Source organism: Nyctibius grandis, chromosome 4 (assembly GCF_013368605.1).
Source record: "Nyctibius grandis isolate bNycGra1 chromosome 4, bNycGra1.pri, whole genome shotgun sequence".
NCBI classification, from domain to species: Eukaryota; Metazoa; Chordata; class Aves; order Nyctibiiformes; family Nyctibiidae; genus Nyctibius; species Nyctibius grandis.
This window is the reverse complement of record NC_090661.1, coordinates 25,631,651-25,740,344: the sequence shown is the minus strand read 5'-3', so window position 1 is coordinate 25,740,344 and position 108,694 is coordinate 25,631,651. Positions and strand designations below refer to the sequence as shown.

The window sequence follows — 108,694 nt, the reverse complement described above, 5'->3', positions numbered from 1 at the left end:
TTTCTCCCTGCTCCTTTTTCTGACATCAGGTCTGCCTTTCCAAAGAGCAAGAGCCCATTGGCATTTCAGCAGCTTCCCCCATCCCATCAACCCCCATAAACACACAATGTCCGCTCCTAATTTGTCGATGGTGTTGCTCAGATGTGTTCTGCCCTGGGCAGGGGACTGGATGGGGACTCTGGCACCAGCAAAGAGACACCTCTCAGGCTGCTCCCGTCTGCTTAGCAGGAGTCACAACTTCCCACAGCTGAACGGGGAACAGGGCTGGGAAGACATATGAGGATAGAGTGTAGAAAGAAGGCAACATTATCCTGTCTCCTTCTACCCTGTTTCCTCTCCATCTTGCAGTCTGAGGAGAAGCACAGCGCCATAGAGGCCTGTGAAGGGGATGCCTCTCCTCCCACCATGGCACAGTGCCACCACGCTGGGTGTCTTTGCCAGCTCTCTGGCCACCTGGCTGGAGGTGCACCCCGGCAGACAACAGCTTCCCAGCATGGCTGGCTGCCCCAGGGAGCGCCTGGCGTTTGCTTTGCCACGGTTATGGTCAATGTTGAGGCTCATGTTCATGGTGGGGCAGCAAAATGTTTCCTCTGGTTTTCACTGGGTCAGGAATTACTATCCTCAATTTAGAGACAGCAGCTATGGGAGGGGGAGTACAGTTGCTGTGTAAATTCACAGGTCCCCAGAGAGACTGGCCTGAGGAACAGCTCAAGTGGTAGCACACAGCCATGGTTGTGTGAGGCCATCAAATTCCTCATACACCTTGTTCCTAGGGTAAGATACGTGCAATAACAGCCCCTCTCTGCAGCCCTTGACCAGGGCCCCGCTGCAGACAGCCACTGTGGGCATTTCCGTGTGGGGGACAGTGCAGGGAACAGGCTGGGAAGGGACCCAAGGCTGGATGAGATGATGCTGCCTGATCTCCAGCCACCTCAGATGCTCTTCACCTTGCAGAGGAAGCAGAAGACATCAGAATTCGCCTGGTTTGTCTGAACCAATATGTCCCCAATGGTTTTCCCTCCCAGTGCTCTTACCTGTACAGCACTGTTAAGTAAGATCACCTTCACAAGGCTAAATCTTTTCCAAGCTTTTCAATGACCTTGTAGTGCTAGGAATAATTTTGGAATATCCTTTTACCCCACTGAATTATGACCCAGGAGAAGCTGAAGGTCAGCTGAGCACTATCACCCACACAGCGTGGCCATACAGGCTCAGCTTGAGCTGGGGCACCTGTCTCCAAGATTTGCTCCAGGATTTTACTCCCATAAAAATGTGTGTGTCACCCTGCCCTCCCTCCTCATGCTCTGTGTTAGGGGATCTTGTAGTTCAAGGTCCTGGAATATTTAGTGGTCTTGGAAAAGGCTCCAGATAGATAAGCTACAACCAAATGTCAGGTTTCAGGTTAACAAGGTACACAAGTATTTCTATAGTGCCTAGACTGCCATACACTACATAAATGATCCACCATTGCTAGATCAAATGTAATATGTATTTATTGGAATAAGAAAAGACCAGTAGTACTGTCTCTTTTCTCTCCTCAGAAATGCTCAGAGATGCCTTCCTTGGCACTCACAGGGAACCAGCACACATTTAACCACACCGTGTGTATGACCAGGGCCTCTCCCAGCACAGCAGCCTGGACTTATGTCCTAGCCTAAACATTCGGCTGAGCCATCAGGCGTGATGGCTTAGGTGCTAAAAGTGATGCTGATCACTGAACCAGACAGGATCACGCTGACCCGATGTAGGTGTACATCACCCCACCAGGTGTCCCCAAAGCCACTGAGGGTCCTGGGCCACCCAGGGACCCGTGGCAGGAGGTGGTTTCTCCAGCAGATTTTGTGCAGGCGGCTGAGCGCAGTGCTGAGAGCATTTTCCCAGGTACACCGAGGAGTGTGACAGTTCCCACGGTCAGCAGGCAATCCCGTGAAGGGCTGCTGCCCGAAGAGCCCAGTACTGTTACTGACAAGGCAAATTAGCACCCAGCAGAGCTGAGGAGTGGGTGGTGGCGTGGGCAGGCACAGGGAGATGGGTCCTGCGTGGCCTGCAAGTACCAAAGGCAGGAGGGCCATAGCCGGTCAAGAGCTTAGCTGCATTCCCTACTGAAGTTAAAGGTTAGCTTTTCCTCACGGACTTCCATGGCCCCAGGATCTCACCCAAGCTGTTTGACAGCCCAGAGGATTAAGTGCTCTATCCCTTGTCTTGTTAGAGAGAAGAGGCTCCTGGCAGCAGACTTGGCATTTACAGAAGCTTGGCCCTGCTTTCTCTCACATGTTGGACTCACTCAATCTATTTTAAACACCACCGCGCGCGCTCAGCCCTGAGCCTGCCTGAGAGCACCACGAGGCGAGGGGAATGTTGTTCCCTGGAGTTCCCTGCCACGGGTGGTCCTGCCACTCGCCAGGCTCTGCCTTGCTTCTCGGGGTGCTACTGCCACACCAGCACATCCCCTTGTGCCCACGCCTCTGGGTCACGCTGGAAGGCGCTCCCCTCAAAAGCCTCTGAATGCAGCTATTCAAGCAGTTTTTAAGTTACGTGCATCTGTATTTACACACATTTTTTTATTAATTTAAAAGTTTTTTTAAACTAGCTGTTAAATTAACAAGAAAAACTGTATAAATATATAAATACCTTTATATATATATATCTTAATTTAGCCAACCTGCTGAATTTAGCCAACCTGCTACTGTGTTTCTTAAGGGTCACAGGGTCAGTGCTGTGCTTGCAATCTCAAGATACCATGATGACGCCTTTTTTAATTATTATTATCTTAATACCTTTCAGCTCTATTCATGACTTTCTTCTCTATTTATTTCTTATTTAGTATTTTACTCCTGTCCATACATTGAGTTGCGATTCTCCTGCTTGGGCTTGCCTTAGAAGCTGCAAGCTTCATCCCCAGCCACCAACAAAATGTCTCACAAGCCCTGGCTGCTCCGACACCCACCATGCTCATGCCTGTGGTGGCATGGTCTGTGGGTGCAGCACCCACAATGCCTGCCTAGCTGGGCTCTCTCAGCTGCCCTCTCTGGCCTCACAGAAACGGGAAAATGCTCTTCCCGAGCAGTCCTGGCTCTGGCCTTGAAGCAGGTACTCTCCAAGGGGGATGCCTTATGTTGCCTGTGACTAGAAACACCAGAGAGATGTCCCAGAGCTTTGAGACTAGGAGGAGTCAAATGGTGAGAGCAGCACGGGTTCCTGGCACTGGCTTACACGTGGTCAGGTGCCACTTGCTGCCGAGTACTTGGAGGCACTTCTTGTCTACAAGCAGTAGTTAGTGCTTCGGTAGCAACTGCAAACCAGTGGTGAACCAGGCTTGGGGTTTGCTGGGCCCTGCAAAAGGTGTCCATGCTCTAAGGGCTGCTGTGCCTGCACAAGCTCATGAGGAGAGGAGCAAGGCGGGGGCCAGGTCAGCCCCTAGGCGCATCACCCACCACCAGCACTGCTGCCTGCCCACGCTCCTAGGAGGCTCTCCAGACAGCGGTCGGGCTCTGGCTGCCTCCTCTTGAACACACTACTCAGTTCAGGTCTCACTGCCCTAGCACCTACCTGGGTAGAGCGCACGGAAAAGAGGACCAAGACAGCGAGGTGAAGGAGAACCAGCTTCCCTCTCATCTAGAGCCCATGGCAGCATGTGAGTGAGTGCGCATCCCTGCTGGAGCACGCGTGGGCTGAGCTGTGAGCGTGGGCAGGGTGTTAGGGGAAGGCCACGCGCAGGGACAGCACATCACATGTGAGGTCGCAGAGCTGCAGCACACGTGGCTTTACCTGCCCCATCAGCCATGGGGACGCAGCGCCGAGCCAGGCCGGGTGTACCTGGTGTGCCGCCCGAGGAGGGCTGCAGGCTGGGTTTCTCTGGCAGTGGAGGTGTTTCGGGCCAGGGAGGTGCATTTCCCTGTTTCCCAGAGTACACCCAGACTGGGCAGCACATTGTAAAACACTCTCCAAACAAAGGCAGAAAGGTAGTTTCCTGGAAAACGTTTGAAAAATAATGAAGCAGAGGCAGAGCCCTGTGTTTATTTTGCTGCTCTGACTGACACAGCAAAAAGCAAACAGACTGAAGGAGAAATTAAACCCAAATGGGAAGGGGGGGGGAATCGGATGGAAAGTCATTCAGCCCTTTGCAGCTTCCCAAAGGGAGCTGGGAGGAGGTGATGGAGAGGACTTGCACCCCCTTAACTCTTTGCTGGTAACACGGTTCCCCACTCCCCACACATAGCTAGGTAGGTAGGTAGAGCTAGGACTTTTATACTACTGATTTTGAAGGACAGTTTTCAATGTATAATAATATATCGGTTTAGGTGTGCAGTGTTTGAAAGAGAGACTGGGAGAAAGAAAGAAAACAAACCTCAATCAATATTATTGTTTTTTTGTTGTAAAATATTGTAACCTTGTATAAACACAAACTTTTTTTTTTTCTTTAGCTTAACGGCCTGGGGTAGAACATATTAAAAAAAACAGGTTTTAAAAAGTTCAGGAAAAAAAAAGAATAAAAAAAATCATTTAAAATGTTGCCATGTGAGGTTTGTGCCTAGCAATGTTATTGCCTATGCAGCCATGTATTACCAGTTCATTACAGTGGAATATTAAAAAAGAACAAACAGTCTTGCAGCTTGGTTCTTTTTACCTTTTTTTTTTTTTTTTTTAAGTAAGTAATTGCACTTGCAGATTTTTGTTTTCTTTTTTTTTGGGGGGGGGGAGGTGGTAGGGACTGGCATTTCTGGGCATCAGTTTTTATTTTTCCAGTTTTTCAAAGGAGTGGCTTTGCTCCACGCCAGCCGAGGAGGCACAAACACTGTTGTTGTTTTGGTTTGCAATAAACTCCTTCTCTTCTCTCCTCTCAACTGCAATCTGGCTGGTTTGTTCCTGACTCATGACAGATGAAATGTGATCAGAGGGGCCTCCAAAATCTCACGTTAATTGAAGTTGGCAAAAAATACTAACAGTGCCCTTTTGAACTGCTGACACAGTGCAGAATGGATTAGCCAGGGGTAGATTAACAACAGGTGGCAGCTCATCGGCCCGCTGCCTCTCCCTGTACAAAGAGATGGGTAACAGCCAGCAGCCGGGCACGGGAACATCCTGCCAGCCAGCTCCCAGCCTCCCAGAGCATCACCGCTGGCTGGGCCAGAGGGCATTGTGGCCACAGGCAGGAGAGGAGATTGGTCTCCCTTGCCTACTGCTTAGGAGCTGCTGCTTCTGGCAGAGCTTAAGCCTTGCAGGGCTCCTGCGGGTCTCCCAGCCCTTCCCAAGCAGTCTGTAACAAGGCAGCAGGCAATCCATCACGGCCGACACAGGGAGAAGTGACTTGGCAACAAGATGCCAAGGAGCTGGGGAGCATCAGCCACCCGCTCCCCATGCTACAGCACCGCTGCTTTTACACAGCGTGGCGCGAGGTCTCCTGAAGTCTGAAGAGAAGACACCCGGGGCTGGCAGTGGGGGGACCTTCTTCCCCGAAAGCTCGCCTTTCTCCCACGTTCCCACTGGTCCAGTCACACCCTCCCCTCCCAGCTCCGCTTTGGCAGAGGCCTTCAAGCCTCACCCACCCTCTCCTCCACTGCGGCTCTGACGGTCTCCCCCAGAGGCTCCTGCCAGCAGTCAGATGCTGCTCACCGGGCTGCGGGGCAGACCGAGCCCTCTGGGCTTCACTTCTCCCCGCATTGAGGGGAGGGCTTGTCTTGGCCCCACGGGTTCCCAGGGCCTGTCTCGTGCCCCATCCCAATGTGGGGAAAACTGGGTTCTGGGAGGGCCCTTTCTGCTGCTTTTGCTCCATGAATAAACTCAGCTGAGACTGCCTTTCCTTCAGACCCCACAGAACCACTGGCACCAGTAAGAGCCCAAGCCCCTGCACCCAGACACTGGGTGAACCAGAAAGTACCCTTTGTCTTCAGGCAGAGCTGAGAAGGTGCCCAGCAGCTGTCGACCCGCAGAGCCCCTCTGGCCTTTCCATCAGTTGGCTGGGAGCATCAGCTCAGTTCAGATGGAGCATGGCTGTTTTCCATCTCACAAAGAAACAGATAATGCAGGTGCTGTTGCAAGCTTACCCATTCCTCTCACTTGTAGTAGAAAAATTCCTTCCCTCCCCAAGCACTCAAAGCCAGATTCTCCAGATGTTGGCAAAGCTCAGGCTGCTGCGAGCGTAAAGCCAGTTTCAGTAACATCCTAGCTGTATGGGTTTACATCAGAAATTGCTCCTGGCCTGAACATTGCCAAAGAGCTAAAAAGTCTCTCTATAAACTCTAGATAGTGGCAGGACACAGATTAGAAATGCACATTCTTTTCTTGAAGCTGCACTTTCCTACTGGCATTACAGGAGTTCTTTAAAACACATGAAAAAATTTCTCTCTAGGAGATGTGGCTACAGCACCTAGTTTAATGCATTCCTTCTCCGCTGGAGAACACGACTTTGAGGCAGGGCAAAGTTCGGGCAGTTTTAATGAAAAACAATTTTTTCTTCCTGTAAACTAAATGGGTTTGCTTTCTTTCTTCCTCTTTTTAAAAGCAGGTTATTAACCTTTAAGCAGATGGATGTACAATAATTTTCTCATTGGCAACGAAGGTAACAGCCATGCAAGGTGCATCTACTTATGGCCAGCTGGAGCCCACATGTAAAGGTGTTGCATTTAATCTGAGACAAACAAGTGTTTATTATTTGTGAAAGGATCTTCCACTTTCTCTTGCTTTTCAGTTTGTAACTTACTCATGGGGCAAAGACAGATGCTCTGAGTTAGCAATCTGCTCCTTCACTGCAGCCTTGCTGGATTCCTGGATCTCATTTTACGATACTTTCTGCTTCCAACCTTTCCCCCCACCTCTTTGGATAAAGTGTCGCAAAGGGGCTATTGTTCCTGTCACTCTCTGGCTGAAGGCACCCAGCACTAACCACGCCTAGCACACAGCTGAAACCTGGTCCTCCCTTCAGAAGAACAGTTTCAGAAAAGAAGGACCTGTAAGTTTTCAAATGGCGAGTTCTGCAGGTGAGAACCAGTGTATTTCTTAAGCGTATGGCTACATGGACATGCAGAAGAGAATATAAAGCCTTTGATCTGAAAACCTCAGGTATCTTTCCAAGGGACTATGGGCTTATCTACCGGATGAGCATGAGCTGTTCACACTGAGCAGGTGGATATCCATAAGCGGCGCTTTGCAGTCAGTCCCAAACTGTGGCTTTTAGTTCAACAGGTTCCCATTGCTGCACAGAAATGGGGGTGGGGGGCAGAGGAGCTAAGCTTCATCCTTAAGAGCACAGGGTGCAACAGCAACCACATCTCACAATCACACATAGAAAAGCTCATGCAGGTCTGTATATCCCAAGTTCTTCATACCTTTGTTGGTCAAATGGTCCAGCTTTCACCTTTTTCCAGTTCCCCACCAACTAAAATTTAGGTTAAAAATCCAACAGATGTGACTTAGTAATTAAACTGATATTTTCTTTTTCTTATGACTGCATAGAAATAGTCACAACATGGATTATTTCTCTTTATAGACACCTGGTTCTCCCCTTGCCCATCTTATCTGTTGTCTTACCCGCCTGCAGACAGTCTGGTACTGAGCACTGATTCAAGCTCATAGACCTAATGAAACCGTGACCAAGTTGCATTGACCTCAGTCCACAGTTACTGCAGAGTTGTCATGCTTGTTTGGAGCGGGAGCACTTCCTATTTATGCAAGTAAACAGGCATTTAGCATGAGTAACGGAAATCTGAAGAAGAATTACTGAATCCTTTTCCAGACAAATGAATACAGCAAACAGGCAACCTTGCAGGGAGAACCTTTGAGCTGCGCTGTTTTCAGTCGGAAAACTCCCTGCGTGCTGCTAGCCCCATGCCACTCCACTTAATTGCCTCAATTGTTGCTGTTATCCTTTAATGGGAAACATAACTCGCTTTCAAAGCAACCACAAGAGGCTGCAGACAGGGGAATCATGAAGATCAGCAGAGGTGGGACTGCCTTACAGCCATTTCCATCAGGCTGAAATTATACAGAGTGTACCGGGAATGTCTCTAAATGGCTTCAAGCCAGGGCAGGCTGAAGCATGCTGACACTGAAAGTCAAGGCTAACGGTCCTCTACCTTGGTATTGAGCTACCCAAAATTCCAAACAAACAACAGTTCAGACAAAGTGAGGCTGTTCTGCTAAAACACAGGCTTGCAATACTGGTGTTCAATCCTGGTTTTACCCACACAACTCCTAAGGCCTTGGGTATATCACAGCTTCTCTCCATTTGCTTATCCACAGTAAGAGGTAAGAGGCTGATCTTACTCAAGCAGGAGGGCTGTGAAGCTCAATTTATTGCACTCGGATACAGCAGTGGCAAACATCACAGAAAGAACTTAGAACCCTACATGCACTCCTAACAGCATGAGATACGACTGAAAGATCCACGACTAAACAGTAAAGCAAAATTGTTCTAGCTGATTTCTCTATTAAGCAAACGCCATCTCTCTCTACGTATCAATGTTAGCAAGAGGTTTGAAGTGATTACCTGCTTATGGGATAACTCTCGGATCCTACAGAAAGACGAAAAGAATACCGTGTTCAGAGTTTTCTGGCAATTGACAGAAATGATTTCTTTCAGCCTAAAAATGAAAAAGACAATACAGGCGGAACATTTGCCTAGTATTTGCTCTGCTCTTCTCAACTCTTCAGGATCAGACTGAAGTTAGCAACTGGACCAGCTCACTTTCTAGCATATATTTCATCTAACACAACTTTGCAGAATGTTTTTTTCTTGCTTTGAGTACATGAAGGAGACAATCCATGATTGCAAGAACTATGTGTAGTTTACATTTTAGTTTACAAGAGAACATGCTTTGCAGCAGTCCTAGTAAAACTTAAAAGTGCAAGTCTTTAAGTAGAATGATGAAAAAATTTATACTCACTCTGTCTGATCTCTGGCTAGGGCATTTAAAATCCATTTTCTCATCTGCACCATCAATTCTCATTTTTCTTTCCTATGTTGTGCTGCACTCCTGTTACAACAGCAGCTTCTCTGTGAAAGAGCTGGACAGAAGAGTTATGCAGTACTAATTAAGCATTTTGAGATCTTTCCTGATCAAAAGGTGCTCTACCTGTGAGAAGTACCCAGGGTACCAGACACCGATTATGGAGGGCATTTGTGCCAGATCTTGAAGGTATTTTTAACATTAAAACTGCTCACCATTTTCATGTCTCTTAGCATAGCATTTTTCCAGAGTGCTTAACACTCACCAATATAACCTAAAAGCAAAATGAGTCAGAAGTGCTGAGCACCTCTTAAATCCCACTTTGCAATTATTTTGATATCTGTATCTCCAAGACCCTTGAGTTTAAAAGGCCTGTGAATTGAAAATTGACAGGGATAAACTAGTTGCTGCAGTAAAGCACATTTGAACCACACCAGAGGAAGAATGATGGGGGGGCAGGAGGTTCAAGAGCAGGAGCTGGAGATGGCAGAAGAGAGTAATTCAGACATTAGGGCTTGAATTGGCATGTCCTGTAATGAGTCAGTGGAGCTGTGAGGAAGGAAAGAGTCAACACATTGTAGAGAAAGCTGGTGATGCTAAAAATGTGTCCTTAAGACTCACCATGACTGGCAGGGCAAGCACTGCAGCACATCACACCCCTTGCCATGCACAAGTAGCAAGGTATGCCATGCACACACGCTGCCCTTTTGCAGCATGCTCCGCAAGGACCGTGCTGCAGCGCTTCCGGAATCAAAGAACTGCCACCACACTGAATTCCACCATCTCAATGACTCAGCCAGAGCTTTTCTCAAAAGCACAATTCTTCAACATTTGCTGTCTCTCTTCACAAAACCAGAAAGGATCTGTTCCCTATTTCTCCAAGATAAATGCTACTGTCAAATCTTGGCAGAAAATTAGAGTAACAACTACCCTCTCCAAAAAGGTGACTGGGATGAATTCGTGCAGAGCAAACTTCTACTTCAAAGACAACCATCCAACTCCAGTTATGGGAAAGACAAAATACTGACAGATCTTTCTAAAGTACACTGTGGATATTCAAGTTTCACACAGATTTATGTAGCAAAACAGCCTGTCACTGCAATTCTCCCTTCTAAATGTATCCATGTTTCCTTGTGCCATTCCAGAAGTAAAATACAACAAACACTCCTTGGATCTGCTTTTTAATATACCAATATTAACTTTTTTTTTGATAACATATATACAACGAAAAGTTAACGATATTAATTTAAAGACTGACAAAAAAAACATTCCAAATCAGACACACAGGTACATCTTGCCTTTACAGATTTTGCATCACAAACATCACAATTATAAATGCAGAGGGGTAGTAGGCCATTTTACAAATTTTTTTTACAGTCAATTACCCAATTTTCTCCATGGCACAACAGAGACAAATTACCATCTCATTGAGATGGCTCTATAAAAGCAACTGTAAAACGCCAAAGGACCAAACATGACTGATATGGGTCACTGGGCATTTTGTGGAAGGGGAATCCGCGCAGATACTTTGGGATGCAGGCACGAGAACCTGTTGCCTTTTACTGACCTGAGACTATAGATCAGTTAAGGAGGGCTGGTTGGGCTGTCTTCACATAAAAATATTCCACCAACTATTTGAAATCCTCCATGTCTTTTAAGACTCTGTGCAAAAATCCTGGCTCACTAAGAACAAAGAAATCACAGCAGCTTCACAACTCTGTGCAAGGAAGATGTTATAAACTCAATTATACTGCCAAGCTGAGATCAGCCGCAAAAGAACAGCCAAAACTGAAGCAACTACTATACTGTCACAGCTACCCTTTTAAAGCAAACTTTTCAAGGGAAATATGCTGGTATTTCCTGATGCTCAAGCACCAGGACATAAATCAACAGGAAGATTCAGAACGAAAGTTCATGTGAATGAACCTGAGAGGCTGCAAAGGAGAAATAGTGAGCGACAAACTTTCCTCTATCTTGTGATACCCACTGTACAGACAGCAGTTGTTGTCACTGCAACAGCTATCCTTCTAGCTCCCCAATACCCCCCTCCCACAGCAACTTCGGAATGAAACAAAGGCTATAGCGAAAAACATTTACTAGTAATTAAACGTTCCCAGAGAATCAGATGATACAGTTTACAGGCACATCCCCGGGGAGTTATGAAGCAAAGCATCCCCCCAGAGCTATTGTTCCAATATGATTTTCATTCACAGCACATCCACTGCATTGGGCAATAAGATAAGTCTTAGTGGGGGTGAGACAAATAGGAGCAGATGTTTCCTGTTCCTAGCCTGACTTTCATTTGGTTTCTGTCATTGCTGCCTATCCAGCTTAGGAGAGGGGGTGAACCGTGATGCCTAACACTTGTCCTATTGTTTGGGGTTTGGCAAAATCCAAGGAATAAGGTTGCTCACAGTGTAACAGAAAAACAGCCCTTCAAGTAGGATGTCTCTGTAACTGGCAGCAATGGAGGTTTCAAAAGACAGTCAAATCGCCCGTGGTGATATCAGTCAATTACCAAATCTGGTAACAAACATTTTACCAGTGGAGCTGAAACAGAGATTCCTTTATCAGCCTAACTAGGGATCATCTTTAATATCAAAGGGCAAGAGGTAACAGTCCAGGCAATTTTATTTCTAATTTTGCTGCACTTAATTTGCTAATTCAGGTTAATTTCAGTATTGGGAAACAATTCCAATGCTTGTGAGAAATGTAAAGGTTCTCGAAAAGCCTTCCTAAGCTGTATGTTTCAGTGGCAGCCCATGGCAATGGGTTCCTTAGTTCAATTACAAGCAAAGTCCCAGCAGTTTTTCCAACAATGGTAATTTACAGGAGTTTGTACGTGTGCGTTAATAACGTCTTGCAGGTACACGTATCCCTGCGCATCGAAGCTGTAACTGGGAATTTCTGTAAATGAAAGTGTTTTACAAATCAGTACTACAACACGCTGCTTGCTGAAGAGGATTCAGATGTGAAAACCTTACTTCATAGCTGTTGTTCCAATATATGGCTAAAACGTAAAACTGTAACCTGACTGCTCTGTTTTGATAAGGAAAAGCAAAAATAAAGTAAGACTGAAAGTTACTTTTTTTTTTGTACAATACAACTAATTTTGACACAGCGTCACAGTCTCTTGCACGGACACAGCAGAAAACCTGAGATTTATGCTGGAAGAAGTGCAGCAATTGGAGTTCTGTCCTGCAGGTGTCTGCTTTGAAGGAGACCATCCTCCCAGCTGCTGTGTGTCTCAATTCACATCAAAATAATTTAAGTAAAACAAAATGCTTTGCCCTTTAAACCATGTGACAACACGCACATTGTTGTTGTTGATGATGTAAGAAAATAAACATTTGTCTCACTAGGCAGAAAAGAAAATGTTTGTCACACAGTTAGGCCAACAATTAAGCTCAAAAGACAGAGGCCCACCAATTGCACAGGCAATAAGCTCCTCCCAAAAGAGAGCAGCTATACATTGCAGGCAGTTGCTTTGAATGGATGGATGCTTACAAACCAGAGAACTGCAGCACATTTGATAGAAGAGGTCAGTCATGCCAGTCAGACCACAGAGAGCGAGATGCTGTTTTATTCTTCCAGGTGCATAGCCTCCTTTGGAGAAAAGTGTGTATTTGACATTTCTGGGAGGACCCATGAACAGATTCAATCCAACAGAGAAGAAGTTGTTCAGCTTTCCGTTACACCTTGGTGCAACGTAAAGAGAAGACAACATACCAGAACACAACATTAATTCCCATCTCCCTCAGATGTAACCCACTCTCTAGTGATTTTTTTCTTCAGGGCCTCATAGCACCTTTTCGGCTGTCATTTGTCTCACAGCTGCCTTTACAAGCTGCCGATATTGGGAAAGCTCTTCAGTTTCTCAGGAAAGTCGTCTTTGTACAGGACAGGGTCAGCACGGTGCTCCACCACTTTCAGAGGCATGGTCCCAAAGACAGAGGCAAACTTATTGATGCATTCGGATCTGGTGAAAGGGAAAGCAGTGTCATTAAGAACTCCAACAACTGGGTTGACTACCAGCTCCCACACCAATGTAACTGGTAGAAACCTTCCCTCTTGTGCTTGCAAGTACTTCAGTTATGCTGGCTACTAGTAAATAAGAAGAGAGCCGCACTGCAGAGAGAACTGAAAAGAAGCTGGTGTTCTTTGATTTATCCATTTAATCACAGAGACGAGCAAGGGGATGCCGGCAGCAGCACATGTGCACATGGAGGTCAAAGCTTCCCTTCTCCCTCCCCCTAGAATTCCAGTCATTCTTAAAGCAATGTACATGCTGTAAACCAGAACAGATTAACTGACAACATGTCTCTTAAAGGGCCACTGTTGGGTCAGTTTGGCTCATAACGAAGGTATTGCAAAAACCAAGCCTTTGTGGAAATGGAGTTCTTAAAAAAAAAAAAAGTCTGGGTTTTTTCAGGCTTCTTCAGAAGCTCTATCTTTTCCCACAAAAATAAACATGCTTCAGTGTATAGGCAGCACTGATTGTACTGTAGCTTAAGAGTGAAGCTGAAAAAACCTATAAAATGAAACCAACTAGTTTATTTTCCTTGTCTAAATAGAGATACTGAGCAGTAAGGCATCACATTAGCACAAAAAGATCAGAGCATTGATGACTCTTTCAGTTTTAATAATCTCAGGTGTCAGTAATGCTGTGGAAGGGAACAGCCATGTGCTTCAGAAAACAAGCAAACACATGTTTAACCTTACATCACTCCTTTAACTCTTTCACCAAAAGGCACAATACCTGTGGAAGCAAGGGAGGGAAAACTTGGCTCACCTCACCTCAGCCAGTGCTCAGCTAACATTACCTGTGCACTTCATAAAACAGTTTTTAAGAACTTCAGTCACCAAGAATCGTGACAACAATCCCCAACACATAACATAACAGAGACAGCTACAAGAAAACAGTTCATGTTTCTTTTGCTTTTCAAAAGGGAAAACAAAAAAAGAAATGAGTACTTTGACTCAGCTATAGAGGCTGATGTGCTGCAGGCAGTCCCAGTCTCTCACTCTCCAACCACTGCACCCTCTCCCGACCCTTTCGAAGTGTTAGGGGGTCACTATGGCTCCAGGACAATTTTCCTCAACAGACCTGGTCAATCACACCAACTGAGTGTGACAGTTTTGTGATGGGGACTGCTCAACACTGCCCCAAACACTCTTTTGAAGTAGATGGGACAGCAAGACTGGTTTTCAAAATTAACTCCTCAGCCTCTGAGCCATCCCATGGCTCCTTCCTTAACTGGAGTAAATGGCTGGAAAACATAAAGCTCAGGTTGTTAAAGTGCTACATCTCTACATAACTGTTTTAAGCTATAATGGTCATATTTCAGGCCATTTTCTGGCCTGAGAAAAGTGTCACAAAACTAGTCCATATGGGTCATACTTGAATAAAATATTTATACAGGTAAATGCAGATATTTCGCTTTCTGCTCCCTTCTCATCCCCTCAATACTTCTTCCTATCTCCAGATTCAAATCTTTGGACTAGGGAACAAATGAAAGGGAACTCAGAGTGTAAGAGGAAATTGTGTGCAGTGGGAAGCAACCTCTAGACCTGGCACAATCACAATTTGCTCCAGGGCAGCAGAGATCTGAAACAGCAAAGGAGCCATCAGTCAGGACTGAAGCAGAGAGACCCAAGTACCTGGTTCAACGTCTGCAATAACAAGGTTCACCATCGTGAGGGTGAGCTTTGGGCCCTGGGCACAGAAAGGTTACAGTAACACAGAGAACAGGAACTGAGTGTTTTCTTGAGGAACACTAAGCAGTTTCTGTTGCCTTCACGAGATGCCCAACATGAGATACTTTAAAGACATCTGATTTTCAGATAAGGTCGACTTCCAAATCATCTTTTACGTCTGAAAAACATGGCTAACTGTAATCCAAGTTGTGTGTATTGGAGAAGTCTCATGGCAGGAAAAGCACAAACTTCACAGCGAGGAGGTAGATGCACTGGGAGATGTGCATGTGAGAAGTTTGCACAGCTGCTGGCCCTCACTGGTTTCTGGAATACAAGAATATTTCTAGTCTACTGGTTCAGATCCTGCCTCTGCCAGTAATGACTGAAAGACATTGTAATATAACAGCTGCTCGGTGGCCAGTGTGAAATGAATTCGTTATCTCAGCCTGCTGCCTGGTAGGCAGGTGTCTGCATCAGACTGGCCACTGTCACAACCGGAACTAAGCGGCACCCTCAGAGCAAAAGACCAAACTAAATGGGTAGTGGAGACAAAATTGACCTCTTCCCTCCAGAGGTTATACTCCCAAATCAAAGATGAGGTCTTATGAGAAAATATCAAGATCGAATTGTTCTACAGCCAAACTTATTCTGGTGGCAAGACCATTCAAACATACCAGTACAATATCTTTAACCACCAAGAAACCATTTCATTGTTAAAGAAATGAAAAAATGAAAAATCAGTATGTTCTAATCACTCTGGTTGAATCAGAAAAGTTAGTCCCCAGGAAATATAAAATTCAAAGATCAGAAACAGGCTTTTTTAGATGAAAGAAATGTCATACACAAGTCACAAAATATGTTCGAAGGGAAGTCGCCTTTTCCAAAAATTTTGTCTCCTATGCTGAACTAAATCACTTGAATTCCAAAGCTGTTGCCACTTTTGGAAAATACAAACCAGAAAGGATATCTAGAACATTAAACATTCAAAGCTAGGTAGCCAAGAGAATGTAACATGTCATCTTAATATGGAGGGAAGGTGTTTTTCTTGGCTGTGTTGATAGTTCTGCAAATTCATACTAACAGAGGCATGTTTGCTTCCAAGAATTATTTTTTTTTTTTCCTTGCTCTGCTGACAACATGCAGTTGTGCTCAACAAGAAATTAAGATTGTACGAACTCAGAAATTGAGAGCCCTGTTGCCCCTGGCAGACTGGGTAAACTTCACATCTGTTAAGGTCTCTCTTAATCAGTTTCCTCTCCCAAATATTTTTTGGCAGGGTAACTCTGCACCTGCAGCCTTCGGCCAACTGTTACCTGGTCAGTTTGCCTGTTAAGGGAATGGCTTCCTATTTTGACTCAAACAAATACTTACATGTCCTAAATAAGACACTGCTGTTAAAGTTGCTGCAGAAGCAGCTCAGCCCTTTGTTGTATTTACTGTACAGGCAGTTGCCCCCTAGGCTGCATTTTGCAGAGTTCTTTTTTGAGAGCCAGAAGCACAGACGCTCAAGGCAGAAAACTAGTCGCTACGCAAACAGCACCTGTAAATACAGGGATTATGAGATCTTCCTACAGCTTCTTCTGTGACCTGATGTAAAGGCAATAAGGGCATTCTTGGTTCAAAGTTTTCTTTAGTTAATGTATTTTAATGATGGAGCCCAATAACCCCGGGGACAGAGAAATTACACAGCAGGAAGAATAGTGTTGGCTTTCCCATGATTCACTGTAAATATCCTTCAGTATTGGTCAAAAAATCTCTTAAGAGACAAGAGTTCAACTGTACCATCTTTCCTTTGTCTCTGCTGACAGTGTCAAAAGGCTCAACAGAACTGGTTAGTTACATGCCTCTCCTGGACAGATCTCCACAACTGACTTCTCAAACTTTTTACACTCAAAAACAATCATCAGGCAGTTGCTGGGCATCTCTCTGCTATTTATGAACCAGAAACCTAACACTAAATGTCATGCACGCCCATGACAACCCTGATAAATTGTTTGTTTCACAAACAGCAGGTTGATCCCCGGATATTCGGACAAGTAACTAGTTCGGACTACCTGCTCGCTATTTCTGAATGCTGAAAAACAAGGAGTCAGGCACTTTGGGAAGCTGCAAGTGAAGCTGATAATGGCTCTTTGCCTGATACCCCAGGTATTGCTCTCGGTACCCAACACTGTAAAGTTACCTGTACAAAGTTGTTCTTCTATAATACGGCAAGGATTCCCTGATGCATGAATTTTTTCCATTCAGCTTCTCTCCTGACCCTGAAAATAACTATTGTGTGTATACATATATATACATACATATACACACACACATACTTATATATATCTATATAAAAAAGCCATTAAGAGCCTTACTGCTAAGTTAAAAATTTGCTCTAGGAGTTGCTATCATTTATTATCCACTTAAAATGAATAATAGCTAGCTTAGAAGATTCAAAAAAATAAACCCTTTCAGATTTTCAAATAACTCCTTTATATTGAAGGTAGATAATAACGACAGAGGATGAGAAGGTATTAGGTGTAGCATGCAGTTTCAGTATGATATTAATGATCTTCAAAATGAAGCCTGAATACACCCGAACTGTATATCCCCCTAGATTTTCTTCTGCACCCAGACTCCGTCCCAGCATGTACTCCTTTGGCTGGGCAAATAAAAGTATGTGGATTTGCAGTCAATCTAACACTTCCCACAACCCAGCTATCCCCAGTGTTGGAAACTAGAGAAGCAAAGCAACGGTTTAAACATGTTCTCAATAAACTGTCAATGATACTTTACTCTGAGGATACAAGAATTGCTATAGACATGGAAACGTAACCTTTACCCTGCATCATAATGCACTTCAGAGTAAAAAGCACTTTTTCATCTTCTGTTTTTATAGTGTTTACTTTAATGAGAACCTAGTTCATGACCAAAATTCCTATGTGCTGTTGTAATGCTACTAGTATGATCACAAGAAAGCTCAACTGGCTTCAGGTAGCCCATCCTGTAAGCCAGCATAGAATTGCTAGACATGGGACAACCTCTCGTGCTTCCCCTTCAGCTAACATTTAAGATCTACAAAGATTCAAGCCCCTTCCTTAAAAAGCTTTCTGCAGAGTAATTTTTACCGTCTTCATGAGGTACATTTTACTTCTGACTTGCATACTTGATTTTTTAATCCAGCCTTATTATACATCCAGTCTAAATACTTTGTCACTAACCTTGACAGTTATGCTATTCAATGCCTGGCTTGATGCTTGGTTAACAATCAATCAGCCAAACTATATATGTGATTGTGTGTAGTGTAATCTGTGTTTACACATCAGACACATGTATGCACTCTTCTTGTAAATAAGCCCCCAACCTACTAACCAGTTCTGCATTAGTTCACTGCATATATTACAATACATAAATATCATTTACATTGCTAAAGGCCAGTAAATAGATACAAAACTTTAAATTTGCTGAGTACTGCAGAGAAGGACAGAAAAAAGCTCACTGTTAAGATGATAACCATGGTAACTGGTAAGATAACCATGTTATGTCTCTCAGTTCAAATCTGAAATGGACTATTTTAAATGCTGGCCAGATTTTTTTTTATTTTGTTACCTCTTCTGCTGGTCTCCTCCAGCACTATGGCTACTCCTGCTTACCTACCCCATCAATTCTATGGCTGCAAATTATTTTTCCCAAAGTTTGCAGGAGAGGTGCAACAGCCCAAGAAGCCTAAGGTGAAATGCCTTTGTCAGTCCTAGATCCCAGGTTAATTCCACCTAATAACTAGTATGTACATTTATTGTCAGATAGCCCTTTTCAAAGATGGGTGTTGAACAGCCTTGTAAAAATGAAGAAACTTTCCCTTGTTTTATACATTCAGAAGCCAAGGGCAGAGGGAAGTTTAGTGTCTTGGTCAAGGCTGGGAAGCCCTTTTACTGTAAAGCAGAGAATGCAACTCTTACACTTATCAACTTTCAGTATTTCACTCTAAACATTACTGCCTTTCCAAATACATACTTCATTTCAAAATTAAATTATCACAAAAATGTAATAATGCTGCCATTGTTAAAAAATGTGACATGCAATTGTGCAGGCAAAATGCCCTTCATTAGTGGAAGCAATGTGCTTCACAATCTTTGGAGGAAAGACAGTGTACGAACATCAATTCAAATAACATTATTAATAATTTATATCCTTGTTACTTTTTGGTAAGCTGCCAACTGTCTGGTTTAAAAAAAATTAATCTCATACTCATTACAGTTGATGTTCCATGATAGAAGAGAAATGTGGTATTACTGAAAGTACTGCCAACAACCTGAATTTCATGTGTCCCCTATATGCTTTACATCAAAGCTGCTAAAAATTGTGCCCTTCTAAAGTCCTTTCTCACAGTTGTCCACTTTTCAGCGTCAACATCATCCATTGTAGGAATGACTTATGCTGATCAAATCCGTGCAACATTCTTTCAAAATTAGTAATTTACAGAAATACAATCAGTGAGCATTTTTGATTCTAATTTAATGAGACACAGGATAAGATTCTAGGGATCAGAACAAGGCAATCAGAGGAATTAAGGGTGGTCACTCACCTTTCCACCATGTGTGTCTGGTCCAGTGATAACCCATCAATTGCCGTGCATTCTGGACATTTGAACTTCTTTCGTGGGGTCACCTGCAGAAAGGCATGCCAGATATCATCAAATATCAACAGAAGGGACATTAATCTCCTTATACAGAGAGCAGTGCAATACCTCTGAACACGCCTGCAGTGTAAGCTGAGCTGTCTCAAAAAGGAGGGGGGGGGGGTAAAAAAAAAGCCACTCCATTCCTCCATTCAGCTCCATCTGACTGCAAAATCACACAGGCCCCATAAAAACGGCTTGGAGGGGTTTTTCCTTCTGTATCTGAAAAGAAGTGGTGATGACAAGCTCCTTAATTCCTGTTTAATGACTGTTTTCTCACTGCCAAGGTCCCTGTATAAACACCATTTGTTCTTGCAGCCATAACAGTGATGAAATATAGCTTCCCATACTTCACCGTAACGTTAATCCAACAGACGCTCTTTTGCTCACTGCAGTTAATAGCTGACTGGCAAACTCTGCAAAACTCTCCGAATCGCACAGAGGTGCCAAATTACTCTGCTGTGCCCTCATACAGCTCAAAAACTTTTTCAGCAAAAACACACTCTTTATCTTCTAAAGACTCTTCCAGGAAATGCAGCCACCAGTCCCAGTAAATGATGATGGACAGATGGGAAAATGGACCCTGCTAATTGAAGTAACGCCTGGTGGCCTCTAAATCTCATTCCAAGTTGACACACTTTGAAATGAATGTACAGAGTGAATGTCCAAACCTGAAAACGTGTCGAAACATGTCAGGAAATTAATTCAGGGATAAAAAGTTCATTTAAAGCTGATCTTGCAATTAACATTCTTGCAATTAACATTCCTATAAATCAGCTGTTGCCAGGTCATGACAGAGCGAGCTGTGGACAGTTGGCAATTTCTTTCCTCTAGTGATCTCAAATAGTTAAAATATATGTATATGTAGCTATAATTTAAATTAACTTTTTCATACCTCATCTAGATGGCTAAAATAACCACCAGAAACAACTAGTAAAAAACTATTCTCTGTTCACAGTTAGCATAAAAGTTTTACTAAAAGGGCTTTTCTACCATGGAAGGAGAACAAGACCCTATACCAGCAGTAAATGAGAGGAAAAGGAAGATTAAGTAATATATTGAAGCCCACTAAATAAATTTATTTAAGTATGTACATCATGTTTTTAAACTTTGTAAAGCTAAACTGCAGAGAAGTCCCACCTTAATGACTGATTTGCCAGTGACATTTGCCACTAGAAAATTCATGGCAATATCTTCACAGTTCATATGAGCATCCACCCAATTCTTGATGTCTCCAGGCATTTTGTAGGTGTAAAGATAGTTGAAATACTGCAGGACAGAGGGGGAGAGAGACAGAAGATAATTTTAAATACAGATGCAGTAACTATAAGGCTCTAAATATTTCAGTCACTGAACAGCCGGCAGCTAAGGATGGATTATGGGCAAACTGCGACACTGCCTTCAGCCAAAGACTGCTTTAGCAGATAGAAAATCATTTTGGGGTGCTTAATTCCATAATTACCCCTTTCCTGACCAGCACACAGATTTCTTTACAATCGCTTTTCTTTTCTTAAACTGCTAGCTACAAAGCTACATTCACTGCAAAATTTGCTATGTAGTGACAGGTCATGCAAACTGGCAAGAGTTCTTCTGTAAGTTCATTAAGGTAATGTTTTTATTTTACGGGCAGAGACAAATCAGTTGTTTTCACAGCAACTGAAAGAGGCTTAGGGAAAGTTTGCAATTAGTTCTCTGATTGTTGTAGAAGACAATCATGGCACCACAAAACACTCATAGAACAATGACAGAAACACATACAGCTCTTTAAAAAAGGTTCATGTTGTACATTAGTATACTACAAGTTGTATATTACCTTGTGATAAAATGCTGCCCCAGTAAGCACCATTGAGACTTCATTGGTCCATTCTGATTCATATTTCCATTTGTTCATCTCATGATCCCAAAGATGCAGGCGGCCTGGATATCCAACCAACCTGTCAGGGAACTCACGCCAAACCTGAAGACAAAAAGACGTGACACACTGCTAACCAGGCCTGCACAGCAAGCAAACGCAAATGTGCAGGTGCAACACATCTGCTTTGGGAGGGTAGAGTTCCCGTGGTGCAAAGACCACTTCAATTCTTCCAAGTCTCAATTCTTGGAATAGGAAGCTGCCTGGAAGAAGTACAAAAAAGCCCAAGCTTGCTTTGGAAGGTCCCTACAACTCAGGGAAGTCATGCCCCCAGAGCAAAAGGCCACTAAAGCAATACTAACTTCCTTGTTGTAGAGAAACACAACCGACTATTCAAAAAGATTTGAACACTAACTAAAACCAAGCATGATTAAAATGGAACTTCTGATGTTAACTTCAGCAGTACTTTCACAGCTGGCTTTGGATCTAACCCGCCTGCTTCCTTTGATAGGAACAGGCTTAAAACAGGCTTATGTTTTAATACTTCTGGTATTCTTTAGTGGGTGCTTGGATGGATCTACTGCTACATGGAAGGCCTCTCTGCCCTTGACTTGTTCCGGACAGCTGGATACAATCAAGATACCATCCTTGTCACTCCATACATTATTTTGTAGCTGACTACAGGATCACACACAGTAGACAAGAACAAGGAGAAGGGCATCATTAACGCAACCCCAGTTCTCCACACTGCTGGCCACATTAAATAATGGTCAATTTTTGTGTTAGGAAAAAAAGGAGAAAGGTTTACAATTATTTAGAATGGTCTGAATGCTATTTGCTTGCTAAACACAGTTTGTCTTTTTGCTGATCAATAATGAAGTTAGTATTTATCTGCATTATTTGCAGACAAATTACTCAAAATTTGTCCTTTAATCCAAGTAACTGCTAGGTTTGTTGCAAGAATACGAGTCTTGACTCTCCAACACACAGTGTTAGGTCACAAGGGTTTCTCTTTCAGGTTGGTAGTGTATAAATAAAAACACACATACACAAATTTAATTGTGTATGCAAGATCAACAACAACAACAAAGTATCTCATAAATCCCCAACAGTGACTTCACTAGCAAACCTTTTTTCTCTGTACAAAAGGCAAAGGAACCCTACAGTTGAATTTGCAGTAAAGAAAGTGTTATCTGGAATTCCACTATCCTGCAAAACTCACCTCGTCAGCTGTTCACTTTGGGCACTTTTTACATGCCAGTATGTTGCAGTTGGGAGGCCTGGACTATAAGGACTCTATGCAAGTATTTTGTCAAAGTAAATGTGATAAAACAATCAGCTTTAAGTTTCTGCTTCTGTATCTACATTTCTGTTATTCTGCATTACTCTATACCTTTTCATCTATACATCTCAACACACTTTTTATTGCTGTCACTTAATATAGCTTCAGAATCCCATGATGAGAGCAGTTACGATTTCAAATGTACAGATGAGGAAATCTGCCAAAAATTATACAGGAAACAAGAATGGGAACCAGATCTCCTGACTCCCCGACTTGTACTTTATCCAGAAAACAATCTTTCTAGACAGTTCTAGGGCACAAGTACTAGGATAGTATTTAGATAGGAAAATGCTCTAACAGAGGGCTCTTGAAAGCAGAAATTATTTGGAACTCAAAGAAGAGAATTCATAGGATGTTATTACAGGTTGGTGCCATCAGGTAATTAAAAAACTACAGATTTTTGGCAGGCAAGCCACTGAGGGCTTGAGATACCTATTTTGACATGATGTCAAAAACACTGGTAAAGAACAAAAAAAACAAAAGTATGGCCACTCCCTCTTCCAAAATTTTAATCCTCACTCTCTAGGACTCAAAAAAATTAATGATTTGATTTTTGTATTTTTTTTAAACCTGAAATGCCCATCTCCCCGCTGTTGGAAGGCACCACCACATAAGCTACTGAGGCTCAACAAAGGATTTGACAGAACACTACAGATCTGCACCGTACTGTACAAAGAATTCTTGTAGAGAGAATGGCATGCGTATTAAAGGCAGCTGAAAGAAAGATTAAACTCAGCTACTGCTTCCCAAGGGACTTCAGTGCCTTCACAACACAGAACCGTAGAAACATATTCCTTCTAGTTTTTGCCCTCGGTGTGATCTTCAAGAGTCCAAAGGACATAAAATAAAAGGCAACTATAACGCATGTTACTCGTACAGATTTCTTTTTATCACTGTAAAGCTCAACCCTACCCCAACTCTGGCCCCTGAAAATTGTCAGTTTGATGCATCTAAAAAATAACTTGGTTGCTTTAAACAAAGATTCCTTTTAAAAGTAATGCTATCAAAGTCAGTGGAAAAGCTTGGCTTTTTCATAATGTTCATCACTAGCTCATTCAATGGTAATTCCTGGAAAGGCTCCAAATAGCTGCATCCAGCTCACTGCCCAAATCCATATGTATGTTTTGTGCCAAAATTAATATATACAGCTACTGCTTATAAGGAAGCTTTCAGAATAAAAATAGTGGTAATGATTCTCATACTACTCTCTATTTTGTACTACAGTCCATTTTCTTGTTTGATGGTTGCCATAATTTATTAGTCTGTTAAGAGTACATTCCACTTTAGCCAGTGATCTTATTAGCGTTCTGAGACTAACGAAGGATAGCCTGATTTAATACTGGTAAGGGACACATCCAAGTCAAAACATAGTGAAGAGGAGGTATACTTTGCAGACAACACTATTCAATGACTCTGCTAGACAACCCTGAAGATAAATATTTTTGGACAAAGCATCTCCCAGATGAAAAGTCAAATAGAAGTTCTGACTTGGTAGTTTTACTAAAAATCTTGTAAAAGACACCAAGAGAAAATTATAGTAATTTTGTTTCCAAGTCAAGTTCCCCAAGTGACATAAACAGCCTAGCTAAACACCTTCCAGTCTCACCTCTCCACAGTTCTCTCTGCCTCCAAGCATCAAATATTCTGTGCTGTTTCACTGTGCCATTAGAACAGCTGCCACAGCTCATTCCCCATGTAGCCAGAGGACAGAGAAGCACTTCCTTTTCCAGAATATACTCCAACATTTATGCATTAGATTTATTAGACTATATTAAGTGACATGCAATTTCAGGAACTGGCTAATTACAACCAGAAAATTTTTAAATTTAATAAACAGAAAAATAATCAGCATTTCCAAAGCTACCATGGCAACGCTGTAAGAATGAAACACTGACTATCCTCTACAAATGAAAGAAAACCCAATCAATCAGTATACCTTCTCTCTTACCAGAGCCCCGTCCACTCTTAATTCTCCCCTGGCCCCCAAAGAGATGGCTGGTATCATTATGTAAAACCAAAGCAAAATGTAAACACAAAGCCCATTAAAAGATAAGCGATGCTTCACATGCACACAATTTGTAAAATAACTTCAATTTGAAGAAGAGCTTTGAATGTGGCCAGCAGTAACCCATGGAGAAGTCTTTTGGTAAGCAGAGTTATACTACTCCTTCTATAAAGCAATGCTGAAAAATACATTTTTAACCAACAAAATGGGTATGCAAGAATTCTTCTAAAGAAAGCATTCAAACTTTATGATGATTTTAGCCTAGTGAAATATGCAATTCATCAGAGAGTTGATTTTTTTTTTAAAGAATGCCAGAGACATGAAGCACTGAAAAACAGCTCTGACACAGAATAAGATCATCTACTAGCAGTAGGCAAAAAGCCTCCAACAGAAAAAGCACAAACTTAGCAATGCATCAAACAATATTTTCTATGAAAAAAAACATGCACTCAGAGCAACAATCCCAATTCAGATTATTTCTATTATTTCTGTAATAAAAATACTTTGTAAGGACAAAGTGCTGCATAAGTACCTAATAAGAAATCTTCATGAACTTGTAAATTGTTATTCCTACTTTTCAGGCTGATAGAAATGCTAAGCCATCTGTCCCGAGGCCAGCTGAGACACAGAGGTGGAAACACTACTGAACGTGTGCTTTCAGTCCCACATTCAAACACCAAATACATCAGGAGTAGCCAATGGTTCTGCTTTAATTTTTTAAGATTATGATAATCTAAATACTCGCTCCTTTTCTTGGGCCTCTCTGATACTCCCTTTGTGAACAACAAAGATCAGTAAGTAGGGAAAAAGTTGTCTAGCCCTAATGGTTTTTTTCCACTGCCCCAAGTCACGCCTGTGATTTCATCGGGTAACTTAACAGAAATACTTTTTTCAAAGTCAGAATGTCATGAGTATTCTTCTGCTACCTTAATACAGCAGCCCACAGGGACTATTTTTCTGCTTGCTCCAATAGATTTATGCAATGTCATAAATCACTGTACCATAATAGTTCACTTTTAACAAGTAAAAAAAGTCTGACACTTTGAGTGTTACTATAATTTTTTATGGCTTAAAGTGTACAGAGATCAAAGTTTTCTGGGTTTTTTTAGGATTGCTCTATACATTCAGACAAGTCTGTGACAGAGGGGATTTTGCCACATGTTTAAATGTAAAGTCTCAAGGATGTCGGGAGGAGAAAATAAAATCACTGAATGTCACGTTTCCACCCCTTCTTATGACCAAAGCAGAAGCAGACGTACTTTTAAAAGAAAACTTTCTAGTAACATTATATGCTGCTACTGTTCCCTCTGGATTCCCCTGCAAATGAGTCAAGAGCTTGAGATCCTTTTCTGGTAACACACACAAACAGATAAATAAATTATCACAGGCTGAGGACAATTTAAACATCTGGGAGCCAGCTCAGGCCTGTCAAGCAAGTCACAGACACTCAGGGATAGGAAAGATCAATCTTCAGCCCCTGATTTCTGTGCCAGAGAGCAGGAACTACATCACTCACCCCCTGTATGAGGAAAACTCTGTATTTACAAAATAATCTGCTGTGCTTCTGTATTCAAAGACATTTCTATTCATTTATTTTACAGGGGAAAAAAAGGCAACATTAAAATATAAGGATTCAAACTACCCATGGGTTTGTCTCAACTATCTGCTTAATAAGGCATTTTAATTTTCCATCAATGTAAGCTGAAATCCCAAAATCAAAAAGGAATAGGATTTATAATAAAATGCAAAAAGCTGCAAAAGCAATAGTTTTTAGTCTGCCAGACTAAACAATCTCACGTCCAGTTACATTCACACACTGAATATAAGGACTGTTACTCAGACAGTCCCTGCAACCAATGCATATGGTCCACAGAGGGCCAATAATTTAGCCAGTACAGTCCAACAGCTAGACCTACGCATGAGGAGTTCTAAGTCCCAACTGCCAGCTAATCACACTGACTACAGGGGAATTCAAGTTAACTTTTCTTTGCCTCTTTTTTTTTTTTACGAGGATAACCCTTTCCTGCCTAAGTGACCAGACTCAATATATGTGAAGTTACAGATATTCTCCGTTGAGGATGTTTAAATTAATGCTTCAGACACAAGAGCGCCACAGTTCTGCTTCTCATGACTTCTGGCCAACACAGCTGAAATTCAGCTGCAGTTTGAATCTCTGCTTCGAAGCCCTCCAAGCCTGCTTTGCCAGTAGCAGAGATCCATTTGGAACTATTTACACAGTCACTTAGGTTTTTATAAAACTTATTTTTATTTACTTTGAGACAGCTCGATGAAAATGAAAGTCAAACTGCAAATGGAGCCAGGATTTACACAGCATGCATGTTATGGATTTGCTATTTTTCATCCCATCAGTTCACCCTCAAAACTTGCAGTCATAGCATCAACACAGACTAAAGTAAGTCAGTTTGCAGAGCTGCCAACATTTGATTGCTCAGCTGTAGCAGTGCAGCACTTAAAACATTCAGTGTAGACAACGGAGAAGACATATGTGGCCAAAAAAACCCCTTCCTTCAGTTGTCTTCTCTTCATTCCATCTTTCACACTTCATGTACTAACCCGTTACCCTTAACCTGGCAAGGGAAGTATTTCCTTTCTGGAGACACACGATAGATTAAACCTCTGTCTCCACCACTTAACATCTTTGTTATTACATCAGTGTAACTCCATTACCACAAGTCACTTCTTGCGTCCAAAAGCTCATTACTTGCTAACAGTCTCTTTCACTTGAGATGGATAAAGAGCCATATTTTACCACATACATAGTCACATTAAAGAAATACTTCCAACATCTCTTAAAAAATATCTTCTTGTGTTAACAACTACACTTAAGATTGTTAAAAACGAGACAACTATCACATTTAGTTTGCTTTCTACCCTTTAGAAAAGTGGTTTTCATTATTTCACTCAATTTACGTAATAGCTTCATGTTCTAGCTCTCATTGTATGAAACCCGGTGTTGTTTTGCTCTTGATATTGCAGGTACAGGTGTGACTATATGATTGAAACCTTTCTTAAAATATTTCACATTTTTCTAATGTTTTTGATTTATTTACAAATATAGCATGTTTGTCTTAAACATAACACATATAACAGTAATGTCAGGTTATGGACTGTGTCCTACACTCAAATACAAATGGGGAGACAAAAATTAACTCATTCAAACCAAAGTTTTGGAAGGAAGACAACAGTGTTGCTTTAAGTAAGTGCACTTCTTAACAAACAACTCAAACGCCTATGAAGACTTTCACCTCTTTGTACTGGCATGGGTAACTGATTGGGACAAACTTTCTTTTTGTTGATACCCTCATTACAACGGCAGCTGTTGAAGCTTTGCCATTTCAAGCATATGATACATGCGTCCCCCTCCTTGACATTCTTCAGTTCCTCTCTTCATTGCACTCCACCTTACTTCGGCATGTCCTCAAGAGGCCTCCTCTGTTCCCAACACTTAATCTCTGAAACTTGTCTTGTCCATCAAGACACATCAACTTGGACAGCACTTATGATTTGTCTGAAAACTGTTTGAAACTCTTAAGAAGAATGCAATTTACAGTCTCCAGACTTCTTCCATTACACAACCTTTTCTGGAGTCTCTTGGCATTACTGTGCCAGTTACCAAAAATTTTCTGTTAGCTGGCAGTTTTTTCCATAAAGTAGTAACTGTCTGTAATAATATTTCAGTCAGCATTGAACTGTTATGGTAAAGAGAGATACAACAATCTGAATCAGCAGACTGTGCAGCGATTTCTCCACTTCACAAACACATGCAGTGTTGAAGTGGACAGCCTAAGAGACAGGAAAAAAACCATTCTCTTACCTCATAGCCAAACTGGAGTTCATCTGAGGTTAGCATAATGATATCATCGTCAATAGCCAACACTGCTTCTGTTTCAATCTCATCATAGGGGAAGAAGCGGTTACTAAGTTTGTTTTCTGCAGTCCTAACAACTTTCAGGGGAACACGAATCTTTGGCCAGAGGGAATCTAGAGAGACAAATTAAAAGAAATGGAATTCAGTATTATACTTTAATTCTGCATATCTGTCTTAGCTTCTCTTTACTCTTTTTTTTCTTCACATTTCAAACAAAACTTCTTAATGGCCTATTTACACTTGACTTTCAGTTAGGCAAACACGTAAGCATATGAAGGCAAGAGAAGTTCAGCTACATTTCTCTCTTTTGCTCTCTACAGGGAGCTTCACAGACACCTATATGGGGGATAGCTTGCCCAAAACAGCAGTCTGCAATAATCATATAAGGAGAGTCAGCGATACTATGTATTGGTTTAGGACACACAGCAAGAAAAGATACTTTATTCAACTGCAACTATTTAAAAAAATTGGAAGCAGCAGTATAAAATCACTGTCTGCAAGTCTAGGGTCATGAAGAATTTGAAAATGAATGTTAGTTCTATCAAGCATTGAGAAAAATAAATTTTATTATACCAATTAAAAATCTAGATACACCTAAAATGATAATCACTATTGACAGTTTAGGAGTAGATTCTGTGTATGAGTAATTTCTTTCTTCTTCAAAGTCCTAAGAGACACTGATAAATTAAGCTAGACAAATGTTCTTGTGCCCTACAGTGTCCTTAGAAGTAGAACAGAGCACTGGAATACATAATCATGAAAATTCACAAGTCAAATGATGCTTTAACTAGCAACAAAAATACCTGTAAATACAAAACCAGATCCAATTTCCTCTACAATGAGATTAGATTTCCATTTCTTGCTATGTGTTTAAAATGTAGTACCTTAACTGTCACGTTAACAGTTTCTGCAGGCTTTTGCACATATTAAAAAATAATCAAAATCCTATTCTATTCCTACAAAAGTATAACTGCAGGCATAAGTATAAAGCACCAAGCTAAAAGAAACACAACCAAGTACCGAATATTAAACATTAATTCTAAATGCACATATTTAACCATATATATTTTCTGGCACAAAGCTTATCAGTAGTCATTATTACAGTATGATGCATCCCAAAAGCATGAATTCATCAAAAAGTAGTTTAATTAATAGTTAAACAAATAGCTAAACAAGTACAACTGTGATTTGTTGGTTTCTTCCAGCTTTCACAATAGACATATATTTTAATGAAAATTTGAGGGGAAAGAGAGCATTGTAAGATGAGTGTAAGTACCTTGTGAACAGCAGATAGATGAACACTTGAGTTTCTCACACTGGTGAAATGGAAAAAATGACAATGGTATATGATAAAAAAAAAGCAAAAATACTTTAAATCAACTATGAAGTGACTGCTGAGAGAATTTATAAGTTGTTCTCTGTGTCAAATGAAAACATGTATAAGGATACACCTCAAGGGAGGTGATCCTTCCCCTCTACGCAGCACTGGAGAGGTCACACGTGGCGTACTGTGTCCAGTTCTGGGCTCCTCAGTGCAGAAGAGACACGGACAGCAAAGAGCCATGAAGATGATGGATAGACTGGAGTATCTCTCCTGTGAGGAAAGGCAGAGAGAGCTGGGACTGTTTAGCCTAGAGAAGGCTGAGGAAAGGTCTCATCAATACGTACAAAAACCTGAAGGGAAGGTGTAAAGAAGACAGAGCCAGACTCTTTTCACCAGTTCCCACTGACAGGACTAGAGGCAACAGGCGCAAACTGAAACACAGGAGGTTCCCTCTGAACGTGAGGAACACTTTTCCGCTGTGAGAGTGACCAAGCACTGCCACAGGTTGCCCAGGAAGGTGGTGGAGTCTCCGTCCTTGGAGATACCCAAAAGTCGTCGAGATGGTCCTGTGCAATCCGCTCTAGGTGACCCCACTTGAGCAGGGGGGTTGGACAGGATGATCTCCAGATATCCCTTCCAAGCTCAGCCATTCTGTGATTCTGTGGTAAGTGGAGTCTATAAAAACTGACACTGGGCCTGAAGCTACTGAAATTTTCATAGGTGATCTGAACTACATATAAATTGCCAGTGCAATTTGCAAGTGACACAAAGCCTGGAGACATAAAAAATAGTGAGGACAATAAGGTCATACAGAGCACTCTGGACTGTTTAGTAAACTAGGTGCATTTGAACAAAAAACCAGGCTGATACAACTCAACACATAGCTAAACACTAGGACCAAGGCAACTTTTTCCTTAAAAGCAGCTGCTGAAAAGGCTTAAGGGATCAGGGTGGACCTTAGTCCTCAGCATGCTGCTGGGGTAAAATTAATTAATGTAATTCTTGTGTATGTAGATGGGTAAGTAGTAAGAAATGGGGCAATTTTCCCTGTATGCAGACATAGTCAGATAGATGCTAAAGTATTCATGGATTCTGGTGTAGTTTTCAAAGCACATTGAAACACTGGAAATGGTGCAAGAAAGAACCCTGTAAGTTATTCGATGGCAGGAGAAAATGCCTTATGGTGGAACTTGGAGATCAATCTGTTTATCTTATTAAAAGAAGGAATAAAAAGTGGATTTGATTAACATGTACAAGCATCTACACAGGAAGAAAAATGCCACATATCTTAACCAACTAGAGAAAGACATAACAAAAACCAATGACTGGAATCTGAGGCCAGGCAAATTCAAAGTATAAATAAGGCAGACATTTTTAACAGTAACAGTGGTTAACCTCTGGAGGAAGTTAATAAGTACAGCAGCTGATTCTGAACATCTTGTCTTCAAACAAAACTGGGTATTATTACAGAAGATGCGCTGAAGTTAGATAGATGTCACTGGATTGAAAAGAAAGGTGATGTGGTGATTTGTGACTTACAGGTCAACCCACACGATCTTACTGTCCCTTCTGCCTCAAACTCAATGAACCTATGAATGCCTACAAGTAAAAGTTGCTCCCAGGAACAAGCATCCACGTCCTCATTGCCACTGGGCCTCTCACATATAACAGCTCACACAACACTCTTACATAAAACACAGAGCTGCACACTGATTAAAGACACCAGAGTCCAAATACTACTTCACTGGGAAAACAAAGCCGTCTTTCCAAACCACATCAAGAGTCTTCAAAAGTCAGTTCTTCTTGGAGCTGTATTTTAGAAGAAAGATTGGCATTCATGGGTGTCAAAAAGAAAGGAGAAGAAACACAGAGTGATATTTACTGGTAAAATTTTTATTTGGTTTCCTACCCTGAGGTTTTTCCCGTGAGATTAAAAAAGTGATTGTAAAATCTACCTTTATCTGGGTGGTCCATGGCCTGTATTTGACATGCGTGCAGGTTCTTGTCCAGTTTTACTCACCTCTTTTCCTTCTAGGATAAGGCAAGAGGCACCATCCCAAACACCAATGCACACTTCAGTTGCTTGTAATATTGATTAGTAGCCAGTCGGAAGGATTCAACCCCACTACTGATGGGCTCCAATGGAAGTCACAGTCAGCCAGCAGCTGGGGAGATACAGCAAGTGCCTTGGGGCCACAACAAAAACGTTCAAGCCATGGATTCCAAACTACAGTGCAATGAGCTCTGAGACCTTTATTCTCAGCATTGTAAGGTCTTTGAAATCCCCTGATTGAACCATAATCTGAAACAATTATTCCAGTAGGACACCACTGACATTCCAAAATTTTCATCCTACTAGTAGTCATCCTAACCTCAGGAGGCAGTGACACTGAATAACTGGAACCATTTATTGCAAATAGTACTTTCAAGTCAACTCACTGCCTTCTTACTGGTTTACCATACAACATGAAAGTATCCGTATTTATAAGACACTTACAGGTACCTCACAAAGACACACATCATGGCCTCATAAAGACTGCAGACTGCTTAATGTTTGCAAGCTACTTAAAGACCTTAGGCTAATTGCCTATAATTGTCCAATTATAATCCCAATATCGAATAATTTTAAGCAGCCTCCTAGATCCCCAAACGACTCCACTGTCACAAGTGTTTCAGAAGCAATCAGAATTGCTATAGGCATGTATGCATTTGTAAATTTGTATTTATAAGTACTAACAAAGTTTACATTTTATACATGTTAAGTACTCTTTTATTCAGGCTTTTCTTCCTTTCACATTTGCTACACATAAAAAAAAAAAAAAAAGACAACCAAATTGCAACAAAGATCTTATTTCAGTGCAGGAATATACTGAAATAAAAATTGAAACTGAAAAGTCACTAGGGTTGAAAAACAGTAATTCAGAAAAACAAGCAAGCATGGATGCTTTAAGTTTCTAACTCTTTGGAAAATGAACTGTTCGATAGCTTAATAACAGACATGCCACTTGCATAAAAATACGGTAACAGAAGAAAAAGTAATGAAAAGTGCATGAAAAATGAAGGTGTAATCTAATTATAATCAGCATGCATCTCAGATGTCAGTAAATCCTGTTAAATCCACACAATTTACTAAGGTCTTGCAAAGTCTCTCAAAATGACCAATTCTCAAAAAGGGGTATGTTATTGTAAAATATTTGTGCTTTGAGAAACTTAATACAAAGTTTCTGGATTTGGACTTAAATTAATGAATGGAAAATATTACCATTTTGGAGAAACTCTGAATGAGACATTAGGGTACCAGTTACTCTGCAGCATGCAAAATTAAAGAAAGCAATAAGACTACCTGCTGCCTAGAGGCTGATCTAATACTGAAGGTCACTGTACCTACAGAGACAAAAGCACATGGGAGATGTCATGACATAATGACACCTGGGTAGCCACTTTGGCAGCCTGGGCAAAAATGACTATCACAAAGAACAGCAGGCTCCACTCCGAGATCCAAGTACTCAAAATGAGCCCTGCTGCAGGAACTCCAAAAGAAATACATAGCCAATACAAAAAGACAACAGCTGTTTCAGAAGTCAAAGTTTAGAAATCTATCAGGTAGGTTAAAACTGTCTATATTTATTTTACAAGACCACAACAGAAGAGTATTTGTATTTCTCTTTTTTACACTTAGGAGGAATGTGGCTTAAAAAGAAGTCAGAGACTGGGTCTGCCGCTTCTGTAATACCATGCTCTGAATTTTCAGATACTGCTTGGAAAGTTATGAGAAATCTCAGCACTAGCAAAACATACATGGGGGAAATTCTGAGTTTAGTAGACTTTATTATAACCAAGGTAAAAGCACACGCTTCAATCTTACAGTAAGAGGGCATTTAACAGAGTATGACAAAGATAAAAGAAGCCCAAGACAAGAAGGCAGATGAAGTCTTACAAGACGGCATGAGAACCTTTAAGCATACAAAAGCAAAAATGCATGTTTGGACTAGAAGGTATTCTCACTTCTTTTAAAACCAGTGAGGACTTTCTGTGATGCAACAGAAGACAGAGGTAAAATAAGAAAATAAAGCTCTCTGGAGTGTATAAAAGTCTATGTATGTACAGAGTCTGAAGAGAATGACCTCCTGCTGCACATCGTACTGAAATAATTATGAGAAGAGTGTTTGAAAAACACTTACACTTGCTCATTGGCAACAAGACTCAGGGCATTCTTGGCACTTTGTGCTATTTAGGACTACTGATGCACTGATTGCAGGAGCTGCCCACAGAAAGCAGCATGTGGTCTTCTAAACCCAAAATCAACAGTTTCCCAACTTTTCCAAATGCAGCTTCCATTTCTAATGGGTTTACAATTCCTAACAACCACATGCACGGCTGTATTTCTGGCCAGCACACAATCCCACCATTAAGTCCTGCAAGTCCGCATCTCACAGCAGATTTTTCAAGCATGATTTCAACATGATTTCCACAAACTGCAAGATCAAAAATAGTGCCATAATTACATTCCCATTTAAAACACTCATATACAGAAGAGCAGCAAAATGCCCCATCCTCTAAATATCCGTTTCTCATCTACAACTCCCAGTGAATTACATGAAAGACATAAGGAAGAGAAGGTAGGACAATCATGAGAGAGGGGCAACTTCATTATAACCTAAGGGAATACCCTCTCACACAAAAAAAATCTTTCACTTTCCACACCTCCCTAAGCTTGCCATTAGATGTTTGTAACAAAAACGTAAGTAACATAAGCTTGCAAAATGCTTATATATAAAAATGAATTCTTAGTCTGAAATCCAGCCTTGTTTCTCAGCCCTAAATGAACTCTTACATCACAGATAAAAGAAGGATTATTAAAAATGAGAGAGTAATATTTTTATGGAGTGTATTATCTCTTTTCAAAGAGAAATGGCACCGTCACGTTGTTAAATAGCACTATTCTCTGCATCCTTGCTTCTGAGAAACTGGGAAGTTAATAGCAACTGAAGGGGTCCTTTAGCAGCAGACGCATTATTATTTATCTAGTCAGCAGACAGAAGTGTATTTATATAGGAAATTACTTGCTCTAATTATTAATCATCCATTTCCAGTTTCAACATTCAACCTAGGGAAAGTGAGAATCAATACAGCTGCTGTACAGAGCTAACCAATATTCTTGGGACACCCATTCTGAGTAGTATCAAGTTCAAAAATAGCAAGTGACACTTGAATGTAGATGGTTTGTTGCATTTGCAATTGGAAGCAGCAGGTAGGGAGAATGAGGAGGAGCTGGAAATACAGTGTACACTCTTGATGGCAAGAACTGAACGAATGCTAGTACTAAGAGCAATATGACAAACTAAAATTAAAAAAAGATCCACTTATTGGCTAAAATAATGGAATTTTGACGACTTACACAAAGACACTCACACAAACACTCTTTTCCTGTTTTACTTCCTCAGTAAAAACAGCTCGGAATATCTCATGACTGCTGGTAACCCGGTACCAGAGTATTAATTCATATTAAGCTCAGACTTCCCACAACTTCTATGGAGTCCACTTGGAACTGTAAAAAGGAAAAACCTTTCCAGAAGTTGTGCAAGGCAGACTAAGATCAAAAAAAATGGCAGAAAACATCTCTAAACATGCTCCTCTGTATGTACCTGCAGTTGCACAGAATCCCACACATCACGCTCAACTCTCACACCTGATCTTTTATAAAATCCTTTATTTCATGCTCATTCTAATTGGTCTATAGCAGTCTGTAGGAATTCAACTAATTGAACACGGATGATGGAACCCTAACAAGTACTTTTTCAGTCTCAAAGACTGAATGGCAAAACTTAGCTGGAATCTGAAGTTTCAAAAAAGTGTCAGAAACAACAACATGAAGCATGTCACATCTATTTATTACCAGAATTCCTTCAACAATGGCTGACTGAAAACGTCTGTCCAGGCATTTCAACTGCTTCAACTTAGAACTATCTGTTCAAAACAGGTGCTTTCTACTTACATCAAAATGTTTATATTGGTCTACAGGAATGCACAGTATTCCTCTTATATATAAGAAAACAGAATACTGGTTTCTAGGACATTATTTAGAGCCCGATGTTGTTAAGCTGGGTTTGTATAGCTAAATTTCTAGACCTCCTTGGGAAATAACATTGCAAAATGTTTGTAAGATGATTCATGGAAGACTAAACCCATCACGAATTAGTTCTCCAACTAATCAAGGAAAACGGTGTTAAGTCCATCATCAAGAAGCCAAATTAACAAAACCTAAAGAGGAGTTCAAAAAACATTCCTACCAGTGCTGATTATTAAAGGTACAGTATGCAAAAAAACCTGCCACTGAAGATTTTTTTTATTTTTTTTAGAGTTAACACTTTCTTAAGATACTGTACTCCACAGGATACTCAGGTTCCTTACCCCCAGTGTTTTATATCAATGTTGTTCATTAACAGTATCAAACTGAAAGATGATTATTGCAGTAATACTCATAAGGCTTATAATCCGTATCTTACTCCAAGTTTATCAGCAACGTAGCTCCAGGAACCACCACCAACACAACTACACAGAAAGTACACATTCTTTAAATTATGCTTTTCATTTTTATAAAACTGAACTTAAAAAGGAATCAAACTACCACACACAACTTGTAGCTTGTTGCATACTTACTAACAGTAATGCATTTATAGATTTTTATACCATTTATGTGGTAGACAAAATGGTTTCTTCAATTGTCTGAAACAAACGTGTTGGAAAATCAGTGGAAATTTCTATCACAGACTGTTTTGTTGAATTTCAGAACTAGCAATTTAGATAAATACAAATGAAAGGACAAAAGTATTTGGCTGATGGAGAAAATGAAAAAACATCCTGTCTACACAAATATTCCCAGCAGCAGACACTTGGACCACAATGTTTATTTTAATGGGTGCAGAGTGACCGAGAAAAAAAATTGTTTTTTTCCTATAACATTTCAAAGCTTTTAATCTTTTTATTAATATTATACATGCAGTCATGGGCCTGCTGACATTACTGCTGGGTTGACAGGCTTCTTGGATACCCTGTATGGCTGAGAATATATGCAAAACTCAGCCAAAGACACAGAGCAGAGATCACATCCCCTAAATCCAGAGAGCACTTAAGACGAGCAAGATGATTCTATAAAGCTTTAAGGTACCAGATTAAAATCATCATCGTATGCAATATTTTCTCTCTGCTGTTTCACATATAAGATCCAACGTTTTCACCATCATAAGCACTCTGAAAACTTCAAAATGTTTGCACAAGACATCTGTGTTGCTCATAGACTTGTCTGTTGCAGTTGTATTTTTTTCCTGAAGACACTGCTCATATTTTGAGTTCGAAACCAAAAGATTAGACCCTTGGTTTCCAGTCTCGCCCAATGCACAGTGTTCCTACCTTGGTATACAGATTCAGCAACGACCTCAAAATACACAGTAAAGCTTCTGCCCCTTTACACATACCTATGCCTACGATATCTCTCAAAGAGAAAGTATGGGAAGGCAGTGTGTTGAACTACGTAAAATAAATGCCAAAGCACAGGACCTTCTTGAATCAATTCCTTGCCCTGAAGCTGAATTACTGAATGATGGTGAAGACTTCACCTCTGTGTACTCCAGTTTCTAAAGCTGTAAAATGGAAATAACCAGTTAATCTACTGGTTATGTATCCAGGATACATACATATTTGTAAATGTTTTGAAGGTACTCACATTAACTTAAACCTATAAAAAGTAGTTTCCTTTATTATTTATATTTTAATATATTTATATTTTAGTTTGATTTCAAAAGAGACATTACCTTTCTAATTAGAAATCTTGGCATTTACCTAATAATAATGCCATGAATAATGCTACTTACACAGAGGTTTTCAACTATAGGTCTCAAAGCATTTTATCTAAGACAATATTGTTATATTAATCTTATAGACATGGAAACTGCAGCACAGTAAGAAATAAGTTGCTCTCATTCAGCAGGCAGAAGTTGTGCCTGGTCAGTGCCTCAGCTATAAGAACCACCTGTCCAAGAAAAATAATTGAAACCTTTTTTTTACTGCTCATTAATATTTGTTTATTTCTCAAGAACCTTGTGAGATAGCCTGCGTGTTCTTCACTGTGTTCAGGTACCAGCATGGCAAAACAAGTAGGAACTCAGAGCAGTTAGGTGACTCAAGATCAGTCATTTAAGCTTGTACTAGTTACATTGTGTTTCCTTCATACTCAGTGGAGAAAAAAAGGGTACTTCTGGAGGGATGATTTAGGTCACCCTAAAATAAATACCTAATGCAGGCTAGATGGAGGTGCTCGTTACTTTTCACTGATTCTAAAGGAAACACAGAGTGATGTGCTCAGACTTGCAAAAGTAGCTCTCAAACATCTTAAGTTACAAGAGCAGTCCTTGCAAACTCATAGGACAAAGGGAAAAATAGTCTTTAAATTGCTGCTGATTTCTAGCCCATATACATTTAGCTACTTTTTCTCCAAATTTATACTTTTGTACATTATTTGGGTGAAAACTTTCCAGACAGGTGTTCATTTAATCAGTTGCCCTCTTAGCTGTTTATTTATTATCAGTCAATGTGACAAAAAATTTGTCAGTGATATCAGAGTTGCATCTGTCTCAACAGGCCTAGACTGGAAGGAGTTTGTTCTCCATACACCTTGCACACTCCCCACACCTGTCACCGTTCCACAGCATAGCAGCTGAGATCAACTACAGCCTCTTACCTGCACTGAGGGATGCTCAGCAGTACTGACGGCAGAGTGACCACAGTTCAGTCCCGTCATTCATCTGACAAAAGTCACCGTTAGTTCATATTCAGGTCATGCTGACAAATATATCTCGTCACTCAAACTTTACTAAATGCTGAGGACAAGCAAAAAAAGGATTTTTATCTTTTTAAATTTTTTTTTTAATTTTATGTAAAGTTGCATTTGTTGAGGGGTGCAGCTTCTTAAATTTCGTACAATATGTAGAATAGAATATTTCATTTTTATTGTTTTCTTCTTAAGTCCTGAGTTTGCTGAGTTTCATTACATGAAGGCATTAATACAAGTGCATAAGCATCATTAAAAAAAAAAACACACACAAAAAAACCCCCAATATTAATTTTGGAATTTGCATGTACTTCAAAATTTTCCATTCCTAGAGACACATTCCCTCTATTTCCAATACATATTGCTTCGATAACAGTGTCATTTTCCATTATAATATTTTTCTGGTGTTGACAGAGGAAAGAAAGGAGCAGCCATATGTCATATTTGTGTGGCACTACGCCAGCTACATCTCAGGAGACCTAAATCCAATTCTCAATTTACCACACATAATCACTAAGGAAGACAACTCAGATGTCCTTCACCCAGCCCTCTCACTTACACATGCAAAACAAAACAAATGCACAAAGGGTTGCAACAACAAAAGCCAAGATTTAAGTCTGTACTGAAACATGTCCCTTACATGGAAAGGACCAGGAAATACATCACTCGATGCTCTGGGAGGTTAAGTGCCTCAGCTTTACTATAACCAATTAAAAGTGAATAGCCATAAAAGTGCAGATACTACTGTAGGGTAATAAACCAGACTTCATCAGTGACAGTGGTGCACATTACAAACTTCAAACTCATTCCTTGCTCTAATCCATCAGAAACTTCCTGGCTTTAACAGGCTATAAACAGCAGAAGCTTTGAAGTCCAAGGATTAGGATCACTAATAGACAGACTGAACGAGAGACTGGCTGAAGACCAAGTGGAATGCCCTGCATGGATCTGGAATAAAACAAGTTAATTTAATCAACCTGACCTCTCTCTAGCCACAGGCCAAGAGATTACAATGGTTATAACAGCAATAAAGGGACAAGGGACACTAGAAACAAACAGTTATTTGCTTCAACGCAATGCTTAGGCTAACGTAAGGACAAAACTGCCTATGCCTTCAACTGTGCTCACAAATCCACAATTTTAAGCTCTACAGGTAAAGGCTTTTTTTTTTTTTTTTTGAAACTGGTTTATGAATTAGTGGTAATCAAGGAAGAAAAAAATAAATACACTTTAATTGTCAAGACTTTCTAAATGTAAGATTAATAGGATGATTTAACAAAGAAGATCATTCTAATGATTTATTTGCTTCGACTCTCCTGTATCTCAGACTCACTCAAGGGAAATGTGGAAACAATCCACTTGGGTTAAAATCCACCTGCATTCAGTGCTCACATACCTGAATATAACACTAAGCATTTTTGCTTTTAGAAAAAAACTTCTTACTGCAAAAATTCCAGTTATCATCAATTTATATACAACATTTCTCACTCTAAAGGACTGCAAAACATTTAATAAACCCCTAAACTTTAGGTGTTGAGCACAGTAGTATTACAGAATACTTTTTAAAGCAAACAATAAAGCTACTCTGCTTTAAACTGGAGCAAGTTGCCAAAATGGCAAATGAGCCAAGTGACTGGTAGCAATAGCTTGGCTCTGAGAAGATGTGAGAAGATGGTAAATTGAGACAAGTGGTCAGGGATTAATTTTTACATTGTATCTTGCTGCTAGCAGAATAGCTAACTTCGAAGAGTGGAAAACAGCAGCAGCTGAAGCCTCTGAAAAGAGAATTACAAAGCAAGGCATCCTAATGACATGCTTCATTCACTACAGAAGACAGAAGAATCCACAAGGTTTTGTACCACCAAATATAGCATTTTTTTGAACATGTATTCCTAGAAGGCAACATTTCTTCCCCCACAAAATCACCACATTTTCAAATGAGAATGACAGATTCATATGTACAGCATACAGGAAACAAACTCATTTACAGCTACTGAATCTATAGTATTTAATCAGGAATGAGAAGAGGAGGCTTTAATTGCCCAGAACAATGCTCAGGATTTTAGTATTAGTGTTCGGAACTTGGAAGCAGCTCATCCTAGGAAGAAATAAGCATGGAAATAAAATGAGCAGCATTGGAACGGCTGTCTGGCACTGGAGAGGATTACCACAGGACAAGCCTTCCTTTACATAGGGCAATGACTCCTGGCTCTCCCATTTACTCCATGGTAATTCTGAAAAGGAATTCACCAATGCGAGGACCTAGGCTTCCAGCTGAGGACCAGGGAGTAGAGTAAGAGCAGCACCGTCTTGTGAGGCAGACAGCCCGGGGCTGGGAAAAAAGGGAGCTGGTGGGAGACAGAGCAGCCATGGCATGTGCAGTGGTGTTATACGGAAGGAGTCAGAGAAACATGGGATTAGGATCTTGAGTTTGAAAACGCAGGCAGCAAGCTGTGAGGACTGGGCAGCCTGAGACTGAGGTCCTGGCGCAAGGGGATACAGTACGGCAGCATGTCAGGCCAGCCGACACCCACGCCAGCAAAGCACACCTCAGCTACTGAAAATTAAACAAATTAATTCAGAGATTCACAGCCCTGAGTTCACACTGGAGCCATTAATATACTTTTGAAATCAAAACTTCTTCCAAAAATCTACACATTTAAATCATTTGGGAAAAGGTCTGTGAATGTGCCCTCATTTTACAATAACCATGAATGAAAAAAATGTAAAATATCACGCAGACTTCACCAGACTCACTCAAAGATTATAAAGAGCAGCATAGTATCATATGTGTTGGAAACAGAAACATTTTAAAAAGGGCACATATGTCTCATCTTACTGGGCTAGCTGTAGCATTTTCACAAGATATTCTGGCAGTGTGGGAACTTCTTTTCAGACACCCAAAATGTCCCAAGTTTTAATTTCATCAGTCAAAATATTCACCTATTTTATAGCTCCAAGCATTCAAACTACTTGCTACTTTGAACGACATTTGCCCTAGAAAACAGTCTAGCAGAAGTAGTATTCACTGTGATGAAAGTGTCCACAGAGAAATAAAGCATTGACAAATCGAAGATGGGTCTCTCCTTACCACTCCCCAAGTTAAGGACAGAAATGTTTCTGTAACTACTGCATCTATTACCTTTGATTCAGAAGTGAGCAGTACAACCACTCGTATGTTTTTTTCTTTCAATCTACTTGGGCTTTTCTCATTTCACTTTCAAAAATATTTCCACAAAAAAACCCCCGAATTTATTATTTTGAAAGTAAATGAAATAATTTTTGAAGACACGTTAACGAAGTAGAAAAGAGGGCATTCTGTAACAGGTGCAAGTAGGAATGCTACCCTCAGTTTCACCCTCCTCCACCACACCTACCATGGGATCTTACCTTCTGGTGGATTCTTATTCTGGTTATTCCAGACAACTAACAATTTGGATAGACTAGGCACTTTAGACACCTCTGTGATGACTCGGAAAAGGCTCTCCACCCGGTCATAGGTCAGAACTATGGCTGTGAAACCTTGGGACTGAGGTGGGATCAGTGGAAGGAAAAGTGGGTTGCTCACACTGCTCCATTTCTGTGAAGAAAAAAACAAGAAAATAGAAAACCAATTCAATTAAAGTGTCTTATCATAGTAGGGAGTAGTTATTATAGTAGGGAGTAATTCACATAGCCAGGACCTAACTGTTGGATTTGGAATTTGCTCAGATCAGGCAGGCTGACTCTCCAATTCTGGCAACAGTGGAGTTCAGCGATTTCTCAAATTTATTCCAATTTCTTTCTTAATTCAATTTTCATTTTTGCCTAGCTGCAATGTTGCAAACAAGAGGGGTTTTAGGTAAAAAATAAAGTGGAAGAGGCAGATGGATTTGTGGAGAATGACAATCAAGGTGAATTTTAAACCCAGCTAGCATGACTCAATTCTCATTTACTAATCACTGTTTCAAGACATTTATATTTCTATAAATAGAAAGGACTCAATAAACAAAGAGAAACTTAATCAGCACTACAATTTCAGGAGCAAAAAAGAGTTAACAACAACAAAACCAAAGCAGCAAAACCATAAGCCTAGCATAAAATGGGTACCCAAGCAAACAAGACAAAAGCAGGCACTAAGAGGAATAACATACTAGCTTCCACAAAACTGTTTGTTCAACGGTGAAAAAAACACCTATTGCATTTAAAAAAAAAAGGCATGAGATGCAAAGATGAATTTCAGAGAGTTAGTTACTCCTCGTGAATTTTAACTAGGGCATCCCTTTTAAGATTTTAAAGGTCTTACTTCAATACACTGCCAGCATAAGGAAGCCAGCTCAGCTGGCAAAAGACAAGACAGACAACTAAATTCTCACTGAATGTGCCAACCTCCTTTGGAGCTGACAACGTGGGGGAGGAAGCAGCGAAGGGACCATTCGACAGGAATGAAAGCGCTGGCATTTCAGACTCAACTTTTCCATTCCAGCTGATGTTCCAAGCAGAGGTCAGACAGAGAAGCAAAGAGGGGAAAAAAAAGACCTTTTGGGATGAGGTGCAAAGGGGAGTTGGGAAAGCAGAAACTGAGTGATGCTGTTTTGCAGGAAAGTCTTGAATCCTAGCCTGTAAAAACCATGAACACTCATAAGAGGTTAGTAACTGCCAGCAGTTTACAGAAATACTGCGAGAATCTCCAGCTAAACTCATACCATAAGCCAAACAATCACCTTCCTCATGTTCAGTGGTTAGACACCTCTAATCAGAATAACTTCAAGGACGAGGAGAATAGAAAGCCTATTTATTAAAAGAGATCATAACATTTTGACTATTTTGGCAAAGGAGAAAAAATATTATGTGAATATTATTTCCTTCTACGAACACACTAACACTGAAGAGGGGGGATAAATATGTGAGGTGAACGAGAGACACTTAAAGTTAAGCACATCATTGGCACCCTGTTTTATCGAGGATGGTCTAAGGGTATGTTCCAGGCAGGGATCTGTCAGTAGGAGTAATACCCTTTAGTAGACTTCCTGAAATAGCTGGAAAGATGGACTGGTCTTCAGCTACACATATTTTATCAAGTCTGGTACAAGTAGCATTCAACATACACTGTTTGTGAGGTTCCTAATGGAAAGCATGAAGTTCTGTTTTTTACCCAACAGGAGTAATAGGATAATGTAGAAATAGTAACAGCATAATATGGAACTTCAGTTCCTGAAAGGGCCATGGCTACCTGTGATAGCAGAGGACTACACTCAATAATTCAGAAAATATACATCCATTACTTTAGCAACTGATATGTGCAGAGACAAATCTGCTCTCAGATTATTATATTTTCTAAAATTAAAGCTTTTACACATACTTTTGCTAATTTTACAAGAAGACTGGTGGCAGATGGGGACAGCCCTTGGATTTTGCTCCAGCTTCAATAATTCCTACAGCAAATCACAATCTAAATGTTACCAGAGCATAATCCATCTCATTAAAGCTTTACAGACTCATTTCCACACAACCCCCACCCCAAGACTGCTATTACCCAAATTACCCTTGTAATGTTGAACAGCTGCTTAAAACAACTTTCAGAAACCTCTTTTCATTAATACTTGAAACAGAGGTTTAACATCATACTCAATAGAGTACCAAGAAAATCTTACATTTCTGCCCTACAAGAAGAAATAACTGGTAGAGTAATCTATGGACCACGCTGTATTTACTACTTATGGGTGAGTATTGCCACCTAATTAATGGCTCCCACTTGAAGTTTATTGAGCTGTGTCCAGTTCTGGGCCCCGCACTTCAAGAAAGATGTTCAAGAGAGGTGTTGGAGCGAGTCCAGAGGAGGGTGACCAAGCTGGTGAAGGGTCTGGAGGGTATGACCTACAAGGAACGTCTGAGGGAGCTGGGGTTGTTTAGCCTGGAGAAGAGGGGGCTCAGAGGTGACCTTGTTGTAGTCTACAGCTACCTGAAGGGAGGTTGTAGTGGAGTGGGAGTCGGCCTCTTCTCCCAGGCAACTAGCGATAGGACAAGAGGACATAGCCTCAAGCTTCGCCAGGGGAGGTTCAGGTTGGACATTAGGAAGAATTTATTTTCAGAAAGGGTCATTAGACACATTGGAACGGGCTGCCCAGGGAGGTGGTGGAGTTACCATCTCTGGATGTGTTTAAGAAAAGACTGGACATGGCACTTAGTGCTATGGTCTAGTTGACATGGTGGTGTCAGGGCAATGGTTGGACTCGATGATCCCAGAGGTCTCTTCCAACCTGATTGATTCTGTGATTCTGAGCAACTTTTTCTCTCTGGCCACAGCATTTCCTAACAAATTACTTGCTATAATATCCTTGGAAAATGATTATTCCTTTTCTATTACCTAAGACTATTTTAGGTACTTACAGAAAAAAACACAGATGTACGTGTGTGAGCACATGCATATATGCCTAAAAAATCGTCATGCTTTCTCTTAAAAACCTAAGTTTTAGGTACATGACTTAAATTCCAACTTTTACTACTTTCAGAAAGGCATGAAAATTCTCCCCTGCTGGTTATAACTTAGGAAAAATAAGGCAACTTTTGAGGTGTTTTTGCTCATGCATCTACTAAAGGATGATGAAGGGAGAGAAGTCTGTAGACACTCACTAATGGATGGGAGAACCAAGCCTCTTATTTGAGAAAAACATTTCAAAAAGGCAATTAAGCATCTCTCAAGTGCCATTAAAAGCCAACCCCCTGCTGCCTGCCTGAAGAGTGCGTCTACAGTCTGAGACCTATTGACCCCACTTTCTGCAGGAAATGGGGCAAATTCAAGCCTCCATAATTTGCTAAAGTCTTCCAGATTTCTGCTTGGGAAAAGCAAAACCATACAGGCAATTAATTCAACAGCAACCTAATTAGATCTCCATTATGGCGCAAAGCATAAATGGATAATGACATAGGGATGGGTTCTCCCAGTCACCGCTCAAGAACCAAGCGGTGAAGGAACATTTGCTCCAGTCCCATCTTTATTAACATTCTTGACGGAAATTCACAGGAACTTTCACTCTCAGAGAGAAGAGTAAACAAGCAACAGTGGATTGATAATCCATCACCTTTGACAAAGTGCTGAACACTCAGCTATGGATAAGACAACCCTTCACTCTTGCCCTCCCAGCTAATATCATTAGAGGAGCCAGGATAATTAATCTAAGATTAATAGGTTGTTTGCTGTGAATCATTTTTATGGGCAAAAAGGACCAAGTTCAAATGCCAGTTTCCAAAGAGTAATCTCACGTCACTTAGGTCTCACAGTCTCAGTTGTCTGATGGCTCTTTGCAGTTCACATGAAAAGCCAAAGTAGTGGGACCTGAATGACAGTGAGAACTTAGGAATAGCCTGAAGCTGGGGAGAGAGGAGAGTTCAGGAATGGGTATGTATACAGGGAAGGATTCTGACTGTTGCAGCTGTCCTGTCCATGCTTTCCACAAGCATGCATGTGTAATAATGCCTTAGAAATAAGGCACCTGCCTTTACTATAGATACATTAAATATTGCTCTCCCTCTGGTTATTTAAAACAACTTGGTTCTATTTTAGGAAAAGTAAATACATTAAGGACAAGGTATCAAGGGAGTTGAATTCTCATTATGTGGGATGCTTGAATAGAATAGAATAGAATAGAATGGTTTTGGTTGGAAGGGACCTTAAAGATCATCTAGTTCCAAACCCCCTGCCACAGGCAGGGACACCTTTCCACTAGACCAGGTTGCCCAAAGCCTCGTCCAGTCTGGCCTTAAACACTGCCAGGGAGGGTGCATCCACAACTTCTCTGGGCAACCTGTTCCAGTGTCTTACTACCCTTACAGTAAAGAATTTCTTCCTAATATCTAATCTAAAACTATCCTCCTCCAGTTTAAAACCATTACCCCTCGTCCTATCACTACTTTTTATCACTACTTGCCCTTGTAAAAAGCCCCTCTCCTGCTTTCCTGTAGGCCCCCTTCAGGTACTGGAAGGCTGCTGTAAGGTTGAGGTTGGACTCAATGTGGAGTCTTCAGGTTCAAGTTAGCAGAGAAGTTTTAAACAGACCATTCTTAGCAGGATACAGAAGTGAGACAGACGGGAGCTTCAGGGCATCAGTGAACACAACTGGACTGAGAACTGGCCAATCATTATAAATGCTAGAGCCTCAAATTGGCAAAATACTTAATAAATAATTAAGACAGGGTCCTACCCTAAAAATTCTTATTTGGTGTACACTGAGTACATTGAAAGAAACTTGAAGAAAGACACAGCAGACACATTATTAACTGCATCACAGAATGGTCTCTAGGAAAACAAGGCTGTGCAAGATGTTTCATATTATAGAAGAGAGTCAAGAACTTTCTAGCTACCATTTAGTGGGAAAACTCATCAACAGCACTTTAGAAGAATAAAATTTCACTGCTCCCATAAACAAGACAGTGAGCTTTCCTCCCTGTGTCTTCTATTTTTAACATCTAGACTCAGTGCTTGTAACCAACATATTAGTGAAACCACAGTTTGAACAACAACAACTCACTGACTTTTAAAAGGAAAGGACAGAGGTAAGGACAACAGTCCGTTGAACTTAAACAGTAGCTAAGCAGTTCTACACATGTAAGCAAAGCAGGGATATATATCCCCTGCCTCTGTGGGTAAGACTTTTTCAGCTGGGTTGTTCTGAGTATCAATCTAACCTCAATGTGGTTTCAATTATGAATCACCAGACCAAAAAAAGCCTTGATTTATTCTATTTTGCTCCAATTATTCATGATAAGTTTCTATTGAATACTTTGAGAAAGTATTTCATCATGCTTCCCATCCTCAAGTGGTCACAGGGCAAAACCAAAGGAATTAACCCTCTCTACTTCTCCAGAGCCATTCACAGTGCTTACACTCTGCAGAATCACAAGCCAAGCTGCAGTGGCCACCATTTCATGTTTTGATGGAGATCATAAACCCTCCTCAAAAACATTTTAGCCACAAGACAGACTGGAGTTTCTAACTGTTCCTTCTTGAGTAATGAAATCTGATACTGTCATGAATCATGAATTTTGATTGCCAAAATACATCACATAACTATAACAGTAAGTTATTCAGCATCTTTTTTATGTTTAGCTGCTTAAATCTAATCAGCTGTCTGAGCCCTTCTGACAGAATCTATTGGCTGAACACATTCTTTGATAAAAAAACTCGGCTTCAGGCTCATCTCTTCAACTCCTTAATTTCAATAATGTGTCAAAGGAATAGATTTGCAGTGAGAAGAATTATCAAGAACTGAGTTCATATTTACAGTTGCCATAATGCTTATGCTTTTTGTAATCCCTCCATCAACTTTATTGCCATTCTTTTGTAAGAATAAGAATAGTAAGAACCTTATAACATTATAACCTTAATAAGAATATTCAAACAATCGGAAAGAGAACCAGGAAAAGGATTTCTGTTTTCCTGTGTTTCCCCCAGTTGAAGTCAACATAGCAGCTCCTGACCCAAAAAACCCAGGGTATGACATAATCTGAATTAGGAAAATGGAGCTTAACATACCTTTCATGCTCCCAAAGCCAGAAAAGACAGGGAGTACTGAAAAGATGTCTTGTGGAATCCAAAGCAACAAAGTCCCATTATTTTTTTTTATGTTAATTACTCCTATTACATAAAATAAAGCTGCACAGTTATGAAGCCACAGGAGGCACCACACAGTGCAACAAACAAGGCAAGAACAATAACGATGAGATCCTCACCTCTGGCCAGCAAAATTGTACCGTTTCTTTGGCTGCATCTCAAAACCAGCTTTGCTAAGATTAAAAACATGTCTCTCGCTTGTATGTTTAGGTGTCTACTTCTAAGCTAAAGACAAAGCAAAAAGCTCTTAGAGAAAAAAAAAACAATACTATTAAATGGTGAGGCGTAGTCTTAAGAACTAAAGTATCGTTCAAATGAAATATATGAAATCCAAGTTCCGATTCTGTCAACCAAATCCAAAAATTTGTTGTTCATGCCACAGAGGATATAATTTACAATGTAAATAAACCTACACACTAGATACGAGCCACACAACATAGGATAACTGTGAGGTTATCTATCACTGTGTAAGAGAAGAATCCTAATCTCTGGGCAGATACGTTAAATAACCAACTGTTAAATCACGTTTCACACACACACAAAAATATCAATATTTATAGCTGAATACATGTGGTATACTCAACTTGTCCATAATATTGACACGGGAAAAACATATCAATAAACTGAAATTTATTTAGTATAAGAAAAAATATTTATCATCTAACACAGCAAATAATGCCAAATTTCATGCAGCTGATTCAAACCATCACACAAGGTAGCTCAAAATACAGCAGGAATGAAACTAATGTTGTTCAATTGAAAAAATACCAGATGTGCACTGCCCAGAAAAGTGCTAGCTTGTTCTCATTTACAGGTGTCGGGGTTTAAAGCTGGGCTGGCTATTAAACCGGTGGCAGACACTCTCTATTAACCCTCCTCCCTGCCCCAAAAAGGGGAAGGAAAAGAGAAAAGGGAGAAAGACTTATGGGTTGGAAAGTTAAAACAGTTTTAATAAACTATAATAATGAAAAAGAGTATAATAATAATAATGGAAATAATTAAATGTGTACAAATATATACAAAACCAACGTTGAATTCCCCCGATGATGGTCACATCATCACCAGCACTGCAGGGCAGGCTCCAGGAAAGCCCAGACTGGGCCAGCAATGGACAGGAACTGGATTCAGGGATGCACGGATTGGGATTGGGGGCAGCAGGAAAACAGACAGAGTCCTCTTCGGACACCGGCCATAGCAGAAGGGGGCAAGACCCTCGTGATCCCCCTGCTTTATACTGAGAATGACGTGTATGGGATGGAATACCTCGTTGGTCAATTTGGGTCACCTGCCCTGCCCGCTCCTCCCTGCAGGTGCGACCCCCCTTCGGCTCTTCACTCATAATCAGTGAGGGATTTAGCAGTGACCTTGGTTTCTCTAAGAATAAGTACAGCAAGAGCCTTTCTGAATAACATCCCTACTGGTGCCTCAGTGATAACTATAAACTTCGAGTGTTATCAGTCCTGGAAGCAGACACTGTCTGCAAAACATGCAGTTAGTTTCAGAAAGTGCAGTTACTTAGAAGAAGCTTAGCTGAAAGTAAAAATCACTGAAAGGAAAAATTGGTTCTGTTCTAGTCCAAACCAGAACAACAGGTAAATAAAAAAAGGTATGTCAAGAATTGTTTAATGCTTTGAAGATGAGGAACGGTACTAGGATGGAAGTACGGTTATAACAGTGGCATTATGGGGAGACTGAGGGCTGTAAAATACTAGTCAAAGAGTTTAGAAATACTTTAATTGTTTAACAAGTGTCCACTGCCTGGCAATTGGCATAAGCCCACAAAGTATTCTGTAAACGAACATCCTACTTAGGCTTTGCAAAAGGAATGGCACTTTTTGCACTAAGTTAATTTGGCTGTTTAAACCAAATGACTGTGCTGTTTTCTGCTTCACTGGGAGAACTGAATCTGGTATGTTTATTGTTCAGCATAGTGATATTCTCAAGTGATTATTAAACTATGGTCTGTATCATCCAAGTCAAAGCTCAAAAGCAGCCCCAGACAAAAAAACTCTGATGTTTTATAGGTCTACATTATAAACAGGCTTTAAAGAATTTCAACAAAAGCAACTAAAGAAATCTGGAAAAAAACCATGTCTTACTCATTTTTCATAAACCCATATATGTTAGCAAGATATGAGGCAAAGTCAAGTAAGATGAGAATTTAAATAATCTACAAAGAAACACAAGTGAGAAAGTAATTTACCTCTATTAGAGCATAACAAAGTACTTAATTGAAGATAACAGATCACATCTCAAACCCAGGTCATTAGCTCTAATCCAGCCCAAACTGGTAACCATCAGAACACACACCCTAGAAGTGGCCATTTTCTGGCTTACTTGAACATAACTAATTGCCCCGGCCTAATGGATAACGACTGGGCCAAGAAATACATTTAGGCCTCAAAAACTTCATTTGCCTCTCTTCATTAAAAGGAAGAAATATCTTGCAATGCATTTTTATTGGAAGTACTATTCCATAATATATTAGCATGTTATATGCTACTAGTCTTCCACTTCCTCAACAGGATAGCAGATGAGTAGGAAAATAATCTACTTCATAAAATAATTTTTTCTTTAGAAAAGGCCAACAGTCTTCAGTCAACCCATACAAACACATAAAACTCTTGGATCACTTCCTCAATGTATGCAATTAACTGCATACGCATTTATCTTCTGTGCACCTTATACTCCCTCCTGCTGGAAAAACACCCTCCTGCACCGCTGCTGTATCCACACTCTGGTGAAGATACTCAGGCAACAGTCTCACTAGTATTTTGAGCCAATATAAGCCAAACTAACACCAAAAAAAGCAGCCTTCCAGCCACCCGGTCTCTCCCTTGCTCCCCCTCCTCTTTTTTTTTTTTCGTTTGCTGGGTAAGTTTTACATGAGGAAAATTATTTCAGTAAATTCACCACACGTGAATTAGAAAATTCAAAAAGAAGGCAGCACATAGATGAGAGAAATCGTCATCCGCTGTAGAAGAGTGTAGGACTGCTTCTTTGGCAACATAACCTGCTTATAGTGGTTTAAAATGTTTGGGAAACTACAGACTCAACACAAGGTGTTTCTTTGTGTTGAGACTTGAGGAAACATCTGGGGAACCAGGAATAAAACTTATCTATATGCATATTCTAGCCATGAGCATGCCTCACTGATTTTAAAATGCATGAATATCACTTTCATGCTGACTGTCCAAGATAATAGACATCCCTTCAAATACAAACATCAATATAATTTTGCTGAAAAAAGAATAATCACTATTACGTTTGCAGATATGTCCTAATTCTTAATTTGAAGTATCAAAGTTCAAATTAAAGCAAGAGAAATCTTCAGAAATAGCCGTAAGTCCCTACTGGTCCTACTTTGCAAGCGATATCAAACTTGAGGCAGTCTTTTGTGAAAGATGCAGCTTTCTCTTCATAGGTGTTGTTGTTACAAACTTAATCGAATATTTGATGCTCCTAAAGATCTCCTTTATCTAGCATACTTACAGGCTGTAATTTGTTAAATGTTTGCTAACCCAAAATAGATTCAATTCTACTGTACTATAATCAAAATAATAAAAGGCAGTACTACACGAAATCATAGGAAATATACTGAAATTAGATGACGAATCTTAAAACTGGAAGCAAACTCACGAGGCTGCAATAGCTCAACAAAATGCAGAGCAAAATGTGCACCTTGGAGAGTTATGAGCTACCCTAATTGTCAAAGTAGAAATAATGTTTTTATTTTACACCTGAAGCAGTTGTAATAATTCAATAGCAAAACAATTAACAACCAGGACATTTTACCAAGCTCTATTTTTCTGTTACTTCTCAGGATCCTAGTGATATACTAAGCAAAATTAACCCCTATAAATACACAAAGAAAAAGAAAGCTTAAACCAAGGAGACAGGCAGGTAAGCAACCACGGCCAAGGATTCTCTCTAGATAAGGATTCTCCTCTGCATGATGATCTTGCACAGACAGCAAGCTCTTCTTTCTGTTAGAAACGTCTATTTGTCCTAGCAAGTAAGCTCATAAACCCATTAAAGTTGGCCTTTCTGTATAAATACTGCATAGACAAATCCATGCTCTCATTTCAAAACATCACTATTCAGAGCACAGGGATCTGAGCTCTGTTAACGGCCCTTGTACTGATTAAAGAAATCGCTGCTAATTGCAGTAAGCCCCTTGCCTTAAAACGGTGATTGCACCTCTGCACCTTCTGTTAATCTGCAGGCAGCTTCTACATATTCTTTCTGCAACTCTGCATTTCTACCTAAACTGCATAACAGGAACAAGAGTGTATAGAAGAGCACTGCATTTAATCCTCACTCACCACAACATCACAAGGAACAACAAGCAGAGCCAGAGGAACTGGATGCTGAGCCAGCAGAGTTTGAAGGCAGAATACACATAGCAAGTTCTGGAGGCACAGCTCTGACCAGTAACATAGGAATTTATGACACCCAGGTACTCACACATTTCACTGTGGTATTAATGTTAACTCGCAGGTGCCTCATTTTAACAGTTACCTGTATCCTGGCCCTGGGGCCAACCTGAAACAATCTGCTTTAAACGCTTCAGTCTTGGAGTTTATTCAGAGAGGAATATGGCAATTTTCTTGTAAATGAGGAACACGTTCGTCATCTTTAGTTATTTTGTCTTCTTATCACAGTTAGAGGATACAGTTGCCATCTTCTGCTACCTCAAATGTACATATGTACCTGCTTTCCAACTATAATGTTTCATCCAGGCTTACCAGAAATCGTGACACTGACATGAGTGGACATTAGGCATGAGCTTAGATGAGAAACATACGCAGGCTCAAGTGGATCATTATTCCCCTGACATCAGACACCAACTGTGGAATTCCGACTAGCACAATTGTTTAAAAAAAACAACACCAAAATAACTATTATTAAATTTATTGACTTATTAAATTTACTAGCAGATACTGTGTATATCATCACCTTCTAAATTGTCTCAAGTTAGAAATCAGCTGAGTCCTGAAAAATATGCTTCCCTGTAGACTGCAACCGTAATATGTTCTCACCTCAAAGAGATAAAATATATTCATAGGAAAAAAAATAATCTGGAGAAGGCTCCACTTATTTGCTTTGAATGAAAGAACAAGAGTGAAAACCAAACAGTATTAAGCTGCCGTTAAAAAAAAAAAAAAGAAAGAAAAAAGAGCCTCATGGAAGGAAATTTTCATACATGCTCAAGAGTAGCTATCAAAATCCCCAGTTAAAGATATCACAGGATTGTGACTATTCTTGAACAATTCCTGATCTGAATTCTATTTTCTTTAACTGACCCTCTGAGAAAGGGTCACAAGCACTCTGTGTTGCTGGCTAACATGGAGCTTACACAGCCCATAAAGGAACTTTTAATGATATTTCTGTTTTATATTGAAGCAAGAAATGAGTTTGTCAACATACTAAGCAATTTTCATAGACTAGGATAAACATCAAATTCTTTCATCTGAGACAGAAAACGACCAAGGGAACTGACCATTCATGGCATGAGAGAGGCACAACATGCACTGTTAACTCCAACTTCCTGGACAAATTCCAGCCTGTCTAATCGCAGTCAGCTTTCTAACTATTTTTTGCAATTGCACATTGTGCCTACAAGGAGTAGGCACAATATTTCTGCCTACTCCTTGTACTGCCCTAGTATGGTACTGCTGTTACATATTTTTTTTTTCTTTTTTGTTAATATATACTTGGAAAAAATATTTTATTAGTCATTCAACCTAGAGGTTCTTAGCAGAAGGTTTATAACCACAGACATGTCAACGTACAGAACAGAAGTCTGAAACTGTGGAGAAATACAGTCTCCATGTCTGTGGAGAAACACAGTCTCCATGTCTGTGGAGAAATACAGTCTCCATGTCCGTGGAGAAATACAGTTTCAGACTTCTGTTCTGTACGCTGACATGTCTGTAGTTATAAACCTTCTGCTAAGAACCTCTAGGTTGAATGACTAATAAAATATTTTTTCCAAGTATATATTAACAAAAAAAAAAAAAAAAAGGGAGCATGCTTGTTGCTCAGAATAAGATTAGCTTCCCCAGAAATGGATGGGTTTCCAGTATAGGAGACAACCCAGGAGATGTTTTTGTGTCCCCTTTAAAGCACTGAGTAATCCTAAAGCCATTTTCTTCATTTTACTAGGTGTTTCAAGGTGCTTGTTTTGCCAGCACAATCTGAAGGTGTTAAGATGTTCTGATCCCCTTCTTGCGAGTACATACTTACTTCTTGTGCAGCTGCTTTTCTTCCTTAACTATTGACAAGTGCCACATTTGCTCTCTAGGCAATGAGAACAGTAGACTACTAATGTCTTTGGCTAGGCCATGGAAAATCACCCTCCAAAATCTAGCAATGAGCTTCTAACTCTTTGTCAGCAAACTGTTCACACTCTATCGAGCCTGAAGAGTTTAAAGTAAAACACAATCTGCTCCTGAGCACTCCTACTCAGCCTTCAGAGAAACTCTCTCTAAACCATCATAAAGTGAGGCACAAGTTTGGTTTTTATTAGTAAAACAAAACTATTTTTATATTTTGACACAGAGAAAATTAACTGATTATGAGTGAAGATCATCTGCAGGCTTTTATATAGTAAAATATCAGAACCAGCTGCTTGGCGCAGAAGGTTAATTAATACTCCAGTGTTTCTTCTTAACAGAGGCGGATTCAACTGGTGAAACTTTTTTTTCTTTTAAGAAAAAAAAAAAATATCACAGCAAAACTTTGATTATCAGTTTCTGTATAAGAGAAATTACATAGAAATAACATGGAGAAACACTGTAGGCATAGGAATAATTAGCTATTTCATCAGAATTACATGAAAGAGCCTTGCAGATTGTTAAAGGATCTTCAGTATTTCCACCGACTATTTCCACTGCAGTTATTCATTTTTAAGAGCACGAAACATTAAATTCAACAAAAGTTATCTGTGTGTGTATGCATACATGAAAAATAAATAAATATATAATATCAATATATATAAAAAAATAAATATAAATAATACATATAGTGTGTTCAACAGCAAAAGTTAAAAGCTCGCATTTCACTGCCAGGACAATAAAATGAACTGCTAGCTATCTTTGGCCAGTTGTCATAAAATATATTAGCTTCATCTGTGCAAGTTACCAACACAACACATACACACACAAACACACATACACAGATTTATTCCCAAGTTTCATAGAACATACCTTTATATGAGAAGAAAAAAAAAACCAAACACATAATTTGTTTTATGAGTTAATCAAATGAATTTACTTACCACAGCTGGGGGATCATTCCATTCTTCATAAGAAATGGCAGTCATATGGGTAAACTTCTATCATTGATTATCTGAAGAGTAGCAAGAGCAACTGCTTTCATTGATTGAAATACGCTTCCCAGAACCACCTTGCCTGTAAAGAGAATAAAGTTCACTTTCACACTGCACAGATCCAGTGCTTAATAATCAGTTTTGGCTCGCCATGCACAATCTGTTCCATGCAGTCTACAAGTCGGCTGGAAATTAAATTAGGAGGCATGTTTATAGTAGCTAGGATATTTCCATAGAGCCTGAAGGCTTCAAACTCAACCCCATCCCCCAAAAAAAACAGGATTTACAGCCAATAAATAGAAGCAGCAGCATTACTTTGCAAGTGATTAAATAGAATGAGAATACCTGAAGGAATCAGTTACTTTCACACTTTTATTGGATGTTTTCCTCTCGAAAAATGTCAAAAGCAGTTTGACCACAGAACAGAAGAAACTGCTGTTATACTCAGTTTTTCCAAGGCAGAGGAATCCACAGTGCAGCTAAATAGCCAAATTAAAAAGCATACAGCCCTAAAGGTGGAACTTAAAAGCCACCTTTTAACATCGATATGTAGAGACAGTTTGATCAGCTATAGAATTTCAGTACTCATGAACCCTACCAAACCAATACCTTCCCAAGTCTTCCAAACCCCAAATATTATTTATACAAGTAGTATTAAGATTTTTACAAAAAAAATACACGCGTATGCCAATTTGTTACAATGGTTAATCTAGGCCATTTGTACAACACGGGCAGTGTAAAACTGCTGAAATGAAGCATGTTGTTTTCTTATACACGGATCCACTGAATTTCACAGATGAGTCGCTTTCAAGCTAAGGTCCTGTATAGCAAGTTTTAATCTTGTCCCAGTTTCTATGTAAGACAGAAATGCTGGAAGAAAAGCAGAGTTTTGGAAATGAAAATGTTGACTTACCTGATTTCTCTGTTAGAGACATAAACATACTTTCTAAATGCCTAGAACCATCAAATGATCCTGTAGGACGCCATCCAACCCAGAAGGAAACACACTTTGCCAATAAACGTAGTTCAAGTGTTTTGGCCCAAGAGATGTCAATTTTTTCAACCTAATTTTTCTTCAGGAAACTCCAGCACCTTGAAGTGTCCAGAAGGTAATTTAATTTGCTGTCTCTCTATGGTTCAGTATCAACTATAAAAGTATGCATTTCCGTCTAGGTTGTAGAACAATTAAAAGCCTTTTTTTGATAATTGGAAGCTTAAGAAGCTTTCAGAGCCAGAATACAACTGAAGACAACATATAAATTTGGGCAAGTGCTACTTCACTCTTGCTATGGACCCCTTAAACAGCAAAAAGGTTCTACAGACAGGCTGTTTTTAATCACGTGCTAGCAGCATATTAAATAATATTATTTAGAATATTAAGTTACTGAAGGAGTACCAAGCTTTTGGAGGTACAGACTTTAAGATGAACCAAGGATAACTCTCATTTAGCTGCTGTTAACAAGTTGCCAGTGTGTCTCACTCTGCAGGTCATTACATTTTAATAGAAGACATGTACTTCACGCTGGAGTATTCCTAGGCTAAATAACAGCGTACAGGAAAGATTACAAATAGCGAAAACACAAATTCACAATTCACTTGCACATATTTATGCATATGCTACCCTGTACTTTTCTCTGAGGGTAAGCTATGGGATTCAGAACTAAAGACCTGTTGCCGAAACATTGGCCCTAAAACTCCACTCTGTGGGTAGTTTGTAAAACAGGTTATTCAGAACAGTTCCGTCAAATATTTAAGATGAAAAAATCCACATTACAATTAAAAAAGCAAACTAGGAAAGAGACGAGTGCTCTCTGGAGCACTATTTTTATTGTGAGAAAACATCAACAACTGTCAGTGTTACTACTTCACAGTATTTCAGAATTTTATTATGGAGACTGATGAGTATGTCCAAAAAATACACTTCTCTGGAGCTTGTCATCCAGAGAGACTGCAAAGCTATTTCACTCAAGAATGGAATCACTCCCCTCTCCTTATTTTTCTCCCTGGTAGGACTTAACAGCTGGGTAACAGGCTGATTACCAAGAACACAAAAAAGAATATTACATCCAACTGTAAAAGCAGAAGAATTGTATAAACAGGTAAGAATAAATAATGTCTGCCTTCCTAAAAAAACAAAAAGACACTAAATAAAGCAAACACCACATGCTAAGCACAACTTAAGTATTCCTTTCTCTAGGCTTCATTTCTTAAGAAAAATATATTATCCAGAACTCAGCAGCAACTGATTTAAAAGGAAAACCAGAAGCAGATTAAGAATTATAATTGACCAGAACAGTGAACCTCTCTATTAAAGTATCCTAAATAAACAAGAGTAAGAACACAGATTTCATATTTCATTTTCAAATTAGGTAACAGTTTAGAACCACTACTACAAGCAGCGCTAAGTAGGAAGGAAAAATTATTTTATGCAGCCTTTTAACATATAACTTTATAAAGCAATTAAGTAGCTATTAATTGTGTGAAGTACACACAGGACTGTGTATTTCATTGTTATTAAATGACAGCATTCCTATACTGTTCTAACTCTAAGACTGTTTATTAATACTGTAATATCTATGAATATCTAGCTTCATAAGAATCAAAGGTTTTCCTCCTTCGGCAAAACTAGGATGGATCTGATCTAGCTTCTCTTTGCATGTTTGCAATGTCAGGCAAGATTACACCTTTATACCAGAAGCAAAACTGGAGAAGAGGGCAGAGGGAATTTACTTTTTATAGACTAATATTTATGTAATTAATTTTTTGTAAAGAGCTAGAAAATATTCCCACAGTTGGTTGTAATCTTTTGGAGTTGTGTTTCTTTAAGGTAGAACTCAAAACCTTCTAAGGGGATTCAAGTCTCCCAACAGATGTTTCAGGGTCTCATTACTTCCTCCCCACCTTGTTTACTTTTATAAAGCAGAACTGATTAATATGGCTTGCTAGTGTCTGCTGCTCAGCAAGCTAAGTTACTAAACATTTTGGGAAAGTTTTCTATTGGGAAGATGTATGTTGATTCCATTTGAAATGTATTTTTTGCTCTGCTTGGTGTAGTTGAAAAGTTTATGTTGGAATGTAACAAATACCTAGGAGAGATAAAAATCCCACGAACACGTTTGGGATACAGGGGAGAGAAAGAGAGAGAGAGAGAGATCTGTTCCTGACTTCTGTGACAGCTTTCTTAGTATTTTTACACAGTTAATGGTTATATACTCAAGAGCAGCTTTAATACACTGGGTAATGCTTGCAAGGTATTGCAATTGTAACATACTAATTAGAGCTACCTAAAAGCCTTTCAGGATCTTGAAATAAATGATCCATAATTACAGATCTTGTCTTCCACATAGCATTGATTATATACATTCTACAACCATGATATGGTCAAGCTACTTTTCCTTTCAACTTGAACTGAAATTAACTTCTAGTACTCTAGTAGTCTGCTTGATGAGGTTTTAGAATTTTCTAAGGAAACACTATCTGGACCACAGACTTGTAGAGAATACTAACTTTGGATACATCTAAATATTGCTTAGGTCACAGGCAATCTAAATTGTAAACAGAGATCAAACCTGTACTTTGTACAACTGCCAAAATGACACGGATGAAGGTATGTTAACCTATGGGATCTTGTTCTGGCTTACCAGGAATTGCAAACAGGTATTTAAGAAACACAGATTCTCTTCCTCTTCCAAGTTTCTAGAGAAACAGAAAATCTAGGATAGCTCCAAGATGAAAGACAGAAAAGCATTACTTTCTATAACAGTTTTACCAACGTGTGGAAGAGTCAAATGTAGAGTACTGAATGACTTGACTGAGAATGAGAAATACATGATATTATTGGGTTGCCCAGTGGGTTGGAAGTGACTGGAATATCTTATAATACAATAGATTCCCCATGAAATTAATTCACCTGAATTCAATTTCTGCAGAAAATTTTACGAAGCCAAGACAGCTTCACCATGAAAGCCAAAGACTGAAGGAATCATAGACCAAGCTCTCTCCTTTCTCCAAGAGATGAGCTCTGCAGACCAAGGTCACAAGCACGAGCATGCCAGTAGGTAGCTCTCAGTTGTTTCTCTTCCTTCCTCCACACCCCAGTTCCAACTGCTGTATCCACTGAAGGGACAGAGTATACCCTTAGCAAGTTTGATGATGACACAAAACTGGGAGGAGTGGCCGATACACCAGAAGGCTGTGCTGCCATTCAGTGAGACCTGGACAGGCTGGAGAGTTGGGCAGGGAGGAACCTAACAAAGTTCAACAAAGGCAAGTGTAGGGCCCTGCACCTAGGGAGGCATAACCCCATGCACCAGTACAGGTTGAGAGTTGACCTCCTGGATAGCAGCTCTGCAGTGAAGGACCTGGGAATTCTGGTGGAGAACAAGTTCACCATGAGCCAGCAATGTGCCCTTGTGGCCAAGAAGGTCAACAGTATACTGGGGTGCATTAGGAAGAGTGTGGCCAGCAGGTCGAGGGAGGTTATCCTCCCCCTCTACACTGCCCTAGTGAGGCCACATGCGGAGTACTGTGTGCAGTTCTGGGCCCCTCAGTTCAAGAAAGACAAGGAACTACTGGAGAGAGTTCAGCGGAGGGCTACAAAGATGATTAGGGGACCGGAGCATGTCTCTTATGAGGAAAGGCTGAGAGCTGGGTCTGTTTAGCCTGGAGAAGAGAAGACTGAGAGGGGATCTTATCAATACTTACAAATACCCTATGGGCAGGTGTCAAGAGGATAGGGCCAGACTCTTCTCAGTGGTGCCCAGTGACAGGACAAGGGGCAACGGGCACAAACTGAAACACCGGAAGTTCTAGACTAGACAATCTCCAGAGGTCCCTTCCAACCTTAACCATTCTGTGATTCTGTGACGGGCACAAACTGAAACACGTGAAGTTCTACCTAAATATGAGGAAAAACTTCTTTACTTTGAGGGTGACAGAGCACTGGAACGGGCTGCTCAGGGAGGTTGTGGAGTCTCCTACTCCGGAGATATTCAAAACCCACCTGGATGTGACTCTGTGCAACCTCTAGGAGAACCTGCTTTAGCAGGGGGTTGGACTAGATGATCTCCAGAGGTCCCTTCCAACCCTTACCATTCTGTGATTCTGTGATCCTCGCTAGATCAGCCATGAAACCCCACCACTTTCTGTAAAGGCTAAAATTGCTTAATGTAATGTAGAGGTATTAATTTATGTCTACAAATACATATGCACACTTTGAGGAACACTAGCAATATTTGTAAGATAGAAGAAAAAGTTTAGAAACTGTGTAGTTTTCTTCCTTGAAACTGTAGATGGTATGGGAAATTTTGTGTTGCTTCAACCAAGTAAGCAAGCATCCAAACCAAAAGTTCAATTCCACTTGTTTTCAGTTCCAGGATTTTATTCAGGTGTACTACGAAGAAACTGAACCGACAATATTCAGCACATACTGGTACAGGCAAGAGCTTGCGATGGAAGCATTTGCAGTTATTTTCATAGGAGACAACAGGGAGCAGCACACAGCAACAGGGTAGTCTACTCACAGAAAGTAACATTTATTTAGGTAAGGTGTTATTTTCCTTAGAAATAAACACACTTGGGGGCCTAGCATCTCTTTATAAGCTCTTTACAAGCCAGCATAGCATCAGGTTACAAAGTACATTCATATAATGTTTATAAGTTCTAGTGTTAATGACACTAATAGTGCTCCAGTGTAGAGTGCAAGACAGAACAATGTAAATCTTTTGATTAGTTTGTGAAAAGAAAAACACTGGGCATGAGGTAAGGAAAAGAATACTTTCTGTAACATTTAGATCAAGAGGAAAACAGTCCATGAAAGGAACTTTCTAGCCTCCTATCTTTTCACAGTCCGTGATTTGGTGGGAGTTGGTAAAGCTAGCAAAAGGGGAAAAAAACAAGATTTGCAAAAGTAGTAAAAGTTAACTGCCCATAAACCACCACTTCTCTCGGCTTTTAGGTCAGGCGCCATGATGCTGTAAGATTTTGCCCCACTGCAGGAGTTCAATGTTTCCAAAATGCCTTGAAAAGGTTTATGAGGCCTTGAAATATAACCATTTTCGCACTGGCCGGGGTGACTCTACTTAAATGCTTTCCCTTCTCGATGGCTCTTGGTGTTCCTGGTTTTTACTCCCTGACCAGGTGGGTTAGGGAAGTCTGGCCGAAGAAAAGAACATGGACTAGCTGCTGCAGCAGCACTGGCCTGGAAGCTTGGTGATCTTACTTTTAATCCTGGTTCTGTTACTTATTTACAGGTAAATGCTTGACATTCATTTGATTTCTTGCTTCTACTTCAGCCTCTCAGCAGTATGTGCAATATTTACTTCACAGAGATGTTGCAAGACTTAACCATTCTAGACCTTTCAAATTTTAGGGTGGATAGAAGAACAGAAAAAACCCCTAACTTTATCCTCTCTTATTATTTGTAAAAAGAAACCTTAAACGAATAGAACTACTATACAGCTAACCAATGCTACCGAAGTAACCGACTGTGGCAACCCTTTGCTAAAACACATACCTTCAGCAGAGATATAAAAGATATTACAAGAAATATCTACAGCTCTGCTGTGAATCTAACAGCTCTGGGCATGGAAGTTCATCCACTTCAGGCTCTTAAGTTACATGTGATACCATAATATAATGAAATGTTTTTGAAGTTACTGAGACCTAACAAGTTATTGCCCATCAACCAAGCCACTAAAATTGGTCACAGGCAACCCCTCCCATAACCTCTTTCCATTGTGCAGTAGGATTACATAGCCTACCGAGGTTCAAGATGAACTGAATTATTACATATTTGCCCCATAAGATGCACATTAGGATAGCTGATAATATATAATAATCAGATAGCAAGTTTGAGCTCTCAAGCCCCCTAGTACTCCCCACCCCAAGATAAAATGGAACTGAAGAGAGAGCGTAAGTTCCTCTTTCAGAGGAACAAGCATTTTATAAAAAGTTTCCCAAGACAAATTCGGGTTCAGACTGAGGACCCTATAACCCCAAATTCCTACATTTTTCTGCCTATGAATTGTAATCTGCCCCTCTTTCTGGACATCCTTACTGTTTCTACAGCTGGTTCCCTGTTCCAACAACTTCCTTGCTGATCACACATACAACTTTTAGTATGTAGTTCTTCAGCAGAGATGGTACCAGCTGGGTCAGCTAAAACCAGTGCCATCTTTGTTTCTTTACACAGGCTTACGAGAAACCCTCAGAAGATTTTATACTATCAAGAATTAGACATTAATTTGTTGTTTCTAGAAAGCGATAAGAATTTGGATTAAAAAAAATAGTACTTATTTGGTTTAGGACTCTCGGCAGTATCACACAATCAAGTTCAACACACCTAAAGCTGTTTGGCTCAATCTTCTCTCTCTAATCAGTGAGGGAAAAATAGGGTAATTCAGAGAGAAAATTAGAGCTCTGGTACCTTAAAATGCCTCCTGAACAATCCATTCTCCTCTTATTAAGGGAGCGTGAGAGGACAGAGTAAGTGACCAGCTGTGGGCTTTGATTCTTCTTTCCCTTAAAGCCCTGTTTTCAAAAATGATCTGAGGGCCCTCTCATTTTCCTGAAGAGGCACGAAGATTTGAAATGAGAACAAACAAGAACGTAGGGTACATTTTTCAAAAATAATTCAGGCTATAGAAAAACATAAGAGCCATGCTCTGAAAAGCTGGCTGACTTTTGGGGTGCCAGTACAATTGCCCAAAATGGAAGGCAACCTCTTTAGAAATTGCAATCTTATAGTAAAAATTAGATTCTTGTCCCCATACACAGACTTCTATGTAGGAATTTTAAGAGTTAATCCATTAAATCAATGCAATACTGGTAAAATCATGCTAACTCACCTAAAACTGAAACGCTTTCTGAATTATTTTCATGTTTTATAGAAGATCAAATTAAAAGCACCTTTCAAATTTGACCTAAACTTGTTGAGTTGTGTCTATTTGTCAACAAGGACCTATCCAAGACAAGCAGTAGTGTAGGCATTGTCTAAAAAGTGCTCATAACATCAGCAGGCCACTTTTAAGGCTAAACAATGGGGGTAGCAAGGAATTGCACTTTTGGGGGTGTCTGATCACTTTGGATAAAGACTAATCCATAATTCAACATTTGGTTTCCCCAAAGCTCAAACCAGAAGATTCACCAGAAGGGAAAAAGAGGAATGAACAGAAGAACAATGCAGGGCACATACAGTTGTTTCCAGTTTAGCTAAGGTTTGCTTCTAATGTAACACAACGTTCTTTTAATATTGTTTCTGAATTTTCATTCCATCTTTCAACCCTTGTTTCTGAGCTATGCATGATTCCAAAGTAAAGTCCTGAAAGTATTCATCTATTTAACTTACACAACTTATGAGTGGCCTATAGAGGAATAATCCTTAATTACAAGACAATTCTGCAGGATGAGCAAGCAAAACAATAACTTGTATCATTACAGTCCTACATTTTAAGAAAGAGATTCAAGACAGAGATTTTGTGGTGCTGGTTTTTACTGTAATTCAGTCTCAAAAAATATCTCTTCAAAAGTAAAGCAGCAGGTGGATTTAATCACCTGGCTCAATATTCTCCACTGTAGTAACTTCAGCCATGAAACAAGCACATTTGCCCACTTCAGATACAACGGAGTGAAGACCAACTCTTTCCACTATCCAAATTCCTTTTTTTCCCTTTTTCTTTTTGAAGCTGCTGATTCATAAGGAGACAGAGGTCAGAGTTCAAAATGCTAGTCTTACTTTTCAGATACCAGTCACTTGGGAGTAACTCACTTCTACTGGCTCTCAGTTTTATTGCTGTAAACTGCTTGACAAATGCTGACTCATAAGAGCCAAGGCTAAAGGAAAACATTCGTGCAAGCTCAGATATTAATCTTAAGCTTCTTGCACTGCAGTCTTCCTCAGATTCTTCTCTTTGAAAAAAATCATTTATATCAATTATAGTAATCCCTATGTACAACACCACATACTATGCATATATGAGAACGGTTCTTCGAAACATATCTGTTAAAGTTAACATTTTGAGTCATACTTCCATACTTTCAGATAATTTGTGGGGTTTTTGGTTTTTTGTTTGTTTTAGGGTGGGGTTTTTTTGTTTTGTTTGGGTTTTTTTTAAGGTTTTCATCCTGTTATGAACAAGAGCCTTGTTCTGTTTAAAATCTGGCTCAAATACATGACACAGAAGAAGCTAGTTTTAACAGAATAGTTCTCATTCTCTGTCATGAAACGGTAACATTCTATATGGTTTTGAAATCCTGCATTATCTTGACCCCTAAAATAGAGATTTCCGCTATTTCTCATCTTAGTGATAGTTACTTAGTTTTAAAAATAACAAGAACACAAGACTGGAATAGATAAAAATACCACTTAGCACTGGCATTCTCTCCTCCCTCCATATATTTCTGCACCTCAAACTTGCTTCTTTGATTAATGAGTATGTCAGCTTCACAACTCCGTTGCAGAAGGCAACACTGCATCAGCCAGGAAACCTGACTTACTGCCCTGGCACCCTACAAATCCACTGACAAAATACATTTCAGTTATGGAGCCAACAAATAGGTATCAGCACTATGAGCAGCAAGAAATCACCCCGTTCTCAGCTGTGGCTAGGAATACTGGCACAAAGCACGGAGACAGAGCCAGCAAAGAAAGGAGCAAGATGAGAAAAAAAGCAAAGTTTCACAAAGCACTTAGAGCTTTAAACACATGTAGTGTAAAAATGGCTACCATTTACTGAATTCCCTTTGCTCCCAAAGAGCTTTTAGTTCTGTCTTCCTATTTACAGGCAAATGCCGTGTGTTAACACCACAGAAATAACACAGCTGTAAGAGAGTAATATAGATCCTACTCTGGCTTTCAGATACTCATCTCTACATAATCATCATTGATAATGATGTAAAGACACAAAAAATAGCCCACTCCATTTCCCTCCAGTTTCCAGGAGTTTGTAGGGCTCCCGAATTACTCCAATTTCACCAGGCTGTTACTGTGAAGGGGCAGGCACACCTAATCTGAGGAGTCGTCAAAATTACTTGGATCTGCATCATCCTTTTTATGATGAGTTTGTCCTTTGCACACTCCCTGTTAACCACATGAAGCCAGACCTACAGTGAGCTAGATTTACGCTATTATTGATTCAACTGCAGTCCAGAAAATAATAGAAACCAAATATGTGTATGTAATTGCAGGGAACATTCAACTACTATATGACCAAAAGTTGGGGGGGTGGGAGGATGTTTTAGCCACATTTCTTGACAATGATGGACAGCTTCTGAAACTGCAAGCAATAGGTTTTTAGTCCCAAGGGCATTCCCTTCAAATATGTCTATGTTCTCAGGGTAGATCAGTTTTCCCTGCTGCAGGCATCCTGCTGAGAGGTGAGGTCCCAAGCAAAACACAGGAATCTGACTGCAAGCCTTTGAGGCAGCAGGAGCCAAGGGGGGTTCAAAGACAAGGCTGGCTGGTGCGCAGCACCTCTGAGTATTACAGAGGTTAGAGGTTAGTAAAGCAGGAGCCACTGGCCAATAAAACAGTGTTTGGAGAGCCCACTCTACAGATAAACTGGAGATCTGTTTACACATTTCCCAGCTTTCTGAGTTACACACACTGATGCTTCCCACTGTGATCTTGTCCTATGTCCACCAGCATCTCCCCTCCTCAGCAGCTGCCCTGCTCTCTGCTGGTTGGCTTTATAACATGGCTAAAGGATGCTTGGAAACTTTTAATCAGCATCCAGCATCAAAAATAAATAAATAAAAGCACAACCGCTTTTATTTGTGTCAACTGCTGCAACAAGACCTGTCTTGTTTGAGATTTCCCATGACTGCTGTACTAATGCTGGGAGAATAGAAGCTTAAATTCCCTTGATTAGAGAAGTTAAACACAAAGCAAGCTCAGTGCCAATCACACACATGAAAGGACAGCTTTTTGAAGCAAGAAAAAAAAAAGCCTAGGTAGGGTTACCACCATATTATAGTGGTCGAAAACCACATACCTCAATTTCAGAGCTTAAGCTCTATACCAGGAAGAACTTGCCCTTTTGATGAAGACATGTTTTGCTCAGTTTCCTGTAAGCTATACAGTTCTAATTTATACACATACCCCCATACACACAGTTCTCAACACTGGACAACTTTAACCACAGACATTACTGCCAGCATTGCTTAAATACAGATATATCTTACTGACTTCTATAAGGATAAAAGCTGAAGGACTGGCAGTCATGGGTTTTTTTCCATATCTATGGGAAAAATTCGGTTTAGGACATGGTGCTGCTTTTTTCCTCCACACCTTAAAAATAACTGATCCTGGCTCAAGCTATGTAAAAATACCTCATTCTTCATGACTCAAACTGTGCATAGCTGTATGGCTGTCTGATGAAATAGATAAGTTGACTAATAATTGCTGGTTGTGATAATACTATCTGTCAGTCACACTGCAACAGAACAGGATTGAAAATAATTTTTCACGGACAAAATAATTGATAGACATCAACAAGAGTTATGCATTTTTTCCTGGCAAACATCTGGAATAGCATGCTAAAGAGGAATATTCTTTACTGCGTGAAGCCAGATTTGGTAAAAAAGAGAAGTAATCTCAGATAAACATTAAAGCTTACTACAGAAGTCCTTGTTACCCCAAAAAAGACGGGAACACACCACTGACCAGCGTTTGCATATTTATTCTGTATTAATCTTTTGCTTCACCTGAACAATTAAAAAGGTGAGAAAGGAGTTGTTTTCCCTCTCCCCTTGATACATGTATAACATGGCCTCTGCAATAGACAGAACTCGCACCTCAGGAGATTCCGTGAAGCACTGGCTACTAAACCAAGTACAACAGATCAGAACAAACAAGTGGTGAGAGGAAAGCGCAGAGCCTGGGCTTGGTGCTGGCTAGCTTACTGAAGCATTTCAGATGGTTAATGTGTGTTGCATTCATGCTCAGGCTTAACCTAATCACCAGATTCAGGATCAGGAAAGTTGTTCTCAATGCCTCAACAGACACCATTGATATTTTTTGCTTTTGTATGCTACAACGTTGGGAAGCATTTTATGATAGGCTGTGCTGGGTGGGGGAACTGAGATGAAGTATTCTGTGGACCCCCTGGGATGAGAATTCCATTATCAGCTGAGTCCAGTTGCAGGAAACTGTATTTGATAAGTTTAATCATAATGTAACCACTTCTATCCATGATTCCCTACTCCACCACATCCTGGAATACGCACGCCCTCTATACTCCTCCTCTCCAGAGCATCTGTACAGACTTAAGCCACCAGGATAGAACATGTATTCAAAGACAACTAATGCCAAGTGCCATTTTCATTTCTAAAGAGCATTCAAAATTGTCGGCTAATGCAAAAAGGAAAAAAAAAATAAAAAAAGATAGGCACAGAGGGGAAAGGAAGGAGCAAACCCCTGGATATAAGCTACAACGGATATAAGCTACACCATTTGCAAGCCAAAGGGCATTAGAGTATATTCCTACTATAGGAATATTCCTACAATATTCCTTGCTATTCCTACAATAGCAAGCCCCACTTTTCCATTTGTGACAGACACATAATTTTCCCATATACAAGCATCTAAGAAACAAATATATCTGCACAATTTACAGACGAAGACTAAAGATAAGCTATCTAAAGATTATCTGGCAGCAGATTGTTTCTATAGAACATGTAAAACCTTTGTAACTCAAAAGCCAAACGTTCCTACTGTGTTGTAAGATACATTTGATTTAGTTATTATAACAGGATCCAGGACTTCTAAATGCCATTGCTAATCTAACCTTGTACAAGTTATTTACGCCTCTATCCATTCATCAGTAAAACGGATACAAGACCAAGGTGTATTTACTACTACTATTTAATATATTCAGATGCCAATTGCTACAGCAATGTAGTGCATTTACACTATATAGGTAAATGCTACAGTTGTAACACTTTCAATAATTGCCATCCAGAGGGACCTTGACAGGCTTGAGAGCTGGGCCTGTATGAACCGCATGAAGTTCAACAAGGCCAAGTGCAAGGTCCTGCATGTGGGTCGGGGCAATCCCAAGCACAAATACAGGCTGGGCAGAGAATGGATTGAGAGCAGGCCTGAGGAGAAGGACTTGGGGGTGACAGCTGATGAGAAGCTCAATATGAGCCGGCAATGTGCGCTTGCAGCCCAGAAGGCCATTCGTATCCTGGGCTGCATCAAAAGCAGTGTGTCCAGCAGGTCAAGGGAGGGGATTCTGCCTCTCTACTCCGCTCTTGTGAGACACCACTTGGAGTACTGCATCCAGCTCTGGGGCCCCCAAAATATGAATGACATGGACCTGCTGGAGCGAGTCCAGAGGAGGGCCATGAAGATGATCAGAGGACTGGAGCACCTCTCCTATGAAGACAGGCTGAGAGTTGGCGCTGTTCAGCCTGGAGAAGGCTCCAGGGAGACCTTATAGCAGCCTTCCAGTACCTGAAGGGGGGCTACAGGAAAGTGGGAGAAGGAGTTTTTACAAGGGTGTGTAGTGATAGGATGATGGGGAACATTTTTAAACTGCAAGAGGGTAGATTTAGATTAGATATTAGGAAAAAATTCTTTACTGTGAGGGTAGTAAGACACTGGAACAGGTTGCCCAGAGAAGTTGTGGATGCCCCCTCCCTGGCAGTGTTTAAGGCCAGGTTGGATGAGGCTTTGAGCAACCTGGTCTAGTGGAAAGGTGTCCCCGCCTGTGGCAGGGGGTTGGAACTAGATGATCTTTAAGGTCCCCTCCAAGCCAAACCATTCTATGATTCTATGAAATAGTATAAATGCTAATTAATACCACCAATTTTAGCCACCAGACAGTATTAGCCACCACCAGTTAGAGGCTGCTGTGCTGGATCTTTAAGGTCCCTTCCAACTGAAACCATTCTATGATTCTATGAAGTGGTAAGTGGAGAAAGTGAATTTGATAAAGAAATGTGATGTGGTACAGACTAAGCAGCAGCAGAGGAAGAGTACAGAGTAACAAAGAATGAGTGGAACACCAGGAGAGATGCTTAGTCATCCATTTGTCTGCAGCTAACTGCTTCACGTGCATGACAGAATATTTTCAAACATTCTTTCTAAAAGAAGTACATGCCTTTCCAATTTTTGGATCATCTAGGTTTATATGTAGTCTATCCAAGCTGTGTATAGCAATCTGCAAAGGGTAAGTACCAAAAGTCCACTTCACAACAACATACAGATTCTTAAAATACAGACTCTTAAAATCTTATCTTAAAAAAAACCCAAAAATAATATTGTCTTAAAATAGCATAATTTCCCTCTTACAGCTGAAATTTAACCTTCTATTTAGAAGCTGCAAACCTAGATACAAAGGCAGCATAACTGCATCCTATAAAAATTATTCATTGAGGTGCTGATTGCTCTCAAATTTCTGAGCTCTTTCTCAGAGATGCTACGAAGACCACTCTGTAATACAACAAGCATGAAAACAATTTTCTTCATTCTGGAAAGCAACAGAGCAGGACAGACAGCAGGAAAAAAAATCTAGGCTACAGATATTCTCTGCAACAAATGGAAGAGGGGAGGGGGGAGCAATGAAAGTCTCATATATAAATGCCAAGGATTCTACAACTCCCATGGTGATCCTGGCAGTAAGCCAGGAAAAGTTTTCTCTTTCCTTTGCTGTTTGCAGCAACAAATATTTCCTCTGGGGGAGGGGTGAGAGGGCTGAAACTAACTTCACTGCATCTGATAAGATGGCAAATTGTCCAGGCCTGACATTTATGGGGGACCCGGAGCTCCACTGAAGCACTCTGGGAGGATTAAAGCAGGGTTAGCCTCTCCAATTGCAGTCTTTCAAATGCTACAAATGACAGACTGATGAAAGTTCGTTTAAATTTGATAATGATGAGTCTAAAGAACCCCAAGACAGAAGCTGTCCCCTGTCAGAGAAAGAACTGCAGCTGGAATCTGAACATTCTCATTAAAAGGACTTGTAAAAACCTAACTATGCTCAAAGAGCTTCCAGTGTCCAGATATTGAAATGAAGTTGTGTTTAATTGGCTAACAAGAACTAAATCCCATCTCTTTTATGTGAGGTGCACCACCCACAGGAAAACTCCACCACCCATTTGCTTTAACTCTATCCAGGACCGGTTCACCGTTAAGAATGGGATGTTTCACACGCCTGTGGCGATTGCCTGGAGCCAGCAGAAAGGCTCATATAGCTGTCAACAAGCTGATAAGAGTTGAAATGAACTCTACAGAGCCCTCTTTAAAGAAGAGCCAAAGAAGCACATTAAATGAAAGGGAGGAGGAGTCAGAAAAGCCAGCCACTCATGTTGTTTTAACGTGGCACTAAAATAAGTCATTGATTTATGCATGTGTCTTCAGCTCTGTTTGACCTGGAGTCTGAACTTTTCTTCAGGTCAGGGCTGAGGCACATGGAACGTGCACTAGAAAAACCACAATACCTTGTCCAGGTATTCTGACTGTAGGAACAAACATCGCAAACTACATGTTTTCTACCCACATTTTTTAAACTAAATTTATATCCCTTTTTAGTTTGTAATTGTCCACATGGGCTGAAAAGACAAGAGGTTCTGATTAACTAAAACTTGTTAAAAGTTTTATTAATTATAATAAAAATCAAGAATGCTGCGTGACTGCTATTTGAGAGAGTATCCTGTGGGGCTTCAGGAAAGTGAATTATCCATTCATACAAAGGAGGAAACTATACATTATGGTCAATATTGTCTCACTGAAGTGTCTGGCAGCCATTGAAGCTAAGACACATTTAAAAAACCCACTGTTGATCTGACAAGGTTATTCCACAAGGCATTATAATACCAAGGTCTCCTGCAAACCTGAGTCCTGAAGTTGCATCACTGCAACAGCACCAGGTCTGACCAAATGGTCTTCTGCTCCTGTATTCTGTCTCTGACAATGGTCCGCATCAGGTACCTTAGGAACTCCTCCAACACAGCCATAGCAAGCATAAGCCACCACTTCCCCGAAGTACTCTTCAGCTTCCAGAAGTCTGCAACTCAGGAACTTATAAGTCAGAGGGTATATCTTTGCATTCATCTCTGACAGGTTTTCCTTCTGTAGATTTCTTCATTCACCCTATATGCCAATAAAAACCCTTCACTCACACGAAATGCTGAAGTAGCGAGTCCTACAGACTACCTACCAGTTCTGGAAAAAGATCATCATCTTTTTTATTTTTTTAGATTCCAAATAATGCAAGTCCTAGGAAACATCAAATAAAATTGTATCGAACAATGTACAGTCACATACATTCACTTTCTTCATGACCTTCTTATTTTATAGTTCTGTATTATATTCTTGCTCTCCATCTTATCCCCCATCATTCATTTTCAAGATGAAGAGTGTTAGGCTATTTAATCACTCTTCTCGTGAAACTTTTTATCACCCTTGTTCTATTATATCCTTTTTAAGATGGGAGAACCATAACTATGGACTGTATTCAGGGTGCAGACATACAACATATTGACGAAGTGGCATAGTATTTTCCATTTTGTTCTCTACCTCTTTTCTAAAAGATCTTCATATTACTTTTTTTGACCATAACTGACCATGGAATTTATATTTCCACATATGGCTCTAAGAACTCTTTTCCAAGTGACTGCAGCTAGCTGAGAGGCATCGCTGTCTATGAGAAGGATGTTTTAAATTGCATATATACCCCTTTCTTTGTATACTGAATTTAATTTGTCACTTTATCATTTGGCCATGCCGTACCTGAATTTCTTTGGCCTAAGATGTGCTGGTTCCAAATAAAACATTTCCCAAAGCAGAATCATTCAAAAGGGGTAACTGCAAGGGGTTTTTCTATTACTGTTAGAGCTTGAGCTGCAAATTTTCCCTTAAAAAGCCGTGCTGTTCTGGGGTGCTTACCTTCTACACAGCTACCTAATATTATAGAATTCCTTCTCTCCAACATCTCCACCTCTCTGTAAGTTTGTCTGAAATTGGGCAGAAAGAGAAATCAGAAGAGAAGTATGCATGCACATTGTATGTGATCATACCCTTGTTTCCCTAGGAAACCAGGATGAAAAGAATCCCTGCACTCAAGAACACTAGCTCTTCATTCTTGTACCATTAGAGTACACAAAGTCACCCAGCCTTCCAGACTAGATATTAATTCAAAAGTTTTATTTCTGTGAGGTGGGGAGGGTTATAAAGTCAAAAAGGAACATGCACGCAAAGCCTTCTTTTGGAAATAAACTCCTTACCTAAAATCCATTCAGTGAGAAAGAATGCCTAAATAAACAGAGGAATAACTCTTCTATTCCCATTGCATAGTACTTTCATATTCTGATCCTATGCCTTAATGAGCCTATCTGTGTTGAAAGACTTCAAAGTATGTTGATATTTAGTGAGGAATAACATTTACAAAATATCTGTATATTCAGATAGACATACTCATCTCACAAAAAGAAGAGAAAAAAGGCACAGAGGCTCATATATAAGTTAAGGAAACTTTCATACAAGTTAAAGACATTTATGTATCACCTACAATGGTGAAATATGTTTCTAGACATTAACAGGCTTTCAAAGCAAAACATTAGAAAAACTCTATTGAGAGGGAAACTATACAAGGCATGGGATAAGCAGACACCAGTACAGTTTTGTTTTGCTTTTTTTTCCTTTACCTATTTCACTCTTCTTCATTAGCAAGAGAAAATTTCAAATTTCACTCTCTATCATATAGGTCTATTGCACTTACTTCTCTTTCTTGCCCCTCCACTTCTAGAACTTTGCTATTACCTGGGTGCTGGTTTGTGCTGCAGAGAAAAGGAAAGCATAAGGATGCAGCATCAAGTCTGCTGGATCAGTAGCTGTGCAGCTGAGCTGCTTATTGACTTGCCTCTGGGCACTTCTGCCAGCGTTTCAGACTCCATATGGAACTATTTGTGAGAGGGGGATGGTTCAAGGAAGCTTCAAAGAAAACGAGAATGACAACATTACCGTAGAAAACAGACAAGACAGCAATCCCAGAGATGCCTAAGTTTCATCCAGACTGCTATTAATTTTAGCAGCTCAACTAGCAGAGGCTCTCTTTGACAGTCAATATGTTGGAGTTTACAAGAACTACCATATGCTAGTCTCCAGTTCTCCTGGACATAGGGTGTACATGTAGTACTGAAAATATGTAACATTCACAACCGTGTAGACTAGGCTATGAGCACAGAAACTATTCCCTTTTGTGAGGAAAGACAGGAAACTGAACCAGGAATTGTTATGGGGAAAATGTTCTGCAAGTTTGAACAATAAAAGCATAAGTCAATATGGCTAGTCTCCAGAGATCTCAGCACAATCTGGTATGATGCAGGACAGTAGAAATTAATTCTGATTTCCCACACTCCAGCTCTGCCCAAACCACTAAACCTCTCTCCTGGTTTATGCCATGCACTGTCTGACAAAACAACTGAGCAAAATAAAGTTCTATTATAGAAAATCACAGCCTAGGTCATCCCAGCCATAGATCCTATCAGATGACGACTCTGAAGCTAAAGCACCTGTATTTCATCCTCTTCATTACAGTATTCTGCGATGCTCACGATCAGTACACAAACTATATAAAAATATTTTAAAATACGGGTTCTTATATATTTTAAATGCAATGACTTCTCTTTAAGAGCCTTCCTCTCTTCTCCAGCAGATGTATGGCTAGAAATACTTCCAGAAACAAAGGAAAAATTAAGAATAGATAAAATTTTACTCATAAAAAGCAAACAATCTATTTCAATTTGGGAAAAAATTATATATACATATATATATGTGTGTGTATATATATATATGTATACATATTTTTTTAACCTTGATGCATGTTCTCCAGAGAATCAACTGCAATAAAATACTGCAAAAAGAGTACCTAATCAACAAAGAAAACTGATAAGCTAGCATTTACAATAAAATTTGTCTTAATTACAAGGTTTTCCAACTAAGGATAAGAATTATGTCATAATCAAGACAACCACTGAAACCAAAGTAGTCGGACAGCAAAGCTCCAGTCCCGCAAAGCTTATCAGACCCATAAAGTCTGATAGGTATGATGAATGCACGCTTCATCCTACTAAAAAACAGAAGAAATTTAGAGCAAGGATTTGTTCTGTTTGGCTAAAAAGAGGATGATCTCAACCATACTCATGTCAGAACATGTCAACTGGTTTCTTAATTTACTGAAAAAGTATGTTAATTGGCAGGTACTGGCAAAGCATGTTTCAAAAGTCTTTATCAAAAATGTATTGTCTCCCCTGTGGAATTTTATGTGCAACAAAACCAGTTTTTGAAATAAAACCTAAACACATCCAAACTGCAAAGGAAACAATGAGATGTTGTAAAACAATTTTCATATCAATTTTAATAAAAGCTCTTTGCAAAGATCACTTTTTCCTCACTTTAACATCAGTTGTGGACCAATCTTTTTGGAACTGTTATATCAAACTCCAAGTGTTTCACTACGTAAAAACAAGAAAGAACATGATCACTGTGATCTAACCACCTTTGTTCTGTCTCGATAAGCACAATGCTTGGTGAAAACTAGAATGGACTTCAAAAAACCAAACATTCCACAAGACCAGTTTCAGTCAATCCTCTTCCACTTGACAAAAAAACAAGCATCAAAATATTATATATCAAGTGTTATTAGCCCTTGAAGTTGAAGCAGCAAAGGAAAGTGGTTTAAATATTATTGAGAAACATGGGTTACTTGCAAAACCAGAATATTTTGAAGCTTCTGTCGCACTTCCATGGCTAAGCAGAATAAAGAACTGCTATAGATCACATCTGAAAACATGTATAAATCATTCCAGTTCATTTGTAGATTCATTCTATAGATGGGTATTAGTTGAGTTTCATTTTAGTAATTCCTTGCACGAGAAACAAAATAGAGCACTTATGAAACATTCACTTTGCTTCTGAACTACCCTTAACACTCCTCAAACTGGAGGCTGAAGAACTACCAGCCTCCTCAAAAGGTTCATTCCAACTTCAAATTCCCTCTTCTCCCATCATCACTTTAGCCTTATTTTGTGAATCTTTATTCATTAATTCCTGTACATTGTCACTGAAGTGAAGACATTGAAAAAAAATGGGAAGACATTTTGTCTACCCAAAAAGTTCTACGATACTTTCCCAAACAATTTAAATCAAAAGACAGCAAGTAAAGTGTGCAACTGCTCCCTACTGTGAGACTGACGAGGAGGAAGGAAACAAAAATCTGTAGCACAGGAGGAATATTAGTGCATATTTATCAATGAGGAAAAGCAATCAGGTTAACTGGTACTCCACACAATATCAGTCACTAAGTACTTTTTCACCATATCAGATAGCTAGAACATAGAACCATGTATCAGCAAGGGAATTTCAGATGCTTAGACTGGGACTTTACCTTGTAAACAAGGCTGACAGGCATGAAATGTATGGATAACATGTTTACGTATCCTCAATATGCAGACAGAAACAAATTCACAAAGACAAGAGACAGACCTTGTGATTTCATCCTGATACACTTACTACCAGAACACACAACTATATTCTCAACAAAAGCATCAAGATGTGAGAGGAAGCTTTAGAAAAACATACTTCCCACCTTCGGTCAATAGAATCAGAGTTTCCAATATGTTCAGTGATGCTTTGGGCCCAATGACAACAGCTACTGCAAACCATCTATAATCTTGTAAAAAAATTCACTCCAGACACAGACTAGAACTGCATTTTGGGTATTAAAATATCTTCTATTTTAACTTAATTTTATGGAGTTACAGATAATATAGATAACATGTACCATTTGAATTAAGGGGGTTTTGCTAGTTTCATTGCGAATGTTTAGGGGGGTTTTTTGCTTGTTTTGGGGCTTGGGGGTTTTTTGTTTTTTTTGGGGGGGGTTTTGTTTGTTTCTTGGTTTGTTTTTGGTTTTTGTTTTGTTTGGGGTTTTTTGTGTGGTGTTTTTTTTTTAACAAACTAGTGGTTTTTTCCTGATTTCACACTTTAAAATCACTGTTTAAGCTGTCCATAATGTCAAGTGCATTCTCTACAGAACACTATCCTGAAATGATTATTTTATGGTATTAGTAAAATGGACAACAAGAAAATCAACACACACTTTAACAGACTGTTAATGTCAGTTTTAAACCTTTATTAGGCAAAACTCCCTAATGTTTAACATCTCTACGCTCATGTTAGAGAAAAAAAAAATGAAGCAAAATCATGTTTCTAGGAGCTGTAACAGCAAAGCTACTTTTTCACCTGCCACCCCTGGTGGCAACTTGGTGCTGCCAGGGGGCCCCACCAAATCGGCTCATTTGTGTGAAGGGACTTAAGAGAAATGAGACCCCTGATGGCTGCTGTGATATTTGCAGACTCTCTGTACAGAGAGTAAAGTGAACCTGGCAAAGGAATTCAGGTGTGAAAAGATATTTACTGCTAAATTTGAGTCTTTTCTCCACATATATCCAGTATTAATACACACTGTGCAGCTTTTAGCACTGTCTAGGTAGGAATAACTAGAGTTATTCTATAACTAGTTGTAGGTTACACCCTCAAAAACCATGCCTTGGGTCACTTTTTACAAGGACCGCAGAAAAGATTACTTTGTCACTAAGGCTGCGTAAGGGAATTTCAGAAATATGCCTTCACAGTTCTTGCAGAAATTCAACTACATGTGTCTTTAAAAGTCACCTGAGATCAGATAGTTTACTACTTCCCTACATACCTAGCTCTTACTTTCTCTATGCCTCCGTTCCTCATCAGGAAAAACAATGATAACAGCATCTCCTTACCTTACAATAATATATGCTCAGGTACAATCAGGTGACAAGGATGAAAGATCCTAGATACAAGTTGACAATATAAGTGAACATCTTCTTCAATGGCCCAAAAATGTAATCTATATCTTCCAACAACAAAAAGAAACAACATGGTTGAATCCTACCCCCTAATCTGACAACAAAATTCTTCACACTTTGTGAAAATCCTCATATGACTAACAGTCCTCATCTGTTGAGCTTGCATTTTATGTGTGAACTCTAGAATTTACACAACTGATTATGATAGCGTCCATAACAGCAAAGCTAATAAACAGGAATTGGCATCAACTGGAGTAAACTAGAAGACATTTCCTTTTGTCTATATACCCAGCTGACACAGTTAGTTTGTTATCTCAGCTCTTCCAGTCACCAAATAGGTAAAATTTCCCTCTCAGAGGAATTGTCATCTTAGTTAAAATATTTAAAACATTTTGAACTTAATGCTTCCCTCACATTTTGAGTGATTGAAATTTATCTACAATCCAAAGCTTCTCTTGAGATAAAGACAGACTCCTGAACTTCTTTAATACAACTTAAATACCATGTAGAAAAAAGAAACAAATATACACTGTGATTTCATCAGAAATATGTAAATATATGAGAGTAGGCAGTACACCTGCACTCAGGGATAGCTTCCATCCCAGGGTGCATTAAGAAAGCAGAGGGGACACAAGAAAAAGCTAATTCAATGAAAGTGGAGTTTGACTACATTGGTAGAAATTGGCAGTCACCACTCATGGCAAATACCACATGATCTTTACATGAAAAAGCCAATAGTCAAAACCTCAATATCACATTTCGGGAGATCTGCTTCAACCCAGGATGGGGAGGCATTGATCACTGTGGATGCTAAAGACACTATAATGTATTTCTCAACAGCATGTATATTAACATAGTAGGCTGGAGAAAATCCACTCTGAGTAACTGAAGTCTGCCTACTGAAGTGTTCTTCTGCAATTGCAATCATATGCAATATTGTTAACTTCCTGACCAGATGGGTAATCTAGTATTGATCAACAGCTGCTGTTCGACACGTTTAGCTGCACTGGGTAAAGACACAACATTGGGAAGTAATGGTGAATGCATATGTTTAGCATACAGAAAGAAGAGGGTCGAATAATAAAAGTATTAACATGAGAGTACAATGGATGCTTCTGCATCCCAACAGATTTCATAGTAAGGCAGATGTATGAACCTACACTCCAACTGTAAATAAAGGAAAATAATTTAAACACAGTACATCATTTTACCTGTCGTTGCATCTCTTCAATCTGTCGCTGAGGGACACTTTGCAGAATACTGTACATTTCAGGCATCTTTTCTTCAGGGATGACAACAGAGGCCCTATAAGCAAAAACCAGAAAATCAACAGTAAGATGAGAAGAAAGTTCTACATTAAAAGATGTCAACAGCTTTTCCAACACAGAATCTTGTCCTATTCTAATAAGACACATTGAGAAGATATTAGCAGAAAGAAGCAGTCTTCTCTCAGTGTAATTAATCATTCTGTAGCAGTTCCTTCACAACACCAGCCAGTCTGCCCACAGATAATGCCACAAAAGTCTGTGGACTGATCTGTACAGACAATCTAATAAATACAGAAGGGACAGAGACTCAGAAATCCTGAATTCTCATCTCTGGATTGCTACTGATACATATGAATAATAGCATATACAGTGCTATGTATACAAGGTAGTAATTTTTGTACCTGTTATCCTAAGACCATGTAACTGGGCATAGTGCATGCATGGGAAAACAATCTAAGCTCTAAACACAGTGTACTCAGCTACAAAACAATTATACCTTTCAGTCTCAGATGAACTTAGGAATCATGATACAATACAGAGAATTTAGCATTTACATGATGCAACTTTTAACATATACTTTCCTTAAAAAGAGCCTGAATGCAGACCAGTCCTCACTGAATTCAAGCACAAGATACTAAAGTAAGTCTGTTTTAGAAAAAATATGATTGGCTACAGGATAACCAAATGCTCTGTCATCTCTGCCTCATTTGTTCTCCTCACCTATTTTTGATACATAATATATCAAGGACAAAGACTGCATGTATCTTACTCTGTATTCTATTCCTTGTAACCCCCAGTACACTTGACTTATCACACAGATTTTATTCAAATCACTGAATGCAATGAAGTCTCTTATGCAGTGGTTCAATGTACAATAGTGAAGGTACAGACCTCTTCCAGTCCAGAACCTCAGAGAAAGGTAAAATGTAGGAGTCAGCAATGATGACTGGGACACAGCCAGCTTGAAGAACATCACTTAGCACAGCCTGTCCCAGGCGGGCTCCACGTATAACTACACAGAACGTAGACTCCTGTCAACAAATGGTATCCAACACACAGATGAGGGAAAAAAAGGAAATGTTAGATTTGTATCATGTGTGTGCGTGTGTATGCATGTAGATACGCATTATGCTTTCCTGCCCTCCCCCTTGTAAATAAACAAGTCAAAAGGAAAAGAGGCTTGCTCCGTGCAACCAACGTATTCTGAATTATTAGGTAATCCAAAATAATTGAGCAATTTTATCTTCCAGAGGTTCAAAAATATCATAAGTGGAGAGATGAGGAATCAACTAATGCGACTTATTCTATGCTTTATTTTAATGGCCGAACTTCCGAATCCTAATTGAGAAAATTCAAGCGGAAAAATAAGTTAAACATTGTGGAAGTTTAGCATAACAAGATAAACAACAATCAACGTGAACTTACTGAGTACAAACTGCACGAAGCCAACCTAATTTTCTTCCCTTATAGAGCAATCCAGCTCTATGCATAGTAGAGAAGTAATAGATTTCATATCTCAACTTTGACATCTTTCATTTGACATCTTTGATAGCATTTTCATAGGCAAATTAAGAAATCATGGACTAGATAAAGCCCTGTTAAGCTTTATAGTTACATATAGTTAGCGGTGGCTCACGGGAAAAACAGTGATGGATCAAATAACCTTTCCTAGGTGCAACAGTATTCATCATGTCCCTTAGTTAACCACGTAGCAGAATTAAGACCATACTTATTAGATCTGACAATCCCTATGATTTTGTAGAATTAGCAAGCATAATGGATAACAGGATTAGAGTTTGACATTATATGGATAAATTGACCAAAAAATATCGATACATACAGGGTTCAACACTTAGATAAAAATAACCAACTGCATAAATATAAAGCATGAAGTAACTGTCTAGGTTTTCCACTTTGCAGAAGAAGACATCTCCTACAAAAGGACATGAAAAGAAAGGGTATTCTCGTGTCAGCAATGTTGTGCAGTTGAAAAAACAAACCACTTCACCCACAGGTTGTATTAGAATGCAAAAAGAAGTACAATCTGAGACCTGAAGGAATCACTAACTCTTCTCGGTAATAAAAGACCTCAGACAGAGCAGTGTGTTCAGTCTTGGGCAATGCACTTCCAGGGGTAAAAAAAAGGATGATTACTTACCTTGAAAGTACAAGGAAATATTGACTATATCAATACTACTTATTGTAAAGAGGTAAGGGCTGGAGGAAGATGGCTAAAGGGAGCTTCAAAGATATAAAAAGTTGTTGCAAGAAGCAAGAATATAATCCACTTACTCATGTCCACAACACACAAGACAAAAAGCCATGAGTTTAAACTGCAGCAGAGAAGACTTCTTGACCATGGTGCACTTACCCTGTAAACAGGGACTTTAGTTCCCACTGCCACTAAGGAATCTTGCTAGATTCAAGATTGCAAAATAAATGCTTGTAGAGTTTAGCTACACGAACAAGGAAAAAGCCCAAGTCAGTATTATCCCTAAGTCTAAGAAAGAAAAATTATAAAGTTGATATAGGGACTCCCACAGATAAGAAAACTTCTTTCCAGCTTGCGTTCTGTGGTCTGAGGAAAAGAAGCCAGGAGGCTCAGCAGGGCAGCAAAACATCAAAATGGAACTAGGAAATACAAGGGGGGTTGCTGTCTCTTCACTTGTTTCCTAATGCAATCGTAAGACCTGTGTTCATACCCAGAGAGTACTAAGAGCCTTGAAAAATCTCAACCAAGAGAAGACTGCAAAGAGGAAGCATTAGCAACCCAAAAGCCCAACAGCCTGTCTAGTAGGAAGTCTGTAAAGGCAGTGCTGGAAAGGATGAACTGTGATCGAAGTCCCCCTTCCCCCACTCTCACACAGGAAGAGAAGAAAAAGAAGGGTGTGGGGAATGGAAGGAGCAGAGAGATCGAACATACATTTTAACCATTGACTCACTAGATCACACAGCAGCAGGTGGAAGAGACTCTAGTAAGGTCTGGGAGAGAAAAAAAAAAAGCCGCCCAGATGTGGACACACATGTTCATCTGCCCAGATAACCATTTTTCCTGTCTAGACAAAGGTTACTATAAATACATCTCCTCGCATCACCACTGTTATCAGCCAGACATTCCAAAGGGAGATGCAGGACTCTACAAAGGAAAGTATTTTAACAATCTCGGCATGTGCCCGCTCTCTCCTGAGTTATAAAATCATACATAGCAAGATATAGATATAGATTCCCTAACTTGCTATCCTTGAGCAATCCAGTCTGTATTTAAAGAACTAAAGCAAACTTTTTTTTTTTTTCCTTTTGGCTGAAAGTTTAGGACTCAGGGTGACCCTTTCCTCCCTCTCCCCTTCCTCCACAAAGAATTTTAAACATATTTCCTACAAAACATAACAGGAGGGGTAGAAACTTTGCCTTTCCTCAGCTTGTTTGTTATTTTATCATCATTTGCTGAAGTTCAAAGACAGATGATGTGCTGGTGGCCACAGACAGAGCACAGTGGCCTATAGCATAACTCACTTCACCACACTGCATGCCAAAGCACCTCTCTGTTAGCGAATTGCCAAGAGACACGGGGGCCTGAGAACGTCGTCTAGTTTTATCTTCGCTGACACATCAAAAGGCCTCTGGAAGTTGGGCCAAAGCCATGAAACACATTTCACCTAGATGTTTTCATAGCTGCATGCTGACAAGTCTTCTAGATCAGTCTGTCATATCTATACAAATAATTTTGTAGGGTTTCACTACTAAGCTGCATACAAAAAATATAAGCTGAGCAATTCTCCTTAAATGCAGCACTCTTTTTGCCCCTAAATAAATCCACGCATAAGCTCTTTAAAGTTCATTTTAATCTTCCCTCCAATTGACAAAGCCATCCTCTATTCCAAGCTTCATCTAGCAAGGCCTGGACTGTCATATGTGAGAAATCAATGACAAATTCACGCCTGCTGAAGGCAATTTTGCCAGTTATTCTGGAGAGTGTAGATTCCAATGCTCTCCCCCAGTTTTAAAGGGAGCAATTATGTCTGCCTCCAAAAGTTTCTCCTCCCACTACTGCTGGATTTGGCAGTACCTTCATATCATTTTTTAAGTTTACGTGACATTGTCGTGTGTTACTAGAAGACCACCATGACCAATCTCATGAAGTTGTTACACACAAGCAGTGTTTTCAAATTGCAGCGTAGTCTGCATATCAGTTTGAGTACATAGTTCTTGGCCCTCTTAAAAATAAGAGTAAAGTTAGGACATAATATCCAAGGTAACATAACAAATTATGCAGTTTCAAAACATAGCCAGCAAGTTAACTAAATACAAGGAAGTACCCTACCACTGCTAATCAGGAACAGCTCCACAGCTAAGACAGTCACCAAGGAGAACAGAAGTTTGCAGGAGAGACAACTTTACCTGAAGCACTTGAGGATAATCAAAGACTTGATTCTTGTGACAGCGTTTGCGAACAGCAGGGACTCCATCTGACAGATTTGTACATTTGTCTAGGATCAACACTGATTCCCCATTCTCAGCTTGAAGAGCTTCCAACTCAGACCGGTATTCTGGGTGCAGAGCCATTTGAGATGACAGAATGAAATACCTGCGAGGACTGAAAAACCACAGCAAGGTTACCTTACAGCACTGTGAGTTTACTTCCAAGATGCTTTAGAACACATTTCCTTCTATCCGGGAAGAGAAGAGCAAGATTAACTAAATGTGGACACACTTCCAAGATCATATTTTCAGCCAAGGCTGGAAAGGGTAATGATGCAATATGATTAAATCTTGGATAGTAAGTGGCTCAGCATTATTTACAACTTTGAATAAATTTGTACTTGGAAACAGTGCTTATTACATTAGAATAGTCACTTGCATTATAACCTCTATTATAAACGGAAATAAACATTATTAAGCTACATATTAAAACAGCTTGCTACTGATGCCAGGATTGTTTGTTCTTTTGTTTGGTGTTTGTGTACTATAACAAAGTAGATAGGACACTGAATGCTGCTGCTAGTTTCTCCTCCCATATATTTTCTCATCAATTTTAACTGAAAAAAGATACTGAACTGACAACTCAGCTACCCTGTGCTTATTCAGTCTTGACATGGTGACAGCAGCAACAGGACAAGCTCATCTCATTAGTTGTGATTCAGTTCTGTCCCTTTTGGGCAACGTAAGGGCAACATTTCCAGAACAAAGTTGAAGGCCCATTATCCCATTCACTCTGAACTCCTACCATGTTCCAAAAATATGAATATTTAAAATATGCCTTAATACTGAAGTGCTTCAAGACACTAATTAACATTGAAGGTAAAACATACAGGAATAGTGTCTCAAATTAGGTGCTCAGTGCTTTAAAAAGTTATGTTAATGTTGGAAAACACCATGTCATGCAATTGCTATATTCATTCTCATCTACTTTCATTTCCTTTTTAAACAGGTCACACTGCTTCACTGCTCCCCACTGAAAGGAACACACAGCGAGTGCCTGCCCTCACACTGCCAAAAGAACACAGGAAACATAAGGCCTGCATTTAGGATTCCAGTTTTACTCCACGTGATGCTATCTTTAAATTACAGCTCTGAAAACACATACAAACACACACTTTATACAGTCAGATCTTTCCTGCAGCTCTTCTCACCTCTTCTACTCATTTTCATGCTGGTCATTTTAGTTGCTCCAATTAACAGATGAGACTTGCACAGAATTTTTTTTCAACATTCTTTTTCCCAAGCCTCCAGCTGCTACCAGCAGCTCTACAGAATATATATTTCTAGCAGAGATGGATTTAAAATATTTTAAACAATCCAACTAAAAAGGCGAGTAAATCAAAATCCCTCAGTTCAGCTCTGTAAGGGTATTAAAAAAGGATTTGCCTTAAAAAAAGGAAATACTGCTGCAGATGAGTGATAATGAATGCCTATAACCAGGTAAAAATTATGCAGGCTTGTTTGTGTACATGTTTAAAACCAAATTTTGCCTTGAAACTGTCATCATCCTATGACACTCAAAATCTAGCTATCAAATCTTGCTACAGAAGAAGGTACGTCCCAGCTCCCAGGAAATAACACACTAGTGTAATGGAATGTAATACTTTACCCCAAGCAAGCCTGAATTCTGAGCATCATTCCCTTGTCACACTCCTGCATAAAGCAATTGCATCCAGGAATGCATTTCCCTCAGCAATGCTAACTGGCCACTAGATGGTACTCCGGAGACCACAGCCTGCTCCTCACAAAAACCCACAACTTTGAGAACACAGAAGCTCCTACACCTTCACTGAACAGACTCATGCGTTGCATCAGCTTCCAATAACAGTTTCTCTTATCCGACCTAAAACCAGACATAGCATTTAGCTGACTACATGGACATGAATAATATGACTGCTTCTCTCTTTACAATTGGTTCTATACACGCTGAAGCCTGTCATCACGTTCATGCTTTCCAGACAGAAATACAAAGCGCGCTTTCACTCTGTGTCAGACTGTAATAATACTCGAGATCTATGAAGAATCAGTTGGGATGCAACTGGATGCCCCTACACTGGTCTGGTCCAGGAGCATCACAAGTAGGAACATAACACGTGTGAGCAAAGCAAACTACTACCGCACAAGTTTGTCCTGTAATTGACCGTGGTATCTTACTTGGAGCAGCCCAGAGCAACAGCAAGAGCACTGACTGCCCTTACCAGAGAAGACAACTGAAGCCAAAGGGCAGTAACTTTCTGTGTCACGTAGCGGCAGCACCCTTTCAATCACAGTTTTCAACTTTAATAATTCATATTCTGTACAGGATGCTGTGAGAAAAAGGGACCTAAAGTTTCTGCATTTCTGAACTTGATCTCCACAACCAGTGGACATGTCATTTACCCCCATTGCCTCAATCTGCCCATCTTTTAAAGCAGAACAGAGGTAAGACCTTGCTACAGTGAAATGTTTTCAGCTGTGTAATTAAGAGGCTTATGAAATATTAAAAGAGCAGTCTTCTGTAACCAATTGAAACATGTTTTCCAGACTTCTACCTACTCTTGTCCTGAAGACATGAATGGATTAGAGAAACCATCACTTTCCAGGGTAGCACATTTTAATGGCTAATTACGTTCCCTGTTAAAATTAGTGCTTTATTTCCCACTTGCTTTACTTCCAACTACAAGACTGGGGGGGTTGTTTGAGTTTATGTCTTACTCCATTACTTTAAAAAAGAAAAAAATAAAATCAGTATTCTAAGTTCTGGATGTAATTATTCCCATAATCAAATCTGCTCTCATTCTTCTTTTTCATGAGCTATCCACACTAACCTCCTTAAGATTCATTCTGCACGAACTTCTTCCCTTCAGAGCTGTATTTACAGGCTTCTCCTGTTCCAAACTCTCAATGTCATTTTGAAAGGACTTCAGAACCACAGAAACATCTAAACTGATTTACAGAGAATGTATCCACAAGACATAACAGAGGTAAAGATCACATTCTCGCTCCTATTGTCCTATTACCCATTCAAAGTTTGCATTGGCTGATACTACCTGAGGCACTCGTGTTGATCCCCATGACCCCTTCCATCTCTTTAAAGTCACAATGGAGGTATAGCACACTCCTTGTATTGAAATAGTGATCTTTTGCCATTACTTTGCTTTTAAGTATCCTAAAATAGTCTGAAGCGATCATTTATTAGGGAATCTAAATCGCTTTGAATTACTGCCCTGCCTTACTTACACTTTAAAGAAACCAAATATATCAACAATTACTTTTATTTATATCTGAAATACCTTGTCAGCTCACTGGAAATATCGAATCTAATTCTACTAGAAACACTGTCGTGCTGTCTTATTTCACAGTTCAGTTTCTGGAGTGGAAAAAACAGAATCACTCCAAAAAATTAGTTCATAGATAAACCACACGTTGGCAGACAAGTCAAGGCCATTAGCATTGGAACCACCATATATTTTAATAGCAAGAGCTATTGGAACCATCATATATTTTAATAGCAAGAGGTATATAGGTTGCCCTATTCACAGGAATTGCTTTACCCCGGTCCTCTTTCTGGCAGATCCACTTCCCCCGACAATGGGCTGTAAACAGGAATACTGACATCGTAGCCTTGCCGGTAAGTCCATGTGGAGAAGCCTCCACCAGCCAGCAGAGCTCTGAAAAACACAAGAAAGCGACTTTTAAACAGTGTACGTGTATCATTCAAACTTGGAGCATGATTTACTGATTGTCATTACCAGAACGTCAAGAAGACGCATGCTCTGAGAGAAGTTTTTCCCTCAGCTTTTGTCAGTGGCATTCTTTCATGCAGTTTTTCAGTTCCCTTTAGTTTTCATGAACAGGGCTTACTGCCAGATTGGATCTAGTCATCAACGGAACACTTACAATTCAGTATGATCACTGAGGAATTGACCATTTTTGCATTAATATAGGGAAATTTAATCAACTGCAGTCATTATGATAATTTTGCATTTTTGCAAGCTTACATGTCCTAAGTCAATTTTAATTTAAAGAAATATATTCTTAATTATTTATACTAGTAAACATATTCCTCAATGCCTGCACTAAAAGTGGGCATAGCACAGCTCTTAAAGTGTTAGAGACAAACTATATTTCAGATACAAGTCCAGGTACAATAACATAGTATTTTGGCAGTGTCCTGGTTTGGCCTAAACCAGGCCGATTTTCCTTTCAGTGATTTTTACTTTCAGCTAAGTCTCCTCTAACTAACTGCATGTTTTTGCAGACAGTGTCTGCTTCCAGGACTGATAACGCTCGAAGTTTGTAGTTATCACTGAGGCACCGGTAGGGATGTTGTGCAGAAAGGCTCTTGCTGTACTTATTCTTGAGAGAAACCAAGGTCACTGCTGAATTCCTCATTGCTTACGAGTGAAGAGCCGAAGGGGGGGTCGCAGCTGCAGTGGGAAGCAGACAGGGCAGGTGACCCAAAATTGACCAACGAGGGTATTCCATCCCATACACGTCATTCTCGGTATAAAGTGGGGGGATCACGAGGGTCTCGCTCTTTTTCTGCTATGGCCGGTGTCCAGGGAGGACTCCGTCTGTTTTCCTGCTGCCCCCGATCCCGATCCGTGCGTTCCTGAATCCAGCTCTCGACCGTCGCTAGGCCCCAGGCTGGGCCTTCCCGGAGCCTGCCCTGCAGTGCCGGTGGTGACGTGGCTGACTTCAGGGGAGCTCAATCTTGGTTTTGTATATATATTTGTATATATTTGATTATTTCTATTATTATTATTATTATTATTATTTTCATTATTATAGTTTATTAAAACTGTTTTAATTTTCCAACCCAGAAGTCTCTCTCCCTTTTCCCTTTTCCCTTCCCTCTGGGGGGAGGGGGGGGGGGGGGATAACAGAGGGCATCTGCCGCAGGTTTAATCGCCAGCCCAGCTTTAAACCGTGACAGATTTATTGGCGCCCAACGTGGGGCTCGAGAGAAGCTCTGACAGGTTGCTCTGATAAGTCGAATCCCAGCTCCCGTGGGAGGAGACCCGGAGAGCTCAGCCAAGAGAGTATCAGATTTCTTCCTTTGAGATTTACGAGGGGTTGGAAATTAAAACAGATAGCTAAGATGATAATGTTATTTGTGAGCCTTGTGTTACCTCTTTTCTTTATAAGGCTTGTTTTAGAGTTATGTGTAATGATACCTTACTTGCCGTATGCGCTGTGTGTTAGTGCTTTCATGTGGTTTAACAGGGCGTGCTGGTCGAAATGTGTCTTTTTGGTATGGGTTTTGATACTGATTTATGTCATGATAAACCGGGCAGTTATTATTCCGATCTCTTATCTCTATGATACAATGATGGGCAGCTTTGATCGCGAATCCGTAGCTGCGCACAACCGGGCGTCTTTAACTGATTTTGATAGTATCTGCTCCTTTTTTGCCAAGCTGATTCCTGCAAAATTCGAACAGGGCATGTCGTTATTTTCGTGTGTCCTGAATGCATTACTGGTGTGCTATGTGATTAGATGTCGGTGCAGCAACAGCGGGAGGTATCATGCTGCCCCTGTAACCAGGAGAAAACACCGAAAGAAATCAACTAGTAAAGTGAAGGATGATGATTCAGAGGCTTCTAAGGCAGAGCCAGCACGGGACCCAGGTGAGGGCCCTTCTCAGTCAGAGTCAGGGCCTGACACAGAGGGGGGTTTCCTTGATCGTCTTTTTAAAGAAGGCCCATTACACAAGAAGGACAAGAAAGGTCCTTCTAAAGCAGAACAATCACAGGAGGACTCGGACTCGGAAGTAGAGATAACCTACCACTCCTTATCCCTGAAAGAACTGCGAAATATAAGAAAAGATTTTAGTCGTTATGACGGTGAGCCAATAATTACCTGGTTGCTCCGATGCTGGGATAATGGGGCAGATAGCATAGAATTGGATGGCAGAGAAGCCAGACAGTTGGGATCCCTGTCCAGAGATGGTGGTATTGATAAGATGCTTCCAAGAAGGTCGAACAGTATCAGTCTCTGGAGGCGACTCTTGTCAGCTGTAAAGAGCAGGTATCCCTATAAAGATGATGTTATGAGCCACCTAAGCAAATGGACCACTATAGAAAAAGGTATTAACTACCTTAGAGAACTAGCTGTGCAAGAGATCATTTATAAACACCCTCAGGACATTGTAGATCCTGTAAATCCTGATGAAGTGGAATGCAACCGATCCATGTTCCGGAAGGTTGTGAAGAGTGCTCCACCAACACATGCCCCTACATTGTCAATATTAGTCTGGGGAGAAGATGCTATGGCACGACCTAGTGTGGGCGAAATGGCTAACTATATGCGACAGTATGAAGATAGTATTTCTTCCCCACTGCAGGCCCGTGTCTCGGCTGTGGAAAAACTGACTAAGGAAAACAAAGACACATTGAAACAACTGTCAGACAAACTGTCCAGGATCGAGAATAAACTTGACTCTCTACCTACACAGGCCCGCGTTGCAGCCTTTAGGAGGCAACGCCCTCCTACTGGACCGGCTCAAAGGAAACGGAACACGTCACGAGGTATCCTGTGGTTTACCCTGTGTGATTATGGGGAGGACATGAACAGATGGCATGGACAACCTACCAGTACCCTACAGGCACGAGTACGTGAGTTGCAAGCTAACAGAAATACCAGAGAGAATTTTTCTAGGAGGATGGCTGCTCCAGTTACCAATGAGCAGGACTCCAGTCAGGGTAGATGGGCCTCAAATCCTTTTTTTCCAAGAGTGAATAGAGGAAATGAAGGTCCAATCCCCGTGAGCAGCACGAATCCAATCTTTAATTAGAGGGGCCCTGCCTCTAGCCAGGAGGAGGAGAGGGATAACCGGATTTATTGGACTGTGTGGATTCGATGGCCTGGCACATTAGAACCACAAAAGTATCGAGCCCTGGTAGACACTGGTGGCACAGTGCACCCTCATGCCATCGAATCATAAAGGGACAGAATCTGTCAGTATCTCGGGAATAACAGGGGGATCTCAAGAGTTATCTGTATTGGAGGCCGAAGTGAGCCTAACTGAAAATGAATGGAAAAAAGCACCCCATTGTGACTGGTCCAGATGCTCCGTGCATCCTTGGCATAGACTACCTTAAGAAAGGGTATTTTAAGGACCCAAAAGGATATAGATGGGCCTTTGGTGTAGCAGCTGTAGAGACTGAGGACATTAAACAGCTGTCTACCTTGCCTGGCCTCTCAGAGGATCCTTCTGTTGTGGGGTTGCTGAAAGTTGAAGAACAACAGGTGCCAATTGCTACTACCACGGTGCACCGACGACAATATCGCACCAATCGAGACTCCCTGATCCCCATTCATAAACTGATTAGACAATTAGAAAATCAAGGAGTGATTAGCAAGACTCGCTCACCCTTAATAGTCCTATATGGCCAGTGCAAAAGTCTAATGGAGAATGGAGATTAACTGTGGACTATCGTGGCCTAAATGAAGTTACGCCACCGCTGAGTGCTGCTGTGCCAGACATGCTAGAACTTCAATACGAACTGGAGTCAAAGGCAGCCAAGTGGTACGCCACTATAGACATTGCTAATGCATTTTTCTCTATTCCCTTGGCACCAAAGTGCAGGCCACAGTTTGCTTTTACCTGGAGAGGTATCCAGTACACCTGGAATCGACTGCCCCAGGGGTGGAAACACAGTCCTACTATTTGCCACGGACTGATCCAGACTGCACTAGAAGAGGGTGGAGCTCCAGAACATTTGCAATATATTGATGACATCATTGTATGGGGTGATACAGCAGCAGAAGTTTTTTGACAAAGGGGAGAAAATAATTCAAATTCTTCTGCAAGCTGGTTTTGCCATAAAAAGAGGCAAGGTCAAGGGGCCTGCCCGGGAGATCCAGTTTTTAGGGATTAAATGGCAAGATGGGCGTCGCCAGATCCCGATAGAGGTGATCAACAAAATAACAGCCATGTCCCCACCAACTAACAAAAAGGAAACACAAGCCTTCTTAGGCGTTGTGGGTTTCTGGAGAATGCATATTCCAGATTACAGCCAGATTGTACGCCCTCTTTATCAGGTGACCAGAAAGAAAAATGATTTTCAGTGGGGCCCTGAACAACAACAGGCTTTTGAACAGATTAAACAAGAAATTGTGCATGCAGTAGCCCTTGGACCAGTCCGTATGGGACAAGATGTTAAAAATGTGCTCTACACCTCAGCTGGGGACAATGGTCCTACCTGGAGCCTCTGCAGAAAGTGCCAGGGGAGACTCGAGGTCGACCCCTAGGATTTTGGAGTCGAGGATACAAGGGCTCTGAGGCCAATTACACCCCAACTGAAAAAGAGATACTGGCAGCATATGAAGGAGTTAGAGCTGCCTCAGAGGTAATCGGTACTGAAGCACAGCTTCTCCTGGCACCCCGATTACCAGTACTAGGCTGGATGTTCAAGGGTAAGGTTCCTACTACTCATCATGCAACTGATGCTACATGGAGTAAATGGATTGCATTAATTACACAGAGGGCTCGAATAGGAAACCCTAATCGCCCAGGAATCTTAGAAGTGATCATGGACTGGCCAGAAGGCAAAGACTTCGGAATGCCACCAGAAAAGGAGGTGACACGTGCTGAAGAAGCCCCACCATATAATGAACTACCAGAGGATGAGAAGCAGTATGCCCTGTTCACCGATGGATCCTGCCGTCTTGTAGGAAAGCATCGGAAGTGGAAAGCTGCTGTATGGAGTCCCATACGACGAGTCACAGAAGCCACAGAAGGACAAGGTGAATCAAGTCAATTTGCAGAGGTAAAAGCCATCCAGCTGGCTTTAGACATTGCTGAACGAGAAAAGTGGCCAAGGCTGTATCTTTATACTGACTCATGGATGGTGGCAAATGCCTTGTGGGGGTGGTTAAAGCAGTGGAAGCGAAGCAACTGGCAGCGTAAAGGTAAACCTATTTGGGCTGTTGAACTGTGGCAAGATATTGCTGCTCGGCTAGAGAAACTAGTCGTGAAGGTACGTCATGTAGATGCTCACGTACCTAAAAGTCGGGCAACTGAGGAACATCGAAACAACCAACAAGCAGATCAGGCTGCTAAAGTGTTCCAAATAGATTTGGACTGGGAACATAAAGGTGAACTATTTTTAGCTCGGTGGGCTCATGACACTTCAGGTCATCAAGGGAGAGATGCAACATACAGATGGGCTCGTGACCGAGGGGTGGACTTAACTATGGACTCTATTGCACAGGTTATCCATGATTGTGAAACATGCGCCGCAATTAAGCAAGCCAAACGGTTAAAACCTTTGTGGTATGGGGGGCGGTGGTTGAAATATAAATATGGGGAGGCCTGGCAAATTGACTACATCACACTCCCTCAGACCCGCCAGGGTAAACGTTATGTACTTACCATGGTGGAGGCGACCACCGGATGGTTGGAAACATACTCTGTGCCCCATGCCACTGCCCGGAACACTATCCTGGGCCTCGAAAAGCAAATCTTGTGGCGACACGGCACACCAGAGAGAATTGAGTCGGATAACGGTACTCATTTCAAAAACAGTCTCATAGATAACTGGGCCAAAGAGCATGGCATCGAATGGGTATATCACATCCCCTATCATGCACCAGCCTCTGGGAAAGTTGAACGGTATAATGGGCTGTTAAAAACTACCCTAAAAGCAATGGGGGGTGGAACCTTTAAAAACTGGGATAAGCATTTGGCACAAGCTACCTGGCTAGTTAACACCAGAGGATCTATCAACCGAGCTGGCCCTGCTCAGTCAGACCTTTTACATACAATAGAAGGGGATAAAGTCCCTGTGGTGCATGAAAGGAATCTGTTGGGAAAAACTGTCTGGGTTCTTCCTGCTACGGGCAAAGGTAAACCCATTCATGGGATTGCTTTTGCTCAAGGACCTGGATGTACTTGGTGGGTGATGCTGCAGGATGGTGGAGTCCGATGTGTCCCTGAAGGTGATCTGATCTTGGGTGAGAATACTTAATTCTGAACTGCATGATGTTAATTGCTGCATAATACTAACAGTGTTCATAAGTGTCTTTCAGGTTGAAGCAGTGGTGATGAGACCGGAGCTAGCTGCAAGTGGAGTCCAGTAACCTCCTCGAGACTGACATCTTTAACCTGCAACCCGTGGGCACGAACTGTGACAAAGCTCATATCATCTCTCCTACCCTGGGAGACTCCTAGCCAGATGGAAACCCACAATCCTGAACTAAATGAACTTGATGAACTTTTTTTTGTACAGAGATGAATCATAAACTAATGTTATCTGTATATATTTTAAAATGAAAGTTAGTGGTGATCTTGAGTATGACGTGAATGGTATGGAATAAGGGGTGGAATGTCCTGGTTTGGCCTAAACCAGGCCGATTTTCCTTTCAGTGATTTTTACTTTCAGCTAAGTCTCCTCTAACTAACTGCATGTTTTTGCAGACAGTGTCTGCTTCCAGGACTGATAACGCTCGAAGTTTGTAGTTATCACTGAGGCACCGGTAGGGATGTTGTGCAGAAAGGCTCTTGCTGTACTTATTCTTGAGAGAAACCAAGGTCACTGCTGAATTCCTCATTGCTTACGAGTGAAGAGCCGAAGGGGGGTCGCAGCTGCAGTGGGAAGCAGACAGGGCAGGTGACCCAAAATTGACCAACGAGGGTATTCCATCCCATACACGTCATTCTCGGTATAAAGTGGGGGGATCACGAGGGTCTCGCTCTTTTCTGCTATGGCCGGTGTCCAGGGAGGACTCCGTCTGTTTCCTGCTGCCCCCGATCCCGATCCGTGCGTTCCTGAATCCAGCTCTCGACCGTCGCTAGGCCCAGGCTGGGCCTTCCCGGAGCCTGCCCTGCAGTGCCGGTGGTGACGTGGCTGACTTCAGGGGAGCTCAATCTTGGTTTTGTATATATATTTGTATATATTTGATTATTTCTATTATTATTATTATTATTATTTTTTTCATTATTATAGTTTATTAAAACTGTTTTAATTTTCCAACCCAGAAGTCTCTCTCTCCCTTTTCCCTTTTCCTTTCCCTCTGGGGGGAGGGGGGGGGGGGGGGATAACAGAGGGCATCTGCCGCAGGTTTAATCGCCAGCCCAGCTTTAAACCGTGACAGGCAGCTTACAGTGACTCTGGACTTCTCAGGCTGGAAAATAAAACAGAGTTATTTGCAACTGTATTTTCAAAGTGATCACACAAACTAGTGAAATTTATTTCATTTTTATATTACACAAAAAATGCTATAAACAGAAAACATGACAACAAGAACTCTGTGTGTTGTGAAACTAACTTCTGACAGTAGAGGCTGCTTGGGACACTATGTGCTAGAGAGCATGGGAATCATCAAAGATTAATAAATTAAGATGTAATTCAACCTCTCAACAGGATGACCCTTATTGTCTGTGGCTTTTCCTAGATAGGACAACCCTTTGCCACACAGAAGAGCTTTAAGAAACAGAAGAGAACAATGTGTAGAGAAGAAAGCATGTGTCATTCACAATGCCAGAAAAAACAGGCTTGTTACTACCTCCTATCCCAAATCAGGCTTCTTTGAAATACACTAGTAGAGGACACCAGCTTTTCAGTTGCCATTTCATCTCCAGTGACCAGGTGGCACCATGAACACATCATCCTATTTCCAAAAGGAGCTCAGATTCAGCTTCTTCAGTGAGACTTCTCAAATAGCTGATCAAACTTTCACTCCTTTGTCACCAAACAGCAGCGTGTACTATACTTTAAATTGCCCCAGGGATACTGGGTCTGGTTAAGGTACCATACAAAGTAGTTTGGAGAAAGGTATTTCTCCAATTCCAATTTTTCTCCTCCTCTGTGGAAAGAAGCAGAACACAAATACACCACTACACTAGGCACTACAGAAAGGATCTTGAGGAGCTGTACCCATTGTAGCAGCTAAGATTACAGCCAAAAGCCTTATTATCACAACCTTGCATACTGTCACAGTTCAAATCGGAGCAGGCACATGTCTCATCAGTAAATCAGAAGAGACGCATCAGAACAAAATGTCAAGGTGAGACTGGAAGAGGTACTGACAATCCATTAGCTGATATTCTTGTTTTCAGATATCACTAAATGAAATCCTTAGTATAGTGTTTGGAGAAGCAGTTTTTCTACAGCTGTTATACAACAGATTATTGTTATACCTAATTATCATTCAAGACCTATCATTTTTTCCCATCAGAACATGACAGCCCAGATAAACACCAATATGTTCTGCCTGTTCTAACCCCCACCAGATGTCCCATGGAACACTTCACTTCCTGCTCTGACCTGCAGCACAGTTGTTCAAACACCATGATCACACTTTGCCATAAATTTGACTTCACCCAAGTAGTCAAGCAAGCAGTCCTAAGTGTCGTTTAAGAAGCTTTTTGAAAATCCCAGGCTCTGGATTAGAGATGCATTTCAGCTTGATGACAACTACAAAATCAAAACAACTTGCCTTTTATCACTCTTCATTCAGAACACAAACTATGGTAGGAGCTGAAATCAGCTCAAGAACAGGATGATAAATCAAGTACATGATGAGTGAGAATTTATGTTCCAAATCAAGTGATTATTTTGGATTCCTTTCCAACGCTCCCCCTTTGGTGACAAGTACAATGCTGCTATGACTAGGTCTCATCCTTGAAGCTTCAAGTTCTGTGTGTTATCCATATTGACTCAGTTACAAGCAGGGAGAAAAAATTGGCTTGGGTGTTGCTGTTCTTGCACTTCATATCCCCCTCTTTTTTTAACCCCCCCTAACTGGGGAACTACAACCAGATTGTTTTAATTGGATCCAGTGAAAACATGACAGCACCTCATCAACCTTGAGAAAGCAGGTGTGTGTCACGCAGACTTTTACCTAAATAAACCCACAGGGAACCAACACCAGTTAAATAACTCCACTCAGATTTTCATTGTACAGTGCAGTAAGAGTACAGATACTAACTCCTAATGTACCCAAGACAGATAATCTTTAAATTGCACTGATCAGTGAGGAATGAGCCTGTTCCTGAGCAACTTTTCACCACTTTACAGATATTGATCCTTCTTTCTGTCCAGGAAGTGCCCCAACTGGTCTGTACTCTAAATGTTTCTGCCCAGCTGCCATCATCATCAGCTTTCTGCCAAACTTCACAAGTCACTGAAACCCAACTCATCAACTGAAGCAGAACAAAAAATATCTTAGTTCATATGTTCAATTCTACAGCTACAGAGCAGCTTTGCAAAAGAGATTCTTTCATCCTCATTATTGTACCAAATTCAATAGCACTTATTAACAAATAATAAAGCACTTAAAAAATAAGTTTTATGGCAGGAGATTACATGTGTTATGGCAGTGAATACCAGCAACATAGCCTCCATGTCCACAAGGCAGACTTCCATCTTTGAAATTATGGAATAAAGTGCTTTTACACTGTCTTTGGAAATTGGATTTAAAGATTTAATAAACAAACAACCCCTTAGTGAGGTAACTTAGCTAAAGACTTTTCTAGATGTAAAAATATCATATAACTGAATTCTCCTTTGTGTATAAGGTCTTATTTTATCTGGATTAATATTCTGCAGCAAATCAACAGAACACAACTCTTTCAAACCTCATGATCCACTACTGTTCAACTACGTATGATCTCTGATACATGCAGAATAGAGAAGGCAGGCCACACTCCCTGTGCAAACTTCACAAATATTACACCTGTGTATTTCACAAGCGATCCACAAAATCCCACAACTCCAGTCTTTCTGGATTTGTACTGGTACAGTTCAGACCAGTCATTCAAAACCAAGTGAACTCTGCCAATGTATCTTTATTTTGGCCTGCAGCATCTCACCCTGTGATGCTACAAACAACTGTTCTTCACACTTTGTTAACTATCCATTCTGTAACACCTGTGGGCATTCTCAAATTAAGAAAACACACCCAGGTCACTTGTTCTGTTAGACATGAACTAAGATCTCCAGGCGTCTCCAAAATCATACTGTACCCTCATGCTACACCACTCGGGCTCTTCCAGGACTACGTCCACACTACTGACTTTTTCAGAGATCCCTTGTCTTCGCACCTGTGACCTGTAGTACAGGTTCTGTACTACACTGAGTACAGTCTTAACTGTTGACTGCCTACAAAAAGGAGTTTCCACCTCTTCTCCATCCCAAGCACCGTTATTGCCTGTCTTATGTATTACAGCTAGTGATTGCACAGTTGCAGGGTGAGTCAGTTTGGCAAGCTACGACAACAGCTGTATGCCAAAAGATTTGATTTTTTCATTCAAATTACTCGGCTTTCCATGTTAGCATGACAAACACTTAGAACAAACACCTACCAAAATAATACATTTCCTTCATACTAAGCCAAGACACATAAGGCCAAATATAAATTGACATTTGACACCAAAAAAAGTAAAAAAAAAAAAAACAAACAACTTTGTGCAGTGTAAGAAACCTACTGCATTCAATTAATAAATCTACTTCTTGATAGACACAGGAATTCACAAACACAGTCCCAGAGCAGTCCATTCCATTAAACAGAGCATTGTCAAATGAAAATTCCCCCTAAGAAGTATAAATCTTAAGATAACAAATACAAGTATTTACTAACAGATTAACAGGTTTGGTTATGTGAGAATGATGCTTGACTGCCCTCTTCAGGCTAACCCTCATGCATATAACATTTCATACAGAGAAGTAAAATCTTCACAGTCTGTGATGCAATTACAATGAGTAAACTTACTCTTTGAACATGTCCAGAAAAAACATGTTCTGTTCTGGCTTTGAAGGATGCTTTAAATCGTCTTTGGTGCAAAGAAATCAAGATATACTCCATACACAATCATCTTAGCAAAAATCCCGTATCTCAGGCAAGATTTTGTTGACATTTGGCAGAAGAAAGTTAACCTTGACCTTCAAGAGAGGTACTGATTACACAGCACCTAACTCAGCAAAACTAAGCACATACAGGCTAATCTAGTAGAAACATATTCAGTAACAGTACCTAAGCTAAATAAGTTTGTCTTATTCCAGTTTTCCTTGCCTTACAACCGCCTTTCCTCTTCCAAAAGCAAACTATTCTGCAAGTGAAAATTGAGCTCAGGATTCATGCCTTTTAAGTTTCTGGCAAATATTTTCAAAACACACTTGTCAGAGAATAACTAAGACCATTTCTCTAGTTACTAAGACAGTGTAACTGTTAAGATAACAAAAACTATATAAATTCACCATAGTGTTGTCAAGTAGAGCAGCTGCTTTAAAATGCCCTTGAAGCACCTGACTTCTGTCAGAAACTCCTAGCTACAGTCATCTTTGAACTTCTAATTTGCATCAAATGGGACATTCTGTAAAGCGTTCAGGTTCAGTAACACACAACATACAGGTCTAACCTCAAGATTCTACATCCTTACAGCAAGCCCAACAGTTAAGAGCAAATGCTGTCAGCCGCATCCCGTATAAAATCAAGGATGGGGCTAAACTGTCAGATTTCAGGAGCAAACACTTGTCCTATACAAGATAAAGGCTGCTCTACTTCCCTTTTTTGAGAAGAGAGAAAGTCATATTCCAGCTTTTTAAACGCTAAGGAGCATGTCCTTTGCTGTGAGCTGCACTGAGCTTGTTGCTTCTTCAATGTCATTTAAACCCAGATCTGTGCCTTCAAACAAGCAAAACGCATACCTATCTCTAGGAACATCTAGGGCAGTGTTATAATCTGGTGGCCCTCCAGGCAGCATATTGAAGAGCAAGTGATTTGTGCCTCGATCCCACCTAAGGCAAAAGAAGAAACAGACAATTAGAAAGGTGTTCTCTACATACGGATGTTAAGTTCTGTCAAAGCCTAGCTCTGGCATTGACTCACTGCATCCTCCCTTCCTGCATTAACCTTAGTTTTTTCCACTTTGTGTTCTTTAAATTCATACACTGAAGTTTCAGTAAGTACCTGGGTAACTGTGCCAAAGCCTGAGCTGTCTCCTTGATACGGAGCGTGTTCTGATTGAGGACATCTATGGATGGCACAAAAAGGCACGCCCGGTTGACATCGTCAGTGTAGAATTCACTGTCAGAGATGGCAGTTAGCAGCTCATTGTATTCCCTGGAAATGGTGTTGCTCACCAATGTTCCGTATTCATCCACATACTTTTTCAGTGAGTAGATGTATACCTTGATTTTGTTTTTGGGATTGAAGCCACATCGATAGACATCGAAGCAGGTGTGCATCCTGCAGCTGAGGTCTCCCCGCTCAGGAATGGGGCTGTCAGCAGGAAGCTTGACCACAGGCACATCATGGACACTGCGTTTTTCAACGGTCCAGTCACTGGATGACTCAATAGAGTGAGGCCAGAACTGGAACATTCCTGTGGCGATTAGGCCAAGCAGAACTACGGAAAAGAGAGTGATGTAGTAGATGCGATGCTTAGTTTTCATCCTTGGGATGAGGGCTGGACCCCGGGTGTTATATTTGGCTGACGCACACATAATGGAATCAATTATCTCTTGTCTCTACAAAATAAAAAGACAGGTTTTAGTATGAACTCTGGAAGAGATACATAGTTATCACAACGCACAGAAATATCCAGTTAACCCTTTCAAGTCAGGTTCTTTGCCTAGGCAGATTGCAGTAAAATTTCTTCAGATGCTCACATGTCCCACCGGAACGTAAGATGCCAGCTGGGACTGCCATGTGGCAAGGACAACATGAAGCTGATCTGCTGGGCCTGGTTGTAATGGAATGATGTTGGCCAGTTAACAACCACAAGTCAGAAAAGGGCATGGGTTGGGCAACGAGGAGAGGAAGACATCTCAGACACTACAGAAGTAGTGAGTCCTCAGAGGTGCCACTTCATCTACGTCTAAGTGTATTCCTAGTGAATACTAACAAAAAAAATAAAACACTCATCTACAAGTGAAGAGAAACAACCTGGATACCCTGCAAAGGGCTTATAATGGGCCATCACACAGAACTTAGGATCATGATACTGCTTCCAATGTAAAGGTGCTTTCAAATTGAATTTTACAAGAGCCTCACCATATCCGACCAGAATGATGCTAAACTACTTCTGGCAAGAAACAGGAATTAATTTGCCATCTTTGTCCATATGTCTTTTGGGGCGAAAAAGTGTTCTATGAGCTGCCACTGCAGCCACATTAAGAAAAGCATTTAAATAATAGTTCACTGTAGTCTGAATAACACTTGTAGTAAAAAATGCGATGTAATGTAAAGTGTCAGAGAGTCACACAACTACTGTCATCTTTGATGTTTCTTACAAGTTTTTACACCCAGAATTGTGGTTCCAGCAAGAGGCAATTTATATTAACTAAAGACTGAAGAATCAGCTACCTGTTGCATGCAAAAACCTGTTCAGGTTTTCAACTAAAGCTTCCATAATAAAGAAATCCAACCTGAACAAAAATAATCTCAGACGCTAATAAATATTCCACTTTTAACAGTTGCTCTCATCAATTTACGTTCACATTCTGATTCTGGAGACAGCTTTTAAAGCCTACTGTACAAGACAATACATGCATGATGCTGTTATCAGGACAGATGCTAGAATCACAGAATTGTTTTGGTTGGAAAGGACCTTTAAGATCATCAAGTCCAACTGTTAACCTAGCACTGCCAAGACCATTAAACCATGTCCCTAAGCACCACATCTCCACATCTTTTAAACACCTCCAGGGATGGTGACTCCACCACTTCCCTGGACAGCCTCTTCCAATGCTGTGGAGTCACCAGAACCACTTGCATCAGGACAAAGATTACACATTTGCAACAAGCATTTGAGTCACTTAGCAAAGCTGTCTAGACCTAAGGCTGGGGCAAAAAAACCTCAATGAAATGTAACTCTGCATCTATGGAATTGTTTAATCACACAGAGCACAATCCACTTGGGCAACCTGCAGGCACAGGACAAGGTCTGCTAGCGTTTGCAGTACTAGAAGTATTGACCATGTTTTTGCCAAGACAGGTTGGACCAGATGATCCTTGAGGTCCCTTCCAACCTGGCATCGATTCTGTGAAGTAACAGGAATAAGACACAGCAGCCAAAGAGGTGGCACAAAAACGACGGGAGGTGGCAGACGCGGTAACAGCCGCCTGGGAGGGCCGCCGCCGCCGCCGCCGCCTCGGGAGGGCCCCGGCCGACCCCGGGGCCGCGCTGCCCCGAACACACCGCCCCGCCGCGGCTCCCCCACCTGCCCACCCGCGGCAGCCCAGCGGACAGAACGGCCGCGGGCAAGGGACAAGAGGCCCGGAGCGGCGGCACGGCCGGGGCTGCCGGCAACACCCGCCACAGCCCAGCCCAGCCACCCCACACGGCGCCGAGCCACGGCGGGCCGCGCCCGCCGCCGCCCAGACTCACCTCCGCCCGCAGTCGCTCGGGCCCCACCGCCCGCGCCGCCAGCTCGCTGGCGGCCCTACGGAGCGGGGCTCGCCCGGCAGCCGCCGCCGCTCCCCGCCGCCCGCCGCCGCGTCCCGGTCCGGCAGCAGCGCCGTGCGCACGCGCGCGACCCGCCGGCGCCACCACCCAGCCGCGGCCGAAGAGCGTCGCCGTCCGGCCGCGCCACCGCGAAGGACGCCCCCCGGCGGCGGGAGGGCGGAGCTGCAGGGGGGTCAGGGCCCGGGGGGCTGCGGGGCCGGGACGTGGCCGCCGTGCTGCTCTGCCCGCCGGCCCTGCCGGCACCCAGAGGGTGCGGGGGTGTGACGCCCTCTGGCCGTATTTTAGGGGAAGAAAGCCAGTGTTCTCAAACTGCAGCCGCTTCCAGGCACAGGCCGTGCCCTCGCCTCCCCGCCACCTCATGTTCCTGCCTGGGCAGCCGCGGCCGCTGCCCGCGCACGGCCCTGCCACGCCGGGCGGGCGCCTGGGCCTGGTTCACCTCCGCAGACTGCTTTAGGTTTTGGGGAGTTTTCTTTATAGCTGGTGAATTTCCCTCCAACACTGCGCCAGATTTAGCCCCACCCTGGTGACTGAAGCCTGGCTGCGGGATTCGGGAAGGTGTCTCCCCGCTGAAGGGTCACCTCTCCAGTCAGAAAGGCTACTGTGACAACATTAGTGTTTATCCAGGTGTACAAAATTTGTACCAATGTGCCACCACCACCCTGTTTTTCCATACGTTTGCTTTCCTGGCTCACTGTCTTCCAGTTCTGTGCGCCTTTCCAAAACTACTTTGGGCTTTCTCATTGACTGAGGACTTCTGTGTCGTGTGTCACTTTCCAACCTGCTGGATCCCACTTACTTAAGTGAGAAAAAAAAACAAACACACACCTTTCCCAAATCATTCTCCAGAGTAACTTGAACCAACCCCTCTCCTGACAGAAGACAGAGCAGGACAAATTTGTTGCACAGAACTCCAGCTGTGCAGGAATCACAGACACTGGTTTCATTCCCAGAAACAGGACCTGACTTGGTCTGTAGGCAAACTGACCCTTTGCAAAAAAAAAAAAATAATAGGTAAGATGCTGCAGCTGAATCATGCACACTGCAACATTGTGGAGACATTTCGGCAGTAGCAGTGCAGTGTCCCTGCATGTGGTACCCATGTTCTTTACCTTTCTCTGCTTTCTGGGCTGATACCAGCAGACCCTGACTATGTTCAGTGCTACTGAGGTGGAAACAGGGATGACTATACATCTCCCACCCATAAACACTTCTCACCTGTTTACCGGCTCTCCTTTCCTGCCATTCTGAGGACAGATACGGGCTGTTTGAGGAGCAAGTCCTCTGTTTTGTAAAGCTGCAGGTCTCCAGGGAACATTGCAACAGCCACAGAGCTAACAGAGTTCAGCAACATCCTGCCATGCTAATTTCTCCTGCTGCAGCCCCTTCAGTCACCTGATGTCTGGGCCAGAAGCATCTCCACTCTGCTACCTGCTCTCTGCTGCCTGGGATACAAGGAAGGCCAGCTCTGGTCCTATCCTGTAATCCTTGGTTGTTCAGAAGACTGTTACCATGTGTCTCTCCCAGTGTCAGCTTTTGCTGGCCTGAAGTGTGTTATTCCCCTCTTCAATTTTTCTTGTATCCATTTTTATATATTTATACAATGGTGAGGTGATGGTGTACTATCCTATAATGTCTGTTTGTGAAAGGATGGGGGGTTTGTACCTGTACCTGCTCTAAACTGAGTCTCTCTCTCTCTCCCCCTCACCCTCAGTGTACAGTGTCCTTACGCAGTCTTGACTGTCAGCAATGCGTTAGTTCTCTTTCACTTCACCTGCCCTTGGGAAAACCGCTTTCTGCAAAGCCGTCCATATGCATGCACAGAGGCAGCTCGGTGCTCCCACAAGAAAGGAGAAATGCTGTCACTGTAGTGCTTTCTCTTCTTTCTCTCAACCTCTTCCCACACACGTTGCATGGCAGGTGATGTAGCATTCTCCTCAGATTCACTGCTTCCTTCTTCAACCTGTCTGTGACATTCAAAGCCAACAACAGAAAGGACCCGTAGATCTTAAAGCATCCTTTCTGAACTCTGGTGCTGGCTTTTTCCTCCTCCCTAGCGCAAGTTACTAGGGTTTGTTAGAGCACATAATATGTTTCTGGTTTTAACCCATCAGCTTGAAATTGCTGCGAGCTGCCCCGTCCGTAAATCAGAGGCAGGAACTCTCCTTCTGGAGTGTGAATGGACCGTGTCCAATTTTGTGAATTGGAAGGGGCACCATTCATGTGCTGGGGCTGCTGGGACGAGCACTGGATCTCTGCTGCCTTGGGACTCATCAGCGTGAGCAGTGCCTGGATGTGACCAAGCAGGGAGGGGAGTCCGCGGCCGCCTGGCATGATGGGGACACTGGCTGGTCCACGTGTGGCTGAGGGCCACTGAACACAGCCTGCGCCAGCCCGTGCAGTGCCCACAGGCACTTCCTCTGCCTCCCTGCTCTGTCAGGGAGAAGAAAGTGCATCAAATCAGTTGTAGCTGAAATATTCACAGAGGCTTGATGGTCGTTTCATCCCTGTAGGAAAATCTGAAAAGAAGCGCAATTTCATTAAAAGGTAGAATTAAAGAAATGCAAGCAGCATCAGCTATTTTATTTCAAAACAGTAAGAAAAAAGGAGAATGTAGTCTGTTTTGATAGAGATTTCCCTGAAACCACATCAGGGACCCTGTTTATATTCTAGTGATGTAGATAAGCCAGACAAGTCTGCAGCACAGTGTCTATTTTTAGACTCCAGGTTGCCATTTATAGCTTGTAAAAATATTCATCAGCATCTGGATAACGGGCTATCAATTTTCATAAATACACAAGAGAAATCAGATATTTACCTCTCTTTGCTTTGCCCTTTTATATCCTGCTTTATATGACTCTGCAGGTCGTCTGGGAATTTGTTTTTAAGGGCTTTACCATCACGCCATGCATTTGCCTGCTGCTGCATACGGCATCATGTATTTTCTGCTGGGATGATCAGTGTACAGAAGAAAAAGAAACACTCAGAGAGCCTTCTGCTACTGTGCCTCCACACACATAAAGCAGCTGTATGTGAGATTATGGTGCACCTTATCCAGTCAACGCTGGAAGCAGCACATTCTGAAAACACCTTTATAATAAAAGGAGATAATTTTAAAAGGCAAACATGAAGAGGAAAACTAATGGCTTGGGGACAGCTTTTCTACCTTATTTTCAACCTGTGGCATAGCATAACTGAAAAATCATAGCTCTTTTTTTTTCCTGAAAAATTTGTTAATGGCTACTACCAGTATATAAGGTACTGGACTAAATGAAAGAGTTTCTAGTATAAGAGAAAGGAGGATATTGTAACAGCCAGATCATTGCCTTGGTTCACCATTTTGGTTTATGTCTTTCAAGCAAATGATACCCTCATTTGTATCAGTTGAGTTTATAATTAGTCTGATCAATAAACAGTATCTAGCAGCCCAGTGCATGGTTTTGTTTCTTATGCCAGTCCATCGTACACCTGCAGTGCTGCTGGTTTGTGACTGATGGAGTTTGTCAATACAGTGACCTGTCTGATGTCTGTAACTCTATGTCCTCTACTGCCTTCCTGAATTGAGAGGAAAAAGAAACGTAAATATACTTCAGAGGGCTGCTGCTCTAGCTCCCACTGAAGGATGTGAGACATGAGGAGATTCAGTTAGGCAAGCGTTCCCTTCAAAGAAACTATAATGTGGCAGAAACATGCAGATAGAAACGCTCTGTCAGTGTATGTTCCCCCCTCCCTAAAGCTTTCAGCTGTCACGGCTTGCAGCTGCATTAATCTTTAATCAATTGTATGCTTTCTGCAGTGAGGTATTCAGGGAAAGAACGGGTCATGACAAGCATTCGCCTAGAATAACTAAGTGCTCGTACATGAGCTGTGCCATCAGACCTTGCTGGATAGCAGCAGAGAATAGACAGAATGCTAAAAATAGCCTTTCCTCGCAGTGTTTTTCCAGACTATTTTTGATTGTTCATTTTGATAAGGTTGACTGGCTATTTGCTAAAAATAACCAATCCTGACAAACTGAGGACAAAAAGTAGAGTATTTATAACCATCTCAGACTCTTTAGTACATTTGTCAGCTGCAGATCATCTAGGATCTTGTCATTAGTCAGTTGTTGGTGTTTTATCTAAGTTGGTAATAAATAAAGCATTAATTGGAATGAAGAATGAGTGTATCTTGCCACTCTGATTTTCTCAGATGGAATACACATCTCTTTGTATATATGTATCTCCTTGTAGGTTACCTTGCCCTGTTCTTCATAATGCAGTCTGAATTGCTTCGGAAAGAACCAAAACAATCCCCTTGTTTGGTCAGCCAAACTTACAAAAATAGCTGCATATGCAATTAAAAGTGCAAAAGCAGCTTTACCCTTTTGCATGCCTGATACTTTAGATGCATACATTTTTTTGGGGGGGAGGAGGGGGGGTGTGTGTGTGTGATTCATGTAGCTTCCTCCATCAGGTTTTTTTATCCAGCCCTTGTGTGCCACCATCTCTCTGATTAAATGAAATCACCACTCTGCTAGCAGCATGAGAGCGACAGAAGGATTCTGTAACTAAGTAACTGGAGGAGGACTGCAGGGAAATTGTCAATATAAATGATAATTTGACCCCAAGGCAGGTTTTAAGGAGCCGGGTGGTTATGGGGATGGGGGGAGCACATAGCAGTCAGCCCAGCTGTACTCTCCGTTGGATGCATTCTAATAGAAAAAGACAGCAATTGAGGTATTAGCATTCATTTATTTAGAAAAAAGATCTATCATACAGTACATTCGAGCAGGTGCCCTTCTTCAGTTAAGGCAGAGAACTATTAAATTATTAGTGAATATTACAGATATTTTGCTTGGGATCTATTCAGTTTCTCTAAGGGAAAACCCATCTTCACAGATTCGTTCCTTAAGCATGCGTGATTCTTCATAAATATTTATCTAGAATGGGCCCCACCTCTGCTGTTTGCTTAACTGCAGTGTAACACAGGTTAATCATTTGGAGATTCACAGATTCTCCCCTCCCACAAACATGGACACATCAAGGGTAGACATGAAATGTATGTTAGGGAAGTTTCTATGACCGAGAGCAGTGCTGTGCAGGAAATTCCCACCTCTAACCTAAAAATGCTGAACATTTCTCTGGAGTAGGGAGCGGGGCGGGGGGAGAGGGGGGAAAGACTGGACATGGCAAGGACCATGAAACTAGGATTCTCTCTGTGCTCAAATGAATGATAACCTGAACACAAAAACTGTATGCAAAGTGGATTTTATCATGTTGTTTGATTACAATGGGCACTAGTAATGAAGGCACAATGTTATACTCATTTGATGGCATTTCTTATTTTAGATGAAATGCAGCATTTTTTAAAAATGTAGATCTGACTGGCTTCATCATTTCAGGTACTTGCCTATTGCTTGACAAACTGGTAAAAGAAAGAAATGAGAGGGTACAGTCCTTAATCATTTATCTATCTTTTTTTTTTCTGTAGAGATTTGCCAGACAGAAAAAAAAAAGCCATTAATAATAATGATGAGAAATAGTGAGCAGAGAGAACATCTAACATGGAGATAGCAGAAGGAACAAACAATTTGTACAGGCAGAGTCTGTTTTTTCTGTCAGGGTATTCTTACAGCAAATAAGAGTCGATTTAATTTCTATATACATATACACAGGACTTTCTAAATGTTTACCAATTCTTTTCAACCAGTAAAGGCCATTTTCAAAATTTATGGGGTTTGTACAGTCAAAACAAATGTTGCTTATTCCAACAGCAGACTCCTAACATCACATTTCTCTCCAGCCTCACTTCCAGTTACATTTTGAGTTTCTGTGACCAAGCTAACATTCCTCAGTGGAGACCTCCTCAGGCAGGTGTTAAACCTGAAAAAAACATGGAAAATATTCCATGCAACAAAGTGTGTGTCTGTCCTGTTATTTTGAGTTACAGCAAGCTCAGATGGAAGTGACTGTGGGCCACATTATATTAGCTGGAGGATTTTGAAAGTGTGTTACACCCTCTTTCCTACAGAGAGGTGTGCTTTACTAGCTGCTTCCACACAGAGACAGTACAATAAACCCGCTTTCTGAGCAGTAAACATCTATGGGTGAAAAACATATTATATTAATTGTTACTACTGTATATTAACACACTCCAATCATAGCAGTGACCAGAACACCAAAAGAAAAGAAAATTAGGAGTAATTAATGGGTTGAGTTTGTTATAGGAATCCCGTGAAATACCATTTCAACTAATGCCTTTATAGTCTTACCCAGTTCTTCATTTCAAAGAGCTTTCTCCCTAAATTTTTGTTGCTCAGACTCTCCTTGGGATACATAAGTATGAGGGGGGCAAACCAGTAAGTCCATTTGTGTCTTGGCGGTACACCTCACCTCCCATTCCATTAAGGAGACCTGTCTTGTGCTATAGCTTTCTTTGTGGACACCCAAGAGCAAATGGAAAATAAATTATAATAATCAAAGAATGTAGTTAAAAATATAGTACATGGACAAATGCCAAACTAATAAGCAAATATGATGCTTATAACTATCCCATATACTCATCGTACCAATCACCTCACCAACCTTGCCTCATCGCTGGCATTGGAGAGAGGGACCAGTTACTTCTAACAGCCACCACATGCAGCACCATCTTCTCCTCAGCCACTGGTCAGACTCTCCTTCTCACTGTCCAGGCAGTTCTCCACTGTCACTTCACCAAAGTGCAGTCGCATTAATTATTTACTACCTATACCTTGGTAATTTGGTTTATGACACAGGCATATGCTTTTGTCACTCATTATGACATGCCCATCTGCCCAAATCTACAATGCTCAAGAACAAAACCAACACAGCCACAATGGTACCGCTGTGAGCCATCAGTCACTGACATCCCACCTCACAAAGTAACTGCAAAATGAAAGCTGTTTTACTGAAGATTGAACCAAAGAATAAACTGAATTTCCTGTTAACTCTCAATACTACCCTTCTCCTACTACAGAGAAGAAATATAAGCAAGATGTATGTATTTCATGGGACCAAGGATTTTTTTCCTGCCTTTCCAATTTCATATTGGAGGCTTGATCAGAAGAGTAGAAGATGGTTCTTCATTTGTGATCAGCAAATTCCAACTGCTTTGACAGCACAGAATTTAGCCTAAATTTTATCTTTCACCTCTCTAATTCATTATATAAACAGATTCCATAATGCTACCAGGATGAAACTTGGTTACTATTAGAACAAATTACAGGAGGAGAAAGGTGC

General features: G+C 40.8%; 1 protein-coding gene across 1 annotated transcript; it reads right to left on the bottom strand.

Annotated features, from left to right (window-relative positions):
• Positions 1-10,124: 10,124 nt before the first annotated feature.
• On the bottom strand, positions 10,125-101,466 carry EXT2 (exostosin glycosyltransferase 2). Its single transcript, XM_068399495.1, is given in 16 exon segments — positions 10,125-12,924; positions 19,210-19,292; positions 20,443-20,571; positions 21,116-21,259; positions 28,337-28,503; positions 41,932-42,121; positions 55,413-55,457; positions 55,460-55,518; positions 55,521-55,545; positions 78,521-78,614; positions 79,469-79,608; positions 82,976-83,171; positions 86,590-86,706; positions 98,692-98,781; positions 98,954-99,513; positions 101,376-101,466. Coding segments are annotated over 15 exon segments (2,154 nt in total). The 5' UTR covers positions 99,490-99,513; positions 101,376-101,466; the 3' UTR covers positions 10,125-12,785.
• Positions 101,467-108,694: the final 7,228 nt, after the last annotated feature.